Raw genomic sequence first — 121,896 nt, forward strand, 5'->3', positions numbered from 1 at the left:
GTTCTTTATCACCTGTTTGCTTCAAGCCCAAACGCCCAAGCCCCCGCTCAAGGCTGAACACTCAACCCCCGGCTCAAAGCTGAACACGTAACCCGCCTTGTGCCAACCAGGCAGCTTGCAGACCCAGAGACCTCATTAGATTTGAGCTATAAAAACTCCCTCCTGCCGAGCCCCCCTCTCTCTCTTGCTGTCTCTTGCTTTCTCTGTCTCTCTCTTGCTCTCTCTCTCTCTCTCTCTCTCTTCATTTTCTCTCTTTTCTCCTCTGTTGCACTGCTGCAATAAATCTCTTGGTTGCTCCAAGTGTTGTGGTCACTTACTTTCAGCTCACATTTTCAGAGGGTTCAGTCCATGGTTGACTGAATTCATAGCATTGGGCTTGAAGCGAAGTAGAACATCATGGCTGAAGGTAGAGGAAAGCTGTTCAGATCATGGCAGCCAGGAAGTGTGTTGGGGGGAACGGGCCAGGAAAAAAGATAGTTCCAAGGCCACACCCCCAGGGACATGCCCCAGTTGCCTACAGTTTCCACCACCTACCAGTAGTCTATTCAAATCATTAATCCATCAAATTGATTAATCCACTAATGAAATTAGAGCTCTCATGATCTAATTATTTTCCAAAGCCCTATTTTGGACATTTCTGCATTAGGGACCAAGTTTTTAATAAATGAGCTTTTGAAGGACATTCCAGAATCAAACCATAACAGGTGTTCCTTGTTTTTGTTCTTTTTTCTTTGCATTTGTGGAACAGTTTTATGTAAACTCTTTTAAGTTTAAAGTCACGTGAATGTTAACAGACATTTGTATCTCTGAAAGAATAAAAGTTGCTTTGTACTAATGCTCATGTTTTTCTATGGGTCTTTGGGCCTTGATTGGAACAAAATGTTTCCCCAGCTTGGAACTAAACAATGTCTTGAGATTCTTTCAGAAATATGAAAAGCAAGCTAAATGACAGAATGGCAAGTTCTACTTCTGCATGATCTACAGGCTATGTCTCCAGGCTTTGTTGGCAAGTCTGAGATGGCATGGCTTGCGGTTGGTGTTTCAAGTGGTTTATATTTTCTTTTATTAAAAAAATTAAAGAATTTATTTATTTATGATAGTTTCTTATTTAGTTCTGGATCCAGCTGTAAAACTCCTGATGAGACATAAATTTTTTATTGTGGCACTGAGTACATCTTGACATTTTTTTCAACTTCGTATTTTGAGCTAATTTTAGATGTTCAGACAAATTGTAAAGATAGTACGGAGAATTCTTGTGTACCTTTCACTGGGCTTCTCTTATTATTAGCAGTGTATCCAAGTGTGGAACATTTATCAAACCCAAGAACATTTGTGTAGCATTGTTCACTAAATCACAAACTTTATTTAAATTTCCCCAGTTTTTCCACTTATATTCTTTTTCTGCTCCAGGTTTCAGTGGAATATCATATTGCATTTGATTATCAGGACTGTTTCGTTTCTTCAGTCTATGATGGTTTCTCAGATTTCCCCTGTTTTTTGTGAACTCCACACTTTTGAAAAGTACTAGTCAGATTTTGTAGGCAGTCCCACGGTTTGGGTTTATGTGATATTTTCTCATGATTAGGTTGGGGTTACAAGTTTTCTGGAAGAATACCGCAGAGATGAAGTGTCCTTCTCATTGCATCTTATCAGGCATACATGATAGCAATATGTGCTAATTATTACTGGTGATGCCAACCTTGATCACTTGGTTAAGGTGATGTTTGCCAAGTTTCTCTACTATAAAATTATTTTTTTTCCTAGTCATTAGAAGCAAATTACTAAGTTTTTTCTGCACTTAAGGACTGGGTAAATAAATTACACCTCCTGTTGGGAAGAGTATCAAAAAATTTGTGGACATTTGTTAAGATCATCAAAGTATTTCGTACATATTTGGGAAGATGCTTTGTGAGTATATGACTCCTTTTTCTTTCTTTCTTTCTTTTTTCTTTTCTTTCTTTTTTTTTTTAGTACTGGGGATTGAATCCAGGGCCCTGGACTTGCTAAGCAAGCTCTCTACCACTGGGCTACATCCCCAGCCCTGAAACTATTCTTTCTCTTGTTAAAGTTTCACCCATTAATTTTAGCATTCATCCCAGAGTTTTGTCCACAATAAATATTACCAAAATGTTCAAAGGGTGATTTTCTATTACTCTCATTCCTTCTACACTTATCATTAATTATTTGGAAGTTTGGAATTTTTTGTGAGAATTTTCCCCATTGCTTTAAGGATTATATCATTATTTATATCAGTGTAGATAAGTGAATATTTATTTTTCCCTTAGGATTATAATATAATACTATTGTTGTTAATTTTTTTTGCTCTAATTGTCCAAGGTTTGGCCAATGAAAACTTTTTATTTTTGTATCATCTCTACATCAATCAACCCACTTGAGGTCATACTGATGTCTTTGACACTATTCTAGAACCATAGAGCTCATGCTAGTCTTCTTCCTTTTGCTGACTTGTAAGATTTTCTCTGACAGTGAGAAACATGACTTCTGTGACCTATAATTTTATTTACTATGTGTTCAACACTAGTATACCTATAAAGTGATATCAGAATTACTAATCTATCACAATTGCCAATCTGTACTCTTGTGAAAAGCAAAAATAGAATTCAAGGATTATGTATAGTTTTTTTTTTTTCTTTAGGTCTCCAGTTTCCAATAAAAACACTGTTTCTCAGCATTCTTTCCTCACTCCCAAGTGATTGTGGTGTTCAGTGATATTTATTTGTCATATTTTGCATTCCATCTTGAAATTTCTGATAGCTTGATTTATCATTTAAAATTTGCCTTCAGTAAAGTTCACGATGTAACAGTTCAGTGGGTTTTAGCCAGAACATAATCATTTGATCACCACCACAGTGCCATACAGAACAGTTCCATTACCCTGAAGTTCCTCTGTGCAGTTCCTATGGAGAGAACTCCCTTTTGCTGCCCCTCACCTTGTAATAACAGGATATGAGGAATTGTCAAAACATTTTATATTTTATGTATTTATTGGTATATTTTAAATATATAAAATTAATGCATACACATTTTTGTTCAATGGTGGGAAAATGCGTCATATGAGAAACAAATCTCCCTTAGTTGTGTTTCACACGTGAATATGTAAGAGCTTGTTTACTTCTGTGGCTCATTTGATCTCTACAGGTATGTCCTAGTTTTGCCTAGTCTTGGGCCATTAAATCTGGAAGTCTCTTCCAGTAATCAAAGGTTCCAAGCCCTATTCCAGGAGGTAAACAGTACTGATCCTTTTATTTCACATCTGAGAAAACAGAGAGTCAGAGAGTAAGTTCACACAGTTACTGATGGCAAAGCTTAAGTTGGGACTCAAATTCAGCACTCTAAGCCCACATTTCCTGGTGTTCAAGGGCACCTGTTCAGATCCATCTGGAAAACAAATGTGGGTTGATATGAAACAGATAACTTGTAGAACATTTATGCTGTGGTAAGTCCTTTTGCTGGGACTTCAGCAGCTGCATCTATAGAGGAAAAGGACTTTGTGTGTTGAGGGAGGGTCTCTATCCAGTTGAATTTTATTTTCTATGGTCTGTCATCTAAGGCTAGATTGAAAAAAGAAAGAAAGGAAGGAAGGAAGGAAGGAAGGAAGGAAGGAGAGCAACAAAAAAATTTTCCACTCTGGCTGCAGCAGAATTCAGTATGGATTCATAGAGATGCTTATAATCCGAAGGCCATGGCAAAACTTTCTTATGGAAGTTCCCATTTTGCAAAGATTTGAGCAGTAGCAAACAGAAGCACAACATTCTAGAACAGTAAAAGAATCATTGATAAAATATTTGCTCCTTGAAACTGAACTTTGAGGACTGAAGAGAATGAGACACTCCTCAGTTCCTATGATAACAGGAAGTGGTCCCTACACTTGACCACTGTGGTTCTCAGAGACAAAAGACATGAGAGAGGAACATGAATAAGGAGTTCCAGCTAGTACTCCTTATGCAGTAGTAAGAGGTGGAGCTGCCACAGGACCAGGAAGGATGCCATCTGAGAGCCTCCTGACTGAAGGCTTCACAGAATCTGATGAAGGGCTGCTACTGTTCACTGTCATGCCAGGCTACGATGTGAGCCAAGGGTACCTGAAACGTGGCTCAGATATTCACACTTACATTATCACCATTGTACAGTTGCATTTTTTTTTAAACTAACCTTTTTATTGTTTAAATAAAATGAACTCCTTCATTTATTGATAAAGAGAGGTACCTGAGCAGGGTGGGAACTTGCTCACATGTAGTCACAGCCCTGGTACCCAGGATAACATGCCCAGCACAGATTGGTGCCCCAACAGGCCCCAATTCTTTGGGAATGTGCAACTCCTTATAGGTATGAAACAAAAACCCCAACCAGGAAATTCTAGAACTCCTTCCAAGTAATATATACATCTTTCTGTATCCCAAACCGGTTCGTTGTGTTTTGAAATCAACCGCACATCCCACAGAGCATTATTAACTATTGTAAAGGTCACTTGAGGGATATTTGAAATAAGTCATTTTGCTTCTGTGTTTCCAGATACTCAGGTCTTCTTAAGATAAACTGTTTTCCCTTCATATTTTTAGATGCTCCAGGTGTTTCTCAGGACATAGAGTATAAGCAAATAGTCAATAGTGGGACAAATTCTGGGGATGTTTAAGTGGATATAACTTTTCTATCAATCTGAATTTACCTTAAGCTCTTTCCTGTTTAAAAAAAAATGATTATTTAGGCTGGGAAGACAATGGCATGGAAAAAAGTAGTGTGTTTACACATTTGGTCATTCATTTGGTTGGGGTTAGAATTTACACATTAGAAAAGGCTCAGGCCTTAAATGTTCAGTTTGATGACTTAACATTTGTAAATACCCATGAAACTACCACCCCAAAGTATAGAATATTTTATCAACCCAGAACCTTCCAGTAGATTTAACCCCACTCTCAAATGGAACCACTTTCTGACATCTATCATGTTTTTCTTGCCTGTTCTTGTACTTTAGAGTCACTGAGTCAAGTAGTGTGGTTGCACGAACATGAGTGTGTCTGTCCTCTTTTACTCAAAAAAATTTAAATATTTATTTTTTATTTGTAATTGGACATAATACCTTTATCTCACTTATTTATTTTATGTGGTGCTGAGGATTGAACCCAGGGTCTCATACGTGCGAGGCAAGTGTTCTACTGCTGAGCCACAACCCCAGACCTACTTAATGTTTTAGAGATTAGTCCATGTTGCAATACTATCAGCTCTTCCTTTTCATTGCTGAGTAGTGTTTAATTATATGGATATACCATAACCTCTTCACCCATTCTTTTGTTGACGGACACTGGGGTTATTTCTTGTTTGGGACTGTTTTGAATAAGGTTGCTATGGAGAGGATAGGAAAGATAGCAGAATACAACAGTCACTAGTATGGCAATATGTAAAAACGTGGATGTGTAACCAATGTGATTTTGCAATCTGTATACAGGGTAAAAATGGGAGTTCATAACCCACTTGAATCAAATGTATGAAATATGATATGTCAAGAGCTTTGTAATGTTTTGAACAACCAATAAAAAAAAAGGTTGCTATGGACATTGTTGACTAGGTCTTTAAATTTCCTCTTTAAAGAAAACATTTCATTTTGCAATAATTTTTTGCCCAAAGTTGCAAAAATTAAAATGGTACAAATAACCATTCACTTTCCCTGTATCTAGATTTGTCTATTGTAAATATTTAACCTTTGCTTTATCACTTGTGTGTGCATTCTCTCTTTTTACTTATTTATCCTCTGAGCCATTTAAAGGCCCTTTGCTTTAAATTATAACTCTTTACTCCAAAAAAGTTCAGTGTATATATCCTTAGACCATGAATATTCTCTAATACAATCATAGTATAGTGATAAATTTCAGCAAGTTTAACCCTGACATAATACTCTAATTTACCAATAGTATTCCAGTGTTTTGGTTATTGATCCAATATTATCCTTAGTAATGTCCTCTCCACCCCTGACCTAATTTAAAATCCAGTTTAGGATCAACTATTGCTTTTAATTTTCTCTTTAGCCTCCTTTAATCTGGAACATATCCATATCCTTTCTCTGCCATTTACATATTGGCATTTTTGTGAACACAATACCCTTTCCTTTCTCTGCCATTTACATATTGGCATTTTTGTGAACACAATACCCTTTCCATTTTCAACAAAGCGTTCCTCAATTTAGGTGGATCTGATGTTTCCTTATGATTTTATATATATATATATCTGCTTTCTAAGCAAAATATGTATATTACATAGGAGATACTACATACGAATACTACATAGGAGATGTTGTATCCTCAATGCAACATTTTAGAGACATTAGCTATACATCTGTTCTATGTAGGTGATATTAATTTGGATTGACCACTCAAGATTTTTCCCAATTTATTGTAAAGTTACTATTTTTCACCATTGTATCTAATAAGAAGTCTATGGGGATATAATTTAGAATTACGAAAATATCCTGTTTCTCATCAAAATTTCCTCCAGATTTAACATCCATCGATGAGCCTCGTCTGATTCAGTCTTCACTGGTTCATTTCACTGATTTACTTGCACATTCTTCCATATTTGCTACTAAGCCTTCAGCATGCAACTGTAATCCAGAGCCTTCTCTTTGCCATTTTTATGTATTTGTTTATTATAGGTAAAAACTCATTCATTTGTATTTTTTGTTTTTTTGTAGTTGTAGATAGACAGCATGCCTTCATTTTGTTTGCTTATATTTTGTATGCAGTGCTAAGGATCAAGCACAGTGCCTCACACATGCTAGGTATGTGCTCTGTCACTAAGCCATACCCCCAGCCCCTAATTTCTATTTCTTCAATGGTTATAATTCATTACTGTACTTATTCTGGTACACAAATTTTTCCAGATTTGGTCAATAGGAGCCTCTTCAAGGTAACTCCTGTGTTCAAAGTAGCAGGCCTCCATCATTTTTTTTAGCACTTCCTTATTTTATGACATAATTAGATACATCTTATATCTAATCTGCTTCATCCCTGCAAAAATTAGCAATTTTTGTTTTTGAGGAGCCCTGGTTCATTTTAGCTGAATTGTATTAAACACCAAGATCTAGGTACTAGGCGTGATAATTGCTACCATAGTATCTTTGCCTCTTGGCCCTTTCAGTGGCCAGAACAAAGAAATAGATAAATGTCTACACATACACATACAAATATGAAACTATAAATTCAAAAACACATCATATTACATATATGTGTGTGTGTGTGTATATATATATATAAACATAGCATATACATATTTTTTTAAAGAGAGAGACAGAAGAGAGAGAATTTTTTTAAACATTTATTTTTCAGTTTTCGGTGGACACAACATCTTTATTTTACTTTTATGTGGTGCTGAGTATCGAACCGAGCGCCCCGCGCGTGCCAGGCGAGCACATTACCTCTTGAGCCATATCCCCAGCCCCCATATACATATTTAACAAATCATCCCATGACACCTGAGATTTGCATGTCCAATTCATCCCCCTTAGGATTCTTTATTGTCTTCTATTTATTTTTTCACCCCTTCTTCCTTAATAAAATTTCTAGCTTTCAATAAATCATGTCATTTTCTGAATCCTATAATATATTCTAAAATAGTTGCATAATTACTTTTCTTATAACACTATGATAAACAAATCTATAATGAGCTCAGGACTTATCTGTAATTCATCTCTACCCTTGCCTTGTATAAGATGCAGGGTGCAGAGTCAAATATGTTGTTCATAAGTTACTCAGATCCCTTCCTTCCTTTCTTTTTTTTCTACCCTTGGCTCTTACTTCCTTTTCCCCTCCAGTGTGGCTAGAGTATTACTTTGAAATATAATTAACTTCACTTGTTGTGGTTTGCTTTCAGTTTTCATATTGTTCTTATTGATTGGATTTAATTTTTGAATATGTAGAACATAACCGTGCTTTCAAGAATCAAGATTTGAGCCAGGCATGGTGGTGGAAGCCTGTAATTCCAGTGACTGGGGAGGCTGAGATAAGAGGATTGAATGTTCAAGGCTAGCCTTGGAAATGTAGCAAGAACTTGTCTCAAAATAAAGAAAATGTTTAAAAGATGGTAAATATAATTCAGTGGTAAAATGCCCCTGGTTTAATCCCCAGTACTGCAAATAAAATAAAATAAAATAAATAAGTATCAAGACTTGACAAAAAGATATTCTTAGGGAAGTGTTACATCTTTGTATCTCTTCTATTTCATTTCCTCCCAGTCCCCTATAGGTAGTTAGCTACTTTATCTTCTGGTGTTTCATTCTTTCTTTTTTTTTTAAAATTGTTCTTTTTAGATATACATTAACAGTAGAGTGTATTTTGGCATATTATACATATATGAAGTATAAGTTATTCTGATTAGGATCCTATTCTTGTGGTTGTACATGATACAGAGTTACTCTAGTTGCATATTCAAATATAAGAATAGGTAAGTTATGTCCGATTAATTCTACTGTCCTTCCTATTCCCCTTCTCCCTCCTTTCCCTTCATTTCCCTTTGTCTAATCCAATGGACTTCTATTCTTCCACTTCCCACTTTCCCTTGTTGTGGGTTAGCATGCCGCAGTCCGGCTGCAGCAAAATAACCGGGGAGTGACGAGCAACTTGTGTAGATTGATATAGCAGGAATGGGAGCGGTTTATTGTAGGACCGGAGAGATATTTATACATTCCACACAGCTTATCTTAATTAGCATAAACTAGATACAGCAGTCAACCAATAAGGAATCTCCACACTTAATGGCTCGCTGGCGTTACTTCGCAAACCACTCCCCCTGGCAAAATGCCAGGCGCCATCCTGACTTGTTTACAGACTCTAACATTAGCATCCACATATCAGAGAGAACATTTGGCCTTTGGTTTTTGGGGACTGGCTTATTTCACTTACCATGATATCTTCAGTTCTATTCATTTACTAGCAAATGCCATAATTTCATTCTTCTTTATGACTAAGTAATATTCCATTGTGTACATATACCACATTCTCTTTATCCACTCACCTGTTAAAGAACACCTAGGTTGTCTGTTGTGAATTGAGCTACTCTAAACATTGATGTGGCTATGTCACGGTAGTATGCTGATTTTAAGTTCTTTGGGTATAGACCAAGGAGTGGGATAACTAGATCAAATGGTGTTTCCATTCCAAGTTTTCTAAGGAATCTCCATACTGTTTTCCTTAGTATTTGCACCAATTTGCAGTCCTACCAGCAATGTATGAGAGTACCTATGTATATATCTTTCTTTCCTCTTCTTTCTTACATTACAGTTAGCATCCTAAATAAACTCTCTCTTTAAAAAAAGATACCTCTTTAAAATTATTCCATTTCATAGCTGCATAGAACTTATTGTGTGAATATACCAAGGATTATTCCATCAATGTCCTATACTTGAACATTTAGTTAGTTTGTAATATTCTGCTATTTGAAAATAATTATGTGCATATGCATTTTTGTATTTTTAAAAGTGCATTTACTTTTTAGTGTATTTATATTAGTAGAAGCATGATCCCTGAGTCAAAGGATAAATATACATATCGTTTTGAATTTGAATCTGTATTGCCAAATTCCCTTCAATTCTTTCCCTCATTCCTACCAGCAATACATAACAGTCTCTTTTCTCCATGGCCTTGCTGTAGATTAATATTATTTTTTTTGAATTTTTGCCAGTGTTGTGGGTTCAAAATGGACTTTAGAATAATTTATTCTGCATTTCTCTATTATGAGTGAAGTTTAACATCTTTCAATATGTTTAAAGGCCATTTTAATATTTCTTTTTGTAAAATATCTATTCTTGTTATTTATCCATTTTGTTAGTTTCTCAATTTTTTCTTTTATTGTATCTGAATATTTGGTCACAGTTATAAAGCCTTTTCTGATATCTAGGTTCTGAAGGAATTTACCCATTTTCTTGTTGTACTTGTATGGTTTTATTTTTTACATTTAGATCTCTGATTCATATGGAATTTATTTTTGTATGTAGTGTGAGAAATGGATTTTAATTTACCTTTATAAAATTGTTATCAGCTGAGCGTGGTGGCACATGCCTCTAATCCCAGTGGTTTAGTGAGGCCCTAAGCAACTTAGCAAGACCCTGTCTCAAAATAAAAATTAAAAATGACTGGGGATGTAACTTAGTGGTTAAGTGCCCTGAGTTCAATCCCTGATACCAAAATAAATAAAAATAAATAAATATGATTGTTCAGTTGCCCTAATACCATTTATTAAACAAACAAGTCAGCAATTATCTTTTCCCAAGTTATAAGAGATACTGCTTTTAATATACACTGAATTTTCATATGCAGTTGACTCCATTTCTGTTCTTTGGCTTTATCCCATGGGACCATCTATTCATATACTGATACCATAGTGCTTTAATAAAAGAGGCTCTATATTATGTTTTAATATCTGGAAGGGCCAGACCCTGTCTTTTCAGCTATTTTTGCATGTTTATTTTCCCATACGAACTTAAGATTAACTTGTCTACACCTCCATAAAAAAGCTCATTAGAATTTTTCTGGAAATTGAATGATATTATAAATTAGCTTAGGAGAACTGATTTTTTTGTTTGTTTTTGTAAATGTTTTAGATATTGATGGACCTTTATTTTATTCATTTATTTATATGTGGTATTGAGAATTGAACCTGTGCCTCACACTCGCTAGGCAAGTGCTTTACCACCCAGCCATAACCCCAGACCCACGAACTGGTGTTTTGATGATATGGAAACATTCTCACTAAAGACAGGAGTGTCTTTCTATTTGTATAAATCTACTTTTGTGTCTTTCAGGAATGTTTTATAATTTCCTTCAGATAGATTTTGAACATTTCTTGTTAGTTTATTCCTAATTGTTTTTTTTTTACTATTGAAAATAGAGCTTTATCATATGTTATATCTTATAACTGGTTGTTATGTGTATGAATGTTACTGATTTTTGATGGGAATTTTGTATCTGCTACTTTTCATAAACTTTTATTGTTTGAGATAATTTTATCATTGATTTTTGGGTGCAGAAGTTGGCAAATATTTTGCATAAAGAGCCTATATTAGCATTCCCCAGAGAAACAAAACTATATATATATGTGTGTATATGTGTATATATATATATATATATATATATATATATAGAGAGAGAGAGAGAGAGAGAGAGAGAGAGAGAATATGTACATGTATGTATATAAATATATGTAAACTTTATTTCATTTCACCAAACTTATAGAGCACTGACCATGTTCTAGGCCCTGTAATAAGCAGTTTACAAATATTAACTTATTTAATCCTCATAACAGACCTCAAGATATGAGCAGATCTAGTGCATTTAAAGAGTAGGAGGCTGAGGCAGACTGAGAAGAAGAGACAATGAGAAGTGAACAGTATCAGACCAGGAAAGACCACGTAGCCTTGGCAAGGAGTTTGGACTTTAGCCTAATGGCAATGGGAAGCCACTAATGGTTTTTAGCAAAAACACATATGATGTGATTTATGCTTTGATAAAATCATTTTTATTAATTGGTAAGATTTAAATAGCAGAGAAAATAGAGAGGGACATTTCAGGCAAGGATAATAGCATAAGTAAAGATACAAATGAGTATGGCCCGTCCAGAGAACTGGTCTGTTGAGAACAGAAAGTACCCACTGAGATGCAATGGTAGGCAGGTTGTCCAGGTAAGGTGAGTGAGCAGGGAAAGAAGTGAAATTCAGGAGAAGTGACATAAACTTATTTGGTGAGCAAAGGAGAAGTGACATAAACTCATTTGACAAGCATTAGGGAAGGAAACAAGCAAATATTTTGAAAGTGACAATAAAACATGGTGCCAGTAAAGATTAGTTCTTTTTCCTGCCCTCTAAATGTATTCTTATTAGATTCCTTTCTTTCCACATCTCAAATATTTTTAAGCCTGTTATTACCATTTTCCCATTTTTCTTGATGCAGTGCCTAGGCCAACCATTTTTTCCCCTAAGAATTGTGTATGGGATAATTCTTCTCAAAAAATTTTCCACGTATTATTTATATATATGTGTGTGTGTGTGTATAAACATTATATCTATCTATCTATCTATATCTTGGATATTATCAAAGGTTTAATCATAATAACTGTCATTTGTTAGGGATCCTATCTGCTAATCATTGTTCACTGCTATGTATATCTATCTATCTATTTATTTATTTATTTATTCTTAATTGATTTTATTTTTAAATACATGACAGCAGAATACATTGCAATTCTTATTACACGTATGGAGCATAATTTTTCATATCTCTGTATATAAAGTATGTTCACATCAATTCATGTCTTCATACATGTACTTTGGATAATGATGTTCATCACATTCCACCATCATTGTTAATCCCCTGCCCACTCCCTTCCCCTCCCACCCCTCTGCCCTATCTAGAGTTCTTCTATTTCTCCCATGCTCCCCCTCCTTACTCCACTATGAGTCAGTCACCTTATATCAGAGAAAACATTAGGCATTTGTCTTTTGGGGATTAGCTAACTTCACTTAGCATTATCTTCTCCAACTCCATCCATTTACCTGAAAATGCCATGATTTTATTTTTTTTATTGCTGAGTAATATTCCATTGTGTATAAAAACTGGGAATGGAACCACCATTTGACCCAGCTATCCCTCTCCTCAGTCTATACCCAAAGGACTTAAAAACAGCATACTACAGGGACACAGCCACATCAATGTTTATAGCAGCACAATTCACAATAGCTAAACTGTGGAACCAACCTAGATGCTGTATATATTTATGTGGGTATGTGTATGCATGAATATATGCACACACACACATACACACAATTCTAATAATTCTATGAGATATTTTACCAATAAGGAAACAAGTACAGAGAAGTAACTTGCCTAGTGTTACCCAACCCATAAGTAACATCTAGCTAGATAAAAACTGAGGAAATCTAGGTTCAGAATTTGTTCTTGACAACCATTTTATATTTAATTAATCCATGCCCCTAAAGCAATGGTTAGCAAACTATTGCTGGTGAACCAAATCTGGCTTACCTCCATTCTTCCTGTGGTCTGTAAGCCAAAAGTCAATTTTACGTTTTTCAATGGTTAATTTAAAAAACAACCACAATCACTACAACAAACGTGAAAATAGAACTCCACGACATGTGAAAGCTCTATAGAATTCAAAATCCAGTGTACATAATACAGTTTTATTGGAACACAGACATCTCATTCATTTACATTATTGTCCATGGTTGCTTTCATATTACAGTGGTGAGTTGAGAAGTTGGGACAGAGGCTTTCTAGCCTAGAAAGCTTAACTATTTACCATTTAGCTCTTTGAGTAAAACATTTGCAGACTTTCCCTGGAGTAATTCACTATGTTAGGGAGGCAGAAGTCAAGTAAATACACCAGTAAAATATAGAGCTATAATTGCTATTATAAGGGAGCAGAAAGGATTTTTATCATATTTGATGATAGGAAAAAGATAGAAAAAAAAAACACTAAACCAAATTTTGAAAGACAATGAGGTAGAAGATTAAGGTTAGAAATTATTAGAATTGGAATGCAAAGGTTGAGGAAAGCCTATCCTACTGAAACTGTAAGTAACCCCGTATGGATGGATGAGAAGGAGAGGCAGGTAAGGTCCAGGTAAAGAAAATAATTTTTCATGCTAAGAAGTTTATATTTTATTCTTATGATGGAGATATAGCTGAAGGATTAAAGATGAGAAACTACATGATCATAAAAAGAGCTGAAGGGATAATACAAGATATGGATGCAAGGAACTTAATCCTGAGTGCAGACCTTCCTCCTATATTAAAATGCAACAAGATTCTGATAAAGGCTGCTACCATATTTATCTTCAGTTAACTACTCCTATCCTCTTTTGAATATTTTATATTTGACTTTTCTCCCTAATGAGATTAATCCTCTGGTAGATCTTTGATACATTTTCTAACCTAGGCAATTGAGATAATACAGTATGAATTAATTTAGATCCACATTGTATTATAAGCCAATTTACATTTTTCTTATCTTAAAATTTATTACTATAGTATATAGTCATATTAGTGAAACTGTACTTACTAATTTTTTTTAATTCTACAAATGGAAATAATAAAAACTTCATTGATCTTTTTATAACTTTTTATTTAAAAACTTTCTGACCTCGTTATGTTTTTTCTGACACACCAAATTTTAGCAATTTTCTGCTCTGGTGGATAACACATATTGGCAGAGAATCTAGAAATCAGACAGTGGCCAGATATTCTACAAGGGCTGTGGGGAGCAGGACCTTGGGCTGGGTACGGTATTGTACAAACTTTTTTCTAGTAAAGCAACCAGATGAAGTTCAGCAAAGTTTTCAATCCCAGTTGGGTTAAGGGGCAGCACTTTATTCTCAAAGTGGGGATGGTGGCATTGGACTAGACAAGTAGTCAAACTGAGCTTTATCAAGGTTTCTGAGCTGTGTCTGGTTGGATCCCATAATAGATGTATGACTAGGCTTTGAGCTGCTGGGGCAAAACTGAAGCTGCAAATTGCCTTGTATCTGTAGGACTTTACAAATGAATGGTAATGAGCATAGGAGTATGGTGCACATTGGACCAGAGAACTGAAATTAATGTAAATGTAAGTGTATGGAGTCAGAAACTTTCCTCCTTACTTGCCTTCTTGCAACTCCTTAACCCAAATTAGTTTTTCTCTTAGAAATTCCTATATGCCTTTTTTTTTTTGTCCTGGGGATTGAACCCGGGGTGCTTTACCACTTAGCCACATCTCCAGACTTTTTAAATATTTTATTTAGAGACAGGGTCTTGCTGAGTTGCTGAGGCTGGCTTTAAACTTGTAATCCTCCTACCTCAGCCTCCTGAGCTGCTGGGATTACAGATGTGTGCCACTGTCCCCTGCGAGATTCCTATATAACTTTGACTCTACATCAGCGTAGTTTTTATTACTACAGTGTCCCTTTTGGTTATTAATCTCAGGTTTATGTTGTTAATTGCAAGAGGGTAGGACTATTTTATTTACTTTTGAATTCCTTGTAGGTAGGTTCTTAATACATGAGTCATAAGATGATTGCTTGAGTTGTTTGTAATACATTTTCTTCTTTTCTGTTTCCTGTTCAGAGACAAAGCTCTGTGCTTTGGTACTTTCATTGGCAGAAGTCTTCATAACTTTTGATTGTCAAAGTTCAAGCAGAGACTGAGGTTTAAGTAGACTAATCCTACCACAGATTGAAAGAGAGAAAGGGCATCTGACCTGGTGTAGTAGGTCAGAATGCTAAGAGAGAAGTCCCCAGGCTCATTCATGGTCCCCATGTTTCTTTAAAGACACAGAAGTAACCATTCAGGCTGAGAATGAGACTTCAATCTAGATAGTATTCATAGAATATTAATACAAGGAGGAGTCTCCGTAATGCCTTATAGATGTATGAGACCACAGAACTTTCACAGAACTTTCAATAAGGAAAGCCTGGGAAGACTGGAGTTCTCTCTTTCATATTTAAATTTCATTTTAAAATGTAGTGGGTTAACAAATGGGGCTAGGCTCTTCTCAAAGCCATGTTTCTTTGCTTCTCTGCCATGATGTCCTGGATGCACAGGTTGTAAAGTGTTTGAAAGCACAACTCTGAAGATTTTCCTATGCCTGGATGTAGTTCTCATAAACACAGGTAGTTTCTGGATGAATTGAGATGGGCTGAAGGCTTACCTGTGTACTCTTCAGGAACTAGTGCTTCCTTTGGCTAGTAGGCTAGGAAGTTTCTGTGGTATCCCAGACTTCACATCCCTCCTTAAGAGTTCCTCTTTGGGAATGTTAGCCAGTGAGACAGGACTATTCCAGTCTATCTGAAAGGTTTTTTTTTTTTTTAAACAATGTTGAAACTCAAAAGGGAAAAGATGGAGGTCTCAATATCTTTCTTCTCAGGAGAGATCCCCTGTGCAAACTTTCCCAGTACCACCTTGAGCTGACTAGGGCTATTTGGAGGAACAGTTTTGTTAAGATATCCTGTTATATACTTCCTCTAATGCAATGTCTAACTACTCTCTTCTTCCATTTGTATCGGCAAGAGAGGCTTCTCATGGGACTTTTTCTAAGCAAAGATCATTTGTTTCCAGTGATGATGTGTTTACCTTGCCAGAGAAATGACTTGTAGTTTCTCTTTAAAAAATGTTTAAAGATCTGTGTCCTCAGATACCCTACTATATATTAATAGGATTATATAAGAAACAGAAGTAGTAAAAAGGAGGGAGTGATTAACTTGGCAGGAGCTATGGAGAAGACTGCTTGGAGTGGGAGATCATCAAGGTTTCATTTCAAAGGATGAACTGAATTGGAATTGAGAAAATAAAGGTAGGATAGGACCAGTATTCCAGGCAGACAGAATAGCATATTCAAGGGAAGACCACAGGAGTTACTAGTAGTGGGCATTTATCTCCTGGGATAGGGGTAGAATATATCTTTCGGAGGAGAGGAGTGCCAAGATGGGAGAGGTTGGTAGAACTTGCATCATAACTGGCTTTTTGTGAGATGCTAAGGATCTTGAAGTTTATCCTGGTGATGAGAAAGCAGTAAGGAATATATTCATTTGCATCTTATTATCTTATCAGCCAAGAACTATCAGGCTGATTTAAAACTTTTCTTCTTATTAATAATCTCATATATCTCCATCAATTTGGATCCACAAAGTCCTTTTCTCCCTATTTACCTTGTGTTGCTCTCAGTTGTTTACTATTTTTTTTTAATGTTGCTGGGGATTGAACTCAGGGCCTTGTACATGCAAGGCAAACACTCTATCAACTGAGATAGATATCCAGCCCTGCTTACTATCTTTCCTCTAGTATGTTACTCAGCTTTTGGTTGCTGTGGCCAAAATATCTAACAAAAGCAATTTGGAGGAGGAAAAGTTTATTTTGGCTCATGGTTTCAGATGTTTAGTTTTGGAGGCTCAGTCTATGGTTAGCCCACTCCAGTGCTCTAGGCCCAAGGTGAGGTAGAACATTGTGGTCGAAGGATATGGTGGAAACTTCACGGCAGTCAAGAAGCAGAGAGAGACAGAGAATGCGAGTGAGCTGCAGGAAAGATGAACACTTTCAGGGCAGATCCCTTAGTGGCCTACCTCCTTCAGCCATGCCTCACCTGCCACAGTTTCCACCCAGTCAGTCCATTCAAACTAGGATGGACTGATTAGGTTATAGCTCTTATATATATAATAAAATCATTGCACCTCTGAATATTCCTGAATTAACACAGGAGCTTTTGATGGGGGGCAGGGGGAACTTATATCCAGACCACTACATCTAGACCATTTCAAGAGTGTACAAACCAGTATCTCTGCTTAATGTTTCCTCCTTTAGTCTACCCTTCATGCTGCCAACAGCATGATTATCCTTAAATAAAACCTGTGATTACTACCTTTCTCCCAAACCTGCATATACTGCACGGGATACTTCCCCTTATGTGCAGAATAATATCCCATCTGATCAACATGTTGTTTTGGATTCTTCATGAGTTGATCTCAATTAAAAATTTCAACCTTTTTTCCCGTCATTTCACACCCCTTCCTGAACCTCTGTCAATACCAAACTTAGTCCTTTTTCCCAATCTGTTATGTGCGTCATTGTCTCTGTATCTTTGTTCCCTTTGTATCTTCTCTGAAATCTCCTTTCTTCCATAGTTAAGGCTTGCCCAAATTACACCAGCTGCATAAAAAATTACTCCCAAACTTAGCGAATTAACACAATAAACATTTATTATCTCCTACAGTCTGGAATTTAGTAGTATTTGTGTGGCTTGGGATCACTCATGAGATTGTAGTTATCTGAAGGTTTGGCTGGGGATGGAGATATGCTCCTCAAGTGGCTTACTCATGTGGCTGACAAGCTGGTGCTTCTTCTGGGTAGGAGGCCCCAATCCCTCTCCAAGTTTACTTTGAGTGTTCTCTGTGGCAGCAGCTCCCCCAAGAGTAAGCAATCCAAGAGACTAAGTTGGAAACAACATGCCTTTTATGATTTGGTCTCAGAAGTCACATATTATCAATGGGGTGTGGTAGCTGATACCTGTAATCGTAGCTACTTGGACTGCTGAGACAAGAGGATGGCAATCACCAGACCAGCCAGGGCAATTTAGGGAGACCCTGTCTTAAAAAAAGAAATAATAATAATAAAAGCAAGATATCACCATCTTGCTCTTTGAACTAGTTCTGACAGGGAGATTATACAAGGGCATGGGTATAAAGAGGTAAGGATCACTGGTAATGGTCTTGGAGGCTGGCCAATACATTTCCACAAGAGGATTTCTGGAGTCCCTAAATCCATATACCCTGCTCTTCCCTATTCTCAATAGCTCAATGTTTTAAAAATCAGAGCTCCTGGAGATTCCTTAAGAAAATCATATTTTCTCTTTTTCTTAATTATTTTGTTTTATAAAGTGTGAACCTGAAAAAACTGTTCTGATTTTAATTATCAAAGGACACAGTGTCGAGGAACCTTATTCTCTAAGACCCTAGACTGTTAGAAACTTACTTGTTCTGAGATTTTATCAGTGAGAACAGAACATCCCTTTCTTGCTTGGAGGATCTCAATTATCTGAATCACTTTGATTTTAAGAAGTGGCCTCAATTTACAGGGCAGCAGTTCAGATAAAAAGTTGGAGACACAATATTCTACATTAATTTTAAATTTATGTTTCCAAGGGAATAGAAATTTGAGTCTGCTTCTCAACTTAGGTTTAATATTACATATAGATCTGATTTGCTTTGAGCATACCAAACACTGCTCAATTTAAATTGTGCCTACATTCTTCTCTTCCCCTAAATATAATGACTCCTCATCCCATCTTGTTTTTTGGAGACATGCCTCATTCTCTTGGTGTGCAGTGTCCTTGTTGAAACAAATTAATAAAATTAACTTTGCTGGGTTATAAATTTGGCCCTACACACCCAGTGGTCTTTATCATGAACTAAAATTATTGAATCTTATATAACTGTTTTAATTTTTAGAATTTGCCAGGCTTCTTGAACAAGGGTATTTTAAGAATTTTTCATCAGTGGGTAATTTCTATCTTTCCTCTGAATGTTTTGGAATCTATTTATTTGATAGATTATGTTTTTGACTTACACATATTTTCTTCTTTGTTATAAACTCCAAGATGATATCATCACTTTTTCCCCAAAGTTCCTCTTTTATATCACCCTGTAATTCATTAGTGAATTTTGTAATTTTCCCTTTATCCTACTGACTCCTTTGGTGCTTCAGGATTCTGCTACAAAATCATCTTCTTTGTCAAACCTTAATTGAAAGCTCTGGGCAAAACTAAGCATTTTCTTGCTTGAGTTCTCATGGTGCCTTGTTTAAAACTCCAATGTGGCACTTACCATGTGTATAATTTCTTTTTCATGTGTTTTCTCTCCACCAGCCTCTAGAGAATAGGGATTATCTGTTCATCTTTGTATTTCCTGTGCCAGGCATACTAATTACACCAGGCTTACAGGAGATAATGAAAATGTCCACATGGCAGCTGGAGAATTTAGTAGGAGCTTCACTTTTACATAACTTAGAATTGACTGTTGAACACCCTACACAAACCAATCATTACTGTATCAGGTCTTTATGATTCTTAGAACATGTATTAGGCAATTGCCAATTTATATTGAGAAAACACCTAAGGCACCACTGTTTTGTAGACTACTTTTAACATGTAGAAGCCTTTAATACGTGTATATATTATGTGAGAATTTATGACCTTACTTTTCTGACACTTGCTTTTCTCCAGTCTCAACTGAAAACTGTGACTCCTTAAATTATTGTGTATGTGTTAGGCTAAATGTTAGGGACAACAATTCTGCATCATAGAAGTCGGACAGCATAAGAATGCTGTAATCTGTAAACCCTTCCTGATTCTGGGAGTAAGGCCAGCATTAATACAACGCACGATTGTTATTTATGAATGTTGCTTTACAAAGAACGGAGATTATCAAACTTTTTGTTTGACAAGACCTACACAAAGAAACACATTTTATGTCTCCACCCGCGATATATAATCTACAAAAAACTGGAATAAAAACTTCTCAAAGCAACTCCTTTACTAAGTGATGTATTCTGAGATTTTTGTTGCGTTGTTCTCAAAAAAAAAAAAAAAAAAAAAAAAAAAAAATCCAAAACTGCACCCCCCCACCCCCCCCCAAAAAAAAAAACCCAACCAACCAAACAAAAAAACCAATTGCCAAACCGATTTCACCGTCCCCTAGAGGTTACGGTTTGGAAAACCCTCGCTGGAAAAACGAGTTCTTCCCACAGTCCCTGCCTGCTTTGTGTAAGTCCCAGTAATCATAAAGCCACCAGTTTTGTGTAAAAGGGGCCGCTCCCTTCTTCCCGAGCTCCTTTAAGAGGGTGGTAACGACCCATTACGGTGGGGGGTGGCGGAAGGCAGGGCCCACTGGGTCCTCCGCGCAGGCCGGGCCCGCTCCTCCAGTTCTTGTGAAAGCCGGGTGTAAGCGCACCGACAGGGTAGGGCTGAAGCGGGGGTAGCAACCGGACCTTGCTGGGTGAGGAGAGGCTGAGGGAAGATCGCCTACGTCCCAGCGCCGCGTTTCCGGCAACCCCGTGGGGGTCCGCGCCTGCGCAAGGCGCGTCCCGGGACCGTTCAGGACTCCCAGCTCCCGCGCGCGCTCCCGCCGAGCCGAAGTTCGCGGTGGGCTCGGCGCTCGGGTGGCGCGGCGGCGCGCTCCAGGGGGCGGTCCTGCGTGGCCGGCACCGCCCTCCCTCCTCGCGGTCCTCTCCTCCCAGTCTCCCCCGCGCTTCCTGCACTAAGGTAGTTGCCGCCGAGTCCCCTTCGCCGGCTCGCTCGCCCTGGTGGTGCCATGGCGGCCTTCAGCAAGTACTTGACGGCGCGGAACTCCTCGCTGGCGGGGGCCGCTTTCCTGCTGCTCTGCCTGCTCCACAAGCGGCGCCGCGCCCTCGGCCTGCACGGGTAAGGTTCGTGGCCGCGCCGCCTTCCCGGGCCCGAGCTGGCGCTCCCCGCGTGCACTCTCCGCCCAGCGCCTGGCAGACGAGTCCCGGTGCCGGCAGGATCAGGCGGAGAGAGGGCGGTCGCGGCTACAGCCAGGCTCCAATGTCAGGGTGTCCCCGCAGCGCCGGCTCCCCGGCTTTCCGCGTACCCCGCTGGCCTGTCGGGCCACCTCGCTGTACCGGCAAGAGTGAGAATTTTCTCCTGCGCCCACAAGCAAATCTGGGACCCAGCCCGGAGGACAGTCGCTCCTACTCGAGGGTGGGAGGAGGGGAAGCAGTGTGCCCATCCCTCATCCAAACCACCTAATTTCTGTATCAACTTTCTGGCGGTGTTTTAGTTTTGTCATCTCATTTCCAGACAGACCTGAAGGATTTGTTTTATGGACGTGGTTGTGTGATTTGAGGATGGGGATTGGACTCTCCAGGATAGTCGCTGTTAGGTCTAAGTCATTTGGATGAGGTTTGGCTCGATTCCGGAGTAATTGCTGTCATAGTCGCCAGGGTGATTCCTGTGAGCTATCCTGGGGCCACTTGGCATGGTTTCCTTCTAAAGTGCCCCACACCACCCCTTTGGAATTGCTTAGTGAACGCCCTGACATTTCATCTGGAAAAACTGAATTGGTTTCGTGGTATTTGTAGGACAAAGTTCCCCCTTTTGGCTTTGTAGGTGAAAGGTAAAAGTGTGTTTTAGGTGAGGATCAAAATCCTTTTTAATTACACTGCACTGCTTTCACCGCGAGAGGATTTTCATGATGAGATTTAACTTTGGGGAGGTCATAAGATTAGAGGAAGAAAGAGAATTGAGTTATAGTTGTGGAATTGCAGGCATCATTTTTATTTCCTGGGCTACGGCAAGTGAATGAGAAAAGGTTAGTTCCCAAGCATTCTTGCCAATCATTACATATGTCATATTAAATCTTAGCATCCTGCTTTCATGAATCTTATTTCATTCATGTCTCTGGGCAGGTACTTTTTTCTCCTGTTTTTGATTTGCTTGGTATATAAACACTAAACACTGACAGGTGGCTCCTAGTCCTCTTCCCATGAAGTACTTTCTAGCCGCCTCCTAACTAAAGTCTGAAGTGATGGTCCTTTCTTTCCTAAATCAGTTTAACAAAGTTGAAAATAGTTCACATCATAGGCTGGACATTTACAGTACCTATTCACTTTTCCTATTCTGTGTGTTTTAAAAAAAATGTTACTTATGGAAAATAGAAAACATTTTTCTATTGGATTGTATGCTTTTTGAACTCCCAGTTGCAAATGAAAGTTATCAGTTATGTGGGCATATTCTGGTAGGAAATATTAAGTGCTTTAACTTGAATTGCATTTTTTGCGGAGAAGTGTTAGCACAGAAAATTGTTTTGACATGGGGAGGAGACTTGAGGACAGCTAACAGTTCTGGCATGCTTTGATGTTTTTTTAAAAAAACTTCATTGGACTACTACATGCATATAGAAAAGTATACATTATAAATCTAGAGCTTGAAGAATTTTTACAAGTAGAACACACCAGTGTAACCAGCATCCAGATCAAGATTATCAGCATCCCAGAAACCCTCCGCAGGCCCCCTTCCAGTTATAGTCCAAGGAAACTACTACATTGACTTTATAAGATTGTCAGTTATTGAATAAGAGAAATTGAACACCATCTAATGGGCAGTAGCAATAGCAGTGAAATAGTATAATAGAATTTGTCTTGTTAAATAATTGTAGCTCTTCTTTCATCATGGTACATTTCTTTAAGCATCTCTTTTTGAGGAAGTTTTTGAGGTGGCTGAATTATGCAAAAGTTAATTTACTGGACAAATGGTTATTGTTAATCTTTTGTATCAGGAGTAGGAAAATCTTTATTTTACACATCAAGTATTTTGTGGGAGGAGAAGCAGATTATGAGCAGATGAATGTGGAGTTGAAATTACTGAATAAAATGATTGAACTGTTTTGAAATCATTAAGAATTGTATTGATGGGCTGGGATTGTAGCTCAGTAGTAAAGTGCTTGCCTCTCATGTGGAAGGCACCAGGTTCGATCCTCAGCACCACATAAAAATAAAATAAAGGTATTGTGTCCATTTACAACTAGAGAGAGAGAGAGAGAGAGAGAGAGAGAGAGAATGGTATTGAGTCTGTCTTTGTAGATGTTATGTACTTCCAGAATCTTATGCCTTGCTTTTACTCACTACTTTGTTATCACAGTTCAAAGACTATAAAATTCCAACCTTATATTTTATTGACCTTTGGGATATCTTTTGTAACAAGACTAATTTTAATGTCCATCCAGTGCTTAATTAAGGAACATGTGATTACTAAGCCTTCTTTTGTCCATGTTGTTAATAGTAGGTTTGTCCTAGAATATGTGTTCTCTTGGAATCGTATAGGTAATAGATCTAGTAAAACCACATTAAAGGTTACAAGGTAATGTTATTCCAAACATTTGAAGAATGAGTAATTAATGTTCTGGGTTATTTTAAATTTTTGTAAGTTTATTATTTTTACTAGTTAAATCTCATACGTATGCACAGCTTTTTATTGTGGAAAATTTCACACACACACACAAAGTAAATAAAATAATATAATAATCCCCCTGTTCATTTTACCGGGAAGTACCAAGAATATTCTGATATTCTTGTTTCACTATATCTACCAGCTCCTTACCCCTTGTTTTTACAGGTTTTTAGGTGAAATTTGTATACATTTAAATCTTAGTTATACATTTTTTAAGTGAATGGATGTACTTGTGTAATATATGCCTATCACAAATTAGAACTTTTCAGAGAAAAATTTCTTTGTATTCATTTATAATCATTTCCACTACTATGCTAACTTTTTTCACTTTAGTTTTACTTAATCATACATTCTATTTTTATTATTATTTATGGGGAAAAATTGAATCTTTTTACTCATGGATAAGAGCCATTTATTTAGTTCAAAGGAATATCTGTTTCTGAATGTTGTATTACTGTGCTAGGTGCTATAAGGGATATATATATATATATATATATATATATATATATATATATATACATACATACACACACACACACACAACAACATACATTTAAAAATATGAGACATCTTTTCTTAAGAAGCTGTTGTTCTTATTAAGGAGAGCAAACTTAAATACAAGTATTTAAAATGTAAGATGATGACAGTGAAGTGTATAGGCAGACGTGCCCTCAAAGTTCTGAGAAAGACCAGATTATTGTGTTTGAAGGGGTTAGGGTAGGTTTATGAAGAATGTGCACTAAACTTAGGAAGGTGGTGGGAATGGATAATGAAATAAATTGAATATTATAGCAGTCTTTTATCAGATTTTTGTGGCATTTATGATACGAAGAAATTTTGCCCTTTTCATCTATCTTCCACAGCTACCAGAGCTCTTTTTTAAGAAATGCAAAGTTGCTCATAGTATTTCTTCATTAAAATCTTTCAACTACTTTAAAATAAAACTTCTGTTCATTATTTGGTCTTTGACTACTTTTTGTATTTACCAGCCATGTGGAATTAATTTGTAATCTCTGAGGTGACAGGCTGTGCCTAGCCTTTGCAGACTGATTGTAATCAGTGTCATACCCCCCACTTCTACCCTGTGATAGTTCTTTTTCTTCAAGATTCAGTCTACGCTTAATCTCTTAGGTGTTTTCTGTCTTTTCCCTGTCTCCACACTGATAGATGTCCTCTGCTTTCCTGACACTCTTAAGCATCTCTGTACTATAGCAGTTACCATTTTGTATTGTGCTGGTTTCTTTTCTTGGCTTCTGCCTGTATCAGAGTTTCTTGAGGGCATGGACTGAGTAGCCTTTAAATCCCTATTTGGATCTACCATAGGATAGATAAGTGTTAGAGTAGATAAATGATTTGAGGTTATTGAAAAATCTTTAAGGGTAATTGAAATGCCTTGGAGATGTGGGACTAGTACAAAGAAGTGGAGGCATTATCTTCACAGAAATGATGGTGTACCTAGTAGTATAGAACATAACCTGGGTAGTGGGAAACTGGTGTTCCAGTTTTAGAAGGCAGGGAAAGGGATCAGTCTACATTGCCACAGTATTTTATTATCTTAAATGAAGCATAACAAAGCAGTTTCTTTCCCTTCCCATCAGTGATTGTGAAGTTCAGATTTCTTATCCTGGATTTCAGAGCCTTCCTCAATCTGGTGTCATTTTACCTGGCTAATCTTATGTGCTGTTGCCTGCCAGGGGGTGCTCTGTTCCAGATAGGCCAGTTTCTGTGCTGTTTGAACAGGCTACCCTCATTCTTGGCTTCTGAGCTTTATCCATGCTATTGTCCATACCTGAAATTTCTCTGTGTGCTCTGTTCTCCAAATCTTGCTATCCTTGAAGAGCTAATAAAGCAGGATTACCTCTTCCATGAAGTATTTAGCTATTCTAGATGATCTAAATGATGATCACTCCCTGTTTAACCTTCTGAAAAACACGTTTAAATGCCTTTCTTGATTTACCTAATCATTATATATATATAATATATAATATAATATATTATACACTATATATTAGCATATAATCTAGCAATGTGTTTTGATAAAGGGTATACCTTTACCCTTTACCCTTTTTAACACTCTAATCTATAAATGGTGGGACACAATATTCTACCCCAAATATATCTGAGGAGTTTCAAGAAGCTTGTGTTTTTCTTAGTCACACTTTACTTCACTTTTTGGCTTCTCTATTTTTAGATCCTACCTACATCTTGTCTTTTAACCTTGTCTCTTTGGTAGCTGCCTTGATTTCTCTGAATCAAGATCCACAAAGTAAGGGTTTCTAGAAGACTTCTGTTGAAAATTTGGGAGTAGTGGTAGGGATTGTATCCCAGCATAGTGAACATCTCAGAATTCTTTTACTTAAGAAATTGCTTGAGACTCACTGTCTTCCCTGCACTTAAAGAGTTCTTCTGTGATGGCCTCTCACCTCTGAAAATGTATGCCTCCTCAAGTCAGGATCCTTGGTCAGGAGTACCTCTCCGTTACTGAACTTACCACCGTTATCTGCAGTGGTGCTGAACTGATAAGAGCTAAGAGATAAGAGCCTCTTGAGCTTGGCAGTCCTGCATCCCCTCACTTGTCTCTAGCTGCATCTTCCAAACCAGCACCTCTCGGAGGGATATTGACAACAGCAAACAAGTTCCTTGAGGCTTGGGGCTGGGATTTGGGTTGTGTTTGGGAGCCTTATTATTGATTATGTCAGGAACATTCCTCTGAAGTGACAGGTCTCCTGTGCCATTCTGGGTTTTGCCCTTCTGGAGGTGCTCTTTTGTCTGATGGTAGCCTTTCTTATCCTCTTCGCCATATGAAGGAGCAGTCTCTTTTTTTCTCCTGTGCCTCATCGGCCTTCTGTGTTCCTTTTCCTGTATCTCCTAGGCAGTCTGGGGAAAGTGGTTGGCTCAGGGTTTGTCAGAGGAAAGACAAATACTGTATTAATAATAATAAGAAGGGAGGGGGGCAGGGGAATTGCTTGAACATTCCCACTATTGGCAGTTTCTTGGCTATTTTCTTTTCCTCTAAGATTCACTGGCTTGGTCCTGGGCCATTTTTTTTTTTTTTTAACCATTCAAATGTCCTCACATCTTTAGCTTCTACTTGCACTCCCTTTTTACCAATCCTTCTATAACTTTCCTGAAAACATCAAATTTATCTTTTTTTGTGAGTTATGCTCCTTTAAAATCCAACTCTGAAAAGGAATGGTTTCACTTCTTTCAGTTTCACAGGTCCATAGAGTGGTTTGCAGACTATAAGCATGAGTCATTAGAGGGACTGGAGCTGCTTGAGATCCTTAGGATGAACCTTGGATATATGGGTTGGCTTCATTTGGATCCCTAGAATAAAAGATGGTGCTTAAGTAACCATAGGTGAAAGAAGCATTAAAGGATTTACAGCAAAAGCAACTGTGTACTGAATTCAACTGTGGCAGATCAGGCCCAGAGCAATATTCTGAGAACTATGTAGCTGTCTATGGTCTGTTGAGAGATCTGGGTGAAAGTTGTTTAATTAATTACACTTACTAGTTTTTTGGTTCACTAACATCCTTGGGCAGATATTCTGTTTGAGGGCTTTTGCATTTGCTATTCTCCTCCTGCCTGGAATGTTCTGTCGCTGGTACCATATTGCTTATTCCTTACCCCTTCAGTTTTATCAGACATGTTAGTGAGCACGTTGCCACTCAGTTTAAAATAGCATCCTCAGTACACACACTGTCTACCTTCATGGCTTTATTTTTTTCCTTAGCACTTACCATTATCAAAAGCACTTTTTATTTTACATATTTATCTTATTTATTACATGTCTGTGCTGTCAGGATGTAAACACCATGAGGGTAGGAAATTTTGTTTTGTTCATTGTTACAGCTCTAGTGGCTAGAACTATGGCTGGCATACAGTAGGCATTCAGAAAATGTTTGTTGATTAACTCTATCTCTGAGATGCCCATTTCTTAGGGCTGTGGTTACTGCTGTTTTAAATAACACCTTTTTCTTGCTACAGATATAAATTTTGTCTCAACTATATTATGAGTTTTTTAGGAGCTGGACCCCTTTTGCCTCTTATTTCCATAGGTAAAGCAAATCTCAGAAACTTATAAAAATGATATTAGTACCATTTATAACCTACTTGTGACAGTTAACAAGAGAGTGAAAATATTAAAGATAATTACAAAATCAAAGGTATTCATAATGCCATAACAATAATAAACTGTTGTATTTTTGTTATATGCATTTTTTACATAGTTATAATATTTTTTTTGTTGTTGTTGTTTTGAAGATGGAATCTTGCTTTGTTCCCAGGCTGGACTCTGAACTCCTGGTTTCAAATGATCCTCCCATCTCAGCCTCCCAAGTAACAGGGACTATAAGCATGCACCATCACACCTGATGATTCTATAATTACGTGTTTTGCTATTTTCATTTGAGGTGTACATCTTTCTTATAGTTCTTTTAAAGAATGCATAAATATTTCTGTGGTTTAATCATGATATTTTTTTACCCTTAAATATTGGGCCTTTAGATTGTTTCTGAAATTTTTATAAGTAGTACTGTGTATTTTTGTGAGTGAACATTTCCATCTCTGTTGAATATTTCCTTGGAATAAATTGCCAGAAATAGGATTAATAAATGGAAGCTTATGAACTTCTTTAGTGTTTGTGGAAAAAGTGTGAATGTTCTAGAGATGCATAGGTTGACGACATACTACTTTTAAAGAGTTGTGTCACTTTGCAATACTGTGACTGAGTTCTAATATAATTACTCATTGTTAGGGAATATTTAATTTTTTTCTGCTTTAGAGGTGCAAAATAATGTTGAAAGATTCTTTTAATTTGCATATATTTATATATTTGAAAGAACAATTTTTTTTTAATGTAGCACTTAATTTTGATTATGAAGGTAGCTTGATGTAGTAGAAAACATGGTCTTTGGAGTCAGGTATGGGTTCAGAGTTTTAAGAAACCATTTGCTATATCTGTCCACAACCTGGACACATAGTTTCTCTTAACAAGTGGCCTTGGTCAATTAACTCAACATCTTTGAGCCTTAGAAAAACGGGGATAATAGTATTCACATAATTCAACAGTTGAGTGAGGATTAAACAAGAAAATGTTTTAACCCCATGCTCAATAAATAAAAATAACTCTCATAGGCTGTTGCTGTGCTTGCTAAAGGAAAATGAAGAAGACAATGAAATATCCCATTTAGCTACTCAAAAATTATTGGGGCTGGAGTTGTGGCTCAGTGGAACAGTGCTTGTCTCATATGGGTGAGGCACTGGATTCAATTCTCAGCACCACATATAAATAAATAAAACAAAGATCCAACACTAAAAATATTGAAAAAAAATTATTGAATTTTCCTAAAAGTTTCCTCACATGTGTCTATGGAAATTTCCCTAAAGAAGCCGTTTTCAATTGATAGAATCATTTACTTTTGGAGTTGGAAAGTGTTTAAGTTAGTTTTATGTGACACAGTTTCAGGTATTCAGTAATTTTTCAGTTGCTGCTTCTGTAATATGATACTCTATTTCTCCACCTTGTAAAGAGGTGTTCCTAAATTTCATATTCACTGGCACAAAATAGAACAAAGTTATGACCTGCTTTGTAGATCTTAAGCTTTTGTTAAAAAAGCATGAGATGACATTCATTTTTATACCAGCCAAATATTTTTCACATTTAGTTTATATAATGGTTCTACTTCCTTTTCCTTCCTCAACTTGTGCTTATTTATTTAGTTTATTTTAAACCTGAGTGCAGGTCCTTACATTTAAACCTTTTTTGAGCATTTCACTTCTTCCCTTTAGAACTTTTTTGATCCTGGATATTTTTTTATTTTTTTGGTACTGGGGATTGAACCCAGGTGCACTTAACCACTGAGCCACATCCTCAGCCTTTTTTTATATTTTATTTAGAGACAGGATCTTGATGAGTTACTTAGAGCCTGTGTAGGTTGCTGAAGCTGGCTTTGATCTCAGGCCTCAAGCCTTAGCCATCTAAGCTGCTGGGATTACAGGTGTGCGCCACCACACCTGACTGATCCTGCATATTAGCCATTCTTTCTGTATATTTTCCCAATACATTAAAGAGAAATCGGACCAGACTAAGGGTAAAGCCGTCTAATTATACCATTCTAACCTTCCTATTAATTGACACCTTCTAGGTATTATATTGGCTCGCATATTCATCTTGCCAGTACTTCTGTTAACAGACCTGGCATTCTGACAATATTCATAACCTGATCTGTATTAGGCCAAAGTCCTCTTTTGGGGTGTTTCTGAAGCTACTAATTGGGAAGGGTCTTTTCTGATCATGGTGTCGTGAAGATGAGGTCCTAGAATTCTTTGCGTCATTGGTCTCTTTCGTGGAAAAGGCAGAGAACCCCTGATTTGGTTTACATCACGTTGTAGCATAGTAAACAAAGTTTACGGAATTTCCATATTCCTTCAGAGAAGAGAATGGGCTTAGTTTGATATGACATTTTGGTGAACTCTTTTCTTGCTCCTAGAATTTACCTCTTCCTTTTAAGTACTCATGCCACTCTGTCAATTTAGATAAATTGTATTTTCCCTAAAGGATCAATATCATGGTCATGCATGATCTGATGAATACCATTAACTTCTAGTCTGTTGCAACAGAATATAAACTGGAATTAGGAGGAAGAAAGGGTCTTTTACATTTACTTTGAAGTGATGAATACCAGATTAAATGCAATTTAATGGTATTCCTCCATTCTTTTAGTGAGATTTTTATGGAACATTAGAGTTGTTTACATTGGCATGTGTAGTATTTCTATTAAAAAATTAGGCATTGTGGGCTGGGGCTGTAGCTCAGCGGAAGAGTGCTTGCCTAGCATGTGTGAGGTACTGGGTTTGATTCTCAGCACCACATAGAATAAATGAAATAAAGGTCCATCAACAACTAAAAATTATTAAAAAAAAAATTAGGTAGCTTTACTTAAGAACAATTGTGAGGGGCTGGGGTTGTGGTTGAGTGGTAGAGTGCTTGCCTAGCATGTGTGGAGGCACTGGGTTCCGCACCACATATAAACGAATAGTTCATCAATAACTAATAATAATAAAAAAAGAACAATTGTGATGAATACAGTGGCACATACTTAAAATCCTAGCAACTTGGGAGGCTGAGGCAGGAAAATTAAAAGTTTGAGGTTAGCCTCAGCAATTTACAGAGACCCTGTCTCAAAATAAAAAAGAATGTGGATATCGTTCAATGGTAAAGCATCTTTGGGTTCAATTGAAAAAGAAAAGACCTGTAGCATTCTTGTAGAGTAAAATCACTTTTGTTGTAGGCATCTCTGTTAAGAATAGAGTCTTTATTAAGCATGTAGACAGAATGTTTTGGCTAACTGATGGTTGTGTTCTTTCAAGTGGGAACTGTAGTATGCATTAAAATGGTTTAAAACCTTCTTAGGAACAACTTGTGAATGTGCTTAAAAGATGTTTTTTTTTTTTTTTTTTTTTTTAAATCTGCATTTCTTAACCTTTCCCTAGAATAGCAGTCCCTGAGTGTATGCAATTTAATAAAGTATAAAACTGAAAATAAAGCTGATCAAAGCACAGTTACAGGTATTTTGATATCTGTTAATAGATTAACAGTCTTACCACTATACTAGGACCATAATAATAAACATAAAAGTGAATTGAATGGTTTACTTAATGCTTAAATTATTTTGACTTATTAATATATATCTCAGCATTAAAAATAAATATACCATGTAGAATGGGGCAGCTTCTAGGTAAAAGTTTAGCCAGCATGTGTTTATATGTCTACTTTATGTCATTATTTTAAAAATATGTATTTAACTTAAACCTGTGAAGCAACCTGGACACATAGTTTCTCTTAACAAGGAAAGAGGCAATGATTCTATAAGTTTAGTGAATACCACAAAACTTGTGAACTTTTTAAAAATTACTTTCAATGCTTCATAGTTTTAAATATTGGACATTTTTGCCGATAAAGTGTAATATACTCTCTAGACGATATGATTTAGAAAAAAACACCCATCATTTATCATGATTACTATCACATTTCATTGATTATAAGATAGTCTTTTCCCCCACATTTTAGTACTTTTTTCACATTTTAACTTCTGAAATGAGCATGTAACTTAAAACTGTTGCTTTTTAGCTTTGATTAAAATAGTATTAGCATACTGTTGCATTTCCCTTTTATCACGCATGCTTTTATCTTCTTTATAAAAATACTGCATATCAAACTCAAACTTCTCACTCTAATTCAGTGTTATTGCAGTTCTTCAGTTTCTCTTGGAGATGAGCTTAGGAGAAAAGAAGAAATCAAGGTTGAATACTATAGTTTCCTCCTTCCAGAAGTAGGACTGGAGGAACTAGCCTGGCCTGAGAACAGTAGGTGGAATAAAGAACTACTCAAAGAAAGGAACCTAGTCATCATGCCACTCAGTCAGTTGAATGCCCACAGTATGTGAAATGCTGGGTTTTGAGTTATTTGGTATAGAGATTTGATTGAGAGGTCTTTCTTCTCAGGAGTTGGGGGTATGATACAAGTCTGTATCTTAACTAATTGGACACTGAATTTCTAGGTGTTGAGGACCCAGTGAATATGAACAAGTCTCTTTTCAAAATGGATCTTACAGTGGGAGAAAGCAGAACCTTTTTTATGCTAGTTTTGTATTTGAGCATTTGGGAAGATTAAAATTTAAATCAAGAAAAAACATTAAAAATCATTAAATGAAATCAGACAAGATTTTATTCTCTTGAGAAACAGAAGGAGAGAGTTCTGTGTTTGAACACTTTAATACTATTTTTATCATTAAATTCTCCCCCCCCCCGCCTCCATCTCTTGATGATATGTTAAGGTATTGTTCTCTATTTATTTATCAATAGTTATATGGCATTAGAAAATTAGATTTAAGGTATTTTTGAACTGTAAGAATTATTTCACTTTTTTCTACCTCAGTAATACCCAAGATGTTTTAGTAAGGAGATGGGGGAGGGGAAAGCAAAGTGTGAGACTTAATAGTTCATAAGGATTCCACTTTTTATTTTAATATCAAATATTTCCAGTTTAACTTGATAAATAGATACATTTCTGCTTGTATTTTATTCCTTCAACAAAATAGCTATTTCTCCCACCCTCAGAGGAGACATTAATGTGGAAAGAAATAGAACATTTATTCAGTACATTCTATTTAATGCTGTATGTCAGTAGGCTGGGCATTGAGATGCCAAACTGAGTGATCTTAGTAATAGAAAATTTGTACAACCAAAGTATGACTAGTTGTGGGAACTCTGTTTTATGGGAGGGAGTATGGAGATGGGAATGTTTAATTCAAATGCAAATTTCACATTTGAGCCCTGATCTTTTGGGGATATGGAGTGTCTTGCTAAGGGGGCCTTCCAGATAGGAAAAACAGCTTGAGCAAAAACATGGAATTATTGACTTGAAAAGAAAGGTCTATGGATTATGCCACAGATATAGAAAACTGCATAAAATTTACACAGACATATATAACTGAATGGATTCTTTTTATAAATAAAGCACCTTTGTAACCACCATTTGATCAAGAAATGGATCTCTGCAGCCATTCTAGAAGTCTTTCAGGTGACCCTTTTCCAATCACAGCTTCTTTCCTTTCACCTAAAAGTAACTGCTATTCTGACTTCTATACTAATTTCATTTCCTTAAATTTTATAACCTAAATGTGCATTGCTGAGCAATATAATTTAGTTGTGTCTGTGGTTTTTTTAAGTTTCTGAAAGTATACATTACCCTGCCATCCATCTTTTCCCCTTTTTTCTTACAGTTTGTTGAAACAACAGATATTTTGACCTATACAGATTCTGAATTATGCTGATTGCATAATATTTTATCCTTTGTATTTTGTGCAAATTGATAGTTGGATCTAAAACCTTGATCAGATTGAAGTGTTGCTTGTCTTGGTTGTTATGAACAGGAATACTTCATAGGCCCATGCCGCAGTCCGGCTGGCTGCAGCAAAATAACCAGGGGGTGACTAACAACTTGCGTAGATTGATACAGCAGGAGTGGGAGCCGTTTATTGTAGGACAGGAGCAGTATTTATACATTCCACACAGCTTATCTAATTAACATAAACTAGATACATCAGTCAACCAATCAGGAATCTCCACACTTAATGGCTCGCTTTTGTTACTTCTCAAACCACTCCCTCTGGCATTTTGCCAGGCACCATCCAGACTTGTTTACGAACTCTAACATTCCCCTGGCAAAATGCCAGGTGTTATTTTGACTTGTTTACAGACTCTAACAGGCCCAGGTGTGGTTACTTGGTCAAGAAGTGTATAGTGTATGATTGTTTCTCTTTTGTGATTTTAACAGCCATTGATGGTTTATGTGTAAATAATTGACTTATTAGTAAGGCTTATAAGATGATATATTTGAATTCTGTTATTTATTTATAAGGTGGAATACTTCCATAATAAGAAACTTTTACTTTTCTATTCTCTGGTTACCTATTGGTACAATTCAGTTAAGAAAAGCAGGATAGGCAGTTGCTTTTTTTTTTTTTTTTAATATATTTTTTTAGTTGTCAGTGAACCTTTATTTTATTTATTTATATGTGGTGCTGAGAACTGAACCCAGTGCTTCACATATGCTAGGCAAGTGTTCTACCATTGAGTTACAACCCAGCCCAGAGAGTTGCTTTTTTATTAACCAATTTTCAGAATAATATGTTAGATTCCTGTTATTGTCTGAAGGTGATCAGTGAGTTCAAGAACTACTGATTTAATTATTTGTGCATCTGTTCATTATGGTTATTATCTTTATTCATATTCAGTTGTCCATCTTGGTCCAGTGAGAGTCTCTTTAAAGTTGGTTCCTTAGTCCTGTTGTCATGGCCTCAGTGGTCTTTGATAGTAACTTCCTTCCTGCCTGTAATAGTATGGTTTAAGCTCCTGTTAGATATATTCTGATCAGACCTAAAATCATCTCTTTTCCAAGAAGAGTTTGGTTCTTTTTAATGGGAAATGGTATTTCAAGATCACAACTGAAACTTGGGTATGTTTGTTGAGATTGTTGGCCATTGTGTCTAGGCCTTTCTTAAAAACAAATAGAATATTGTATAACTTCCAGTCTGTATATAGGATTTGAAGATTTTAAATTATTGTTTTCTGCATCTGTGTCACAGTAGAGTGGGGAGTTGAAGCTACAAATCTTGATTCTTGTGTTTCAGCAAAAGAATATTAAAAGTCAAATACAAAAAGCCAAACAAGAGAACTTTATATTATGAGTGAAAATAAAGTTAGACTCCAGCAAAAAACCCTCTGGAAATAGAGAGCTGGTATCTTCAAATAAAGTTAGACTCCAGCAAAGAACTCTTTGGAGAGCAGGTCATCAAGAGGAAACAGTGTTGTTTCCAAATTTATTGTTTTTGTTTTTTTGTGGCAGGGCTGGGGTGGGGTACTGGGTATTGAACTCAGTGGCACTTGGCCACTGAGCCACATTTCCAGACCTGTTTTTTAAAAAATATTTTTTAGTTGTTGATGGACCTTTATTTTTTTGTATATGTGCTGAGACTCGAAACCAGTGCCTCACGCATGCTAGACAAGCGCTCTACCACTGAGCCACAACCCCAGCCCCTTCCAGACCTATTTTGTATTTTATTTAGAGAAAGGTCTCACTGAGTTGCTTAGCACCTTGCTTTTGCTGAGGCTGGCTTTGAGCTTGAGATCCTACTACTGCCTTAGCCTCCTGAGCAGCTGGGATTATAGGCATGTGCCACCACACCAGGCTTTGTTGCTGTTTTATGGTTGCCTTGAGACCTGGGAACCACCTTCTGTACTTGACCCCAGTCAGTTATTCAACTCCTCCTTCATGTTGGGCAGTAGAGCTTTTGACCCTTGTTGGTTCTTTCCAGAACTGTAACGATGGCCATTCTATTCAAAGGGTTTTACCTACAAGTTGATGTGGGTACTGGGATCAATGACTGGGCAAAATTCATCTTAGTGTGCCTGTATTGTTAATGATATTTCCTTCTGAAATACATTGAGAAACTTAGGTCCATAAATTCTAACTTTACAATGACCTCAGTAGACCCTGCAAGAAGTTAGCTCCATTGATCTTTCTTTCTTGACCTATTTCTTAATTGACTCCGTCTGTTTCCATGTGTTTATTCTCAGGGTTAGTACACCTGTTGTTGTTCTACAAGTTACTTGATTGTTCACTAAAGGCAGTTTCAAAGAAACCCTGTGACCCAACTGTAGTGTTGGTTCATATTTCACTGCTCATCACTAACTGCTGCCAAACATTTGTATCTCCTTTTTTCTATACCATTAATCCTGATTATTAAGAATATAGGGGATGGTCAAATTAGAATATCACAGGGATACTCAGTTGCTTTATCACATTTTCTACACATAACACTCTCCAGGTAGTATTGCAGATATATCAATATGATTTCTGAAAAGTATTTTTTTAAACAAAATACATGCTCTTCAAATTCTTCATGTTTTTATGGTTGTATTATATTTACATCATCAGAGCATATTCTCTGCCTTTTAACTCTTATTTAGTCTTGGTTCTACAATATTTAATGCTCGTTACCTCTCCTTATCACAGTGGCTCTGTAGTCATTCCTTTTGTCCAAGATCATTCTTTTTTTTTTTTTTTTTTTATGGACAACATTCACTCATGGACAATATTCATGAATGCTTTCATATTTAAAACAGTTTATGGTTCTTATATTTGACTGTTTGATAATTCAGCTAGACTTAAAATTCTTTGGTTCAAGTTTTTTCTTCTTGACTATTCGAATGTGTTACTCCATTGTTTTCTGACATTAAGTTCTGCTGACAAAGTTTGGTGGTGACCTATTTGCGTTCCCCTTTGTGTGACTTATTCTTTTGGGGACGCAAACGTTGTTTTCTCATATTAAAACTTATAAATGTTATTTTAGTTATTAGCTTATATTCATTTATTTTAGTAATAAATCCTGGGTTCTTCTGGGTTGATTTTTCTGAAGTATGTAGTTTCCTTCTCCCCTCTTCTATTGAACCACATGAAATAACCATTATTTTGGCGGTGGGGTAGGGGATACAGGGGATTGAACTCAGGGTGCTCAACCATTGAGCCACATCTCCAGCCCTGTTTTGTATTTTATTTAGAGACAGGGTCTCACTAAATTGCTTAGGGCCTCACTATTGCTGAGGCTGGCTTATAGGCATGCACCACTATGCCCAGCTTGAAGTAACCATGTTTATAGATCAAAAAATGATCAAACTTTGGCATTTTCATGTGGTTTAATATTATGGTTTCAAATCCTTTTTATTGCAGGTGAGTTTTTTCAAATTGTAGTTTTATTTTTTGTTTCCTTTTTAAAAATAATTATGAGGGAACTTTAACAAATCAGATGACCTTTGTTTGTCATTTATGTTTATCACTTTTCTCAAATGGTTTGTTTTCTGTTTAAATATATAAAATTGTATGTATATAATTTGTGTATTATTTTCAAGTTTTATCTGTTAATTTGTTCTGTATTTCTTATAGTTTCATATTCAATTTTTAAATTATCTTTTCAAATTTCTGATTATCACATTTGTAAGTTTTACAAATTGTTTTCTTTACTAGTTTATATTTCGCATTGTTAGCTTAATTTTTTTTAGTTTGAGATCATAATTTATAGTTTTTATCTCCTATAGGAAAGTCTTTCTGACATCTTTTCATTTTATGTAGGAATACACTTATGTTTTGTAATCTTTGAAATAACGATGTAAAAGATTTAACTTTGAGCCTATTTTGTTGCTTATTTTCTGATCTGAAGTTAATTCTTCACCTTTTAAAACGAGAAGTATAATTTTTCTAATTGTGCTCTAGATTCCCTCTTTTGTTGCTTTCCTGTAATGGCTGAAAATATGGTAGTTTACTGTTAGATCTCCAGGCTGTTTCTTTCCTTCATTTAGTTCTCAGTCAGCTTGCGCTGGATTCTGTTTCCCTCAGTTTCTCTTCAAGGTGAGGCTTTATTCTGAAGGGAAGCTGTAGGGAAGTTCAAACTTTCCTTTCAGTATTTGAGTATGATGGAACAAACTGACAATAGACTGTTTTTTCATAACAGTTTGTTAATGTGCTCAAGCACCAAACAAAATATGAGAACTCAAAGAAAGGCCAGATGGTTGAGACTTAAATACACTCTTCATAGGAGAGAGGAAAGTAGGGGGCTGTGGACAATTTTAAGGGGAATAAATGATTTTTAGGGGAGGAATAAATAGACAATGGCTTGGGACAAAGTTCTTGGCTTGAGGTATAGTGTCTGATTTTCAGTTTCTTCCTGTGATAATCTTCCTTGGTTAATGAAATTTCAGTAAGAAAATTTGAAGACAGTTGTGTTATTCTTTGGCAGATTCATTCTTTAGGTAGAAAAGGTATCTTTCTCAGCATTAGATGCTTTCTAGTGCTTTCAATTTGAAATCCAAAGTGGCATGTTTGGATTATTGTTTTCTGAACCCCAAAGGAGTTGTAGTTGTTTAATTTTGAGTATTAAGAGTTCCAGGCTGTTTTAGCCATTCCAACCTTAGCTTGAGCTCATTGAACCCCCGTGCTATTTATTGGAATGTGCAGAACTCCTTCCACTTTCACTGTTCTTCTTAAATTGGCCATTTGAGTTTTCCTGTGAGTTATTTTAGTGATTTTGGATACCCTGTTAATTCTCTCTACTGTTTTTTTTTTACACAGGTACTGCTATCATTCAGGTCTTGTAGCTGTTGGCATTTTGGTACCTCATATTTATATTTTGGGTCTTGTAGGAACACTTAATCATTTTAAAAATTTTGTTGTATATGTTGTCCATGGATTTTTTGGGTTTGCTATTTTATTTGTTCAGTCTGGGTTTTTTTGGGAGGTGGGAAATGGATTCAGGGAGATTTAAAATCATCCCATTCATCTCAAATCATTGGAAAAAGATACACTTTTTAATAAACACTGATGAGACAACTGGTAAGCTACTGGAAATAAGAATAACCATATACAAGAATAAATATACTATATGTAAGAATAAATCCATTAAAGCTATGCCAGTGCCAGATTAAAAGTGGGTGAATTCCTCTGTAACCTAGATACATAGGAAATCTTTCAAAGTGTGACTCAAAAATTCAAATACAATAAAAGAAGATAGTGATTATTTGACTACATAAAATTAAAAACTTCATGTGTGGCAAAACCCCACCAAAGTGTCAAAAGACAAATGGCAATGTAAAATCTATCTTTAGTGTATATCACAGATAAAGGGATAATTCACAAAAATGACTCTTATATGTATGATTGACTTCTCAAAATGAGAAATGCAAATTAAATCTATACTAAGAGACTGCTTCACATTTACATTGGGAGAAATTTAAAAATGTCATAATATACTTTATTTGTGAGGCAATGGAGAAACACATTTTTTACACTTTTATACTGCTGGTGCTGCAACAAAAGCACATTCTTTTTGGAGGGGAATTTGGCTATAGGTAACAAAACTACTGTGCATTTCCCTATTGACTCAGCAGTCCCATGGAAGATACAGCTGTGACGGTATGCATAAGATTATTATCAGAGCATTGCTTGTAATTGTAAACTGTTTGAGAAAGTCTAATTGCCCATAAAATCTGGTTGACAAACTGGTTCTTACACATAGTGGAGTTTTGAGTAGCTAAAAAAATGAAGATGCTTTCTGTGGACTAATAAGAATGATTGTCAGGAAGTAAAGCAAATTACTAAAGACTGTGATATGTTACTTTTTATGTAAGAAAGAATAAAAATCAAATGTATACATGTTTGCTCATTTTGTACAAAAAGAAACAGGATAGATAAATCAGAAAGTGATAAAAATTTGTTATTTACAGGGCATGAATGGGAGCACAGTGGAAAAGAAGGGTGTTGATTGAATAGGGTGGGAGATACTATTGGGACCATTGAAGAAATTTGAATAAAATCTATAGATTATAGTGTTGCATCAATGTTAATTTCACAGTTTTGATAATTGTACTGTGGTTATGTGAGAGAAAGTCTTTGTTTTTAGAAAATAGACACTGATGTATTTAAATAGTTATTTAATTTTAAATCTTTCAGAAAAAATTTGTATATGTGTATGGAGAGAGAATGAATAAAAAAGCAAATGTGGTAAAATATTAATTGGGAAATGTAGTTGAAAGTATATGAGAAATCTTTGTAATAGTCTAGCAGTTTTTTAGTAAGTTTATAATCACAATTAAAAGCTTTAAAGAAATTGCCTTTGTTACAAATATAAGTCTGGGAAGCTCCTTTTCCCCTCACATGCATAAATATGTACAGCAGAGCAAACTGATTTTTAAAAGAACGTTATTAAAAAGGTAAAAGATAATATCCATATACATTTGTCCATTTCTTAAGAGTCAGTGCAACCTTTGGATCACTGGAGTTCCAGGGCTTACAGGGTTATCTTCACCACCAGAATCTATAGCTTAATTCTTCCACTTCACACCAAGCAATAAAAATTAGTCTACCAAGGGAAAAACTTGCCCATCTGATGCTCCTAGAAGGGTCCCCAAATTTTCCACTTGAGATAATGTTGAGTTTTTTATTTCCTACTGGCCCAGGGATTGTTTTCACGGATGGAATACTATTATTCCGTACCTCTTTATGTGCAAAGATGAATGAAAATTTTTTTTTGAACAAAACATGATATTGGGGTATAACCTTTGATATTTAAAATCACTGGTTCATATGTGAGTGAACTTTCAGTGAGAATGCCCCATGGGTGTTCATATTCCCTGATGCCACCGGAGGTAAGAGTGTAAATGAATTTGAAGAAGCCAGATAGCACTCTGCTTACAGAACAGACAATTCCTAGATAAAGCTCATAAGGCTGGGGTGGCATTTCATTCACCAAAGACATTCATCTAATTCTGACCAGAAGCCAGAATTCAGAAATTTACAGACAAATCAGCAAGGCCATGAATCCCACACAGCAGGAGGAGCCCTCCTGGCATGCCAGAGACCTTCATTGCTTCAGATTGCAAACCAAGGTATCACAGAAAACAGAAGCTTTTTAAAAAAAATATGGGATCTCACTGTGTGCCCCAGCTTGCTGGCCTCAAACTCCTGGGCTCAAGTGATTGATTCTCCTGCCTTGACCTTTTGAACAGCTGGGACTACAGGTACATGCCATTGTGTCTGGTTAAAAGATTAAAAAAAACAAACAAACCAAGAAAACCTTTACAATTATTGTTAAGAATAATTGTAGGGGCTGGGGCTAGGGCTAGGGCTGGGGCTCAGTGGTAGAGCACCTGCCTCGCACGTGTGAGGCACTGGGTTTGATCCTCAGCACCACATAAAAATAAATAAAGATATTGTGTCCATCTACAACCAGAAGTATTAAATAAAAAAGAATAATTGTAATCCTCTTTATAAGATGTTTAAAGTGACTTTTCTGCCTTTATGGGAATTGGATATTTTGATATAAAGAAACAGGTGATCTAGAGGAACCCTATTTCATGAATATAGTGAATCTTATATACAAACTGTGAAGTTTGCCAGTTATCAACTCTTTTTAAAATTTTTATTTTTTATTGGTGCATTATAATTTCACATAATAGTAGAATTCATTGTTACACATTTATACACTCACACAATATTACAATATATTTTGGTCTATTTTATTCCCTAATACCTCTTCATTTTCTCCAGTTATCAACTCTTGAATTGTTCTTAATTTGTGTATAATTTTAGAATCGTGTTGTAGGAATTTGGTGGTGATTTTGTCTAATCTATTAATCAATTTCAAATATTTTTATTTCCCCCTTTTTGGATCTTGCTGCAAGTTTATAAAGTACTACATTTTTTTTTTTAAAGAAATGCAGCTTTTATTTTACCTGCCTAGTGTCTGTTTTTAAATCATATAATATTTTGCATGTATTTATATTCTTTTATTTTTCTCTCAGTTAATTTTGTTGTTTTTATAATATTCAGCTGCTTTTTCTAATATATGTATTTAAAGTAATGATCTCTCTTCATTACTGCTTCATTTAGATTCCACAGATTTCTTGATATGTAAATTTTTTCATTTTGTAAACATACTATTTGATATATCATTTATTTCAGGATATTTTCAGATTTCTTTGATGCATGAGTTCTCAGAATTATATCTGTTAGCTATCTATTGCTACATAATAAACCAGCCCAAAACTCAGATTTTTAAAATAGTTTTTACCTTCGGTTCTGTGACTGAACAGTTCCTCTTTGGTTTTGTCTGGGTTTACTTGTAAGGCAATTGATTTCTTATTTTTATTATTTCATCCCCCCGTCCCCCTTCCAGTTAGGAAGTTATTCTCAGAGCTCATTTTGTCTTTTACTGTTTACCCAACACATTTTAACATGCATTACATACCTTTGAACAGTGTTAACAAATGTTAAACAAGTCTAAACATCATCCTCCCAGGAAATGATTTTAGAACACTACTTTCATTCTGCTTCCCCCCTTATTTATATTTATTTAATACACACTATATTTTATAGGATTTGTCTGGAAATTCCAAGTGTCTGGAATCTTTTTGGGTCTGTTTGCCTTCTGTAATTTTTGTTGGTCCTTGGTTTCAGATTGTGGTTTCAACCTTGGTGCTTGATTATTATTATTATTATTATTTGGTGTTCTGGACATTTTATTTAATAGTTCTTGTCAGGATAAATTTAGAGGCTTATAGTAGACATAATTTCCTTTTAAGAGCAAAGTTTTCTTGTTTAGGTACATTGTCAGTAAGGGAACAACTTTAAGACACTTAAGATGCTTTGTAGCATAGCATCTTAATAAACAAAAGCAAAACTCAGATTTCACGTTTCATAGTTTTGTTTCTCAAAGGAGTTATATCATTGTTTTCCCACATCACTATCATGTTAATGCTTTATCATTAACTTAGCTTGGAATATCATACCTTTTATCACTTTTCCCATAAATTCTGTTCATGTTTAAATCTCAGTTTAGATTTCACATCATTTCTGGAATATAGTTTTTACTTTTTTTTCCTCTCTTGGGTTTACATTAGTTGCTCTTCACTTTGTCTTTAATAGCACCTTGCTTAGATCTAAATACTAATCTGATAGGTTAGTTGTCTGTAAGTACTTTTCTCTAGCTAGATTGTAAACCCCTTGAAGGCAAGTATTATCCTATTCATCTTTGAATCCCTTATTATATATCTGAGTCTGTGATCTATAGTGTTGTGATAAGGCGTGTAGATTTTTTTGCTTTCAAATTTTTATTTTATAATATTCATTTCCTTAGAAATTCTAAGGAATTTGTCTTTTAAATTTTCTTTAGTAACTATTCCCAAATTGATAAAAGCATTTAACATTTTTTACAATATAAACAGATTAAGTGCTGTGCATTTTGCTTATAAAGTAACAAAGTATTTCAAGAATTTTATAATTCAATTTGTTCAAAAATTAAATTTTCAAACTTTGGTTAGTAGAACTAATACATGTACTGTCATATCCATTTTCCAGAGTTGTTTAAAAAAACAAAATCTACTAGGTACAAGTATTTCTTGTACAATCAGAACTATGTGGTAAGAGGGGGGAAATGTTATATTAATTGCTTTTAATTTTCTGGTTTAGATGAGCCTTTTAAATTCTCATTTATATGTTACTGAAGCATAAAATATATCTTTTGAAAAGCATAAGTTATGTCAAAATAATTATTATTTTATTCTTAGGAAGTTCATGTATTTTAAGATTAACTTCTATTAATTGCCAAAATACTTTCTAAAAGTCATACTACTGAAGGGAACCATTTCAAGCATTATGATTATTTCTGGGGATAAATTACTTTCAGTTCTCTTAGGAGGATAGTATCTACTACACTATAGTACCCAGAATCAAAGTTTATATTTTATCTAAAAAATTAAGTACTAAATATAACCCCAAACATAGTATTTATATAGACTCTTGAATGCATCGAATTACTTTTATTCATATTAAGGTAATATAAAATCTATCTAATATAAAGTATTAGTTTAACCAAATTAACAATCACAAAACAGCAGATATTTTTCTATTAAAAGTTTTCTGTTCACTTAGCAATGTTTACTCAAATATATAATATTATGAACTTAAATATATCATCTTCTATATTTTCTGTTTATGCTCAACTGTACCCTGGTGCTCCTTTTTTTGTGTTGTTGTTGTTGTAGATGGACAGCATGCTTTTATTTTATTTGCTTATTTTTGTATGTGGTGCTAGGGATCAAACCCAGTGCCGTATACATAGTAGGCAAGTGCTCTGCCACTGAGCTCTAGCCCCAGCCCTCCCTTTTTAACTCTACTTATATTAACATCATAATTCCAAAACGGAAAGATGAGCCATCTCTAAAATTCACTGGAGACTAATATTCTTTCTTGGAAATAATTTACAAAACATTTAAAAGTTTTCTTTAATTATTTTTATTTGGCTTTTTAAAAGTAGATAAGATTTTCATTTTAATTGTAGTAAAATACTTTCAAACTAGTTTAAGCAAAGATAGAAAAAACCAAGGAGACTGATAAAACAGTCCCTACTTTTGCTTTCAATGCCTCAAGTGCCACATGCATAGTAATATGTTACAGAAAAGAACTTTATGTCTTTTAGCAGATTGCAAAGGAAATCTAGAAGTTTATACAAAGCTAAATATTATTTCCTTTCTATTCCATTTATTTCCTTGTAGTTTGAACTTGGCTCTATGTGTTACCCTTCTATAATAACCACTGTGTGACATTTATCAGTTTTCTAAGTGTTCCAATTTCTCATCCCCCCCCCACACTTTTTTTTTTAAAATTTTTAAAACAGCTTCGTAACATGAGAACATTCAACAAATCTTTGTCATTAGATGTGGATATATCCTATACTTTTATCACAAAATGCTCACTTTCCTGAGCTATATTAAACACCTCACTCATAACAGGTGTATGTATAATTGAAGACCTTAAAATGTCATTTAAAAAAATGAGTAGAGGGGCTGCGGATGTGGCTCAAGCAGTAACGCGCTCGCCTGGCATGCGCGGGGCGCTGGGTTGGATCCTCAGCACCACATAAAGATAAAATAAAGATGTTGTGTCCACCGAAAACTGAAAAATAAATATTAAAAAAATCTCTCTCTCTTCTCTTCTCTTCTCTTCTCTCTCTCTCTCTTTCAGAAAACCTCTTAGTGCTTGTTTCTTAGGTATTATAATGTATAGCTTTTGTTTCCTTCAGACTGAATTGTTTCAGTCTGAAGGAAAATGGTTATTACTTTCAGAAATGGTTATTACTTTCTAATCTGAAATCTTTTTTATCCTTAAGTTTTAGAGATTTGATTGTTGTCAGGCTAAAGGAACAAATGGATTTTTCTGCCCCAAACTGATTTATAGGATTATTATAGATGGTTTGAATGTATAGTTTTCAAATAAGATGTAGCTGGCTAATTGAGTTCAAATTCAAAACATCTCCATAAGTCAGGCATGTGAAATTAAATAACCTATTAAATAATCCTTATGTATATACACTGGGTACCAAAGTTATGTCCCACAAAATAGTAGAATTATATCAGAATGACAGCAAATAAATTTTTATTATAATATATTTGCTTGAAGTTAAGGTACTATTCATCATGCCCTTCATCATGCAGTCCTTACCAAGTAGGCATTGTATCTGGAAATCACATCCTACCAGAATGCTTGGACGCTTCCCAGTGAATCTGCTCCAAACTATATTTTTTGCCAGGAATTAATACTTCTTCATAATGGATAACTGAGACAGGTGGCCACCATACATCTTCACAAACTCAACAAAAGCACTACATGAGATTTCACATTCCCCTAGTTCAGTGCTGACAGATTTTTGCAACATTCTGGAATGTGAATTAACTCTTCATCAAGCAACTATAATCCATTAGCATACATTACTAGTTCAACTAGTCTAGGGCATGTCATTCCCACACAGTCAAGTGTGCCTTTGCTTACCAATTTCTCAAAAGTGAAGATGAATGGCAGGAATTTCATAATGAAAAAATGGGTCAAATTCCTCTTTATATTAAAAAAATACATCACTAAGTTCACTGTGGTTGAATATTTGATGAACGCATCCCTGCTTTTCTGAGTAATATGGAAATGTGTCTGTCCAGGATTTTCACTGACTGCATTAATGTGCAAGTGAACATGCTTTTGAGAAAGCAGAGTAAATAGCAGATCATCACTTAGTGGTAATTCAGGGCCATGGTAAGCCATGACATTGATCAGCCACACGAAGGATACCGGCTGAAGAGACATGAGGAAAGCTGCTCATTTTTAGTGGCTTCAGTGTTATCACTATTGTTGGCCACTAGTACTTTGAGGGATGGATCATTACTGGGGTACCTATGTCTTAAGTGTACTCTGCATCAGAGTTGAGTTGTTGGCTTCTTTCTTTTTTTCCCTCTTTTTACCATGACAATTCTTCTATGGTAGAGTCTGTAATTTCAGTGGACCAAAAGCATCAATGTTTGAAATAATCACCTACCTTTTATGACATAACTTGAACTGCTTTTGGGGATTTTAAAAATGAATTCAAATCCTTAGAAGATGAAAGTTGTTATTGCCAAGGGCATTTATCTAGGAGATTTGATTTGTGAAAGAATTGCATAAGGAAAAACAAGTTTTGGGTTGGACGTCTTATTTGTCATAAATGGCTCCTTAAATGAATTCTAATTGACTTAAATTTAGGTATATAATATTTCCTTTATGGAAACACATTGTTACTAAATTTGGATTTTATTATTAGGATTTGGCTTTTAAGATATGTATACTCTTGGCCTCTGTTGTCTATCTCCAGATCTTTGTACTTTTGATGATGTAAAGAAAAATCAAATTATACTCATTGAGAAAAATCTCAATAATTTTTTTTAATTTATCTTGAATGCAGGTGGTTGTTTTCTTTAATTTTTTATTTTTTAAAAATACTTCAATGGTCAATGATAAATAACTTGTGTCCAGGTATGGGTTTTTCTAAATGGGATTCAATTATATTAAAAATTAGATAAAACACTCAAGTTATTTGGAAAAATTCCGGATATCAAGAGATACTTAAAAAAAGTATATGCAAATGTAGCTGAACTTTTGAGCACTTATCTTATCCTGAGTGTTTCATGAAAAAATTGGTATCCTTGTATTCCTCATGTTGCTTGTCTTAGAAAACGGCTCTCTCATTTTCTCATTTCATTTGGTTTACTGCCTCAGCTCTAGCAGGTTTTCCAAAGCTGATCATTTAGATATCTGGTTGTTTAGATCTTTCTGTTTTATTGGTAAATTCCAAAAGTGTTGACCTAACTCAATTAACAGTTTCCTTCCTTTTTTAATTTTGAAAGTAACTTTACTAACATATTAAGTAAAACAAAATTTAAAAGGCAAACAGGGCAGAAGTTTCCAAAGCACCTTCCATGTACCAGTCATAGTCTTAGGCATCAGTGATATAGAGGTGAGCAAGACTTGGCTCCTGCTCTCAAGTAGCTGATGAAGGACAGATATGATGTACAGATTGTAAAGGGAGCACAGAGGATACTTAATACACACTGTTTGTGGATGGAAAACGAACAGAGAAGGCTTCTAAGACAGGGTCACCTGTAATTTATTTTTCTAATGGGCACAGTTTTGAGACTGAAAGACGGTACCATTAATCATTATACAAGGTCAGTAGGTGTAAGCAAGGTTGTTCCAGGCAAACTGATAAGAGATGATCACTCCATTCTAAGAAGTCATGTGCTGAGTTCTCAAGACAGGTAGGAATTAAGCAGGTTAATTGAGGAAGAAGCTTTTTAAGGGGAAGTATAGAAAGACATACTGGAAGATTAACATAGCATTAGATGGAAGCATGTGAAATTGCCACTTTATAAGTGAGAAATGGCCAAATATTTGCAGTTTTGTATAGTTCAATGTGATGTGTTAAGGCAACTTAAGCACAGAATATTTGTGTTTATTGACAGGAGATAAGCCTGAAAAACAAGGCTAGAACCAGGTCATGAAGTTCTTGAGTACTACATTGTGGAGTTTGGACATTGTTCTGAAAGTGATTATATGTTTATTTTAAAATATTTAATTTATAAAGTATTTAATTTTTTAATATCCAATGCATTCTCACTATTGGCAGAAGTGAGAATAGATGTAGTTTTTTGTTCAAAAATTTATTTTTAGAGGCACAAAAACAAAATTAGGAAAATGAGTTCAAGGGAGAACATGGGTTATCTTGAGAGTGAGAAACCTTTTTTTTTATTTTTACTTTTCAGCTTTTTGGTGTTGGTATTTTACTTGAAGCAAAAATAATGTGGATACTTTCTTTTATTAATGCCTTAGAATAGCCAAAACATTGAAATTATCTCTTCTCTGGAGATTTTGTAGAATTCCACTATAAATCTTTTGGACTTGGTGCTTTTTCTTAAGGGGTAAGGTGGATAGGAGGTAGGTACCTGAAACTTTGCAAATTTCTCAAATTTTCAAGCTGTTTAGTGTTTTTTCCTTTTTCTAAAAAATTACTCATTTCATTCAAGGTTTCAAATCTCTATAGAAAGTTGAGATAAGAAGTCTCATTTAAAAATGAGTGAATTTCATCTATTTTGTGCTTATTTATTTTTATCTTGCATTTTTGTACTCCTTTTAGAATTAGATTGTCTGATGCTTTAGTTTTCAAAGAACCAACCCTTGGGTTTTTATCCATTAGTGTTTATTATGCCTTTTCTACTTTCTGCTTTCCCTTGTTCCTTTATAGTTTTTTTGTTGGATGTTTAAATTATTAACCTTTTCCCCTGTTTATTGAAATTTAAAATTAGGTTCTAAGCATTGTTTTAGTTTAATTGACAGGTTACATGTTTTATATACATATATGTGGTCAATGTGTATGGGTGTATATTTGTATATGTATGAGTGTGCATATATATGTACTTGTATATTTGTGTGTAATGCTTGCCATATTTGATATGATTGCTGTAATGAATAGAAGAGAGAATAGAGAGTGTGCATATATATGTACTTGTGTATTTGTGTGTAATGCATGCCATATTTGGTATGATTGCTGTAATGAATAGGAGAAGAGAGATGAATAATGAGGAAACTACTTAGAAAGTAGATAAGAATATTATACTAGATCATGTGAGAAATTTTGGTGACCTGAGTTGAAGTGGCAATAGAGTTGGAAAGAGTGTAGAGAACAACTGGAAATGAAGGGTGTGAGAAAGGAAAGATATCTCAGAATAATTCCTAAGTTTGTTGTTTGGGTAGCTAGTATATATGAAATATCTTCACTGAATTAGGACCCATGTTCAGTATAGGAAAATGGAAGAGTAGGTTTAGGGTAGAAAGGTACATTCAGATTGTGACATCAGGTTTATAATATTTACAGTATTTTCATTAAACCCTGTTTAAAAAATAGATATTCAAGTCAACAACTCATGAAAGAGGAGGGAGCTAGAGAATTGGAGAGTCATTAGAGATTTTGACTGAGGTGGGCTAGAGTGGTATCTCTAGGACCTCTAGGACCTGAGGATAGTAGGTCTAAGATCTGTCCCTTAGGCCCTAAAGTTCTATGAGAATTTTCTAATTTTGTGTTTGCATTTTGGCACATTTGGCACATTCTTGATTATCTTAGTGTCTACCATACTCACAGATCTCAGTGCTGGTATTTGTGTCTGAATGGTTAAGTGATTGTCTACAGACCACATATATGGTAATAAACAAATTTGCAGTAGTAGAATTTGTATTAGGTTGATGTATACTAATGCAAAGCTGAGAAAATCTTTCTTCAACTTTTGACCTCATATTGAATAATTTTGCCATTAAAACTTTCTTTTATGGGGATGATTATAAATGAGAGTTTTTTAAGAGAATTTCTGAAAAACTGAGATCTTAAAATGGAACTTTGCTTTGTAATCATGAAAATAACATAGAGCAACAGAATAATGTTTTGTTTTAATCATCACAGGCTGATCAAAGAACATAGGATTACATTAATTATGTGCTTAGGCCAAGGGAATGCCTAATAAGATGTGCCCTCTGAACAAGGTATTTCAAGGAAACTTGAAGCAGAAAAAGCACCAGGAGATCATGTGACCCATTGGGGTGTGTGTGTGTGTGTGTGTGTGTGTGTGTGTGTGAGAGAGAGAGAGAGAGAGAGAGAGAGAGAGAGATGTATGTATGTACATGTGCAAATGTACCTAATTATTACATGGATTCTTATTTAGCTGTATAAATACCAATTAGTAATTTTTATTAGCAATGCTATAACATTTTTATTGACTTTTATTTTTTACTTTTTGGTTATTTTTTTCTTCCCTTTACTGAATTACCTCCCACTGTTAGTTTCGGGTGCTGTTTTTCATTCCTCTTCTTGTAGTGTTTTGCTCAAAATGCCTTGCAGTGCTGGTTTTCTGGCTGCGAATTCTTTTTAACTTTTGTTTATCGTGAAATATTTTAATTTCATTGTCAAATCTGAAGCTTAATTTTGCTGGATACAGTATTCTTGGTTGGAATCCATTATTTTTCAGCGTTTGAAATATGTTGTTCCAGGATCTTCTTGCTTTCAACGTCTGTGATGAAAAATCAGCCGTTAACCTAATTGGTTTACCCCTGAATGTAATCTGCCTCCTTTCTCTCGTAGCTTTTAATATTCTCTCCTTGTTCTGTATGTTGGATATCTTCATAATTATGTGTCTTGGAGTTGGTCTGTTACGGTTTTGTATGTTTGGGGTCCTGTAGGCTTCCAGGATTTGGCAATCCATTCCATCTTTCATATCTGGGAAGTTTTCTAAGATTATTTCATTCAATAGATTGTTCATTCCTTTGGTTTGAACCTCTACACCTTCTTCTATCCCAATGACTCTCAAGTTTGGTTTTTTTATGACATCCCATATCTCTTGGATGGATTGCTCGTGATTTCTTAGGATCCTTTCTGTGTTGACTATATTCTTTTCAAGTTGATAAACTTTGTCTTCATTATCTGATGTTCTGACTTCTGTTTGATCTAGTCTATTTGTAATATTCTCGTTTGAGTTTTTAATTTGGTTTATGGTTTCCTCCATTTCTAGGATTACTGTTTGATTTTTTTTTAAATCTCTACCTCCTGGTAGAGCTCATTCTTTGCCATTTGAATTTGCTTATGTAATTCGTTTTCAAAGTATACTTTCATTGTTTGAACTTGCTGTCTAAAGTTTTCTCTAAGATTCTGTTCCATCTGAGTTAGGTATGCCTTGAGTTCTTTCTCTGTCCATTTTTCTGATGCCTCTAGGTTCTCCTGTGAATTTAAGTTGTCCTGCATTGTTTGTAATCCTTTTTTCCCTTGTTTTTTTATGATGCTCACATTACTTTCCAACTCTGTTTGACTGCTGTTTCTGTTTTCTTCTTTAAATTTGTTTTGTTTTTTATAGTTCCAATATCTCTCCTTTGTGTTGGGAGACAATGTTTAGAGATGTTGGATTTAATTGTGATTTAAGGTAAATTCATTAGTTTCATTAAAGGCCTACAGATTTTGATGGCATATATAGAGTTGAGGTTTGAATTTAGGATTTTATGTTGAGGTCGGGCGATTTGATGGTATGGAGGTTAGTATATGTTAGCTTCTTTGGGGGGTTGCTCAAATGCAGGCGGATATTAACAAGAGAATAGACAGGAGTACTTGGGGGTGTTAAGGGCTTAGGCGGACTATAGACCGATTTGTAGTATTCATCTATTTGTATTTAGTAAGTTGTACGTAATCTGGGTGGTCATGCTTAAGAGGAAAAATGGGGAAAAGGTAAGGAAGCAAACCAAGAAAGAGAGAGGGAGAGAGGAAAGAAAGAGAAAAGAATAGAAAAGAAAAAGAAATGATAAAAAAAATAAAATGCAGTAAAATAAAAATTACAATTAAAAATATTAATATAATTTAAAAAAAGAAAAAAAATTAAGATTAAAAAATTTAAAAAAATTAAAAAATTAAAAAAAAAAGGGGGCACTGTTAGGCTTCTATTTTCTTCGCTTCCAGTAGGTGGTGCTGTGCCTTCCAGGCCAAGATTTTGCCCTCCGGCTATAGGAAACAATTCGTGTGAGAGGCCGCTCCCTCCTCCCCCACTGGTGTCTCTCTAAACCTGTTAGCTTAGGTTTATTCCTGGTCTCTAGTCCCCTCGCTTCTCCTGCCAGCCAGGCCTTTCCCAGTGTGATACCTCTCGGCAGTTCAAGCTACATTCTGGGCCTGCAGTTTCCTGGACATGAAGCGCGGCTACTGGGAACAGGCACCTTATTGTTTTGATTCCCTCCTCTAGCCCCTCCTTCGAGAGCTGGCGAGACAGGTTTCGTTTTCACCGCTGGTGGGAGGGGGGAGTTGGAGGTCAGGTGCCTTTACCTTTCCCCACGCCTCTATTCACGCTCACTCTGTTAATCACGCCCCCGGAAAGCTGGGGAGAGATTTTATGGGATTTCCCGCTGTATGGGAGATGGTCTAAATGACACACACCTGTTCTATCGCTGAATGAGCTGTAATCTGTCGAAAACTGGCGATGGTGACGTCAGCTCTCCAAGATGGTGGCCGCTGGCTTCCTAGGTGGGCTGTCCGGTGTGGAGGACAGAATTGGACCGCTTCCTTCCCGCGTCTCAAACCCAGAACTCAGCCCGGAGCACAATGAGGGCACAGCCAGCAGGAGCCCACAGAATCTGCAGCACCGTTCCTCTGCGTTGCTAGCATGCTGTTTCCCGGCGTGCCACAGTCTCTAGCAGCGGGGCGGGCCGCCGAACAAACAGCTTGAATCTCCGGGCGCACAGTTCATTCGCAGTTGAGCCCCAGTAACCGATCCTGGGGCGATGGAGATCCTTCCTCTAGGTTTCGGTGCACCACAATTTTGCTGGAAATTCCTAACAAGATAGCTTTTGGCCGTTCTAACTCGTTATTCACCTGCACAGTGACGCGGTACATGGGGGTGATGCACTCTATTCGCCGCCATCTTCAAGAACCGACTTTTATTTTTTAGAATTTTGTTTTGATGTATATACGTTTTATGAAGTAATTACAGGTATCAAAGTACAGTCACCTTTTCATACAGTTGATTTACAGAATTTATTTATTGTTCTTGACTGAAACTTTCTATCCTTTGACCAACAATTGTCCCCTATCTCCGCCCCTTTCCAACCTGGAGTAGAGCTTCTGGCAATCACATTTTACTTTTTGCTTGTATGATCTCAACTTTTTTTAGATTACACGTTATAAATGGGATAATGAAATATTTGCTTTGTGTGTATGTGTGCCTGGTTTCTTTCATTTGGCATAATGTCCTCCAGATTCAACCATGCTGTTGTAAATGACAGGATTTCCTTCTTTTTTAAAGACTGAATAATATCCCATTATATATTACATTACATTTTCTTTTTCTACTCATCTTTTGATGGACTTTGATGAGCACTTAGGATGATTTCATATTTTGTCTATTATGAATAATAATGCAATGAACATGAGAGTAGAGATTTCTCTTCAAGATACTGATTTCATTTTCTTTGGATGTATACCCAGAAATAGAATTGCTGTATCGTGGAGTTCTATTTTAAAATCCTTGAGAAATTGCTTTTGTTTTCTATAATGGCCATGATAATTTATATTCCCACCAACAGTGTACAAGAATTCCCTTTTTTCCACATCCTTATCAACACTTGGTTTTTTCTGCCTTTTTTATAATAGTCATCTTAACAGTTGTGAGGTGATACTGCAGTTTTAATTTGCATTTCTCTGCTGATTAGAGATGTTGAACATTTTTTCATGTTTGTTGATCATTTATATGTCTTTTGAGAAATGATAATTCAGGTCCTTTGCTTATTTTTTAATTGGGTTATTTGTTTTTATTCTATTGTCATTTGAGTTACTGTGTATTTTGGATTATCAGATGTATGCAAATATTTTCATCCATAGCCTGTCTCTTCATTATTATATTTGTTGTGCTAAAAGGCATTTTCTGAAATAGTTTTATAATTTGTAACAGTTTTAAACAGACAATCCTGTAATACAATTGATATTAGAAACAATAAACCTAAGCACTTTTAAAAATAACATCTATTGAATTGTAATTAAGTTTTGCTTTCTAGCTTTATTGGGTGAACTGGTATTTTATTACTGAAAATGCTCATTACGCAGATTTTTGTAGCTCAACAAAGTGTTGAACATAGAGGGTTGACTCCTGTAGTTGACATGGAGATGTATTGCTCAGATTCCTCCTTAAAGTAGGGATTACTACCTAGCAGAGAAATGCAGAATCCAGGCAGCCTCCTCTCCCATGCTTTAAGGTCCACCTCAGCTGCAGAGTCATGACCTCTTTGTGGCAGCACACATTTATATATTAAGCAGGCAGAGAAATCACAGAGTGCTCTGATGGACAGTACTTGCTTTAGAACTTTCATCTAGTTGGTTAAAATTTTGTTGGTCCTGTATCACAGTTCTTTCTGAACTTGCTTTCTCTGTCTTAAAATTTACAGATGTTAATCTCAAACATTTTGTATCCCAAATACCCTATTATCTCAGCTTCAGAGAAACCAATCCTCAGTAGCTCCTGATCTCATGGAACTAGTTTTCTAGAAAGAAATTTACATAAAAAAAGAAATTAAAAATATAATCACTATTATATAGAAGCACAGGTAATCTGGGAGTATGTAATAAAAGGACCTAAGTTGGTTAACTATATTGTTTAGGGAGGTAGCATGGTTTAGTAGCCAAATCATAAACTTTGGGCTTTTACTCTTTCCAGGCCAGTTTTCTCATTTCTAATATGTGAATGACACATGTTCTCTCATTTTTAAGAGAGATACTGGCACAGGATTTCCTATGTGATTGGGGGAAGTTTCCCAGCAGCTAGAGAAACATTTCAGTGTTTCACTGTGTAAGTAGTGTTTCAGTGTACAAACATTTCAAGCTTTTTTTAGTGTAAGTTTATTGAAGTCCCAGTTGCGAAAGCAGTTTATATGGCGAAACTTCGATTCACAAATGAAAAAATATATTTCCATCTTTACATACAAGGGTTTGTAAAATAAGTGTATATATTTATATAATATATATGTAAAAATTGCCAAACAAAATATTTGTCACATAGTTGTAGTTAACACTTACTATCACTTCCTGGAAATATAATCCTTAGTACAGTTTGAGCATCTCTAATCTAAAAATCTGAAATCTGAAACTTTTTGAGCACTCCATGTTTTTAGATTAGGGATATTCAGCTGATAATAAATATGCATATATTCCAAAATCAGAAAAACTCTGAAATACAAAACAAGTTCCAAGCATTTCAGATAAGGATTACTGAGACTGTAAAGAAACAACTAAACTATTACTTTTAAACATGTTCTCTCAGGAGGATATGAAAAGAAACCTATTTAGAGAATATGGTATATTCTTTTTGACATCTTAGGATCATTTTAATGATGATCGTATTTTCAAATAAAGTAAAGCTCTCTCTCTCTTTTTTCCTCCTGCAGTAAGAAAAGTGGAAAACCACCATTACAGAACAATGAGGTAAATTTTTATATCCTCTACATTTTGGTATTTTATATACTTAGTTTATTTTTTGTTACACAATTCTGAATTAGGATAAAATCGTAGAATTTTTAGAATTAGAAGGAAACTTAAAATATCACTTTGTTGTTGTTGTTCTGAGGATTAAATCCAGGGTGCTTTGCCACTGAGCCATACCCCCAGTCCTCTCTGTTTTTTATTTTGAGGCATGGTCTCTAGCTAAGTTGTTGTGAGTCTCTAAATTAACATTCTCTTGCCTCAGCCTCCCGAGTCCCTGGGATTACAGGTTATGTGCCATGCTTGGTAAAAATATCACTTCTAATCTGGTATGTATTATAGAATTTTTTTCTGAAATAGAATCTTGACTAGTGTCTCATAGTGTTTATTTGAATTTGTGCATTCTGTGGAGGGCATTATTCCAATGAGGCAGTTACAACTGTTAGTTCTAGTCCATGCTGAGGTTAATTTACCCCTGCTTGCTTCATAACTCTGTTATGTCCTTTGTAGCTGTACAGGACAAATCTACTCTTTTTTCTGTAATATACACATATATTTAAAGATAGTTGTGAATGCCAAGTCTTTTTTCCGTTATGCTAAGCAATCTTCATTTCTTCAAATATTTCTCATGTGACATGGCTTTTTGATTCTTTTTTCAATTCTGTACACATTCCTTTGGGCTTAAGCTAGTTTTCTTGAACATTGCACTAAGAGTATAATGTAGTTGAAATAACTTGACTGGCATGGAATATGTCAATACTATTACATTTCTTGATATGGATACCATAGTGCTACAATTCAGCCTAAGATTGTGATTATTTATTTAGTCATAACTGTTGTTTACATTAAGTGAAGTTTATGGTAAATTATAACCTATAGTTATCTTTCTGATGAATAGTTCTGTTGGCAGATACCTTATATTCTGTATTCATCAGTTGATTTCTTTCTTTTTGTAATAACAACTTTAATGATACAATTCATATATACTATAATATTCGTTCATTTAAGTATGTAAATCAGTAGCTATTAGTATATTCAGAGTTGAAAAGCCATCTCTGCTATCTAATTTTATAAAATTTTATTAACTCCCCAATAAAATTCTATACCAAGTGTTAGTTACTGCCTCAGCATTCTTTTCCCCCAGCCCCTGGCAGCCATTAATCTAATCTGTTTTCTGTCTCTTTTGATCTGCTTTTTCTGGACATTTCATAGAACTAGAATCATGTAATATATATGGTCCTTTATGTCTGTCTTCTTTCACTTTGCATGATATTTTCAAGGTTTATTCATGCTGTTTTTGAATCAGTATTCTATTTCTTTCTTTTTTTTTTTTTTTTTTGCTGAATAGTATTCCATTGTATAGGTATAACACATTTTATTATCCATTCATCAGTTGAGGGACATTTAGGTGGTTCCATTTTTTGGCTTTTAAGAATGGTGATGCTATGAATATTTGTGTACCGGTTTTTAGGTGGATTTTTGTTTTCATTTCTCTTGGGGATATACCTTGGAGTGGAGTTGCTGGATCATAGGGTACTTCAGTTGGTTTCTTTTAAATAAATATTAATTTATACCTGTAAATGTCAGCTTAATGAATTTCACCATCAGTACTATTAGTGTACAATTCTTATATCTAGTGTATTAAGTACAAATTATTATCTATACATTTAATTTACCTTCTCTTTCTTCCTCATAATTGCTAATAGTATTGACTAGGAAAGGACCAAGGAGATTACTCTGTGACATTTCTTAATCTTTATGGGTTTTTATTTTTGGTTATAATTTATTTAGCTGTGACTATATGTAATTATAGCAAAATTTAGTTCTTTTTTGTCCATTGAGGCCACCAGAATTTTAGAGAAATATCAAAATCCTTGGTTAATTTATTACATCATTTATTAAGCCAATCTTTCAACAAATATTGATTGAGTCTCTCACATATGCCTGGCATTGTTCTTGGCTCCAGATATATGGCAGTTATAAAAAATTAGTCCATACTGTCATACATTCTACATGTCAGCTAATATACTAATACAATATATTAACAAAGGAGAAAATTAAAATAGTTTAACATGACTTCTTTTTAGTAAACTTGCTCTACTCCTAATTATTAGCATTTCTTAAGTGTTCCAAAACCCTATGTATTATTGTAGTCTCTGAATATCCTGAAGATTAATGACAAAATTTTTGTTATTTAGTTTCTATAATACATCTTTCTCCTTATTTGAAAAATGGAATACAATATGCATAAGTCCAGTTTTCTGGTATATCTCTATGATTATTATCTCTTGTAAGTTATATCTGAGTAATCAAAACTTAGTTATCTTAGTGATACCTATTACCTGCATGTCATATCAGCAATTTGTAGGACAGCAAGATTCATTTGACTTATTTTAGTATTTCTCCCTATTTTTCAATTTTGTTTTAACATATACTTATAGGTTGTATAGTGTGAGCAAGAAAAATTTAGATTAATCTAACTGACTAGTAATAAAAAATATACAAGATGTATACTGATTCCGCCTTTGTAAAATTGATAGGATGTGTATGTACACACAGACACAGTAAAATGAAATCTGCAAGGCTATATACCAATATTAAGTTGATATCTCCAGAAGGGAGGTATAGGTTTCTTATTTTTGCTTATCAGAATTTAATTTTTCTTCAGTGGATGTATTCTTATGAGAGAAAGCAATTAAAGGAGTTTTTTTAAATTGAAATATTTTATAATCATAATCTCTGAGATGGGGTAGAGTGAAAGAATTTTCACAAGGCATGAGATTTAAGGATGGGTAAAGGATTTAAAGTTAGCAAATAGTACAGAAAGATAGTTTGATTTTAAAGTGTACATTTAATTTTGATGTGTGTGTTATAAAGTTCAAAATAATGCTAGGTGCAGTGAAGCACACCTCTAATTCTGGCTACTTGGGATCCTGAGGTATGAGGATCACAAATGAGACCCTGTCTCAAATTAAAAAACAAAAAGGCCTGAGATGTGCCTCAGAGCTGGAGTGACACCCCCGAGTTGAATCCCTAGTACTGTAAAAACAAAATTAAAAATGTATAAAGCTGTACAATGTGCTAGATGTCATATTTAGCATTCCTGGGTATATTTTTATATTTTTGGGTTGTGTGGGTAGGTTTAAATATGTATATATCCATAAACTGTACAAGTAGTTTACGTATTTAGAAACTTCATAAATTCAACTGTAAAATAAAATATAGATATCATTCTGATTTTTTCCCCCAGCCTAGAGCCATCTCTGTTGATACATCTCTAGCTCTGCAGCTATAGCTGGAAATGTTCATTTAACTACTCTGTAGTATTCTGTTGAGTGAATGTGAACTGTTTCCTTCCCTATTATAGTATATAGTTTTCATTTAATAAATTTACCATAATTTATGTAATATTGATGTTTATTTAGATTGTATTTATTTAATAGTATTATAAACAGTGCAGTCTTTTTTCATTTGTGTGACTAAGTGTTTATGCAGGAATATCTTTAGGATAAGTTACTATAAATAAATTTGCTAAGTTATTTTACATTTTATAGTTAGTGTGCATTTTACATTTTGATTAGATGAAACATAATAGTTGTACCAATTTACACTTTCTCCAGCAACGTACAGTAGTACTTATACTCTAGCCAGCATCATATGGCCTTTTATTTCATTTGCTATTTTAAACATCTGTGTTTTTCAGTTAATTTTAGTTCATCTCACTTTTACAAGTTGATTGACATTTCAGTAGGAACTTCTCATTGCCATTTGATTTTTTCTCCAGAATGTTACTTTTCTTTTCTTGAGTGTATTATTACTTTAACTTCTTATTATTTGTATCTAATGGTTTGTTTGCCTTTTCTATATAAATACATATATTTTAAGTACTGGGAAGTGTGGTAGAGGTATATCATAGTTGAAGAGCACTTGCTTAGCATGTAGGAGACCCTGGGTTCAGTCTCCAGCACTGGAGAGGAAAAAAAGTCTAAATATTGGGAAATTTAGAGGTTGGCAAAGTCAAGTTTGAATTTAAAATTAATTCTTAGGAAAGGCTAGTAGTATTAGGAAACATGCTGTCTCTGTAGGTACTGTATTCTTATTTATATTGGTTTCAAGTATGAATTTTACTGTGTAAATGTAGAGCATCTTGCTGTTCTGTTCTTTTCTCTAATTCTGTCTTTTTGAACCAACCCTCCAGTCCAGGTTTTTCTTTGTAGAAAACTCTCTGATGACTTTTGGAAGAATGTAGTTTCCTTCATGGTCTGAAAGGTAATGAAAATCCAGTCAGCTTTCAAGTAACTTAAGAATAGAAACCAGTGACTGGAGGAACAGAAGAAAAGGAGGAGGAGGAACTAGAGACCACTTACCTGCTAATATTTTAAAATGCTAGTGTTACTCTCATAACATTTTTTTAAAAAACCTTCTTCATTGTGTCAAATTATTTCATGGCCATTTCATTTCAGAATTATAAGCTAGAAATTGATGGAGGGTACTGAGATTATAGTCTGTTAATAGTATATATTGACTATAGATGGAATAAGGTGAAGGGGTGGTGGTGACAGGAGGAAAACTTTGACAGTAAAAGTCTAATTTTTTTTTAAAAAGTAGTGGGTTGTATATTGCCTACTGCTTATTTTTTTCTTCCTGTATTTTCTTAATTTGGGAAATAAGAGATTTAGGTTGAAGTAGTAAGGTTTGGTTTGAGGATAATAGGCTATCTCAACTAGATTTTTTTTTTTTTGGTGGTACTCAGGATTGATCTTAGGGGCACCTGTCCACTGAGTCACATCCCCACCCCTGTTTTGTATTTTATTTACAGAAAGGGTGTCTCACTGAGTTGCTTAGCACCTCGGTTTTTGCTGAGGCTGGCTTTGAACTTGCGATACTCCTGCCTCAGCTTCCCGAGCCACTGAGATGCTGGTGTGTGCCACTGTGGCTGGCTTCAACTAGATTTTGAGTAGGATTTTAGCCTCTTTTGTTTACTGCTGTGTCCTGATCATTTGGTATACTGCCTTGGATCAAGTAAATATTTGTTGAATGAATAAATGAATGAAAGAATGTATGTGTGAATACAGTAGACTGTCAGTGTAATTCAGTAGGAGATGGTTTATATCTCTGAAAGACTTGAAACACTGAATCTCCGTACAGCAGTGATAGGGTGGACTGATTCTTTTCCCGTTCTCCCCAGCACCCCCTTTTTATTACTGGGATTGAACCCTGGGTTGCTTTGCAACTAAACTACATTTCCAGACTTTTTTGTTTTTTCATTTGGCACAGGTTCTTGCTAAGTTGCCCAGGCTGACCTCAGATCTGCAATTCATGGACCACTGCACCCAGCTAGTTCTTTCTATCTATCCTTTTCTTCAAGCTTCTTTGTCTGCAATTCTGAACTACTTGGTGCCTGTTTATTAGGCTTATATAAATCACTTTGCACAGTGAAATACAGTACTAAAACTATTCACTTTAAGTTCAAGTTAGATATTAATTAAAGCATAATTACTCTGAAGTTTGTGTAATAGTAGTCTAACTAATAGTAACTATGGGTATTTGTTTGTCAAGAGGATAGTACTGCTGGGCACAATGAGGCATACCTGTAATCCCAGTTACTAGGGAGGTTGAGGCAAGAAGATCACAAGTTCAAGGCCAGCCTGGGTAATTTAGTGGGATCCTATCTGTCTCTCAAAAAAAAAAAAAAAAAAAAAAAAAAAAATTAAAAAGGATTGGGGATGTAGCTTCTGTAATTTGTGTAAGGCCCGGGGTTTAATCCCCAGTTAGTTAATCAAATAAGTAAGTGAACCTTGATTTTTGAGAGTCAGAAAAGGGCTAGGTAGGGATTGGGGTTCTGGAGTGTCTTGCCTTTTCTAAGAAGTTTCTTCTGCTGTTTCACCAGATGGTCTAAGGGTATTAAAGTAAATATCCTCTACCATAGGCTATTGATGTCACTGTCAATAAAGTAAATACTCTCTACCATAGACAATTCATAGATCCAGTGAAAATAAAGAAATCTCAGAGGGAGAGAACATCATTTTATCTTTAATATTTCTAGAACAATAGTCAATTCTCAGTCGTTTCTGTGACCTCAAGGCTCTGTCCTGTCTACCTTTTCACCTTCTGTCATTCTTGTTCCTTTTGCTCTAGTATCTTGCTGTTAAAATGCACAACAGTTTTATTCCCAACACTGGGTTTTTGCACTGCTGTTCCTTGTGCTTCACCCCCCACCCCCGTCCTCCTTTCCCAAATAATCATGTGGCTTCATTTTATTTATGTCTCAGCGTAAATGACAAGAGATCCTGTCTGAACCATTCTTATTTTTCTTAAGGCCTTGTCTAGTCAATTTGTAATAATTATTTTATTGGTTTCCTTTTTTTAAAAAATCTGTTTTCCCTGATAGACTGTACTGCATGAATAAAGGAACCTTTTCTGTCTTTGAATTTATAAGGAGGAGAGAGTGAATTAGCAAATTGCTTATTGGAAATCTAGGAATCCAAAAATTTTCTGATTTTTTTCAGAGAAAATCCTGTTGTAATTTTCTTTTTTGTAGTCTTCTGTTAATCAAGAAGTAGGTAATAAAAGAAACATTAGTAAGTACTTCAGCATTTCTTAACTCTTCTCTGATCTATCTACTACTATGCCTTTCTCAAAGCTCCATCCAGACTGGTCATTTTGTTATTCCTCAAGCACATTAAACATGCTTTCACCTTGTTATTTTGCAGTTGTTGTTTCTTCTGCTTGCTTCTAGATATTCAGATGGCTCCACAACTCCCTTCCCTATTCAGTTTCTAGGGAACATCTTATTTTCTGGGAAGCATGTTTATGAAGAACTGTGCAGTAATCATCTTGATAGTTGTCTGTGTTGACTTAGATGAAATATTTAATCTTTTTTGTTTTAACTGTCTTAAAAATGTTTTGTTTTGTTTTTTAAATGTAGAAAGAAGGGAAAAAAGAGCGAGCTGTGGTGGACAGGGTGTTTTTATCAAGGCTCACACAGATCCTGAAAATCATGGTCCCTAGGACATTTTGTAAAGAGGTAAGTCTTATGAAATTGTAATGTTAAACGTTAACGTTTAAAGGTTTTGAGATTAGAACAATAAATTATAACTCTTAGGTAGTACTAACGGTCAAATGTTTTCTGTGTAAATAAAGAAGACTACTAACTTTTTTGTCTCTAAATTAGTCCCTGTCATGCAAGTATGCTTGCTCAGTGCCAGCTTTTACATAGTTTTCTGTTTATGAGATATTATTTCATTCTGTTTTATGTAAAATACTAGAGTATTGCATTATAGCTACCTTCCATGGTGTTGCTTCAGTGTTAAATACTATTATTAAAACCAAGATTAAATTTAAAAGGACAAAGCATTTTTATAATATTGAGGTGATTATAAGTCATATTGGTATAGAATATTTTTGAGGGTTGCTTCTTCATATTTAATTAAATATATTTCTAAGATACCCCAAATGGTATCTAAATTCTTTAAATATTTTCAGGAAGTGAGCTGGTTGTAGGAATAAAATTTTATTATCCTTTCTTTTATCTTTTTATCAAGATTATTTTTATCATTATTTGATAGACATTCTTAATGATTATTAAAGTAATGCAGTGTTCTTTTTCATTCTTCAGCATTCTACCATTGTGTAATTAGAAATATCATTGCCTTTGTCTCCTCTTCCTCCCCGTGCCACATCTTTTTAGTCACTGGGATCTGCTTATTTTTCTTCCTGTTCTTAACTGGATATTAGTGTTTTTTAATTAGTCACACTTCTAGAATTTTCTCTTTTAAAATGTTTCCTGTCATTTTTATCATTTTAAAATATTTCCCATTGTATTTTAAAAAGCATGAGCCTTATAATGTATTAATAGCAAGATAAAGGTAAGATATTCCCAAAGCACTAGTTCCCCAAGAGCTCAGCATTCTTCTATCACATGGGACTCATTTTCTTTTGCTTGGCATTGTGTCCTTGAGAAACTCTAAGAAAATAATGTAATAACATTTTTTCCCTAAGTAGACAGGTAATACTTACTTCTTAAAGAAAAAATTGGAAAATGCAGATAGATACATTTTCTTCTCAGCCCTGTCGTCTTCTCATTCATTTTAATGTATAGTCTTCTTGTGTACGAACATGTATTTTGATAAAAATGAGATCACACACTTCTAAAATCTACTCCTTCCTTTATATTATAAATGTTCTATTCGAGTACCTTAGAGTTTCTCATAACTTAGTTTTCCCCTTTATATTCCTGCTGTTTTCACTATGTCTTACCTGCATTATTACTTGTTTATTGCTTCTTTCTTTGTCCAGTCTTCTTTCTAAAACACATAAAAACATTTGGCTTCTTTTCTCTTATAGTCACAATCTGACTTTAGCCTTACTTTCAATATCATCTGCTTAGAAGATTATTTAGTCTTACAATCAGATTCTTGTGCTTTCATTTGTTCTCAATGTCTTCTAACATCCTGCCCTACCACTCCCCAAGCCAGATATGTTAAAAAAATAAAAATAAAACTTAACACTTGTTACCTGCTTTGTGAAGATTTCTTATAACTCTTTAGGCACAATGTATTGTTTTCTGTGTTCTATACCTAACTGGCTTTGAAGAATCTCTATTGGAAATGCAAGTTTCTCTAGAAAGATTGGTCTCTTACTCACTAGAAACTTAGCAGCTCAGTGCTTACTTTGCCGATTGCAGGTGTGCTGCATGTACAGTGAGTTCTTCAGGGCACTGTGGATAATCCCCCAGGAGTCAATGAGGAGGTAGAAAGGTCTTACTTGACTAGTTTCCCAGTTGTGTTTAGATCTAGCTATGTCACAGAGTCATTTTATATACTGTCTTTGAGGGATGTAAAAATTTAGGTTTAACCGCAGTTCAAGGAAGCAGAATAAACTCCCTTAGAAGTATAGAAAATGGAAGAGAGAGAGAGAGAGAAATGAAAATACAGCACATATGAATGTGTGGAAGTTGGTACGAAAGTTGAGAGATGGATTGCTTAAACCAGTGCAGATCTTTAGTTTCTATTGCATGCACACATTAGTAATAGGGAATAGTGGTAATATTAAGGATATCCTTTGTATGAAGGCATTTCACAATTGTCTAGTTCACCAGATTTTGTGATAGTGAGACAAGTATCATGTAAAGAAAAAATGAGCCAAGAATATAAAGTGAAGGAAAACATTAACGGTCTAATGTTTTCTTTGTACCTTAATGATTACTTTAGAGTTGAGACTGTATTTAAAGTTGGTATTATCATAAGTTAAATTGACATCTACAGTTAGCATTTATTAAATGAACATGTATACATGTAACATTTAATAAATGCTAACTGTAGATGTCAATTCTTTAGGTTCTTCTGTTGTCATTTAAATACTTTGGGATGTTGGGATAGGGTAGGAAGGTGATATCTTTCTAGCTAACTCTGGCAAACATTGGGGTAGCAGCTGCCACAGCTCATTTACATAATTTCTTTGATGTAATAACTTCTGTGCTATGACCCTCTGCCTTGTCTTTCACTTTCAAGGGCCATATTCCAATATATTCACCTTTTAAAAAACAGTGTTTGTTTCACAAAAAATATATAAGTAATAGATGGAGTTGTCCTTCACTTCAATAACTTTGAACACAGTATCCAACAACCTCCTTCCTCCTATTCCCTAGGTCCTTTCCCCAACTTTAGCTTGTATGTTACTCTCATATTCTTTCAATTTAGGAGTTTTCAAAGATCAGCTTTGAATTTGTTTATTGATGGGGGAGGAGGGAGTGGTGTCAGGATTCTCATCTCTTCCTGCTTCATGATCTATCTTGCACAGCATTGCTTAAGTAACATTCTCAGAATATCTCTTTTTAACATTTTGTTCTACTTAGTAGCAGCTTACAGTGATTTCGTATTGACTTTAAATTTGGCTCTATATGCAACACCATACTTCATATGGTTTTAATCTTTTTTCCCACCATTAAATTCTTCACCTGTTCTTTTTACCTGTAATCTCAGTTGTCATCTTTGTTTTACTTAATTTATTTAATGTATTTCTATGCCGTAACTGTCTTTGCTACTCCACACCTTTCCATCCTATCACTTTTTATACGAAGTTTCACAAGTGTACTCGCTTGAATTTGTCTATTTTCTTGTTATTTTTTTATGTGTAAATCTTACCATAATAACTCAGGGATCCATTTTTGAATTCCAGATGAGAGAGATTAAATGATCTATAAGGCCTTTTCCATTTATTTTATAACTTTAAGTTTCCTTTTAGGCTATGTTTAAAAATCGCCGATAGCTAAAATGTAGTTCAACTGTATTAAGGTACAAGAAAGCTTTAAATTTTGAAACCAAAAATCTTTACCAGGTAATTGTCCTTTTAACTTTTACAAATGCATTTAATTTGTAATACTTGGATTTATTTTAGACAGGATACTTGATACTTATTGCTGTTATGCTGGTGTCTCGAACATATTGTGATGTTTGGATGATTCAAAATGGGACACTCATTGAAAGGTACTTGTCCATTCACCTTCCTTGTGTAAATACATATATATATGTGAAATACTAATTGTCTCATATTTAAGCTTTGTCTTATAAAACAAAAAATATTTATAGACAAAAATAAAAATATTTATTAACAAAAATTCTAAATCAGGCAGAGGATACTTAAGTCAAATTATGTGTTTGTTTATTTAAAATTTTTTGTTTCCCACGTTCCAGGCACTGTGCTATGTGATAATAGGGATATATATATATACACTCCAAGAAAGAGGAGAAATTCTGTACCAAGGCTTGATGAGCTGACATTTTATAGGGAATTAGAGACAACTAATCTCAAAATTAAAGTACAGTACAAGTGCAATCATAGGAATTTAAAAGAGCCACCAAGTGGGATATCTGAAATGAATAATATAAGTTTTTTGGAAAAATCAAAGCATTTCAGTGAATTACATTGAACATGTTGATTAGAAGGAAATAATACTTAGACCTTTTTTCTGCTTTTGAATTTAGTATTTTTAAAAAATGTTTTCATCATATTCTTTCTATATGTTATTAATCACAAGAATTGATAATTTTGTTTTAACAACTTCAGAAATGCTAGATTGGATATGGTGGTTATAACCATTCACCATTTGTCTTTTAATGAGGAATGTATTATGATACCAAATGAATGTCAAAAGTTTTTTTTCTTGTCAGAAAATTTTTAAAAATACTTAATATAAGCTAACTTTTTGAATGAGACACCTAAATTTTGACTTATTTTTCTAGGAGAATAAAGAAGTTTAGCTGCAGAGGATTAAAGCCCTTAAATTAAGCACATACCTCTGAATATAGGTAAATTATGTAGGTTTTAAATTTAACACAAGCCTCCCTAAAACTATTAGTAAGTCCTATTCTTTTCTATTTTAATCATAGTGAAATAGGAACATAGCTCAATGTTAAATGTCTCAGGTGCTTCTAATTGCAGCAAAGGTTAAAGGTTACTTTATTACAAAACAATCCTGTGGTTTAGGCTTCCAACTGCCATTACTCAGAGCCAGTTGTTTTCCATTCTTTTTACTGTTTCATTTTATTTCTGTGTTTTGGCATAACATACTTGTATTTCTGTCTATAGATTCTTTCAGTTCTAAAATGTATGTATACATTTCTTATTTTGGGATGAGAAAATTAGCTCTTTCATACTCCTGTTGATACCTAAGATCATATTCTCAATGTCATGTTGCAATTTTTGTTAAATTTGTATTTATTGGTTACATGATATTGACTATTGTTTACAGCTGAGCCACATGCTTAAAAAACATTTTTGTTTTTGGTCCTTGCATTTATAAATTTCAAAGTTTTGTTTTGTGCACTTTTAATATTTTGCCTACTGTTATAATTTAGCTCAGACCTTTTGACAAAACTGTAAAATCTTCACAGCATTATAGTATGTCAAAGGTAGTAGGTAATCTCTCAGTTTTATGTCTGTGTTTCCACCTCTACCCTATGTCCCTTTAGTTTCCTATCTTGCTGCTCTAATTAGTATTGATTCTACTTTAGACCCACTGAATAGCAGTTATTTTGAATTGGCTTTTTTATTTTTGGATATAAGTATTGTACCAGGGCCTTGCACAAGCTTGGTAAGAGCTCTATCTCTGAGCTAGCTTCCCAGTCCTTTTTATTTTGAGACAAGATCTTACTAAGTTGCTCAGTCTAGCCTTGAACTTGAGATCCACCTTCCTTAGCCTCCTGAATCACCAGGATTATATGTGTGTGCCACCATACTCAGCTTGACTTACTTTTATAATTATTTGGGGAATGAATTTCTTTTTTTGGTATTGGGGATTGAATCCAGAGGCACTGAGTCACATCTGGAGCCATTTTTATTTTTTATTTTGAGACAGGATCTCACTAAATTGCTTAGGCCTTTGCTAAGTTGCTGAGGCTGGCTTTGAACTCTAGCTGTTCCTGACTCAGCCTCTGGAGCTGCTGGGATTAAAGGCTCATGCCATGGCACCTGGTTGGAATGAATTTCTTTCATTTTTCTCTCTTGCAATAAATAACCTATTTTCTGGATCTTTTAATGTTTTCTTTCTCAGTTTATTTTCTTATTTTGACAGTTTTTTTTTTTCTGAGAAGAGCTACAAAGGAGATAAATTTTTGAGACCTTGTAGATCTGAAAATGTCTTTCTTTTGCTTTCACACTTGATTGATAATTTAGATGTATTTATGTATTCCAAGCTGGAAATTACTTTACCTCAGCATTTTGAAACCATTTTTCTTGGTTTTTATCTCCCAGCCTTGGTTGCAGAATGAAGGGAATCATATGGAGAATTTTTTTTCCCAGTTTTCAATTTTTTAATTTTATTTTTTAAATATATGGCAGCAGAATGCATCACAATTCTTATTACACATATAGAACATAATTTTTCATATCTCTGTTTGTATATAAAGTATTTTCACACCAATTCTTGTCTTCATATATGTACTTTGGACAGTGATATCTATCACATTCCTCATATGGAGATTTTTAAAAACTGCTAATGCCTGAGCCTCACCCATAGAGATCCTGCTTCAGTTAGTCCTCACTTGTTGAAATGTCTTAGGTGCTTCTAATTGTAGCAAAGGTTAAAAACCACACACCTTGACTTTTATCAACATCATCAATATCACTATGGAATTTTGTCCTTTCTCTTAAAATGAAATATGCTGCCTTAAGTGATTCAGCTTATTTAATTACACTTAATGAGGTTGCTAAATATGTCTGATACATGTTATAAATAAATATTTAAGAATTTTAAAAATCTATATACCCACATTGGGTCTTGAGGCCTATTGTCATTCTCATTTTTATTTTTTAATGTTTAGATATTACTGTACTTGAAAATTTCACTAAACATTGGTGTGAATTTTTTTTCATCATTTTTTGTGCTGGTCATGAGGTGGGCTCATTTTAATTTGGGAACTCATTCTTCATTCTGGGAATATTTTTGTTGTTGTTTTTTAAAAAAATTCTTCCTCTTTTTTTTTTTTTAAATCTTTAGTTGAGAGTTGAATCCCAGACTGATCACCTGTATATTTTTAAATTTCTATTTTCAACTGTGACATTTTATTCTCTTTTCTGGGACATTATTATCCAGTGAATTTTTGTTACAGTTTTCTTTCTTTTCTAAAAAATTTTCTCTTTCCACTTTTTTTGTGCATTATAGTTATATATAATGATGGGATTTGTTATTATATATTCATACATGTACACAATATAATTTTATTTCTAAGATTTCTCTTGCATGTGGATGTTTCTGTAGCAATCATATTTTCAAATATGCAATATTTTTCATCAAGCTATTAATTAAGTTTTTAAAAGTATATTTTGTTTTAGTGTTTTTTCTTTCATGGTCCTTTGTTATTCTGGTCTTTTCTCAAGTATTCTGTGGCTCTTGACAAGTGAATTCATATTTAAAAGTGAAGATCTTAAAAAGCAGGAATAAAGGCTTGTTGATTGTCTGGTCTCCCTTGAAGGGTATATGTAAGAGCCTTTTTATGTATATGTGTCCTAGTGAGGAATCCTCTAACATATTCAAAGAAGTAAAACATAAGCATAAGTGAAATATTTGTTCATTGCTGCTAGTATATTAGCTTGAGGAAAATCAATTTTATTGCTAAATTCTGTTTTTATAAACTGTGTGCACAAGTAATCTGAGACCTTAAGTAACTGATGGATAGAAGACATTTATGTCCTTTCATGTGAGTTGTAAAATTTAATTTTTTCCTTTGATAATTTTATCTGTGACTTTAAATGCCTTACGTTTTGATAAAAATATAGTCTCCCCAATTATAATATTGTTAATTGCCTTGTGGCAAAAATATATAGGTTACATCCACTATTGAACAACATATTAGGTATCTGTGTAGAATCAGCCACATATTATTTATAAAGAACCCTGAACAGTAATAGAATAGATTAGAAAATTACTTTATTTTTGAAAGTTTTTTTTCCCATTTTATTCAGGCTTTGTGATTTCTTACTTTAGTAATCCAAAAAAATAATACTTTTTTTTTTTGTACACTAGGGATTTCCAACTTTAATTGAATACACAATAACTTTAATTTTGTTAAATACTAATAACCTAGAAAAAATATACAGCCAAGAGTAGGTAATATATTAATTGGTAATGATGCACAAGAAGAAAGTTACTATGTAGCATTAGCCAGTTTATTATTCTACTAGATAGTCAACCTACTGGATACTCAGTTTTAAATTTTAGTTACAACTGGGTCTGGTGGCACACCTGTAATCCTAGCTACTGGGGAGGCTAAGACTGGAGGATCCTGGCTGAGTTTTAGTCCAGCCAGGCAATACAGTGAGACCCTGTCTTAAAATAAAATAGAGATTTTTTAAAAGTGTTTTATTTTTTTCTGAAATTTCTTAAGGTATTTTGATATTCAAACATATAAAGAAGCTGCAAGAATAGTACAAGAAATTTCCTCATCTTAACCTACATTCACCAATTATAAAATAGTAATATTAAAGTTGTTGATTTTCTACTAAGTAAATATTTTTGAGACTCTGTTATGTATGAGATCTTTGATATTTGGTTAAATATTTTTAATATTTGGTCAAATTAAAAAGTATTAAAATATTGTGCATTCATAATGTGAGGCAGTTTTATTTGAATAATTAATACATTTCTCTTTATGACTATTAAAAGCACATTGTCAAAGGATTTATCGGTCTTTTATTTTTTACCTCTTCCAGTGCAGGTCTGTTTTCATGTATTTCTGCTAAAAAGAGTCTCCAAAAGACTTGTTCTTAATGCATTTTAATATTCTTTGTATAAGTTCATTTGTTGTAGAGTCTGATGACTTTGTAGCATAGACAGATCTTAGTCGGATATATCTTTAGGTAGAAATTATAATAATTCAATAAATGTAGACATGGAGGCGAATCCTTCTTAACATGTTGCTGCTTTATCTCATCATAAAGATATATTTTGTTTTCAACCATTTGGCTAAAAGCATTCTAAAATTTATCAAAGTATCTTTTGTAAAAAGTCCTTATACATTTTGGAAGTAATAAAGATTAGGACTACTAATAAAAATTTTCTTTGTTAATTATTATTTTTCTCTTGCAGTGGAATAATAAGCAGAAATAAAGCTCTATTCAAGGAACCATTTTATAAATTTATAGCTGCTACTCCAATGGTAAACCATTGCTGAATGATGGCATGTGCTTTACCAAATTTTAATCTGTGTGCTTCATAGCTTGGGCAGCACTAAAGCACTTTGGTTTTATGTAGTTTGGTTCAAACAATTTTAACTTAAACTTTTAAACTTTTTGTACTATATAATTGCTTAATGCTTCTGATATTCTTATTATAAAAAATTTTTGTGTGGTTCCATTTTAACTTCTAGTTTAATTTTTTTTAGACTTTATTTGTTTTTTAAAGGTTATATCAAAATTGGACTATGAATTTTTCAATTAGTTTAAGATAACATTTCCCAAAGTGTTGTCCAAGGAAATGCTACAAGCTATAAGCCCCTGTTAGAGAGTTACAATGATGATAGTATGTATTAAAATCTTTGAGAAGGTCTTTTTGGTAAAGGCATTTATTAGCTTTCTTTAACCCAAATTTCCCCAAATTTATTTACCTTTTCCCTCATAGAAAGGAAATTATTTCTCTATCATTTATCAGTCATTTTTTGGTGGGGCATTGTGTTAAATCACTTAGTCCAGTGTTTCTTAAAATATATTTTGTTACATTTGGGGAAATTAATGAAAATTCTTAGAAAAGAATTCTGTGATCAAATAAATTATATCTCTTTAGTAAATCACAGACACATCATACTCAGAGATCTTTGTGGTACAGTGACTTTCAAACTTCAAACTTATAATAGAGAACTTTTTATTAAGAACTAAATTTTAATGTGTATTTTAAAGACAGATAAGTGTGTAAAACAGATCAAAAGCAGACAAAAGAAGAGCTGGTTTAGCTGAACTATGTCAAGGAATCTGAAACTTTTACAGAACCATTCTTTGACTTCTCTAATCAGAGTTGAGTCCCAGGGTTGGAAACTAGGACCCACAGGGGAACTCTCACTATCAGTCATGGGTTTAAGGAAAATTTTGTTAGCACATGAGCCAGGCCCTTGGCTGCTTTTACTCTATAGTGGAAGAATTGAGTAGTTGCAACAGGGACCTTAAGGGATATGAAGCCCAGAATTCTCATTCTTGACCCTTTAAAGGAAAAATTTACTATTTCAGTTTATCCACAGTGACCCATTCCTGGGGCTATGAAAGTTGTTAATTGTTTCACTATCTAAACTCCTTTTGTGATAACTTAAGCCTTTTTTTAAAAAAAAAAACAAATTCCCAGTTTGAGTAAGGAAAGAACTAGTTATTGTTCTTTTTTTTCTTTTTTGGTGGTGTTTGGGTCTAATCCAAGATCTTGCATATGCTAATTAGCTGTAACTACCATTGAACTGCATCCCCAGCCTCTAGTTATCATCATCCTTACTTAATTTTGTCATCTGCAGAGTGAGGTTCATGAAGACTCTTAAACGATAGCATTTCAAAGCTTGAAAATGTTTTGTAAGAAAATATTTTTTCATATCTTTGTTTCTATTTTTTTAATTCAATAGAAATTTCCAAGAGTAAATTTAGACTTGCAGAAATTTTCTTATTAATTTTGCTTCTTTTGCAACTAATGCATTGCATGTGGTGGTTTGCAGTGGTATCATTGGTCGTAGCAGAAAAGATTTCAAGAGGTACTTATTCAACTTCATCGCTGCCATGCCTCTCGTAAGTTTCATTCTTGAAAAATCTTATTCACCTAGGGAAAATTTTCATCTTATTAAAATCTTTAAAGATTTTTAATTATTAAGTTCTTTAAAGATTTATGATACAAAGTTCTAATTTGAGTTTAGTTTTGTAATTTATAGTCTAATATTTAAATGTAAATCATCACAGTAGGTAGAAAAATTAAAAGAAATTGCTTGGTTCAATTTCATTTGTGGTATACATATTTTAGTGAGTTTTATTTTAACTTTCAGGCCATATTTTCCCCAGTGTTAGTATTTAGAAGCATTAAGCATTAGTAGCACTCCTCTCCTAGTGGTGACAACCAAAAATGTTTCTAGATATTGTGCTAATTTGGGGACAAGATAGGGAAGCACATCACCCTGGTTGAGAGCAATTGCTTTAAGCTGTTATAGGAATTTATCTTAAATTAGAATTTATGATCTGAATTTATTAAAAATAATTTATTTTAAAATATGAATGATTTTATTAGCATGGTTCCTGTTTTTATCTTATTGACCCTATAGGAATTTTAGTGTCCTAAATTTGGGGATAGTAAGGAGAAGCTTAATTGTAAAAATTGAAAGAATATCAGAAATTCTAGTTTAATAAACCTTGGTGGTGGGCATAAGCAACATAGATATTAAAGATGGAGAATCAATAGAAAACCAGTGTTTTGCAAGTACTACTTGAGAAAATTTTTGTTATGCATGAGTTTAAAATGTAAATATGAGTTCAGAACTATGGAAGGATTAATTTTAATATAATCATGGAAAGTATTAATAAAGATAGCTGTAGAAATAATCTGTAAAACAATGTTAGTTGGTATAAAACAAGTTCCACATAAAGTTTAACATAAGGTAATAAAAGCCATTTGCATTTGGTTTAGCTTGTTCTCTTTGTATTGTTGTAAATTCTAAGTAAAACAATTGAATTATAATAATATGGACTAGCAGTTATAGAAATCATAGGATTTGTGGATGCAGTAAATTGATACAGAAGTAAATTATATCTTAGTAAGAAGTGAAGTAATACAAATAATATTTGTTTGTTTTAGATCTCTCTGGTTAATAACTTCTTGAAGTATGGGTTAAATGAGCTTAAACTGTGCTTCCGAGTAAGGCTCACCAGATACCTCTATGAGGAGTATCTCCAGTAAGTAATGGCTTACTTTTTTTTTTTTTATTTATTTTTTTTTAGTTGGACACAATATCATCTTTATTTTATTTACTTATTATTATTATTTTTATGTGGTGCTGAAGATCGAACCCAGGGCCTCGCACGTGTTAGGCGAGTGCTCTACCATTGAGCCACAACCTCAGCCCAGTGATGGCTTACTTTTAAATTAAAAATACTTAAATTGAACAGTTAGTATTTGTGATACTGAGATATAGAAGTTTTTCTTATTTTTTAATATATGTTTTTTAAGAAAAATACTTCTAGACAAAAAAGCATACTGGGGATGATCTTTCAGTTATCTGGAATCTCTCTGTGGCTCATGGTTAGCAAGTCATCCTTCTCTGGACTTGCTTCCTTATGTCTAAAATAAGTTAAGACAATTCTTAGAGTCTCTTCTGTCTTCAGACATTTCTGCTTCTCTGTGTTTGCACTTGGTGGCATAATGTGATTTTTTTTTTTTTTTGGTTATGTGTTTAATATCACTTGTTTTACAGTTATTTTCTTATTGCTATTTTAGAGCTTTCACATATTATAAAATGGGAAATCTGGACAACAGAATAGCTAATCCAGACCAGCTACTTACACAGGATGTAGAAAAATTTTGTAACAGTGTAGTTGATCTGTATTCAAATCTTATTAAGGTAAGTTTCTCTATTTTTAAAAAATTGTTTAATTTGTTGAATTTAGCATATAAATATTGAGTGTTTTTATGAGAAAACGGGAATTGTTATAATAGTTACAATTATATAATTATTTTTTAATATTATTTTTGTGAGTATTTTGGCTTAGAATTGGTCATTCACTGTTTTTACAAAGATTTTGTAAGAATTTTCAGGTTGATTTCTGTAAAATACATCTGAATTCTTATCTCTTGACTTGTGTACATCTGAAGTTGCTGGAAATTGACTTTATGTATCTAATTCCACATCCTCAAAACTACAGATGAAGGGCTTCCTACCTTTTTTGTGTTTTATTTTCTCCATTTCTGATAGATCATTAAATTGTAGACAGAAAAATTTCACATGATGTAAATTTATTTCAGTTTTCTAAATACTGTTTTTTTCCCTTCTCAGAATATTGCCCAAGCTCTTGACTTTGATAGGCTTTAACCAGTTTTCTTTTAAGCTGTTCATGTCTTTAGTTCTTACTTGTCTTACTCATCTTCTCTCATCACCCTTGAATTTCTACTATAGTCTTCTCATTAAGCCAGCTTCTTTGTCCTTATCTCCTGCACTGAGTAACATATTTAACAGGCACTTGTAAGATTGTTAACCCAGCATCCCCTCCCCTCTTCATCTGAGATGCTCCAGTTTCCACTCTTATCTACATAACTGCCCTTGAACTATGGTAGGAGCTTGTCTCAAACTGGATTGATTAGAGTATCTTTGCCTCCAGTCACAACTGACCCAGATATCCAGTCTTGGGACAAAAAACTATACATAAGGGACTAGGTCAAGTTGTAAGACTGGGAATGCTCCTGCTTCAGGTACATGGCTGGAGAGAAAAGCAGTACTTGAAAGTGATATATATCCACAAGAGCTTCCCTCCTTGTATACAGGCCCTCTGCTAAAATATTCTCATTTCATGCCAAACTTTATTCTTTATTTAGCTCTCCAGATGCCTTTGCTAACTCATCTGAACTCTAGGAACTTAGACAAGTACAAATAGTAATTCAGTAATTCAGCTTTCTTTTCTGTTCCCATTACTACATTTAAAATTTGTTCTCTGTGTATGTGGCGGTGGGTAGGGGATATAGGGTTTATTGGTGGGGGATTTACATAAAACTTTTCATGTAATTTTGATACCAGTTCTGTAGGCAAATTATAATATATTCTTTACATCTTGGCACTTGAGCAAAAGTGTAGTTCAGGTCTTGTCGCATCTACAATAGAAAAGAGTATTGTTGAATTAATTCTAGAGATGCTGTGACCTGCAATGTGTTTACTATTTTAAATATCTAATTATTTGATATCTGACTTAAATTGAGTCATTTTTTTGACTTGTCAATGACTTTTAAATGTACTTGAATTTTATAAGTATTTCTAACTTCTTTATAATTTATAAAAGGGAGAAAAAAGGAAAAAAAAGAAAAAGAAAAGGTAGATCTTGGCCAATGAATAAACCATCTCTTCTAGTGACATCTGAAGGGGAAGCTGTAGACTTCAAGTGAATGAGCAAAACTTGGGGTCCTTGAAACACTTCATGGTGCATGCCACTAATAGTATGTCAGTTGACTTCTCTGTGAGGAGCAGTATAAGTAAGGTAGTTATAGAAGCTTGAGTTTTATGTCATAAAATTAAATTCATGGGCTCACTTGATAGTTTCAGTTTATAAATGTTGTGATAAAATAATAGAATCAAACAGTATTAGAGCACGAACAACCTCTTCTGAAGATGATTAGAACTAGAAAAGTTGATAGTAGATTTGAGGTTACAGCTCAGGTACTTTTGTTGTGTGTCTTTAGATTACACTGAGAAATTACTAAGTTGCTAATGGTTAATTATCACAGTAGGGCTGTCTTAGTTGATAGAAAGTGATGAGTATTTCTCCTATGTGATGTCAGTAGATGTTGTTAAGGTTATCTTTATTTTAGGTTTCTTGAGATAAGAACTGTATGTTTTATGTAGTCATTGATCTGGGTTCTATTATAGTACATTATGCTCAGTATGAACTCTACATGTTGATAATTTAAGTATTAAATCTTGAATAACATTTTGTATTTAGCATGTATTAGTTGGCAATCCAGTTCTTCAGTTTTAATTTTCTGTATTTATTTTACAGCCATTTTTAGATATAGTTTTATATATTTTCAAGTTAACAAGTGCAATTGGAGCTGAGGTAAGTCTATTTTTATTTCACCTTTTAAATTGCTATAGTACTGTGTTGAGAATAGCTTGATGGTCTTAAGAAATTTTTTTGTATCCCAAAGAACATGTTTTCACATGATTCACCTAATAAAGTTTGGTTATAAACTATACTAAAGATTAAAAAATTCTAATTTAGCTTTTTAATTTCCCTTAAGTCAGACACTTGGAAAAATTTTATTGCAGTAATAACCAGAAGTACTTAAACATTGAACACATAGACACTTATTGTTGAAAAGTAATGTCTAAAAGGAGATTTGAAGACAACCATTTTACTCTAAAACTTGAATGTTAAATATCAGCAGTACATTCAGAATAGTCATAACAATTTTAAGGCTATTTTATAATAATATAACTATCCCATGAGTTTTATTACCTTTCCTCTGGCATTTGTCATGGCCAGATTTACCTTTAAATTTTCTCTTGAATATTCTCACTTAGTCATTTAATATGTAATGTCATAAGTATTTATAACACAAGCATGTATAGTGGGATTGTTTTATGTTATGTGTGCATATATGCATTTTTAGTTGATTAATAAATAACTTACATAATGGTTTTTATTGCTTTCCAAAACACTAGGGAAAGTAGGTTTTGTCTGACTTTTCTTGTCTAGCATCTTAACCCTTTGCTATCCTGTAATTCAGGTTAAATCATTCTCAAAGCTTATTTTTATTGTGAGTGAGTGACTAATTCTAATCTGTCTTATCTCTATGCTATACTATTTTTGTTTTAGTATAGAAACAAACATGTCTTTGTGTATTACTGTTAATCTGATTTTGCATATTTTGAAAGCAAAAACTGTGTTTTAGTTATCACGTGCCCTGTATTTCCAGCAGTTTTTGAAACACCTTGAATCAATCAGGATTGTTTTTTTTTTTTTTTTGTGGTGCTAGGTATTGAACCTGTGTGCTAGCACTGAGCCATATCCCCAGACTCTCAATCAGGTTTTCAGGTTTTTATTTTTTAATTTTTGGTGGTTCTGGGGCTCAAACCTAGAGCCTGCAGCATGCTAGGAGAGCACTCTGTGACGGATCTGCACCCCATAACCCTAGGTTTAATTTTAAAACAATTTTGAATAGATACTGTATTTCATGAACATTATGCTAGATAGTATAGAAAGATGATTAAATTCCCCCTGAAGAGAAATTGTGACATGTGAACAAAGGTGAAACATGTAGTTATTCAAGCAATTATAAAACAGTGTGAAAAGTTTAATAATGGAAGTGGCAGGTACTAACCTCCTGGAAGAATTAGAACTGATACTTGAGTTGTTTTGAGGAGATAATGGGTGTTCATTAGATAGGTTGGGCTTACTAGACATAAGAACAACCTCACTGAATGGCATTTTCAGGAAATAATTATTTTTGTATGGCACAGCATAGGATATATTTTATATAGTAATGAAAGAAGGGTCAGTAATGAACATGGACAGCTTGAATCTTCTTTCTTAGAATGATGAATGGGTGATAGAGTCATTTACAAAGTTAGAAGGTATAGCAGCTGGAAGCAAGATGTACAAGCAGGGAAAGGCAGAGTTTGAGGGAATTGAACTTGAGGTGTCTATGCAGTGAGTTGAAGATGTGTGATGGTACTAATTTGGCAATAATATCTTGGGATCATAAGAGTGATGAGACTAGAAGTACAAATTTGGGATGAGAGATAAGGAAAGAAACTGAGGGAATATTAACATTGAAAAATAGGACAGAGATATGAGGATTATTGTGGAATACTAAGAGCTTATCAAGAAGAATTGAAGAGCGTTAGATGCTGAAGGAAAAGTAAGAACTGAAATTATAGGATTTTAGGTAAGCAGATATGGGAGAGTGGGGATGAACTGCATTGGTTAGAGTTGTAGACAGAGTGAAAGTGTAGAGGCTATTGTGTATTTTTTCAGGAAAGAAACAGGGAAAAAAATTAACTCAAGGAGCCTTTTCTATCATTCATTGGAGTTAATTATAGAAATTGTACATGTTTGCATCCAGTGGATTTTATTATGGGATCCTTGAACTTTGTGTATCTTTCTCTGTTAAAAATAATAGGGTCCAGCAAGCATGATGGCCTACTTGGTTGTGTCTGGGCTATTCCTAACTAGACTGAGAAGGCCCATTGGTAAGATGACAATTACTGAACAAAAATATGAAGGTGAATATAGATATGTTAATTCCCGGCTCATTACAAACAGGTAAGAACAAATTTCTGCAAGTTATCAGAAAATTCATTTTTATGAATATTGATGTCATTTAAATTGACTCTAAAATGTCTAGTAATGCTTTTACAGAAATAGTATGTACATATTTTCTTGTTTTGAAATGTACATTATATACAGTATGTTTTACTAAGCACTAATTCCTATCTCTAACCCTTTTTCTTGTTAATCCCATATAGTATCCTTGATTCCCTTCTTCATATCATCTGTTGACTACTTTTTGTTAATTTTGCTTTAAATTAAGTCATGTGTACAATTCGAATTAAAATTTACTTATAGTATTGATTAAAAAAAAAATTTCTCTCAATTTACCCACAAACTTTTTTATTTTGAGAGTATGTTTGCAATGCTGTCTAATTCAGTCTTCATTCATACTGCATGTGTTTTTACCTATTTTCCAGGGAGTTTTAGTATTCAAAATAGGAAGAAAAACTATGGATCTTTGATGAGCCATACTAATTTTAAAACCTGCCTCTTCACTTAAGTGATCATATATTATATGATTTTAGTAAGTTATTCAGACTCACTTTTCTTGTTTATAAGAAGTGAATAATATAGAGGATTATACTTGATAATATTTATATAAAGCTTCTAGCTCAGTTTTTGATACGGAGCAAGTGCTCAATAAATTTTCTCATTATCAGTCTGCCAATCTTAAGTCATTTTGAGGGTCCTAATATTTATATAATACTCTATAGGCTATTTTATTGAAATTTATAAAATACTTAGGAAATTACTTTCTTAATGATTCCTTCTTTTCTTATTGGATTGTTAAAATGGTACTAGTTTCACATGGGGTTTTTTACTCTGGGGAGGGAATATAGAGGGTTAAGTAGAGAGGTGTTTTGCCAAATAAATGAAAGATGATATCAGCTAGGATACTTTTTACTGCAAGAAGCAAACATGACTCATAAGATCCCAACAATAAAGACGTTTACTATGTCACATAAAGACTCCTAAGAGAGAGCAGCTCTAGGCACAGCAGGATTAGGGCTCTTGCTCTTGTTGAATGTTCTCTTGTGATGCCCTTCTTTGTGTATTGCCCTCTTCCATGGGTTAATTCTTGTGATTACAAGATGACAAAAACAGTCCCAGATTGCACTAGCCTATCCACCTTGCAAAAAGGTGCAGGAGCAAAAAGGGACCATCTCTTCTGGTGTCTCTTTAAGGGAGCAAAGAAACCTTTCCCAGAAATTATATAGCTGACTTTCCCTTACTTCTCAATGACCAAAATAGTGTTTGTCCACACCTGAAGCAACCACAGCAAAATGATTGGCTTAGATTAGTTGGGATCCTGTACTCTATGAGTTGGGGGTGAGCATTAGGGTGCACAGAAAAGAATAGGTAAATTTAAGAAAAATGAGGTCTCTTAGGAAAAACTTGGAAGAGAATAGATGTTGAATAGTCAGTCATTAGTATTATAAGATGTTCAGTCCTTTGAGATTTTTCATTAGGGCTAAAATGACTCATTCCAGGAGAAGGAAAATTTCTCACCTCATCAACATCTGTAGACTTAGATATAAAGAGGAGGTAGAAGTAAAAAAGAAAACAAGAAGAAAAGAGTAATTATAGGTATTGGGATTCTCATATATGGGACTCTGTGTCAGGTCAAGGAAGCTGGGAAGCACAGGATAAATGTGGTTCACCTTTATGGAAAGTTAATTTTTTTGGAAGTGGTTGAGTTAGAAAATACCTTGCTTTCATGATGGGAAAAATACAGGCTTTTTTTTTTTTTTTTTTTTTTTTTTTTAGTAGAATAAAACTTTAAGGGAAAAAAACGAAGACTTTTAAGAAATATTTTGTATGGTTTTTGAAGTTGATTCAACTGTGACTTCTAAAGTTCTGTGTAAATGTTTACTTTTCTCTGCTAGAAAAGGGACTTTGCTGGGATGGTTTACATTATTATACTTGTATAGTGAAAAGACTATAAACTTTAAGGTCAGAAAGGAGTGATATTTTCAGCTTCTTAACTTGCTTGCTATATGACTTTAACAAATTGAGTAAACTCCATGGAACAGTTTTTCATCTATCAAATCCACCCTCCTCCCCACTTTTTCTAGTCAAGATTCTTGTCTTTGTAGACACATTCAAGCTAGCTCTAGAAAAGGGCATTTGTGAGGATGTAGTGGGGTTCCAAGAATAAGAATAAGAACAATTACTATGCATCTGGGCTCCTGGGAATGCACTGTGAAGCCTTCAGGACTTAACCTGGTTTTCTGTTTTTCAAAGGCTGTGAAGACATTGCTACCTGTCTTTTTCTACCCCTTTCTCCACTCCTTTTTGGGTCTCTACTTGAACTTGTAGACTATAATGTCTGTCCTAGCCATGTCGTTTTACATATCATAGCATCTTCCTACTGTGTCTTATTTCAAATTCCTGAGAATTAGCCTGTCATATCTTTTATAGGCAGACTACCTTTTGGCATTGGCTACAGTCCAGTGTATGATCCATCCCTGTGTGTATTGCTTTACCCCAATAAATTGAGCAGATAGTTTGAGATGCACCAGATAAGCTCTTAGTCACAAAATAGCCATTTAAATACAAACTTTCAGTCATCAAATATTGTATTTCAATTATTTTTCAGTCTTTAGTAAGCAATAATTAATTGCTAAATTATTTTCCTTAATAGTGAAGAAATTGCATTTTACAACGGGAATAAAAGAGAAAAGCAGACAATCTACTCAGTCTTCCGGAAACTGGTAAGATGACGTATTTGCAGCTCATGTATTTACGAAATTTTTTTTTTTTGGCTTACGCCAGAAAATATTTATCTTGTATATATATGTATATATGTATACATATCTTAAAATCATTTCCTTTTAAATATCTGTGAATATTAATCTGCCCACTTATGAAAGTGGATAAATTTACTAAAGTAATATATTTTGGCTTTTTTGGAACCATGCAGTCTCTCTTGCAACTTTTCAGCTCTGCTACTCAAAGGCAGCTATATATAATATACACATGAGTAGGAGTGACTGTATTCTAACAGAACTTTATTTACAAAAACAAGTGGTATCCTTGATTTAGATTCTGGGGTCATAGTTTGCTGATATTTGATTTAGAATATAAACATTTGTTTCTTAAGAAAGCTTTATTTCAGTTTTTACATACTTGCTACTTGGAAAATTTGAATTCAAGTAATTTTATTCATTACTTTTTCAAAAGATATCAAGTACTTGATGGGCTCCATTGTTGGTGCTACTGATAAGTAGATGATGAACTTGATGGATAAAATCTTTCCTTTGGGGCCCTTACATTTTACTCAAAATTTGTGAAATTAAATATGTATTTTAGATACATATTTAAGAAAGGTAAAAGAAGTTTTAAATTATTTCAGAAACTAGATTTTTGCATTATCTTTTAACATTACTGAAATTTTTCAGTGCTCACTGACAAAATGCATTTAAGGTCATTTTCCAGGGGACTGCTGTTTACCAGTTTGCTTTTTACATGGCTAGATTAGTCTCATGCTTTAGATTTTCAGCTCAAATATTAATACTGATGAGCCTATTTGAATTCACTCTGTGATAGTTCCTTCTTGTTTTAATCATCTGTTTCCTTAAAAGTACATGGCAGTTTATAATTATCTTATTTGTTTTCTGGTTATCCTCTTTTATTAAAATGTAAACTATATGAGCTCAGAGACCTATTCCATTCTATTCATTGTTGTGTCTGTGGCATTGAGCAATGTCTGATGCATAGTATTCATTGAGTAATGCTCCAAACATTGTTGTAGTTGCAGATACTTAGAACAAGTTACCCTGTACTTAGCAAGCCTACATTTTAGTGGAAGAGACAGTTAATACAGTTAATATGTAAACAATTGGATATTCTGTATAATATCCTTTATTACAGACTTTATTATTATTTTATATAATAATAAAGTCTGTAACCTAAAAGGAAGCAGAGTAGTGGGAGAGTGTATAATGGGGTTTGTTGCCTAGCTACTTTGTCTAGAATGGCCAAGGTCCTTCTTGAAGAGGCACTGTTCAGTCAGAAGCCCACATGAAGTGAGGATTAGGTACTTAATGTGGGAAGAAGAAAACATTTGTTGCTAGCAGAGGGAACAAGAGGAAAGCCTGTGAAATGAAATGAACCTGTATTTCTGGGGCTCAACAAGAAGTAGCAAAATAGCCAGGTGGGGTGGTGCACGGAGCTCTGGAGGAGGAGGATTTTTAGTTCAAAGCCAATCTCAGTAATTTAGCAAGGTCTTAAGCAATTGAGTGACCCTGTCTCTAAATAAAATACAAAAAAGGGCTGGAGATGTGGCTCAGTGGTTAAGTGCCCCTGAGTTCAATCCTCAGTTCCCCCCCCCCAAAAAAAGAGTAGCAAAATAGAAGCAGACGAGCTTAAAAATAGAACTCTGCCAGATCATGCAGCACCTTGAATGATCTGATAGGTAGAGAATTTGAGAACCCTAAAACTCCAGAATAAATCATGTTTGTAGATTTCTAATTTTGAGATAATGAAATTCACAGACTCGGGTTGTGTGGCATTGATTTACATTAGCACTTGGTTCAGATTGGTTATAATGTAATTCTTAAAGACTGTGTGTCTTCATGAATAACAAAGCATTGAGTACCTATCTGAATAGCTAATAGTTCATCCCAATTAGCTCATCTCTATTCCTTTTCTTTGGCTTTTGATTGGTTTGGGGATATATGTGTCTAACAGTATTATAAATGGAGGCATTGTAACATGCAAAGGAAGCAACATTGTTAAATTGCTTTCATAATTTCCATTCTGTTTGCTTAAAAATTGTTTCATGAAGTGTGTGTTTGGCACCTGCTCTGTGATCAGCACATACTCAGGGAAGTGTGGTGTAAATTATAACCAGAAATGATACTCAGTAAACATTTGTTGAATAAATGAATTTTATAGTTTGTTTTATCCTCATGATAGATTTAATTTTTATATATATTAAGAAAATAAACTTCTGTTTTATGACAGGTGGAACACCTACATAATTTCATTTTGTTTCGGTTTTCAATGGGCTTCATTGATAGCATAATTGCCAAATGTAAGTATGTTTTCAAAGAAATGGTGTAATGAGATTTGTGGAAAAAGTGAAATAATGATAGTGTTTTAGATCTTTAACTGTTTTTTTTCAGACTTTGCCACTGTAGTTGGTTACCTGGTTGTGAGTCGTCCTTTCCTAGATTTGTCTCATCCTCGTCATCTCAAGAGTACCCATTCAGAGCTTTTGGAGGTAAAGTAACAATAATGATGATAATAAAATTTAAAAATAAAAATAAAACTTTATTTAAAATTTTTGAAATGTAAATGAAAACTAATATTTATTTCTATTTAAGGATTACTACCAAAGTGGAAGAATGCTTTTGCGAATGTCTCAAGCTCTGGGTCGAATAGTTTTGGCTGGGCGAGAAATGACTAGATTGGCTGGGTAAGAAACTGGTTAATAATGAGCAATTACAGAGAATTATTTTAAAAAGTACGTTGTCCTTAATGATTGTGCCCAGGTGAGGTTAAGATAAGGGGCAACGTTTCCTACTCAAGGAAGCTGATTCTGATAGAAGTTAATTAAGCAAGATGTTTTCTCTAACAGAAATCTTTTCATGTTTCTTGAAGATACTTGTTTTGAGCCTTACATTAGATTAGTGGTTCTCAGGTTTTTACTTGGTGGACACTGGCATTTTATGAGCTGGGAAATGATGGGTCATGGCAGCCTTTTCTTAATTCTCAGAAATTAAGTTAATGAATAGATTTTTTTTTTGTTTGAACTTTTTTGTTTCCATGACAGTTTTTTCTTAGATTTTTAATAGTGGAAACTTAGAAAAAAACCAACCCACATTTGAATTGACTTTGATGGAAAAAAAATTAAAAGTCTACATGTGATATCTGTAGGTGCAGATGTAGATATAATCAGATTGTGTAAAAATAAAATTGTTCTTAGACCATGGAATGGAATGAAATCTTTCAATGTTTCAGACTCTTCTCAAAGGGCTGTAGTGTGGTATTAAAAAAAAGACCATAGACTGATAGGAACATGGCAGCGGGAAGGGAGTGAGCGGCCCCGTGACCCGCGCCACCGTGTTCACAGGGTGTGAGTTCAGAACGGCGGTTGCTGTCTTGTCAGGAATATTCAGGGAAGTTGGTCTCCATGGAGTCTCAGGCAAGAGTTTGAGCATCGGAAGGACATGGACACAGCTCAGACATGAGAGAATCCGAGCTGCCCTGGCGCGGAGGAACCCGATGAACTAAACAGTAACCCGCCACAGCCGGTGAAATTGAGCACTGTGGAGACCTGGCAGCGCAGAGAAATGGAATTTCGGATCCTGTGGAAGTCTGACCCCCGCGCCTCCACAGGGCACCAGACCAAGAACTGAAGTTGGAATTTAGTGAAGAAACGGCTCAGGTCATCCTCCTCACTGGACTCCCTGGAGTGGAAACGGGTGGTCACCATCTTGGAGAATCTTCTTCGGCGGATCTGATCGCACAACAGCAAGTTTGGCGACAGATTAGCGTTGATGACTGGGTGAATAACAAACAAAGAGGGTGCCTAATCGGTCAAGAGGGCAGGGCATCCAGGGAGCTGTATGCCCAGAGTGAAACTAGAACTGTGGAGAGGAGCCCCGGTAATGGGCCGGGCGGACAGGAGAAGCAAGGGGGTTAGAGACCAGGAGCAACCCAAAGAGACTGGGATTGGAGAGACACCCGGCAGGGGAGGGAGAGAAGCTCCACATGGATTGTTTCCTACATCCTGTGGGCAGAGACTTAGCCTGAAAGCACAACTCCACCCACTGGAAGAGAAGAAAATAGAACTCTAGGAGTGCATTTTTTTTTCCTTTTATATATATATATATATATATTTTTTTTTTCTTCTCCTTTTTTTCTTTCCTTTTCTCTCTACTATGTGTAATTTACTAAATGCAAATAGGTGAATGTTTCTAGGCTTTCTATAGTCCTCCTAAGTACTTAACTACCCCCAAATACTCCAGTCTATTCTCCTATTAATATCCCCCTTCATTAGAGCTCTCCTCCAAAGTAGCTAAGATATACTAACCCCCATATCATCACATCTTTCCACCTAAACATAAAGTCCTAAGACCAAACTTCAGTTCTCTATACACCATCAGAATCTGTATGCCTTTTAAGAAACTGATGAAATTACTTAAATTTCAACTGAACCCAACATCTCTAGACATTGTCTCCCATCACAAAGGAGAGATCTCGGAGCTACACAAAATCAAAACAAATTTATAGGAGAAAATAATAGCACAGCAGTCCGACAGAGCTGGAAAGAAACGTGAGCATCATGAAAAAACAAGGAAAAAAAGGAACACAAACAATGCAGGATAGCTCAACATTACAAGAGTTGTTAGACACGGCAGAGAGATGGTCAGATAAAGATTTCAGGATATACATGCTTCAGCTGATATGGAGTCTTAAAGAAGACCTTAGACGGCAAATGCAGACAATGAAAGATCACTTCAACAACAAATTATATAAACAAATACAAGAAGCAGAAGAACAACTCTACAGGGTACAAAAAAATCAAACAGAAATCCTGGAAATGAAGGAAATTATAAACCAAATTAAAAATTCAAATGAGAATATCACCAGTAGAGTAGACCAATTAGAAGTCAGAACATCAGACAACGAAGACAAAATATATCATCTTGAAAAGAGTCTAGTCAACTCAGAAAGGCTGGTAAGAAACCACAAGCAAAACATCCAAGAGATCTGGGATAACAAACCAAACTTAAAAGTCATTGAGATAGAGGAAGGTTTAGAGGTCCAAACCAAAGGAATGAGCAATTGTTCAATGAAATAATTTTAGAAAACTGCAGACATGAAGAATGAAATGGAAATACAAATCCTAGAAGCCTACATGATGCTGAATGTCAAAACCACAAGAGACCCACAACAAGACACATCATAATGAAAATATCCAATATACAGAACGAGGAGTGAATATTAAAAGCTACAAGAGAAAGGAGGCAGATTACATTTACAGGTAAACCAATTAGGTTAACGGCTGATTTTTCATCACAGACGTTGATGGCTAGAAGATCCTGGAACAACGTATTTCAAACGCTGAAAGATAATGGGTACCAACCAAGAATATTGTATCCAGCAAAATTGAGCTTCAGGCTTGACAATGAAATACAAACCTTCCACGATAAACAAAAGTTAAAAGAATTTACAGCCAGAAAACCAGCACTGCAAAGCATTTTGAGCAAAACACTACACGAAGAGGAAATGAAAAACAACAACGAAAATCAACAGGGGGAGGTAGCACAGTAAAGGAAAAAACTAATCAAAGAGGAAAAACAAATGAAGTTAAATAACAAAAATAAACAAACATGACTGAAAGTACAAACCATATATCAATAGTAACTCTAAATGTTAATGGTTTAAACTCACCAATTAAGCGACATAGGCTAGTAACCTGGATTAAAAAAAAAAAATCCAACAATATGCTGCCTACAGGAGACTCATCTGATAGGAAAAGACATAAACAGGCTGAAGGTCAAAGGTTGGGAAAAATTATACCACTCACATGGACCTCAGAAGCAAGCAAGGGTGGCCATACTCATATCAAATAAAATTGAAATCAAGCCAAAGTTAATCAAAAGAGATAAAGAAGGACACTATATACTGTTAAAGGGAACCTCATTCACCAACAAGACATAACAATCATTAATATATATGCCCTAAACAATAGTGCTGCTATGTTCATAAAACAAACTCTTCTCAAGTTCAAGAGACAAATAGACCACAACACAATAATCATGGAAGATTTTAACACACCTCTCTCACCACTGGACAGATCTTCCAAACAAAATTTGAATAAAGAAACTAGAACTGAATAACACAATTAATAATCTAGACTTAACGGACATATATAGAATATATCAACCATCATAAGCAGATATACTTTTTTCTCAGCAGCACATGGATCCTTCTCAAAAATAGACCATATATTATGCCACAGGGCAACTCTTAGCAAATATAAAGGAGTAGAGATATTACCATGCAATTTATCTGATCATAATGGAATGAAACTGGAAAGCAACAATAAAAGAAGGAAGAAATGTTCCTACATCACTTGGAGAATGAACAATATGCTACTGAATGAACAATGGATTACAGAAGACATCAAGTAGGAAATTCAAAAATTCTTAGAGATAAATGAAAACACAGACACAACATATCGGAATCCATGGGACACTATGAAAGCAGTACTAAGAGGAAAATTCATTGCTTGGAGTTCATTCCTCAAAAAAAGAAAAAAAAAAACCAACAAATAAATGACTTACACATCATCTCAAAGCCCTAGAAAAAGAAGAGGAAATCAACAGCAAATGCAGTAGAAGGCAAGAAATAATTAAAATCAGAGCTGAAATCAATGAAATTGAAATAAAAGAAACAATTGAAAAAATTGACAAAACTAAAAGTTGGTTCTTTGAAAAAATAAATAAGAACCACAGAACCTTAGCCATGCTAATGAAGAGAAGAAGAGAGAAAACTCAAATTACTAGCTTACGGGATGAAAAAGGCAACATGACAACAGACAATTCAGAAATACAGAAGATAATTAGAAATTATTTTGAAACCTTATACTCCAATAAAGTAGAAGATAGTGAAGGCATCAATAAATTTCTTAAGTCATATGATCTGCCCAGATTGAGTCAGGAGGATATACACAACTTAAACGGACCAATATCAATTGAGGAAATAGAAGAAGCCATCAAAAGATTACCTACCAAGAAAAGCCCAGGACCAGATGATTATACAGCAGAGTTTTACAAAACCTTTAATGAAGAACTAATACCAATACTCTTCAAGCTATTTCAGGAAATAGAAAAAGAGGGAGTACTTCCAAATTCATTCTATGAGGCCAACATCACCCTGATTCCTAAACCAGACAAACACACTTCAAAGAAAGAAAACTACAGACCAATATATCCAATGAACATATTTGCAAAAATCCTCAATAAAATTCTGGCAAATCGGATACAAAAACATATCAAAAAGATCGTGTACCATGATCAAGTAGGATTTATCCCTAGGATGCAAGGCTGGTTCAATATATGGAAATCAGTAACTGTAATTCACCACATCAATAGACTTAAAGATAAGAACCATATGATCATCTTGATAGACGCAAAAAAAAGCATTCGACAAAATACAGCATCCCTTTATGTTCAAAACACTAGAAAAACTAGGGATAACAGGAACTTACCTCAACATTGTAAAAGCTGTTTATGCTAAGCCTCAGGCCAGCATCATTCTAAATGTAGAAAAATTGAAGGCATTCCCTCTAAAATCTGGAATAAGACAGAGATGCCCTCTCTCACCACTTGCATTCAACATAGTGCTTGAAACACTGGCCAGAGCAATTAGATGAAAGAAATTAAAGGCATAAATATAGGAAAAGAACTTAAATTAGCACTATTTGCTAATGACATGATCCTATACCTAACAGACCCAAAAGGTTCTACCAAGAAACTTCTAGAACTAGTAAATGAATTCAGCAAAGTGGCAGGATATAAAATCAACACCCATAAATCAAAGGCATTCCTGTATATCAGTGACAAATCCTCTGAACTGGAAATGAGGACAACTACCCCATTCTCAGTATCCTCAAAAAAAAAAAAAAACAAAAAACTTGGGAATCAACCTAACAAAAGAGGTGAAAGATCTATACAATGAAAACTACAGAACCCTAAAGAGAAAAACAGAAGAAGACCTTAGAAGATGGAAAGATATACCTTGCTCATGGATAGACAGAATTAATATTATTAAAATGGCCATATTACCAAAAGCACTTTAAAGATTCAGTGCAATTCTGATCAAAATCCCAATGGCATTCCTTGCAGAATAGAAAAAGCAATCATGAAATTCATCTGGAAAAATAAGAGACCCAGAATAGCTAAAGCAATTCTATATTGCGATACCAGATTTTCAACTATACTACAGAGCAATAGTAACAAAAACAGCATGGTATTGGCACCAAAACAGGCTGCTAGACCAATGGTACAGAATAGAGGACACAGAGACCAATCCACAAAATTACAACTACCTTATATTAGACAACGGTGCTAAAAGCATGCATGCAATGGAGAAAGGATAGCATCTTCAACAAATGGTGCTGGGAGAATTGGAAATCTGTATTCTACAAAATGAAATTGAATCCCTTTCTCTCACCATGCACAAATGTTAACTCAAAATAGATCCAGGAACTAGGAATCAAATCAGATACTCTGTGTCTAATAGAAGAAAAAGCCCTAATCTCCATCGCGTGGGGTCAGGCCCCAAATTCCTTAATAGGACACCAATAGCACAAGAGTTAAAATCAAGAATCAACAAATGGGACGAATTCAAACTAAAAAGTTTTTTCTCAGCAAGAGAAATAATATGTGAGGAAATAGGGAGCCTACTTTCTGGGAACAAGTTTTTACTCTCACAGTTCAGATATAGCTCTAATCTCTAGAGTATACAAAGAACTCAAAAAGTTAAACAATAAAGAAATAAATAAATTAAATAAATAATTAACAATGGGCCAAGGACCTGAACAGACACTTCTCAGAGAAGGATATACAATCAATCAACAAATACACGAAAAAATGCACACCATCTCTAGCAATCAGAGAAATGCAAATTAAAACTACCCTAAGATACAATCTCACCCCAGTAAGAATGGCGGGCATTCAAAAAACAAGTGCTGGCGAGGATGCGGGGAGAAAGGTACACTCATACATTGCTGGTGGGACTGCAAATTGGTGCAGCCAATTTGGAAAGCAGTATGGAGATTCCTTGGAAAGCTGGGAATGGAACCACCATTTGACACAGCTATTCCCCTTCTCGGACTATATCCAAAATACCTACAAAGAAAATACTACAGGGACACAGCCACATCAATGTTTATAGCAGCACAATTCACAACAACTAGACTGTGGAACCAACCTAGATGCCATTCAATAGATGAATGGATAAAAGAAAATATGGCATTTATACACAATGGAATATTACACAGCACTAAAAAAAAAAAACAAGATCATGGCATTTACAGGGAAATGGATGGCATTAGAGCAGATTATGCTAAGTGAAGTTAGCCAAACCCTAAAAAAACAAATGCCAAATGTCTTCTCTGAATAAGGCGGGTGACTTAAAATGGGGTAGGGAGGAAGACCATGAGAAGAAGATTGCCACTAAATAGGGAAGAGAGGTGGGAGGGAATGGGAGGGAAAAGGGGAATTGTATGGAAGGAGGAAGGACACCCTCATCGTTATAAAAAAATACATGTATGATGATGTGAGGGAAAAAAAAGAAATGTGTCACATTAGATTGGGTACAGAGAGGTGAGGGGAGGGGAGGAGAAGGGGGGATAGGAAGGGCAGCAGAATACAATAGACACTAATATTGCTGTATGTATATACATGACTGTATGACCAATGTGATTCTGCAACCTGTATACTTGGGAAAATGAGAAATTATACCCCATTTGACTCAGATGTTAAAAAAAAAAAAAACATAATGAAGAAAGCCCTATAAATTTCAGATTACCTGAGGAAATTTGATCACTTAAGATCTTTCTTGGGCCTATGATTCATCTTCACATTTCTCTTTATTCCTTCCTTTTTCCCCCTGTGATAGTTAATATCTTCATGGTCAGTTAGAACTTGCAAACCACTATGAGGAGTCTCTTTCTCTTGAGAATGTTGACATTTTTTCTACTTGTAAATAACTTTGCTCATGCTTTTATATATTTCATGCTATGTGGAGTGCTAAGGCTCTATTCCTTGAGGATTTCTTTTAAAAAATTTATTAAGGTGTGATTGACGTATTAAAAAAACTATGTATTTAATTCATACAACTTAATGAATGAAAACCTGGGAAAACATCACTCCATCAATACCATAAAAACATCCATCACCTCCCAAAATTTCCTTTAGGACCTTTCTGCTTGTTATTCTTTAAAAATTCCCTTTTACTTCTCTGATAACCATAATGTTACTAGTTTTGGTTTCTGTCTATTGCCCCAGCAATTTCCATCTAATATTAAGAACTGTTTATCTTTTTCCCTTTCCAGAGTAAGAAAAGAGACTGTTCCCAATTCTTCCCTATGTTCAGGGAGGCAGCATGCATTTGGCACACATCTAGTGTATTCTTCGCTCAGATGGAAAGGTTGATTTTACACGTTTCTTAATAGGTCACTCCAGAAGGGATCACAGTGTCTCTCCTTCCTGGGTCTGAGGAGTGCACTAGCAATTGTCCTTTTATAGGGTCCATAAAAATATTCCTTAAAATTCTAACATTAAACAACTGTCTTGTTTTGCTTGTTAATCACATATTGTGTGGTTGAGTTGGGGAGTTTCTGAAACCTCTTCCCTTATCTCCATGTTCCTGCTTTTACTGAAGAAAGCACTAATTCTTCATGGTGAGACTTCTTTTGAGTTATTTCATTTAAACTGAATTATAATTTTAGAAATTCCAGTTAGGTTTGTATAAAATAAAAGATGTAATAATAGTCTGGAATTTTGATGATGGTTTCCTGTTTTTAAAATTTTAGTTTTACTGCCCGGATTACAGAATTAATGCAAGTACTGAAGGATTTAAATCATGGCAAATATGAACGCACAATGGTCTTGCAGCAGGAAAAGGGTAAATATGAATGTCAGAGTTTGAGGTCACAGTTTTAAGTTTTTACTGACACAATATGATGCTTTAATACGTATTTTCCATTTCAGGTACTGAAGGAGTACAAGACAGTAACTTGATACCTGGTGCTGGAGAAATCATCAATGCAGATAACATTATAAAGTATGTATAGAAAAAGATTCTTTAGCACCATAAGCTTTATAGTAGCCTTGTTAAGCTTTTGTAATAACCTTTCTCTTTTAGCTTAAAGTTGCTTAGTATTTAAAATTAATCTTGTTTTTTTAAGAAATTGCTTTGAGATATCACTGACATAGAAAATATATATTTCAGATATGCAACTAGATTGTTTTGACATTATGTATGCATTGTGAAATTATCACATTTCAGCTAATTACCATGTCTGACGTCTCTACATAGTTACCTTTTGTATGTATGTGTGAGAATTTAAGATCTATCTTAACAAATTTCAAGTATACAATGCATTGTTTTTAACTATTTTCCCATGCTATACATTAAATCTCCTGAGCTTGCTCTTGTATTATGACCAAAGCTTTATACACTTGACCAACATCATCCCCATTTTTTCCTCCTTCAGCCTCTGAAAAACCACCATTCTATTCTCTCTTTCAATGAATTTGGTTATTTTAGATTTTACATAAGTAAGATTTTATAGTATTTTTCTTTTTGTCTTATTTTGCACAGTATAATGTTCCATCCATCTCAAAAATTGCAGGATTTCCTTCCTTTTTGAAAGATTGAATAATAGTCTATTTGTATGTATGTATGTATGTATGTATTCACACACACTATATATTCTTCATCCTTTCATTAATTGAAGGAAATTTAGTGATTTCTGTAACTCGGCTTGGAGAATACATACTGCAGTGACTATGGGAATTCAGATATCTCTTTGATTGTCTGATTTTTGATTATCTGGTTGTCTGGCCTTGGTTTTGGTTATCTGGATTTCTGGTTTTATTTTCTTTGTAAATCTACCTGGAAGTGCTGCTGCATCAGATGGTAATTACATTTTTAATTTTTTGTTTTCAAAACTGGCTTTCTCACTCAGACACAACATATCGAAATCTCTGGGACACTATGAAAGCAGTACTAAGAGGAAAATTCATTTCATGGAGTTCATTCCTTAAAAGAAGGAAAAGCCAACAAATAAATGACCTCACACTACACCTCGAAGCCTTAAAAAAAGAAAAACAAATCAGTAGCAAATACAGTAGAAGGCAAGAAATAATTAAAATTAGAGCTGAAATCAATGAAATAATGAAATCGAAACAAAAGAAACAATCGAAAAAATGCACAAAACTAAAAGTTGGTTCTTTGAAAAAATAAATAAGATTGATAGACCACTAGCCACGCTAACAAAGAGGAGAGAGAACCCAAATTACTAGCTTACAGGATGAAAAAGGCAACATGACAACAGACAATTCAGAAATACAGAAGATAATTAGAAATTATTTTGAAACCCTATACTCTAATAAAATAGAAGATAGTGAAGGCATCGATAAATTCCTTAAGACATATGAACAACCCAGATTGAGTCAGGATGATATAAACAACCTAAACAGACCAATATCAAGTGAGGAAATAGAAGAAGCCATCAAAAGATTACCAACCAAGAAAAGCCCAGGACCGGATGGATATACAGCAGAGTTTTACAAGACCTTTAAAGAAGAACTAATACCAATACTCTACAATCTATTTCAGGAGATAGAAAAAGAGGGAGAACTTCCAAATTCATTCTATGAGGCCAATATCACCCTGATTCCCAAACCAGATAAAGACACCTCAAAGAAAGAAAACTACAGACCAATATCCCTAATGAATTTAGATGCAAAAATCCTCAGTAAAATTCTGGCAAATCGGATACAAAAACATATCAAAAAGATCGTGCACCATGATCAAGTAGGATTCATTCCTGGGATGCAAGGCTGGTTCAGTATACGGAAATCAATAGACGTTATTCACCACATCAATAGACTTAAAGATAAGAACCATATGATCATCTCGATAGATGCAGAAAAAGCATTCGACAAAGTACAGCATCCCTTTATGTTCCAAACACTAGAAAAACTAGGGATAACAGGAACATACCTCAATATTGTAAAAGCTATATATGCTAAGCCTCAGGCTAGCATTATTCTGAATGGAGAAAAACTGAAGGCATTCCCTCTAAAATCTGGAAAAAGACAGGGATGCCCTCTCTCACCACTTCTATTCAATATAGTTCTCGAAATACTGGCCAGAACAATTAGACAAAAGAAATTAAAGGCATTAAGATAGGAAAAGAAGAACTTACTATTTGCGGATGATATGATCCTATACCTAGAAGATACAAAAGGGTCTACAAAGAAACTACTAGAGCTAATAAATGAATTCAGCAAAGTGGCGGGATATAAAATCAACACGCATAAATCAAAGGCATTCCTGTATATCAGCGACAAATCTTCTGAACTGGAAATGAGGAAAACCACCCCATTCACAATATCCTCAAACAAAATAAAATACTTGGGAATCAACCTAACAAAAGAGGTGAAAGATTTATACAATGAAAACTACAGAACCCTAAAGAGAGAAATAGAAGAAGATCTTAGAAGATGGAAAAATATACCCTGTTCATGGATAGGCAGAACTAACATCATCAAAATGGCGATATTACCAAAAGTTCTCTATAGGTTCAATGCAATGCCAATCAAAATCCCAATGGCATTTCTTGTAGAAATAGATAAAGCAATCATGAAATTCATATGGAAAAATAAAAGACCCAGAATAGCAAAAGCAATTCTAAGCAGGAAGTGTGAATCTGGAGGTATAGCGATACCAGATTTCAAACTGTACTACAGAGCAATAATAACAAAAACAGCATGGTACTGGTACCAAAACAGGTGGGTGGACCAATGGTACAGAATAGAGGACACAGAAACCAATCCACAAAATTACAGCTATCTTATATTTGATAAAGGGGCTAAAAGCATGCAATGGAGAAAGGATAGCATCTTCAACAAATGGTGCTGGGAAAACTGGAAATCCATATGCAACAAAATGAAACTGAATCCCCTTCTCTCGCCATGCACAAAAGTTAACTCAAAATGGATCAAGGAGCTTGAATTCAAACCAGAGACTCTGCGTCTGATAGAAGAAAAAGTTGGCTCCGATCTACATATTGTGGGGTAGGGCTCCAAATTCCTTAATAGGACACCCATAGCACAAGAGTTAAAAACAAGAATCCACAAATGGGACTTACTTAAACTAAAAAGTTTTTCTCAGCAAGAGAAACAATAAGAGAGGTAAATACGTAGCCTACATCATGGGAACAAATTTTTACTCCTCACATTTCAGATAGAGCCCTAATATCCAGAGTATACAAAGAACTCAAAAAATTAAGCAATAAGAAAACAAATAACCCAATCAACAAATGGGCCAAGGACCTGAACAGACACTTCTCAGAGGAGGATATACAATCAATCAACAAGTACATGAAAAAATGCTCACCATCTCTAGTAGTCAGAGAAATGCAAATCAAAACCACCCTAAGATACCATCTCACTCCAGTAAGATTGGCAGCCATTATGAAGTCAAACAACAACAAGTGCTGGCGAGGATGTGGGGAAAAGGGTACACTTGTACATTGCTGGTGGGACTGCAAATTGGTGCTGCCAATTTGGAAAGCAGTATGGAGATTGCTGGGAAAGCTGGGAATGGAACCACCATTTGACCCAGCTATTGCCCTTCTCGGACTATTCCCTGAAGACCTTAAAAGAGCGTACTATAGGGATACTGCTACATCAGTGTTCATAGCAGCACAATTCACAATAGCTAGACTGTGGAACCGACTTAGATGCCCTTGAATAGATGAATGGATTAAAAAATGTGGCATTTATACACAATGGAGTATTACTCAGCACTAAAAAATGACATAATCATGGAATTTGCAGGGAAATGGAGGGCATTAGAGCAGATTATGCTAAGTGAAGCTAGCCTATCCCTAAAAAACAAATGCCAAATGTCTTCTTTGATATAAGGAGAGCAACTAAAAACAGCAGGGAGGAAGAGCATGAGAAAAAGATTAACATTAAACAGGGACGAGAGGTGGGAGGGAAAGGGAGAGAGAAGGGAAATTGCATGGAAATGGAAGGAGACCCTCGTGTTATACAAAATTACATATAAGAGGATGTGAGGGGAAAGGGGAAAAAAATCAAGGGAGAGAAGTGAATTACAGTAGATGGGGTAGAGAGAGAAGATGGGAGGGGAGGGGAGGGGGGATAGCAGAGGATAAGAAAGATAGCAGAATACAACAGTCACTAGTATGGCAATATGTAAAAACGTGGATGTGTAACCAATGTGATTCTGCAGTCTGTATACGGGGTAAAAATGGGAGTTCATAACCCACTTGAATCAAATGTATGAAGTGTGATATGTCAAGAGCTTTGTAATGTTTTGAACAACCAATAAAAAAAAATAAAGTGGCTTTCTCAATTTACTTTTCTTTTTTTAGATACTGTGAATCCAGAGCCTTGTGTGTGATAGCAAAGCACTCTACCACTCCGCTATACTCCCAGCCCTAGTGTACGTTCTTACCAACAGTGTATAAGGGTTCCCCATTCTCCACATCTTGCCAGCCATTACCTCTTGTCTTTTGGATAATAGTCATTCTAATAGGTGATATTCATTGTGGTTTTGATTTGCATTTTCCTTTGTAGTTAGAGGTATTGAGCACCTTTTCATATGCCTGTTGACAATCTGAATTTCTTCTTTTATGAAGTCTGTATTTGTGTTCTTTCCCAATTTTTAAAATCAGGTTATTTGTGTTTTTGGTATTAAATTGTACAAGTTCCTTATATATTTTAAAATCATTCTCTTTATTAACTTCCTCTACAGGTTTGATCATGTTCCTTTAGCAACACCAAATGGAGATATCTTAATCCGAGATCTTAATTTTGAAGTAAGTTTTAAAATGCTTACATAAAAGCCTAAAAAGTGAACTGAAAAATTATTGTCTGAATATTTAAATTAATTTTAAGGCTTGATTTAATATCTAAGTTCACAGAAATGATTTCAAAACTAAATCCTCTTTCACTGGACTAGACAAAGGGGAATGAAGGGAAGGAAAGAGGGAGAGGAATAGGAAAGACAGTAGAATTAATTGGACATAACTTTCCTATCCTTGAATGTATCCTATGAATACATGACCAGGGTAACTCCACATCATGTACAAACACAAGAATAGGATCCTAATTAGGATCTGTTATATTCCACATATGTACAATATGTCAGAATATACTCTACTGTATCTCTAAAAAGAACAAATTGGAAAAAATAAAAAACAACCCACCTAAGTCTTTAAATGACTTAGAAATCTAATTTTGAACAGACCTTAAAATTTCAAGTACTACTACTATATCAAATATTTATTTTATTTTTTTTTGCAAAATAAATTACATACCAAGAAAGCCATAGTAGATATAGTTAATTGAAATTCTATAGCTATGCTGTTCAGTACAGTAGCTACTAGTTACATGTGGCTACTTAATTTAAAATCAAACTAATTAAAACTAAACAAAATTTAAAATTAAGTTCCTCAGTCATACTGGTCCACACCTGGCTATGGTATTGGACAGAGCAGATATGAACATTTTCATCATTGCAGAAAGTGTAGATTGATAATTTAAATATGTGAATATAATTTTAATTTCATTTAAATTAAAAAAGAAATTATGGTTAGGTATTGTTTTGACTATACAGGAGGATTTATACCTATAAAAATAAAACTTAGCCTTTTTTATTACTGATAAACCAGCAGGAGAGCATCCCAATTGCACTACAAATAGCTACTCCCTCAAAAAAGTAGAATTCCGGGCCAAGTGAGTAGTGATGCTGGTTCAGTGTATGCTCTTAATGAAACAGGATATGATAGTCCACATTAAAAATAAAAAGCAATGAATATTTTTGTATAATTTCTAAGACTTGGGGATCTAAGGATTACTGTTTAAGTTATGTGACTGTGGGACTATATGAATAGTTTTTTAAAGATTAGTAACAAATTACTATCTTGCAGACTCTCTCCTCTGTCTAATAGAACTTTCTGTGATAATGGAATGTTATGTTTATCTGCTCTGTACAGCACTATAGTCAGGTACATTCTAAATGTAACTAGTACAGCCGAGGAACTCACTCAGTTTCAAACTTTATTTAATTTTATTAGTTTGATTTTAAGTTAAATAGCCACATATGACCAGTGGCTGCTGTATTGAACAGCACAGCTCTATAATTTTTCTCTACATGCTTATGTGTATGGCCTTCTGTAATCTGTGTTTTATATGGGAGTTTCTTCAGCTGCTTTCATTGTCTAATACTTTACAAAATAAAGAGTAATTATTTGTTTTTAAATTGTTAGACCTTCAGTTTTTCTGCTCTTAGTAATTAAGTACATCTCCTATCTTCTTAAGGAACTGTAAAAGTGAACAATGTTAGTTATGTAAAGTACTTTGAACTTGCCCAACAATGAGAATTATATCACTATCACATTTTAAATCTAGGAAACACTAGAGGAAGTACAGAAAATCTAAATATGGTTGGTAAATGTCAAATGGCTCCAAGGGTCACAGAAGTGCTTCCTTAGTTAGCCCTCAGTACTCCAGTCCCTTTAGTGCATCCTGTGCCAAGTAGGTAGCCACCTTCCAGACTTGCTTTCAGAGCAAAAACACAGCTCAGAACCCTGTCTTCATCAGTTTTCCAGAAGCCTATTTATTTCCACTTCCTGAGGTTAAAAAGGGAAATGGGACTTCTCCATTTAAGAATGCCTCTTGGTCTTTTCTGCTGCTTTCCTTTATTTCTGTCTGAATCCAGAAGTAAAGTAAGTTAACATTATAGGTACACATATGACTTAAACAAAGTTAGAAGGAATTTGGTCTGCTTTCTGTTTTTAAATTTGATTATTCTGGCTATCTCATATAACAAAATTCTGCAATGCTTGTCTTTTTTGTATCTGGCTTATTTTACTTAGCACAGTGTTTTCAAGATTCATTCATGTTGTAGCATGTATTAAAATTTATTTTTTAAAGTTTGAGTACTAGTCCATTTTATGTGTGTTAGTTTTATGTTACTGAAACAACACCTGAGATAACTAACTTAGAAGAAAAAATTTATTTTGGCTCACAGTGTGGAGCTTCCAGTCCATGATTGGTTAGTACTGTTGCTTTGGACTTGTGGCATAGCAGCACATCACGGTAGAAACCTGTGGCAGAGCAGAAGTACTCATTTCATGGCTGAGAAATGAAAGAGAGGAAGAGAAAGGGACTGTGGTCCCATTGTCTCTTTTGAGGGCATGCTTCTGGTGACCTAAAGACCTCCCATTAGACCTTACTTTTCTACTATCTCCCAATAGTGCCACCCAAAGGGCCAAGTTTCCCCTTTAGGGGACTCTCAAAATCTACATGATAGTAGTAATGTATATTCCACATTTTGTTGATTCATGCATCTGCTTTAGTTGCTTCCACCTGTTGGCTAATATAAATAATGCTGATGACCCTCCATTTCACTATAGCAAAAGCTGAAGTCCTTTCAATGACTTACAATGCCTTGTAGGATTCGCCTGCCCCGTCCTGTCCCCATCTCTTTCCTACTACTCTTCACTTCTGCTCTTTCTTCTCCAGCCAAATCAACCTCTTTTCTGTTTCTTTGAAAAGGACAGCTACCTTCCTTTTTCAGTACCTTTGCACCAAGTTTTTGTGAGTGAAGATGGGTTGGAAGAGTTTTTCTCCAGATAAATTCTAATTCACTTCTTTCAAAGTTCTACCCATTTCAATTAGGTCTACTCTTGACCTTAAAAATGCAACTTCCCCCACCCTCTCCAGAGTTTCCTTATCCTGACCTGTTTTTCCTCTACCATCCTTGAGATTTTCTAACACAATTTACTTATTTATTATGCATATTCTCTATTGTATTTCTCTTCCCACTAGAATATTAACAGATAAGAGCAGAGGTTTTGTTGTCTCTTTTATTCACTAATGCAGCCCTGTAAGAGAGATTAACACAGAACATTCAGTAAATATTCATTGAATTAAATAATAGGAATCTAAGGTTCACGAATTTTAAAAATTTGTCAAAGCCAGGCTACACAGTTGGTTCTCTGATCAGACTTCTTTCCTCCTGTGCTATGTGGATGTTAATGTTGTAAAGTAGAATTATAACCTGGGTTTTCTCATTTCTCATTTCTCATAGAGGTGATTAGATACTTAAAAGGCCATAAGCTTAGAATGTAACCACACTTTACATTTTTACATTTCACTTTATGTTATTACAGAAAAATTTGGTGCCATTTGTAAGTAGTTATAATGCACATAAAGTTTGATCCAACACTTCTAATTTCTAAGAATCTCTAGACTTTCACTAGTGCATAAATTTGCTTGCTGACACAGAGGTTCATTGCAGTTTTATCTAAGAAAGCAAAACAAAATGCAGGTGCCGTAACTATTTAACCAAAGGAGGTGTGTTTAAATACGTTATAGTGTATTCTTACAATGGATTGTACTGCAGGCATTAAAAGAATGGACAGAGGGATCTAAATATACAAATATAATGTATATTTGTAATACATTGTTAAGTAATAAAAGCAAGTCATAGGAACAGTTTGTATATACAATTAGTTTTTTTTTTATAAGATGGATATGCACAGTGTTTTCAAGAATTCTCAGATATTTTTAAAGTTTTAGCTTTGTTTCTAATTCAAATTGAGTGATAACAATCAGTGATTTTTAAATGAAAAAAATTGTAAAGTAAGCAAAAGTAAAATATTCCTTAATATAACCCTCTACTGCTCTATCTAATGTCACATTTACAGACAAAAAAGAAGGTTTATCATTAGCAAGGAGCTATTTGTCTCTAAGAAAATGATTATATATATTTACTTGATTTAATTAATTCATAGATTAATTTTCTTTCAGGTTCGATCTGGGGCCAATGTTCTAATTTGTGGTCCAAATGGCTGTGGAAAGAGTTCACTCTTTCGTGTTCTTGGTGAAGTATGTACAAATTGGCCTCCAAATTTTCAGCCTTATTTTGCAATACTGTCTACTATATTGTGAATTTTATGACTGACATCTTTCCTCTCTCCTTTTATAGTTATGGCCTCTTTTTGGAGGACGTCTAACTAAGCCAGAGAGAGGAAAGTTATTTTATGTTCCTCAGGTATGATCTTGAATTGTTTTTTAATGTTTAAGATCTTTTTATTTATGTTTTAAAAACTTACCTTCTAATGTTGCTATACTACTGTCAGAGACCTTATATGACTCTTGGAACACTTCGAGACCAAGTGATATATCCAGATGGAAGAGAAGATCAGAAAAAGAAGGGGATATCTGATCTTGTAAGGACTATTCATAATCTAGACCCATTGAAAATGCTCCCTTTCACATTCTTTTTTGAGTCAGTTAAGTATTCAGATTCCAGGTAGTTTGTCCCACCCTTTGAAGCCTTCCTGAGCCCTTAATTATGACTTTCTAAGTTGAGGTGAGGTGATAACCAGTTTGCTTAAGTGTGATCCTCACATGTACAGCTGTCTTTACATTATCACTTATTTTTCTCATTGCCCTCATCCTTTGATTATGCACAATAGCATTAATCTCTCTAAGCAGCTAAACATGTTTTGTCAAGGTTGATGTAGATAGGCATTGAAAAGTTCAGAACTACTTTTATGCCACATTATTTTTCCTGAAGAGTACCTCTTTAAATGGCATTGGCAATTGAATTATAGAGATACTAATTTAAATAAAGCAATATAAAGACTATTGGTTTATCATAAGCTTGACTTTGTCTTTAATCTTTTGCCTAAAGGTACTGAAGGAGTACCTGGACAATGTACAGTTGGGTCATATCCTTGAACGGGAAGGAGGCTGGGACAGCATTCAGGATTGGATGGATGTGCTTAGTGGAGGAGAAAAACAGAGAATGGCAGTAAGTATACTCTGAAAACTTATACAAAGTGCAATTGCTTGCTTGGCGTTGTTCTTAGAGTTCAGCATTTTGATTAATTAAGACAGTTTTATTGTCTTCTTTAGCATTTATTACAATAAAGATTAGTTTAAATGGTAAATTTGGAAATTTTTAACTTGCATGTAAATTTGGAATTCTGAAAAATTGATTAATAATATTCTGAAAGGAAAAGCTGCAGATCCAGTGGTATACTATAATGCATTTTTCTCAAAGTTGGGGGAAACTAGTGCATTGGCCTGGGATATATGATAAATATGATTGGGTTATAAGATCTCTTTCTGTATCTTTTCCCCACAGATGTCTGTTTTGTCTTATTTATGCTATTCTCCCTGAAAGTACTAGAATTCATCAGCTCAATTTTATTATCATTTTATTCTCTGCTCTTGCTTTTCTCTTCACTATTATATGTATCTTTACTTACTGCTTAAAGTTGTTTTGAAGTTTTAAATTTTCCTAATGTAAGGAAACATGTAGAAGGGACTATTTTAATTTTCACAACAAAACTTATCCCAAAACAAAAATATGGCCTAAACATATGTGTTAACAACGATACTTTGGATACCCTGTTAAGAGGGATAACTTCTAAAGGGTCATCTTCTACCTATGCATTCCATAGTTTGAGGAGAGTGAGGATTTTCTTTCCTCAGTGTTAGCCTTATGGAAATTAGGGAAAACTATGGTTAAGGAAAAAAAGCAAAAGAAATGGTTTATGGTAGAATTTCTTACCTGTTATCTTTAGGTTATAGTCTACCTTTAGTTACCTAATTTTCCTAATATTGTTATTTGCCTGGCTAGTACATGAGATTATTAGTCAAGAGTGAAGAATGAATTCTAAACACAAAAGAAAAGAGATATATGCTGTATTCAAAATGGAAATTGGGCTGGAGGAGAGAGAGTTTGAAATAATTGGGCATTTCTAGAAGCCAGTTTAGAAGATGACTATAGAAACAACTGCAAATTGAGAACAAATTTAAATTTGTATATTATAACTTCAAAAAAAAATGAAAGGAGGAAGTTCATGGACACAGTGGAAACTCAGAAAAAATGACAAATGTGCCTAACTGAGAAATTCTGTGTGTGTGGTATAAAGGTACAGTTGGGGTAGTATTTTGTGAAGGTGAGAAATTCAAGGGTGTGAGAGGGGGTGAGAGGATATCTGGGGAAAGCAAGGGATAGAAAGTTCAGGGAGAACCCTTAAAACCAGGCATTTATTACAATAAATAGTTGTTTGGGAACAACTATTACAGATATAAGCTCATCCAGTGGTACAGTGTGACCAGAGTGTGGCCAAGCCCCAAGCAGGGTGTGATCTGTATAGGCCAGTGTTTGGAGAGTTGAAGGTGAAGTTTAAAAGAGGGTTTGTTGTTTTGTTTCAGAGGGGCAGAAAGCAAAGGCTAACACAACAAGTATTAACATTGGTGAAGTGAGGTAAAGAGTATATGTGTGTTGATTTACTCTTCTTGAGTTGTCTTGGTAGGACTGAAAATTGTCAAAGTAAAAAGTTTGGGGGAGGGCTGGGATTGTGGCTCAGCGGTAGAGCACTCGCCTAGTGCAGGTGGGACCCGGGTTCGATCCTCAGCACCACATAAAATAAAATAAAGATATTGTGTCCACCTAAAGCTAAAAAAAAAAAAGTTAGGGGGAAAGAAGGCATAATGTTTAAGAACCACCTACAACCATCTCTAAGAGTGAAGTTTGGTGTAAAACAAATGAACCAAAGGAAACTTGGATAGGAAGGTCAGGATTTGAATTTGGGACAAGAGAGGGAATGGAGTGATGTTTAACACAGGGAGGTCCAGTGAACATAGTGTACATGTAGGGGAAAAGATGACTAATTCATTATTTCAGCAGTGAAGCAAGCCTCTGTTGATCAGAGATTTAAGACATCCGAACTTATGATATCAGCTGAAACAATCCTGGCTAATGATGGCTGGGCCCAAATGGGTGCAGTGAAAAGGAGAAAATCTGTTCTGTGCAAGGCACTGCTAAGTCCTGCCCTTATAATCTATCAGGCGTTCCATATTATCAACTGACTAGGCAGCCATCAATTATAGCTAAGAAGAAAGTTCACTGGGATAATGAAGAGGGAAGATTGGTTTCAAATGGCAGTTCCTATCTCCCAGCATCCCTTTGAGGTGGTACATACAGTCCCACGTAAAGTCTTGGAGAACTTAAGCAGCTTTCTGATGTCTCACTGTTAAAGGCAGAACTGAGATTCAAGTGAGATGGGTCTAACACCAGAGCTCTTGCTCTTAATCCCAGTACGTTATGTATCTCTTGGTATGCAGGTGGGCTGCCTTACCAGTTCTCATTGTTCCTAGAAATCTCAAAAGTGACATTTCCTTTTCATTGCACCCATTTGAGCCATCCATCATTAGCCAGGATTGTTTCAGCTGATATTATTAGTTGGGATGTCTTACATCTCTGATCAAAAATTATCTTTTCTATTCCTCTATTCTTGCTCTCCCTAGTTAGTAATTTTTCAATCTTTAATTATGAAAAAGTTCTTATGGTAGAAAAGTGAGAATATTGATAAAAGCATGAAAGGAATCAAACCCTCATATCAGAGATATCAAAATTTTTAGTGTTTTAAAAATTCATTTTAATAATTATTTTTATTTTGCCTTAAATTGATGACTGTCCCCCTTCTTCAGACTCACTGAGCTCTCCAGAATATTTTCCTTTTCTATGTTATTTGGTCCTCTTCTGACTCTGCCTTCTTCCCTGTCTAATACAAGGACATAGTCCTGAGCCTGATGCATAGGAAATGCTCCAGAGACATTCTTAAAGAGATGAAAAAGTGATTTTGCCCCTTAACTTTCTTTCCTACTCCTTTTTCTTCTAAACGCCAAACCAAGAGAAGTTGTTTGCCTGAGTGTTTCTCTACCAGGCTTCTGAGCATGGCTGAAGAAATTGAGATGATGATGTATGGATTGGTGCCACCACATTTTTATGGTTTCCAGTTCATAGGCGTTCACAGCGTGGCTTGGCAATCATTTTACTTATTTTTACTCATCTCTCATTTTTTGTGATAATCATTTAGGAACTTCCTATCCTGAGTTTTCTACCCCATTGTTTACTCTACCACTCTACCACTACTTAAAGGAAAAAGAGAGGCTATTATTTCAGTTAAACAATAGCTAATTTTTGGTTGCTTAATAGGTGATAGACACTGTGCCAAGTACATTACACAAGTTATCTTATTTAATCCTTACAACAGTTCTGTGAGACAAGAACTGTGAATTTACAGAGGAATTGAACTTAAGTAAAGTTATGTAGCTTGCCAAACAGACATAGCTAGTGAATGCTAAAATGGGTAGAGGGGGTAGGCTTATTAAACTCAAGCAGCAATATGACTTGATAGCTTTCTTGTGTTGTGGAATCAAGTAGCTGACAGCATAATGGAAGAGAGAGGGGCACACATACAGTGAGAAAATTTCCATGTGAGCATGGGTAGTGAAGGTGGGGGCAGAGAAGAGGACATTTGTGGGATGCCTTCCAATAACCATGTCTTCTGATTGACTTTGCACTGATCTGCTCTGCCCTGTTTCTGCTATCCATGGCAGATATGCCATCCATCTTGGGAAAGGATAAATGTCTTCATCTGATTTCATGGGCCTTCTGTTCTGACTTGATCATACCCCTTGCCTTCAGTTTTGTACCCTTCCAGCCTCCATTTAAATTTAATCTCTTTCTTTCAGAAAGACATTTTTACGTCTCTCTCTCTCTCTTTTAATCTAAAAATCAATCTTTGTCTTTACTGAGGTTCCCTGTGGTCAGTACATTTCATTTTCTGCAGAGCTGAACTTCTTGATAATGTGTACTTGATGCTTCCTCGTCCTCACCTCATACAAATACAAACCCCAAGAAAGCTGTTTATTGGCTTTAGTCATTCATTTTTCAGATATTTGAATGTTGTCCCTATGTAAATGTTGGGTATATAGTAGTGGTTAAATCATAGACTCTACTATAGTGAATCTTAGTCTTAGAGAGGAGTAAAATGATTGCCAATCTTAGGTGAGTAGACAAAGACAAACTTCCAATTCACATACAAAGGGACCCACTTGGATTGAAATGCAGGGATTAGGGTTGGTTTGTCTGAGAAGGTAACATTAGGCAGAAATTTGAAAGTTGTAAGGAGCAGGCATTTGAGACATAGGGAGAAAATGACATGTGCTAAACCTATAAGGCCTGAGAGACCTTATTCCTAGCAGTTGGGAAGAGACAATATGGCTAGAATGTTGAGGTTAGATCATGGGCAGGAGTAAGATTGTGTAGGGCCTTTGGAGGCCTCATGAGGAGTTTGAATTTTACTCAGAGTTAAATGGGAAGTTTTTTAAGGCTTTTAAGCCAGAGTGAAGTTCTGATTTACATTTCTGACAGATTCTCTCTAATTTTAAAGAGAATGGATTAGAGAGGGGAATAGAAGTAGGAGATTCTTTGTGGTCATCCAGGCAGGAGATGCATGTGTTCCACACCAAAGACAGATTCTGGAGATGAGCAACAGTGAACCTTAAACTCTGCAGAACTCACTGGACTAGACTATAGGTGTTCAAGGCATAGGTGGGAGGAAGAGGAGAAGGAAAGGATCAAGACTTCTGCTCTCTAGCTTGAGTGACTTTTTGTTAGTGCCGTTTTCTGAAATGTTAAAGATGAGGGGAGGAGTGAATTTTAGAGGGATAAATCTAGAAAATGCATTCGAGTTTTAGACTTTAAAAGATTAGAGTCCTTTGAGATATCTAAGTGAAAAGTCAAATTGGAATTTATATATTAATCTGGAAATTAGAAAAAGTATGGGGAAGGTATATATTGGGAGATTTCAGAATGTGAATACTACTTGAAATTGTAAGATTGGATGAGATCACTCAGAAAGTTTATAGCATAGGAAAAAGAGAAGGGAAATCAGGAATTAGCCTGAGGAGCACCCACATGTAAAGGTCAAGTAGAAGACAAAGTTCTGGAAAGAAAACTTGAGAAAACAGCTTAGGATGCAGGAAGATGCCCATTGGTTTCACTGTCACTTTCTAAAGAAGGGAGTAGTCATCTGGGCACAGTGTTGCTGAGAAGAGAAATTGGGTAGGGATAGGAAGGTGTTTATTGGTTTTGCAACATGGAAGTCATTGTTGGGGTCAGATGACAAATTGAAATATCTGTGGACAAAGGATCATCATAAACTGTTTTCATAAAATAAAATAAATGTGAGAAAGTGTTCAGTATTCCTGATAATCTAAGAAATATAGGGTATTACAGTCCTGATGTTAATTTTCATTTATAAAATTATCAAAGGCTTTAAAAAATGAACATACCCAGTATTGACAACAGAGACATAAAATGGGCACACTAAAAACTGTTGGTGCCTATGCAGTGGCATATGCTTATAATCTCAGTGGTTTGGGAGGCTGAGGCAGGAGGATCACAAGTTCAAAGCCAGCCTCAACAATTTAGTGAGGCCCTAAGCAACTTACACCCTGTCTCAAAATAAAGGGCTGAGGATGGGGATGTGGCCCAGTTGTTAAGTGCCCCTGAGTTCAGTTCCATGGTACCCCCCCCACACACACACAAAAAAAAGAAGGGTGGAAATAGCAATTGGTATCATTATTTAAGCAACCAAATGTTTAAAAAAGAGATTTTTTTTTTTTGCTCTTAAGTCAACTACTGTCTAAATTCTAAGATTTGGTTAAGGTATATTGCCCTCTAATCTTGTTTGCTTAATGAACTTTACTAGTTTTAAACTTCATCTCATCAATTTTTGTTTCACTCTTAGCAATAAATATTCCCCATGTACTATATTTCCTCCTTTAAGATGACATTAAAAACAATTAGCTTTATTTGTATTGTTTCTATTTCTGGGAAGTAGAATTTTTGAGTTAGAATAATTTTCTTACTTTATAGGAATCCAAAATGCATATTTAATTAAAACAAATTTACCTTATCAGTTTTAGGTTTGCATGTGTTTACACAAAGTATTTCCTTTTTTGTGCTTCAGATGGCAAGATTATTTTATCATAAACCCCAGTTTGCCATTTTGGATGAATGCACAAGTGCAGTCAGTGTGGATGTGGAAGGCTACATTTACAGTCATTGTCGGAAGGTGAGTGTCACAGGTTCTTGGAGAGTCTATGTCCCCTTCCCATTTGCTATGTCCAGCCAAATATGTATCCAAAGAGAAGAATCCAAGTTAGTAAGTAACAGAATTGCTATCAAAAGATGATGTCTTGCTTAAAGAATTTTAAACAAATGTTTGAATCTGTTTCCCCTTTACCTCATTACTTACACTAAGAGTTAACAAACTGATCATTCCTTAGATTGTTCAGTTAACTTCACCTGAACATGATTTAGTTTTTATCAGGAAAGATCAACAGTAATCGTTTGGCAGTTTTTAATGTATCCATTTTATTCTTTGTCCTGGGAAATATTTTTCCAAACTTCTAGTGAACAGATCTGAGTCTTGTTTACACTGCCATTCGTGAATAATTACTCAGTAGTTTCGGTTGTTGTTTTCCTTGAGGATTTGTTACCACCATCTGTTAGATATTTGAGAACAAGAATAATATTTCCTGTTTTATAGTTTCTTTGTAAATTAATGAGGTACAAGAGTGTTTTAACATCTTATTCATGTTCTTTAAGAGTTTATAGTAGGGGCTGGGATTGTGGCTCAGCGGTGAAATGCTTGCCTAGCACGGGCGGGACCTGGGTTCGATCCTCAGCACCACATAAAAAGATAAAATAAAAGGCATTGTGTTGTGTCCATCTACACCTAAAAAAATAAATATTAAAAAAAGAGCATTTATAGTAAATAAAAAAGGTTATGTTGCACATATATATATATATATATATATATATATATATATGTATATATGCACAGACATACAAATACTTGATACGTGTGTATATGTGTGTGTTTGTGTCTGTGTATAAATATATAAAATAAAAATATATAATGAATTCCTACTAATCAAACTGTGGTCACAGATCAGCAACATCAGCATTGTTTAGGTGTTTGTTAGAAATGAAGAATCTCATTTTGTTACTACATGGTAACAAAATCCCCAGGTGATTCAATGCACATGAAAGTTTGAGAAGCATTAGTGTAATGATGAAAAAATGAATTTGCTACATTCCTCTTTTTAGGAAGATTTTAACTACTGATTTCATTTCTTTAATGCTTTATTTTTTATTCTTGAATCAGTTTTAGTAACGTAATTTTTATGCAGTTCTTCACTTTGCTTTTCAGTTTTTGTAGGTATTAGAGGTGTTTGTGGTATTCTCTTATTATAAAACCATATAGTCTGTATTTGTTCATATGATGTGGAGACTTTTCACTAGTAATTTTGACCATGTGGTTTCCTGTTATGTTCTAGTTATAGACTGTCTCTACATAAAATTGTATGAATTCTATAAAACACAAATTCTATTTAAAAGAAAAAAATTTATACGCAGCTTCAATGATTGTGTACATTTATAACATTTAAACATGTATAGACAGAAAATGAGGTGTGATCTCCTTAAGCTTAGAGCTCTTTTACAGCTACATTACCAATACAAATTCACCAATTGAATATAGACAAAACTTAAGCACAATTTAGAATTTGTGCCATTTTGCTGATAGTAAGCCACTGGTATGGAACTTAATTATGGAAAGATAAAATCTGAAGTTTTCAGATCTTTTAGGTTCAATTTTGCTATTATATTTTGGCTTAAGTTATTCTCATGTAAAGAATGCCTACATTAATTAGAAATCTAATTCAGTTATTATAGAAACATGAACAAATATAATATCTGAAACGAATTTTAAAAATCAGATTAGTATACATTTGAAATACACATTTTTTAATACTGTTAGTATACTTATTTTATGCAATTCATAACCATTATTCATAAGACACCCAGATTTATGGCATATTATAAGTTTTAAGTGAAACCACTTTGTGCCAGCAGAAGTGTAAGTACAAATTTGGGCACTGAACTCTCATGGTAGAAATGATCTAGAATATACTTAGACTAATTTTTAAAAATTATCAAAATGAAAGTAAAAGTTAGAAATCATGGGACATATGCTTGAAACGTATATACACGTATCTGTCAGCCTTGAAAGGTCTCTTGAGAAACAGTGATATAGAGCAGAGTTTCTCATCCTCAGCCCTGTTAGCATGTTGGCTGGATAATTCTCAGGGCTCTTCTGTGTATTGCCATGTGTAGCAGCATCTCTGACTTCTACCCATTAGATGGCAGTAGTGCTCTCAGTTGTGACAACTAAATATGTCTCCAACATTGTCAAATGTCACTGGAGGGACAAAAATCACTCCTTGGTTGAAAACCACTGATTCAGAGCAGCTACAGTTGTATCTATTAGTGTTTTCTTGAAAATTTGAAGTGCAAAACTATAAATCCTTATTTTCAGTCTGAAATTCAGAAAGCTCTTAAAACTAGAACATTTCTCATTAGTTTTGTAATAAGCTCATTGGGTAACAAAACCTGGTCTAACAAAAAATACTTAAACTCTCGTTTCACTTAATGTTAGTGTTCATATATATTGCTACAGAAACATTCATGTGTAATTATAGAATTCTGCTTCAGAACCTTCCTGAGGAGGGGTGTTAAATAATAGATTTCCAAAATCTGAATTCCAAGACACATTGTAAAATAAGAGTTTTGATAAGAGATTATTACCCTGCATTTGAGAAGCAAGTTGACTACAGACATTGCTGTGGTGACTTTAATTTTTCTTGATTCTTTACCTTTTGTTATTTTTATTATTGTCAGATTATCTTTTCACATATTTTCATGATAAATAGAAAATGTGCTAGGAGATTTGTTTTCAGCCCAAAACAATATAATGCACTTAATGCCAGTTTAGTTTTTATTGTGTGATTGATGATTATTGCTTTCTATTACCAAAAAACATTTAGCATCCTTGTAAATTTTTCTTAATGACATTGATTTTTACTATAGCCATGGAAGGTAGTTATCTTAAAAGCTTAAATATGTGTACTAGTTTAGTTTTTGACTTGTTAATATAAACTTCAGTCATTTTCGTTTCACTAGGTTGGCATTACGCTCTTCACTGTGTCACACAGAAAATCTCTTTGGAAACACCATGAGGTTTGTATTTCTTTCATTGTATGGTGGGACAGTGAAAGCTTACTTTATTTAAATATGTGAGTTGGAATGAATATGGTTTTAGATTTTATGGTATATATTCTCTAATAAATATACACCTTAAGGAAAAAAGGTGGTTTTATTTCAGTTTTATAAAAACATAGGACTTTCTTAGACATTATTGTAGTTGTCAGTTTTGAAAGCTACAAGGTGTATAAACAGTTTTAGTTATATGTGACAGACACTGGTTCTCTTATATTAAAACCAGTAAGTAATATTTACAAAATACTGTCACAAATGTAGTTAAGTTTTTCTTATCATCCAATATTGATATGGGGAAAAATTAAATGGCAAATTAAATATTTCTTGCTTTCATTCCTAAATAATGAACAAACTTTGAGCAAAAGAAGATTGGAGAAAAATTGGAACAGTGGTAAAGGTATCCTGTCCTAGGGATATTGCCTGATTAAGTGCCATTTGTTGCCAGGCTCAGGGCTGAGTGTCATGAAGGATGCAAATTACTGTTTTTACCTTTAGGAACCATATGGCTTAGGGCTGGCACATGCCCAGTGGTAGACTGCTTGCCTGGCATGCACAAGGCTCTGGAGTCAATCTCAGCACTACAAAAAGAAAAGGTTGAGATGATAATATAAAGTGACCTATATGAAATAATAAAATGCAGTGCACTTCTACATAGCTGTATGGATTCTAGTTTTTGTTATCTTAAGAAATATTATAATTTGTCCATTTTCCATAATTGAATGAGAAATTGAGTAACTAGAAATCAAAGTTTAAAATATATCAAAGCCTTTGTGTTTTCTTCAAAATTATAGCCATAGGACATGGACACATCTTATGTTTTACCTTTCCTCCTCTTTTGAAGGTATAAGCAAATAACAAAACAACTATCAGGCCAGTGATCATGTGAAGAGGGAAACACAAAGAGTTGGAATATAAAGGCCAGAATAACTAAAACATAGCAATGCAAAAAGTGGAAAACAAAAAACTTTTTATAAATAAGAAGTATGTAAATAAAAAATTACTAAGTAACAACAAAGCTTTGTAATTGCTGTCCTGTCTTCAGGGTAGGTTATTTAGACACATTATATAGCCCTTTTTAAGTAAAAACAACAAGCGAAAAACATTAGAGATTCTTGCAAATTATTCTGAGCTGACCTAGGAAATCAGGTAAAAAAAGAAGACAGCCCTACTGAGCAGTCAGGGAGTGGCACAGGTCAGTCTACTGGTAGCTCCAGATCCTTGGTGCTTGAAGTATGGAAACATTCTAATTTGCGGGATGCATGTGGATTTGGTTATTTAAAAAGAATGTGAAAGCCTATATTTTATTCTTATAAAGGAAAGCACTATGAATTTTCTTATTTACTGATTTTTCCCTTCTTTCCCATAGTACTACCTACATATGGATGGCAGAGGCAATTATGAATTCAAACAGATCACAGAAGATACAGTTGAGTTTGGCTCTTAGAGAAATCTGGAGTAACTGTACCTGCTTCAATGAAATCAAATTATTACAGAATACTCTTAGAAATACAAAGTGCATTGTAAAATAAAGTTGAGCTTGTTTTTTTTTTTTTTTTTGAAAAAAAAAACAACAAAACAACGAATTAACTAGGTAAAGTGTAATTGAGGACATATTAAAACATTTAATATTATATAGGATATTGCTAATTGTGTATATGTTGGTTTAATTATTAATATGTACTAAGAATGTCCTTATTCTTGTGGTTAAAAACCTGCCTAAATTAAATTGGGCTTAAATCAGTGTAATCTGATTCATCCTGGGATGTAAACCATTTGAAGTCAGCTAATCTGACTTTTATGGCTCTGTCTTTTCCTTCAATGAAGAGCCCTGTTTAAAACTGGGGTCATCTCTTGTCCAGTTCAAACAAAGTAGTCTTGAGTTTCATTTTCTTGTGCCCCATGGTAATGGGAACCAAACGAATCACAGTATATTCTTAAAATGTATGACATCTCTTTGCTTAATGGCATTTATCACACAGTGGCAGATTTCTTTTGCTGCCAATTATACTCATTCCTTATATATGCCTTGGGGTGTATTTGACCCCAAGAGAGCCATTTGGACTTTCTTAAGCTAAATAATAAATGTGCCCTTCTCAATCTGCAGGATTGAGTTGTTTTGAGGGTTCTTTGTGGTGATGTAATGAAAGTGTATGTATAGTCTTGCCTAGAAGGGATGGTTACTACATGTCACACCTAGTCTTCCCAATGTTTGGGATATTAAAATGCAAAGTTCTTACATGTCAAGCTCAAGGTCTTACAAGCAGTTTATATCTTGAAGAAAATTGGACAGATTTGTGTGTTAGGAGCCTACTCTTTAGAAGCGTGGTGGTCATATGGTCTTAGACTCCAGGTGAGCCATAGGTAATGCACCACGTGAAGCAATGCACTGAGTATGCAGGGCCATCACAGTCTCTGACCGTGATTTTATTTTGAAGAATATGTTAAAAATTATCACGCACATGGGTGAATTATGTTTCCTAGGTACTGGTTTATCTCTGAATCTTGAATAACTTTTTCACATTTGGGTTATTATATTAAAACTATCCTAAATGAATTTCAGTTCACCAAACCAACATTAATGACTACATGTATTATTTGCACAAGGAGAACTGAATCTGAGTGTAATTAATAAGCTAGACATGAATCAGTTTTATCAACGTGGGTTTGGAAAGGGGAATTTTATAATCTTGTTTCTGCAACTGGTTTTATTTTTTGCAAAATTAACTAAAATCACTGGCTACCGAAGTAAACTTGATGTACTGATTACATAATACATAACATTCAGTTTTTACCACTTCTGTTTAGCAAACTTATATACTTATTTTCTGTTCAGATTAAAAAAAAAAATCAGATACCCTATACAACCTTTGCTTGTTTTTTTTTGTTGTTGTTTGTTTATTTTTTTTATTCTGGTATCTAAATACTGGTGGTTCATGCATAGTTCATATAGTCTTGACTTGAAAAAAACAAAAATAAATTAACATTCAGAAAGTACCTTCAAGCACATGTCTCTTTTTACAGTTTTGTTGAATTTGGTTTGTATGTGCATTTATTTCTTTTTTAGAAAATCCTAATAAAATCTTCAGTGTACTTCACAAATGCTACTAAATACCTAGGAGACCTTGGCGCCCTAGGAAAGATTTTAAGACCCAAAAAGTGCAGATTTTTCAGATTTCTGGGCTGCCTTAAACCTGCTAATGGAAGTGTCCTCCTGGATGTCTCCTGATTCCTTCTGTGATGGATTCTTGCCATCAAAAGGGAGGGGGGTCTTCTTTTTTCAATTTAACAAATATAGTGCCTCATCATTCAAGGTATAGAGGAAGAGCCTTCTGGAGAATCAGTGTACATTAACATGATGAGGTTCTCTGAAGGTCAAAGATGAAGAAATCCATTGTTTCCTAAACACGATTGCACGGTGTAACATCTTTCTCTACATAATTCCTAGGACCATCTTCTACACACTACATTGAGAAATAGCAATTTAATCTAAAGAATAAAAAATAAGAGCTTTAGTCCATGAGAAGCATTCTGCAAACCAAGTATGTCACTTTGTATGCTAACATCCTACCTTTTTTTTTTTCTTCTTTTTTTGGTATTGGGGATTGAACCCAGTGGCACTTAACCATGAGCCACATCCTCAGCCCTTTTTATTTAGAGACAGGGTCTCACTGAGTTGCTCAGGGCTTCACTAAGTTGCTGAGGCTAGCTTTGGACTCCTGATCCTCCTGCCTCAGCCTCCTGAGTGGCTGGGATTACATAGCCATGCACCACCATGCCTGGCCCTCTACTTTTTATATAGTGAGAAAATATGTATGTAAATAACCATGGTGGTTTGCTATACATTGATAAAATAAAATATATCCAAGGTTTGTCTCTTTCCCTCTCTTCTAGAGATTAACATTTGCCTTATACAACTGTGACAATCTTATAGCAACCGTCATTTCCAAGTGTAATTTTTTAACTTTGAAATTTGGTATTTAAAAACATAGTTTGTGCCTAAAAGCAGAGTGTATTTTCTTCTGTCAGATAGACTTTAGCATTGTTGACTTTAGGAAGCCGTTTACTTTTTAAAAACCTACATTAGTAATTTTTCCCTTGTGAAGGATTGAAATGTTCTTTTTCTATACATATCATGAGCTTGTCACTTTTATTTTTTATTTTATTTTTTTTAGCTTGTCACTTTTAAAAGAAATCTAGTACTAAAAACCTGAGAAGCAGTTACTTATACCCACTAAGAGCAACTATTTTTAATTATTGGGGGTAATTCTTAATTTTTTGAACAGTATGCCCGTAGCTATTGATTGATTTATTAATTTTAAACATTTCCTACCACCCATGTTTCTTCTACATTCTCCCTTTTGAATTAAATCATTTTAAAAGTTTGTTAACATTTTATTGCAGTACATATGCCAAAAAGTTCATAAATTTGAGCTCAGTGAATTTTTAAGAAAATGTACTTTTTGAGAAGGTAAGTTATAAATAACCACCCCTCCAGCTCCCTTTATATCTTTCCAATTCTTAGCCCCCAACTTCTGTCACATAAACTAGTTTTGCCTGGTTTTGTATTTGATGTATATTAGATAGCCTTTCACTTATGATTTTGTCCTTTCAGTGTTGCGAGACTGAGCCATTGTGACAGTAGTTCCTTTGTTTATTGCTGTGTAGTATTTAAACACATGAATAGGCCCTTACTTTTCATTCAGCCATTACCATTTTTGGTTTGGAGCTATTAAGAACAGTCTTTGTAAACATTTTAAGTGTCTGGGCACATGTATCATTTTTGGAATGGAATATGCTCATCTTTGTTGTATACTGCTCAAGTTGTTCTTTTATACTCCATGAGAAGTGTAGAAGAACTCCAGTTTTCCCAGCCCTTGCTAATTCCTTGATATTGTCAGTGTTTTGGTTAGACTTATGTGTCTTTAGTCACCAAGTTAATCATTGTGGATTCATTTTGTATTTTCCCAATGACTATTGAAATGGAACTCATTTCATGTTTATTAGCTGTCTAGATATCATCTTCTTTGAAGTGCCTGTTTAGTCTTTGGGCCCTCTTTCTAGAATGTCCTATTTATTCAGAGGTTCTGTATATATTCTGAGTATGAGTCCTTATTAGTATTTAAATGTTATATCAAAGTAGACTGACTGTAAGACAATGATCATTTGTAGAAATAAAGATTTTTTAATGATAAAAGGATCAAACAGTAATTCGTAACAATTCTCAATTTGTATGTACTTAATAATGTAGGCTCAAAACACATAAAACTGATAGGATTAAGGAAAAATACATAAACCCACTGTTTTTAAGGAAGAGTAATGCCTTGTGGTAGCTGACAGAATAACTGAACCAAAATTAAGCCCCTATACATAAATAAACATAACCTACCTGACCGAATAGACATACATACCCAGCAAATGCAGAATTCATCCGACCCTGAACATGATAGGTCCTTTCATTTATTTAAGACTTCTGGAATATTTTGTAGTTTTGTGTCTTTAATTTGCTTTATTTCTAAACATTTGAGGTTTGTTGATTTCAGTATCAGTGGGATCTGTTTAACATCTCATTTTCTAATTGTTGCTGTAATATAAAAATGCAGTTAATTTTTTTATATTGGTCTTTGGGACAGATTGTTCCCTCCTCTTCTTCCTCCTCCTCTTCCACCTCTTCCTCTTTCTTCCCCTCTTCCCCCCTTGGTCCTGGGGATTGAACCCAAGGTACTTTACCACTGAGCACATCCCCAGCCCATTATATTTTTATTTTGAGACAGGGTCGCACTAAGTTTCTTAGTGCCTTGATAAATTACTGAGGGTGGCCTAGAACTTGTGATCCTCCTGTCTTGGCCACCTGAGCCACTGGGATTACATGTGCCACTATGCCCAGCTCACATACTCTTCTTTATGGTGTGGTTGATATTCTCCGTGGTGAAGATCTTTATTACCTCCCCTTGAACCTGCAAACTTTGATAACTTCTTTTGGTAAGTTCAGGTACGCGAGAGGCAGACAGAAGATGAGATCATGAGGAGTTGGACATTCACCTATTGGTGCGAGTCCCCTCTACCTTGGCTGCTGTCCAAGCATAGGGTTGTTGCATGAGCGAGGAAATCCCTCCTAAGAGATACCTTCCAGAGCTGGTGGCTCTGTCTGTTGGAGATGTAAGAATTTGAGTTTGGCACCAGCAAGCTTTGGGATGATGGTGCTAGCCCACTGTGAAGTATATATGGGGCATCTCTGACCCACTTATAGACTATTTTTGTAGCCAATAGAATGCAGAAGTTCTCGTTAATTAGACAGTTAAATAATTTAACAATCAATTTACTTTCTGAAGAATATGTAGTATTTAACAATTTACTTTCTGAAGAATATATAGTATTGTTCTGTAGCACCAAGAAGAGAACAACATTCCTTTCCTACTTTTTCCCTCTAAGTCTGATTTTCATTTTCTTAAACCTTGCTTTTACTGCAGTAATTATAACAGTAATTCTCCATCGTCTCCAGTTGTGCCATCCATTGCCTCACTATTGTGTTGCCCTCTGGAGATGTTCTTCCAGCCCTCTGTCCTGGACTTTAGACTGGTGGTGCTACATGCTGAAGTGTCAGCCCCACTCTGAGCTTGCTCCCTGGATCTCTAGGTTCCTCAGTTGACCATGTCTTGCAGCAACTTCCTGGAAAAGAGGGCAGGGGAAGGAAAAAGCTTATACATTTGAAAATATCCATAGTCTGTTGTATATGTGGAAAGTGCAGCTGGGATAAATCTAATCTGAAGATGATTTCTCCTTAAATATTTTTATTGTCCTCTTATATTTTTATTTTTCATGTCCAATCTACTGTTGAGAAGTTTCAGTATATTGATTCTTCTTTGCACATGATGATTATGATTACCACTACTACTATTTCTCATCCTTCCTTTGACCCTTCCTACCTTAGTGTCTCTTCCCCGCCTTCCAAGAATGCTCGCTGCCCCATCTGGCAAGTCCTGGTGCCTGAGGCTCTGAGGAGCTCCTTGGTGGCAAATTAATTTTCCTCCCTTTTATTCCTGTGCACACGTAAGATGTGGAGTAACATCATCTCCCATTTTGTCCCTAAGGAATTAAACCTTTTGTTTTTGCTTAGTATCCTTATTGTGGAGTGTGGGGAAGGAAAGGAGAAACGTGTTTCATTTATAACCAGAAGTTCACAAAGACTCTGAAGTCCCTGTGTTCTTTTTGTATAAAAGATTGGTTATTCGCATTAAACAGTTTAATATATTTAAGAAAACTAAAATAAATAAAGGGCCTCAATTCTGGGGTATTCTTTAGACTGTCACTTTCACAGTTATTATTTAGAGCTGACTCAGGATGTTTAATTTCTTAGAACTTCCTGTTGGTGCAGGTGAAACTCCTTTTGGAAGTTCTTGAATGGAAGAGTGAGCTCAGTGATTTGGTTATTATGGTTCAATTTTAAAAACGGACAGTCATCCTAAATTTAAAAAAATAAGTTATAGCCAGTACTTTAAAAATATTTTTTGAAACATTAATTGGCCCCATTTTTTTTTTTTAAATCCAAACTCATTTTGCTAAATGACTGACTTTGGAATGCCTGAGGCAACAAAATGTCCAAACTTCATCCAATACACTCTTCTTACTGTCTATACCCAAGGTGCTGCTTGATGGCACAAACACCTTCCCTTCTTGGAACACTTCACTCTCTTTCCCTACTTTTCCTGGTGAACTGTGTCCTTCAGCTGAGATTTTAGAAAACTCTTTCAAGTCCAAGTTAGATGCAAATTGCTTCAAACACTCTGCTTTCTCTATCATAACATTTATCTGCTATTATAATGACTTATATGACATTTTGCTCTAAAATATGTAAGCTCCATAAGAGCTGAGGGTATAGCTGTTATATTTTAATAAAATCCATAATGTCTGCCACATAGTAGATATTAATACTAGAATAAGTGAATCAATGAGTGAATTCAAATGCATAAGCATGATTCTTGGCAAGGAAATCACAATCCAGAAATGGGACTCCAACAGGTAGAATGACTGCTGTACAAGGTTAAGAGTTATACTAGATAGGACAAAGGGGAGGAAGGGGAAGGGAGGGGGAATAGGGGTAGGAAAGACGGTGGAATGGGATAGTCATCATTACCCTAAGTAAAAGTATGAAGACATGAAGGATTTGACTCTACTTTGTGTACAACCAGAGATATGAAAAATTGTGCTTTATATGAGTAATATGAATTGTAATGCATTCTGTTATATATAACAAATTAAAATTTTTAAAAAAGGTTAAAGAGTTGTAAGAGTGTAGCAAGCAGTTAGTGAGGGTGCAATGGGAATCCACCAGTGGAGAGCTCTCTTGAGACCTAAGAAGCAAACAGTTTTAAAGGCGGGACCCAAAGATCACTGGAATCAAGAAGGAAAATTTGTGGTCTATAGAAAGGTGTTTATTAAGGCAGTGGTGCTCAAAGTATTGCCTCTGGGAAATGTGTGACATTTGCAATATGATCAGGACTCTCTTTTTGGCATGGATTAACAATTGGCTGATAAAATTTAATAAATGACATCTTCTCATTAAATCTATGCAATTTCTGTCCATTGATGGCATGTCTGTCTCTCTTCTCCATCCCACTTCCCCCACCACCTTTGTGAAGGAAATCAAGGTGGTTGGTGTATATACAAATCATCTGGAAAGTGCAGATTCAGATTCAGTAGGTCTGGGTGGGGCCCTTGATTTCCATTTCTAACTACTGTCAAATGGTACTGAAACAGCTGTCTCAGGCCACACTTCAAGTAGCAGCATCTGGAGTGGCTCCTCCAGCTGTGGGCTGAAGTGACCATTGCAGGTAGAGTTGCAGAAACCTGGAAAAGATTGTCTGGTTCAGTTATTCCAACTACCCCTTCATTCATGTTCCTCATTCTAAACTATTTATAGGTATGGTATTTTGGCATTAATGTATGACTCCTTTAGACTGTTTTATAATCCAGTCTATGAATTTTCTGGTTAATCCATTTTGTTCTATCATCCCAAATAGGGAATGCCTATAAATTTCAAATTGAACAACAAATATACCACTTGGTAGTTTTTGAATAATGATTATATATTTAAACATGTATTCATTTGAGAAAGTAATGGGTGAATGATTAGGGCATTTGAAACATCTTTAAATTCACTGGGGAAATGGCATGAACTTTGCTGCAAAAGTTACTTCTAACTGTTCAACTGAACAAAATGTTTCATACATAACTGATATGTAATAAATGCACTCAGGAAAGTATTTTCTAGAACTAGGTTGTCATTTTATTTGGAGGAACAAACTGTATTTCAAATTATCTGATTCTATATATTGTTCCAGTGTCCTATTTATAGGACAATATCTATTTTTGCTCTTAATGATAATAAGGAATATATAAACTCTAGATTATGATTTGCAACCTATTTTAATGCGCCTTGTGTCAATTTTGTTGTAATATTTGCAGAATTGGAAACTTGGGACTTAAAGGGTTTTAAGTTGTATACTATTCTGAGGAACTGAAGATGGCGCCACAATCTTAGTGATCTAGTTCACTTCCAGCCCAGATGCTGTTAAAAATGGAAGAAGTATTTCCTGCCCTTTTAGGATAATGTCTCTTCTTTGACCTGAAGTATACTTGGAAAACACAAATTACTATGCAAGATGTTTCATGACTCTTTTTGGTTGTTGGTTTTTAAGTATCAGGAATCTTCTCATAAAGTTTTTTTTAGATCCCTATTTTAAAGTGTATTAATCTTTGTATTGCAATTTTTCAGTTTTACAATTCTTGGATTCTTTTCCTTTTTGTATTTTTTCATATCCCCTAGTAAGAGTGACTTTTAAAAATTGTTAATTATTAAAGCTCTAATAAAATAATCACAGAATTTAGATTAAAAGAGGCTGAAGATTTTTATACCATTTTGCTTAAACTTTCTTGAAAGAGTTCTTGCTCTTTGCAACAAGGAAAATCTTAACAGACCTATGTGTGACAAACCTTCATAAGGAGTGTGCAGTCTGTAGATGGAGGATCTTGTTTGTGCTTTTTCTGCACAGAGAATTTGTCTTGGCTTTAGAAGTGATTGTGTTCTGAACTCTCCATGGGACTGGGGATGCCAGATTTGGTCTATACCTACTTCCAGCCTCTTTGCAGTAAACAGGAAAGAAGATTACCATCAAACAGGGAGGAGAGGTGGGAGGGAATGGGAGAGAAGGGGAATTGCATGGAAGATAGAAGGAGATCCTCATTGTTATACAAAAATACATATAAGAGGATGTGAGGGGAAGGGGAAAAAAAAGAGAGAGAGAGAAATGAGTTACGGTAGATGGGGTAGAGAGGGGAGGGGAGGGGAGGGGAGGGGGATAGGAAGGGCAGCAGAATACAACAGACACTAGTATGGCAGTATGTATAAACGTGGCTGTATAATCAATGTGATCCTACAATCTGTACACATGGGAATAATAATTCATACCCCATTTGAATCAAATGTATGATATATGATATGTCAAGATCAATGTAATGTTTTGAGCAACTAATAAATTTCTGATGTTTAAAAAACAACAGGAAAGACATATGGTAGTGAAGACGAGTTTCCTCTGGTTCTGGACAATCTGAAAAGGCAGGACTAAGTACATAGACAAGAGATTTAAAAGAGACATGG

General features: G+C 34.8%; 1 protein-coding gene and 2 pseudogenes across 1 annotated transcript; 2 read left to right on the forward strand and 1 right to left on the reverse strand.

The window, feature by feature from the left end:
* Positions 1-20,664: 20,664 nt before the first annotated feature.
* Abcd3 (ATP binding cassette subfamily D member 3) lies at positions 20,665-112,873 on the forward strand. The gene is made up of 23 exons (XM_027935255.2): positions 20,665-20,961; positions 54,929-54,965; positions 61,891-61,989; positions 65,361-65,449; positions 72,146-72,215; positions 73,270-73,367; positions 73,909-74,032; positions 76,173-76,229; positions 78,298-78,440; positions 81,094-81,163; positions 83,418-83,487; positions 83,579-83,676; positions 83,780-83,871; positions 92,008-92,099; positions 92,186-92,258; positions 96,990-97,053; positions 101,054-101,131; positions 101,232-101,297; positions 101,386-101,475; positions 101,943-102,062; positions 108,088-108,192; positions 111,147-111,203; positions 112,609-112,873. Exons 1-23 carry the CDS (start codon positions 20,852-20,854, stop codon positions 112,684-112,686), a joined length of 1,980 nt encoding a protein of 659 aa, XP_027791056.2. The 5' UTR covers positions 20,665-20,851; the 3' UTR covers positions 112,687-112,873.
* On the forward strand, positions 21,103-26,310 carry LOC114092550 (ATP synthase F(0) complex subunit C2, mitochondrial pseudogene; annotated as a pseudogene).
* LOC114092551 (F-box/LRR-repeat protein 3 pseudogene) lies at positions 45,118-52,388 on the reverse strand (annotated as a pseudogene).
* Positions 112,874-121,896: the final 9,023 nt, after the last annotated feature.

This window comes from Marmota flaviventris, chromosome 10 (genome assembly GCF_047511675.1).
Source record: "Marmota flaviventris isolate mMarFla1 chromosome 10, mMarFla1.hap1, whole genome shotgun sequence".
In the NCBI taxonomy this organism is placed as follows: Eukaryota; Metazoa; Chordata; class Mammalia; order Rodentia; family Sciuridae; genus Marmota; species Marmota flaviventris.

Excerpts from the sequence above, each read along its gene's own strand:
- Abcd3 (XM_027935255.2), top strand. The coding sequence starts at position 20,852 with ATGGCGGCCTTCAGCAAGTACTTGACGGCGCGGAACTCCTCGCTGGCG. Across the intron at positions 83,677-83,779 it reads CCCATTCAGAGCTTTTGGAG|GATTACTACCAAAGTGGAAG; the intron begins GTAAAGTAACAA and ends TTTCTATTTAAG. Across the intron at positions 97,054-101,053 it reads TCCGAGATCTTAATTTTGAA|GTTCGATCTGGGGCCAATGT; the intron begins GTAAGTTTTAAA and ends ATTTTCTTTCAG.